This window comes from Rhinolophus sinicus, chromosome 13 (genome assembly GCF_057876585.1).
Source record: "Rhinolophus sinicus isolate RSI-liver-muscle chromosome 13, RSI-T2T, whole genome shotgun sequence".
Classification (NCBI taxonomy): Eukaryota; Metazoa; Chordata; class Mammalia; order Chiroptera; family Rhinolophidae; genus Rhinolophus; species Rhinolophus sinicus.
Window position 1 is genome coordinate 3,279,677 of NC_142513.1, and position 142,247 is coordinate 3,421,923.

General features: G+C 48.2%; 3 protein-coding genes and 1 long non-coding RNA gene across 20 annotated transcripts; 2 read left to right on the top strand and 2 right to left on the bottom strand.

The window, feature by feature from the left end:
• Positions 1-30,414: 30,414 nt before the first annotated feature.
• GNAS (GNAS complex locus) lies at positions 30,415-95,969 on the bottom strand. 14 transcript variants are annotated; one of them, XM_074317867.2, is made up of 13 exons: positions 95,838-95,969; positions 44,664-44,736; positions 41,579-41,623; positions 37,427-37,481; positions 37,221-37,340; positions 35,513-35,610; positions 32,410-32,464; positions 32,201-32,274; positions 32,026-32,084; positions 31,801-31,921; positions 31,517-31,647; positions 31,185-31,252; positions 30,415-30,905 (listed from the first exon to the last, which is right to left on the bottom strand). In XM_074317867.2, the coding sequence occupies exons 1-13, from the start codon at positions 95,878-95,880 to the stop codon at positions 30,759-30,761; spliced, it is 1,089 nt and encodes a 362-aa protein (XP_074173968.1). In that variant the 5' UTR covers positions 95,881-95,969; the 3' UTR covers positions 30,415-30,758. The 14 variants fall into 14 exon arrangements, with proteins under 14 accessions (XP_074173968.1, XP_088645180.1, XP_088645179.1 ...); XM_088789054.1 differs by lacking the exon at positions 95,838-95,969 and adding an exon at positions 81,797-83,654; XM_088789053.1 differs by lacking the exon at positions 95,838-95,969 and adding an exon at positions 81,797-83,654 and having other exon boundaries at positions 37,427-37,484.
• On the top strand, positions 51,606-52,932 carry LOC148756005 (uncharacterized). Its single transcript, XR_016018141.1, has 2 exons — positions 51,606-51,911; positions 52,393-52,932. It is a non-coding gene; the product is annotated as an uncharacterized LOC148756005 (long non-coding RNA).
• On the top strand, positions 83,795-116,674 carry LOC148756006 (uncharacterized). Of its 4 annotated transcripts, XR_016018140.1 has the most exons (7): positions 83,795-84,100; positions 85,610-86,353; positions 87,915-88,086; positions 94,494-94,585; positions 94,885-95,066; positions 114,659-114,841; positions 115,584-116,674. XR_016018140.1 is itself a non-coding variant. In XM_088789059.1 (6 exons), the coding sequence occupies exons 2-4, from the start codon at positions 88,016-88,018 to the stop codon at positions 95,058-95,060; spliced, it is 339 nt and encodes a 112-aa protein (XP_088645185.1). In that variant the 5' UTR covers positions 83,795-84,100; positions 87,915-88,015; the 3' UTR covers positions 95,061-95,066; positions 114,659-114,841; positions 115,584-116,674. The 4 variants fall into 4 exon arrangements, 3 of the variants coding, with proteins under 3 accessions (XP_088645185.1, XP_088645184.1, XP_088645186.1); XM_088789059.1 differs by lacking the exon at positions 85,610-86,353; XM_088789058.1 differs by lacking the exon at positions 83,795-84,100 and having other exon boundaries at positions 84,151-86,353.
• Positions 95,880-96,596, bottom strand: LOC109456316 (neuroendocrine secretory protein 55). Its single transcript, XM_019748557.2, has one exon. It carries the CDS (start codon positions 96,594-96,596, stop codon positions 95,880-95,882), a length of 717 nt encoding a protein of 238 aa, XP_019604116.1.
• Positions 116,675-142,247: the final 25,573 nt, after the last annotated feature.

The following is a 142,247-nucleotide window of genomic DNA, read 5'->3' on the forward strand; positions in this document are numbered from 1 at the left end:
GTTGTCAATTTTTATTGTCCTTGGTTGGGTAGAGAAGTTCCTTCTATTCCTAGTTTGTGGAAAGTTTCTATCATACATTAATGTTGAATTTTTGTCAAATGCTCTTTTAATTCTCCTTTTTTTTTTTTTTTTGCTGGTATTGAGCTGTTCATATGGGTTTTCTTCTTTGCTCAATTGAATCACGTTAATTGATTCTTGAATATTAACCAATTTTGCATTCCCAGGATAATCTACTTTGTCATGATGTATATTCTCTTTATGTATTGCTGGATTCAGTTTGCTAATATTTTATTTATAACTTTTGTATTTCTGTTCATGAGGGATAATGTTCTGAAGGTCATTTTTTCTTGAAACATTTATTTCAGGTTTTGACATCGGGTAGTGGCCTCAAAAATGAGTTACGAAGCAATGTCTTCTCTCATTTTCAGGAAGATTTGTGAGAATTTGTATTATTTCTCCCTTCAATGTTTGGTGGAATTCATCCCTGAAGCCATCCAGGCCTGGACTTTTGGGTTGTATTTTTTGTTTTTGTTTTTGTTTGTTTTCTTTTTAACTACAAACGCAATTTCTTTATTATATATGTACTAGGAATAGCTAGATCCCCTATTTCCTCTTTACAGAGCTTAGGAAGTTTATGTCTTTTGAAAAATTTGTTCATTTCATGTAATTTGTTGAATTTAAAGGTATAATGTTTAAAATATTTTTTCATCCTTTTAGTAGTGTCTAAGATCTATAATATAAGATCTCTCTTTTTTTTTTCTTGTATTGGTAATCTATGTCTTCTGGTGTGTGGGTTTTTTTATTACTCAGACTAGAGGTTTATAAATTCTATTGATCTTTCTGAGAAATCACGTTCTGATTTCATTGGTTTTCTTTATAATTTTTCTGTTTTCAATTTCATTGATTTCTGCTTTTTGTCTTTATTATTTGCTTCTTTCTGCTTACTTTGGGTTTAGGTTACTCTTCTCTTTCTCTGGTTTCTTAAGACGGTAGCTTAGATCACTGATTTGATACCTTTCGTCTTTCCTAAGTATTTAATATTTTTCTCTAAGACTGTTTTAGCTTTATCCTACAATTTTTGATTGGTTGTGTGTTAATTTTCATTTAATTTAAAATATCTTTAATTGCCCTTGTGACTTTCCTTGACCCATGGGTTAATTAGAAGTGTGTTGTTTAATTTCCAAATGTTTGAGTATATTCCAGATATCTTTTGTTCTTGGCTTCTAGTTTAATTCCTTTGTGGACATAAAATATACTTCATACTCTTCCAATTCTTTTAAATTTGTTGAGGTTTGCTTTATTTCCCAGAGTACGGTCACGCTTAGTGAATGTTCCATGTATACTGGGAAAACTGCATTCTGCTCTTGTTGTGTGGAGAGTTCTATCAATGTCACTCAGGTTTTCTTCATTCACAGTCCACTTCAGTTGGGTTTTCTGTATCTCGCCTCTTAAAATGTCCCTGCCAATAAGGAATTAAATGGGCCTGGATCATTTGCCCAATCCTGTGGCCACAGGAGCAAGGTCCTCTGATTGGTACCCCCTTCAGCATCACATGACTGGAGTTGAGGATAACTGTTCCCCTAAGGCATTGTGGGGGCTGGCTGGGCAAAACCAATAAATGCTCACTACTGTCCACGCCTTGGCTTCTGCGTGTGTACGCACACATATAAATGTGCATAGACACGTGTCCATAATCCCGATATGTCCAATGTTAAAAATTCCTCCATGTGCATCTCCTAAATAACTCCAAAATCTGACGTCTTTTCCAAGTGAAGATACTGCAGTCACATCTAATTAAAACACAGCTTCAAGCTCGGGTTCTCTGGGCGAGATACATGCTGCTTTTGATCATGTCTGAGTATTAATCCTCCTGCTTCGGTAGCCGATGTGCTAGATGATGAATGAACACACTCTACCCCTCCAAGGACACCTGCGTGCAGAAAAGCCATAAAAAAAAAAAAAAAATCCTCGGGGCAGCTCTTACTTCTTGTCTTCCTGGTCTCCATATGATGCTTTCACTGTAGTTGACCAATGAGATGGTGTGAGGTGTTAAGTAGGACCAATTTATGTCCCTGGGTGAGTGAGGACTTTGAAGAAGAACTGTAAAGAACTGCAAGAAAACACTAGTGCATTTGCCAAGTCAAAAGTGCACTCCCGTGTGCTGGCACTGTGCTGGTTTCCTCCAGGGAGGAGAAATGGGAGTTCCTCTGCAACTGGAGGACCAGCTGATTACGATGGCACTAATTCCCTGGCATCTGTGTAGTTAATGTGTGCCTGCACTGTGGTTTCGGTGATGTCATAGGAATCACCAAGCTGACCCCTTCCAATTATTTGATGGTGACTATAATCTACATTTTCCTTAGAGAGGTGATAGTGCTTTGGGTTATTTTGGAGGGAAGGAGAAGTTCTGGTGATTTCCTCTTGGCCCTGCCTAGCATGGTGGCACTTACTCCCTTTTGCTAGCCAGCCAGTTACAGGATTCTGCCTGCTGCTGAAGAGGTTCATCCCAACTGTTTACACCTGAACAGAAAATAGCCTTAGGATGGACTTGTCATACCTGTGATCATATTGACCATAACTCCATTTCTGTGTGGATCGTCGCAGCCCTTCCCCAGAATAGCAGGTGAAGGTAACAATGATTCGTAGGATCCCAACAATTAACATTACCTTGAAATAACTATCGAATAAACCACAGACTTGAGCATGACCAGTCTCCTGGGCCACAATTTCTTTGGGGGAATATGAGGAAGAAGACTTATAATTTGCCCTGCTGCTCATACGGTCTTATGTCTACCTGACATCTACTTTAGTCCAGACTAGCGACTCTGAGTCAATGAAGCGACTCAGCATTAAGAATTAGATAAAAGTCCTTGACTTTCTTGTGTCTTAACTTTGTTGATTTTCTTAAGTTGTGCCTATTGACCTGGACTTGTTTATGGAGAAAAAAAAAAAAGATCATCTGTCACTTTAATTCCAGAGAACCCTAAGCTTAATTAACCACAGATAAAGATCTCTGCACATCACACCGTTTTGTGAAATCAAATAAAAGTAGCTGCCCTGTTGCCTATTGCGATAATTAGGGCCACTTTGCTTCTGGCAGGTAACAGTGGCTACCTGGACCTAGCCACCGTTGGCTCCTCCCATCCCCACTGCAATTGATCAATGAGGCCCAGTGCAGCCCCTGCCAGCAGCATTCTAGGAGAACAGTCAATACGTAGGAGGCCATTTGAAAAGACTGATGTCTTCCTCACCAACCCACTTCCCTAAGGCAAACGTAAATGTTGTCTTTCCAGGCCTAATGGGAGACAGAGCAATGGGAGTGGGGAGGTGGGGGTCCTGGGTGAGTGACAAGCATAGGCTAGTTCCAATTTAGCATTCTTGTCTCCTGAAGTCTTTGAATGTTTTCCTCTGTCTTCTGCCAAAGTGTTTCTGGCTCTTCCATGTCATTTTGCACAGCAGTGTTCAACACATTAGCCAAGACAGCAAACTGCTAAAGCAGCTCTCCGTGCCTCCCAAAAGAATGCACTACAATCAATAACTTCATTGCAATGGAAAAGCGAACCCCACCTTCCATGCGCAAGTGCCCCTAAGTCCATGCTCACAAGTAGACCCAAGATGTAGCCGCTGCTTACCAGCAAATCCTTGCCCTTCTTTCACACCACGATTCCTTTTCCTGCCCTGGTTCTACGGGTCACTCCCACACCACATTGACTTGGGATTCTGGTTGCCATTTGAGCAAACATTTGAGGTCGGAGGGCCTGAGAGAAGCGGCTGTCTTTCCTAGAAGGGGAAGGATCTTTCCTGAGGGAGGAGAGGCACAGTGAGGAGTGTTTCAGAATGATGGGGCCTGGGGGAATCTCAGACGATTTCGGGATATTTTTATTCCATTGCCAACTTGTCAGACTTTCTTCTCAGCCACTGCTATAACTTTCAGTTAAAAGTACTTTACACAGTGAGTCGGTCTGTGTTAACTCAGCAAGCTGTGGGCTCGGTCTCTGGTGGGTTTGGTTTGCAATGGTCATAGGCTTCCTTATAACCAGTTACAGAGTCTTTGAACATAGCTATAGAAAGGCTCTGAGATTTTCTTCTTTCCTTGAGGCAAGCATTTTGATATTTGGACTACTGGTAATTTAGTTGTAAGTTAGCTGACGCTGCAGAAACAGCCTCTCTGCTGCATTGTTCTGCACTTTTCATTCCCTTCAAACTGGCCTCTGGATACTAAGGGGGAAAGGCAGGGTGCGTGCATTATATACTTACTACCTTTTTTATTGAGACATAATTACACCATATAATTCATCTTTATATAGTGTATAATTCAGTGGTTTTTAGTACATTCACAAGGTTGTTACAACCATCACCACTGTTTAGTTCCAGAACATTTCATCACCACAAAAAAGAAACCCCGTTTCTATTAGCAGTCACTTCCCATGTCTCCCTCCCCGTAGCCCCTGACAACTGCTAATTTACTTTCTGTCTCTATGCATTTGCCTGTTCTGGACATTTCCTATCAATGGAGTGAGACGATATGTGTCCTTTTGTGACTGGCTTCTTTCTCTGAGCACCATGGTTCAGCCGTGCTGTGGCATGGCATGGGGCAGTCATTTGTGCCTTCTTATGATTAAATAATCGTCCCTTATGTGGACAGACCCCGTTTTGTTTATCTGTTCACCAGCTGATGGACGTTTGTCGCTTCCACTTTTGGGCCTTGATGACTATGTTGATATGACCATCCGTGTGGATACTTTTGTGTGAACATGTTTTTATTTCTCTTGGGTGTATATCCAAGAGGAGAAGTGCTAGGTTGTACGGGAATTCTATGTTTAACTTTTTGAGGAATGCCCATCTGTTTTCCACAGCAGCTGCACCCTTTTCCATTCCAATGAGCAGTGCGTACGGGTTTCAGTTTCTCCCCGTCCTTTCGCCACTTGCTATTGTCCATCTGTGATTATAGCCATGTGAGTGGGTGAGAAGTGGAGAATATCACCTTTTGTGTAAAACGTAAGGAGGAGAGAAGAGTGTGTCCATATGTAATTGCTTATGATTTTACAGACTAGCTCGGGGACATTATATGAGGAGCCAGCAACGCTACTTGTCCCCCGTGATGGGGTTGGGAGCTGGTGGCTGACATGGGAGGGCCATTTGATACCACCTGAGCCTTCGCTACATTATTACGTTTTAGATCATGTGGAAGTATGACCTATACAAATAACTAAATTCGTTGGAACCTAAAAAAATAAAAATTACATTTATGGACTTGCAACCAGGGTTGGCAACTGTGGCCTGTGGCCCAAATCTGACCTGCCACCTATTTTGTGTGGCCCCTGAGCGGAGGAGCCTGACTTTCTAAATTGGTTGAGAGAAAACAGTGAAAAGACTCTTAGCACATGCAAATTATTTGAAAGTCAAATTTCCAGGCCCACAAATAAACTTTTGTGGGAACACAGCCATGCTCATTTGTTTCCACGTTTTCCATGGGTGTTTTCCTGCCACTGCGGCCAAGGTGAGTGACTGTGGCGGGGATTGTATGTGGCGCTCGTGTCACTATCCACTGCTGCTTGGAACAATGCAGATTGCGTTACACGGTTAGAACTCAGCGGCATTCTGAGTGTCACGCATGTTGCCATAACTGTGACTTTAAGAATACATCGCCAATGCATGTCCTTTATGTCAAACAGCAGAAGAGAGTGGATGCAAACGTGGGGCTTATAATGCACAATGCAGTGGATTCTGCTGTTATCAAATGACACAGCAAGACACGTGTTCATTATACGCCATCATGGCTGTGCTCAAAGGGTACTAGATACATCAACGTCACCAGACAAAGCATTCGTCAAAATAGCCCCAAGTCACAGGAAAGTAATGGTCAGAAAAATGAGAAAATTTCAAACAATGTCTTCTGACAATTTCTTCACACAAAAATGAGGAAGAATTGGCTACCAAAATAAGTTATAAAGAGGCTCATTTGTTAACTTACCATTTATAAATGGCTTTTTTTGTTGGTTAATTAAATGGTGTTTGATGGCAACCACTGAATAAATGTGTCCAGGGAAAAAACAAAACAAAACACCTTGCTTAAGAATATTAGCCTTGCATTGAGAATTGTTGTTTGAAGAATTTAGGACATTCACATTGGGTACAGCAACAATTTAAAACCAGGGCAGGTGTTACTTTTTGTTGTTTATTTCAGGAGTCAATGCTAAGTTAGCGGCAACAAAAGAATTCGCCTCTATGAACAGTCTGCACTGAAAAAGTACAAGTGAGAATATTTCCAAGGAAGTTGATGTCTTCTTCCAGAACAGTCCTTAATTCCTTTGAAAAAAATGTTAATATGATGCTAAATAGATTGGGATTGGTGATGATGACAATAATAGAAACCTAACTGGTCACAGCTGGAGGATGTTAGACGATGAGCATATTTTGAAAACTAGTAAATAACGATCAAGAAGCAAGCATTTAACTTGCCTGTCTGCTACACACTGTATACTTGGGTGAGCACGTGGTAGATGAGAGCAAGTTTCCTTCCATAAAGAAGCATCCCAGCCAATGCATGGATGAGGAATGCTATTATTAGTTTTTGACCGTATTTCTGCCCCTGATGAATGAATGAATGTAGACATTGAACATCAGTCAGGCTCTCAACGAAAAGAGAGAGAACACGACATCATGTCTTTTCTGATGAAAGTAAGACAGCACCACCTATGAAATCATCCTGCCATTAAAATCAAGCCTGAATTTGATGAAGCTTCTAGGACCAACTCCAAGTTCACAAGAAATACAGAGGAGCGAGGAACATGTTCAATTACACCTCAGGAATTCACTCAGCAGGCTCCAGACTGTGGGAAGTAAAGTGTTTCAAGGAAGAAAAAGGGAGTTGGATGGAGGACCTACAAACTCAAAGGAACTTGACGTTTATGTCCAGGAATCTTATTTTTGGATCCTTATTTGTTTTATTTATTGTGTTGTTTTTTTTTAGAGCAGTTTTAGGTTAAGAGCAAAAATGTGTAGAAGGTACAAAGATGTCCCCTTATACTGCCTGGCTCCACACATGCACACTGTCCCTAATTATCAACATCCCCACCCGAGTGGTCCATTTGTTACAATTGATGAGCCTACAAGGTCCCATCATTATCACCTACAGTCCGTGGTTTACATCACAGTTCACCCTTGGGGTTGAACTTTCTGTAGGTTTGGACAAATGTATGACATGTAGCCATCATCACACAGAGTACTGTCACTGCCCTGAAAAGCCTCTGCGCTCCATTATTGATTCCCCCACACCCAACTCCTGGCAGCCACTGATCTTTTCACTGTCTCCATAATTTTGCCTTTTCCAGAATGCCATATAGTTGGACTCATACAGTATGGAGCCTTTTCACTTGGAAATATTCATTTGCGGCCTCCATTTGCTGTCTTTTCAGGGGTTTCTTTTTAGCAGGAATAATATTCCACTGTCTGGATGGACCAGTGTATTTACACATTCATCATACTGAAGACCATCTTGGTTGCTTTCAACGTGTCCCAGTTACGTGTAAAGCTGCCATAAACATCTGCATGTAGGTTTTTGTGTGGGTATATGTTCTCAACTTCTTTGAGTAAATAGCATCGAGTAGTATTTATCAAGTAGTGATGGATTGTATAGTAAGAACATGTTTCATTTGGGAAGAAACTGATGAACTGTCTTCCAAAGTGGCTGCACCATTTGCATTCCCCCCATAGAGACTGCGAGTTCCTGTGGCCAGCATTTGTGGCGTCACTGCTCTGGATTTTGGCTGTCCTGACAGGTGTGTAGTGGTATCTCCTTGTTGTTTAGTTTGCATCTCCCTGATGACATAAGATGCGGAACGTCTTTTCATATGTTTATTTGCCATCTGTAAATCTTCGTTGCTGATTTTTCTGTTATGGTCTTCAGCTCATTTTTTAATTGGGTCGTTTTGTTTTCTTATTGTTAAGTATTAAGAGTTCTTTGTATATCTTGGATAATAGTCCATTATCAGATGTGTCTTTTGAAAATAGTTTCTCCCATCTCTGCCTTGTATTCTCATGTTACTGACACTATCTGTTGCAGCGCAGGAAAATGTAATTTTAATGAAATCCAGCCTATCAGTTATTTCTTTCATGGGTCATGTCTTTGGTGTTTTATCTAAAAAGATATCACCATATCCAAGGTCATCTTGGTTTTCTCCCATGTCATCTCGTAGGAGTTTCATAGTTTTGTGTTTTACACTGAAGGCTATGACCCATTTTGAATTAATTTTTGTGAAGGGTGTAAGATCTGGGTGTAGATTCATTTGTCTGCGTATGGATGTCCACTTGTTCTGGCACTATTTGTTGACTACGTGATATTTTCTCCGTTGTATTGGCTTTGCTCCTTTGTCAAAGATTAGTTGGTTATATTTATGTGAGTCTATTTCTGAGCTTTCTAGGTTGTCCCTTGGATCTATTAGTCTGTTTTTTGCCAATAACCACCCTACCTTGATTACTGTAGGTTTATAGTAAGTAGGGTTTCATTGGTCCTCCAATTTTGTTCTTCAATATTGTGTTGGCTATTCTGGGTCGTTTGCCTCTCCAAATAAATTTTAGAATTGGTTTGCTGATATCTACAAAACATTGCTGATGCTTTGATTAGGATTGCAGTCAATCTATGGATCAATTTGGGAGGAACTGACAACCTGAGAATATTGAGTCTTCCTATTCGTGAACACGAAATACCTCTCCACTTATTTAGTTCTTTTTTTATTTCAATCATCAGTTTTGTCGTTTCCTCAAATAGGTCTTCTATATATTTTGTCAGATTTATACCTAGGTATTTTGTTTTTGGGGTGCTAATGTAAATAGTATTGTGTGTTTTTAAATGAGATTCTACTTTTTCACTGCTGGTATACAGAAAAGTGATTTACTTTTATATTTTAAAATTGTATCCTGTAAGCTTGCTATCATCACTTATTAGCTCTAGACGTTTTTTGTCAATTCTTTGGATTTCCTACATAGATGATCCTGTCATCTGCAAACAGAGACAATTTTATGTCTTTTGTCCCAATCTGTATACCTTTTTATTTCCTTTTCTTGTCTTATTGCATTAACTAGAAATTCCAGTAAAATGTTGAAAAGCAGTGGTGAGAGGGGACAGCCTTCCTTGTACCTGATCTTACTGGGAAAGCTGTGAGTTTCTCATCGTTAAGTATGATATGAGCTATGGTTTTTTTCTAGATCGTCTTTATAAAGTTGAGGAAGTCCCTTTTACTCCTAATTTATTGAGTTTTTACCATGAACGGGTGTTAGATTTTTGACAAATGCTTTTTCTGCATCTATTGATATGAATGATCATCTGATTTCTTTCATTGTTCGCCTATTGATGTGATGGGTCACATTAATTCATTTTCAAATGATAAACCAGCCTTCCTTGCATACCTGGGATAAATCCCACTGAGACATGGTATATAATCTTTTTCACACATCATTGGGTTTGACATGCTAATATTTTGCTGAGGATTTTTGCCTCTATGTTCACAAGAGATATTAGAATGTAGTTTTCTCAGAATGTTTTTGTCTGATTGTATTATTACAGTAATATTGGCATCATAGAATGAATTTGGAAATATTTCCTCTGTTTCTACTCTCTGAAAGAGACTGTAGAGAATCAGTACAATGTCTTCCTTAAAGGTTTAGTAGAATTTACCAGTGAACCCATCTCAGGCTGTTGCTTTCTAATTTGGAAAGTTGTTAATTATGATTCAATTTCTTTAAAAGATATAGGCCCATTCAGATTGTCTATTTCTTTCTGTGTATGTGTTTGGTAGATTACATCTTTCAGGGAATTGATCCATTTCATGTAAGTTATCAAATTTGGGGGCATAGAGCTCATACTGTTCCTCTATTATCCTTTTAATGTCCATAAGATCTGTAGTGATAGCCCCTCTTTCATTTCTTGTATTAGTAATTTGTGTCCCCTCCCTTTTTTTCTTGGTTAGCCTAGCTAGAGGCTTATCACTTTTACTGATTTTTTTAAAATAAATTTTATTGGGGAATATTGGGGAACAGTGTGTTTCTTCAGGTCCCATCAGCTCCAAGTTGTTGTCCCTCAATCTAGCTGTGGAGGGCACAGTCCAGCTCCAAGTCCAGTGGCTGTTTTCAATCTTCAGTTGCAGGGTGCATAGCCCACCATCCCATCCGGGAATTGAATCAGCAACCTTTTTGTTGAGAGCTTGTGCTCTCACTAACTGAGCCATCCGGCTGCCCCTCCAGAAGCTCAGTGGCAGCTTGTTGTCTTCAATCTGGTTGTGGAGGGTGCAGCTCACTGGCCCACGTAGGAATCAAACCGGCAACCCTGTTGTTAAAAGCTCGCGCTCTAACCAACGGAGCCATCCAGCTGCCCCCAATTTTTCTGATTTTTTTCAAAGAACTAGCATTGGTTTCATGATTTTCTTTAATGGTTTCCTGTTTTCAATTTCATTGATTTCGGCTCAAATTTTTATTGTTTGTTTTCTTTTTTCACTTTAATTTCCTTTTCTTTTTCTATTTTTCTAATGTGGAAGCTAAGATAGATTTTAGATCTTTCCTCTTTTCTAATATATACATTCAATGCTGTAAATTTCCCACTGAGCTCTGCTTTTGCTGCACCCCACAAATTTTGATAAGTGCATTTTCATTTTCATGTATTTCAAAATATTTTTAAGTTTCTCTTGAGATTTCCTCTTAAATCCATGTATTACTTAGAAGTATGTTGTTTAATCTCTATGTATTTTTATGATTTTCCAATTATCTTTCTGTTCTTGATTTCTAGTTTAATTGGGTTCTGAGATAAGACATTGTGTGATATCTATTCTTTTAAATTTGTGAAGGTGTGTTTTATGGCCCAAGAGCAGTCTGTATTAGTAAATGTTCTATGCGAGATTGAGAAGAATGTGTATTCTTCTGTTCTTGGATGATGTTGTGTGTAGATGTCAATTATATCCAGATGATTGATGGTGTTGTTAAGTTCAGCTATGTCCTTACTGAGTTTCTGCTGGCTGAATTTATCCATTTCTGATAGAGGGGTGTCGAAGTCTCCAACTAGGATAGTAGATTCATCCATTTCTCTTTGCTTTTCTATTAGTTTTTGCTTCACATAGTTTGACACTCTGTTATTAGGCACATGTACCTTAAGATTGTTATGTTTTCTTGGAGAATTGACCCCTTTATCACTATGTAATGCCCTTTGTCCCTGGTAAGTTTCCTTACTTTGAAATCTGCTCTGTCTGAAATTAATACAGATACTCCTGCTCTTTTTTTTTTTTCCCGATTAGTGTTAGCATGGTATATTTTTCTCCATCCATTCACTTTTAATTATATTTAAAGTGCATTTGTTGTAGACAACATATATCTGGGTCTTTTTTTCTATCTACTCTGACAATATCTGTTTTTCAATTGGTACATTTTGACCATTGACCTTCAAAGTGATTATTGATATAGTTTGTTTAATATTTACTTCTTACTGTTTTCTACCTGTACCCCTTGTTCTTTGTTCCTATTTTTGTCTTTCACTCTTTCTGCCTTTTGTTGATTTAATTGAGTATTTTACATAATTCAGTTTTCTCTTCTTTCTTAACACATCAGTTGTAGTTTTTTTTTTTTACTGTTTTTAGTAGACATCCTAGAGTTTGCAATATACAGTTACAACTAATCCAAAGCCACTTTCAAATAACATATCACTTCACTTACAGTAAAATAAGAAACTATTCCTAATTTCTTCCTCCCATCCCTTGTAATACTGCTGTCATTCATTTAATTTATACATAATCATATATAAGCACATGTATATACATTAGCATACATAATTGAATAAATTGTTGCTGTGACTATTTTTTAAAAAACTAGTATCTCTTAGATCTATCAAGAATATGAAAAATAAAACTTTTTATCTTCACTATCCCACTTCAATGCTCTTCCTTATGTTATGTATATCTGAGTTTCTGACCGACATTATTTTCCTTCTCTCAAAAGAGCTTCTTTTAACATTTCTTGTAAGGCAGGTCTATGGGTAATAAATTCCCTCAGTTTGTGTTTGAGAAGATCTTTATTTCTCTTTCACTTTTGAAGAATAACTTCACAGGGTACAGAATTGTAGGTTGGTGGTGTTTTGCTCTCAACACTATTTCATTTCACTCTCTTGCTTGCATGGTTTCTGAGGAGAAGAAGTCAAATGTAATTCTTACTTTTCTTCCTCTATAGGTAACGTGTTTTCCCCTTTGGCTTTTTTTCAGGATTTTTTATTCATCTTTGGTTTTCTATAGTTTGAAAACTATATACCTAGGTGTAGTTTTGTTTGTTTGCTTTTGTTTTTGGCATTTATCCCGCTTGGCATACTCCGAGCTTCCTGGGTGTGTGATTTTGTGTCTGACATTATTTTGGGGAAATTCTCAGTTGTCATTGTTCCAAATATTTCTTCCTTTCTCCCTTCTTCTGGTATTCCCATTACACAAATGTTACACCTTGTGTAGTTGTCCCACAGTCCTTGGCCATTCTGGGTTTTTTGTTTTTTCAGTCTTTTCTTTCTTTCTTTCTTTCTTTCTTTCTTTCTTTCTTTCTTTCTTTCTTTCTTTCTTTCTTCTTTCTTTCTTTCTTTTTTCCTTCCTTCCTTCTTTCCTTCCTTCCTTCCTTCCTTCCTTCCTTCCTTCCTTCCTTCCTTCCTTCCTTTCTTTTTTAAAAAACTTTTAAAATTTATTTTAAGTGTGTTTTTCCAGGACCCATCAGCTCCAAGTCAAGTAGTTGTTTCAATCTAGTTATGGAGGGCGCAGCTCACAACGGCCCATGTGGGGATCAACCTGGCAACCTTGTTAAGAGCATCGCGCTCTAACCAAGGGAGCTAATTAGCCCTTCTTTTCATGTTTTGAGGATTCTATTGATTTATCCTCCAACTCAGAGAGTCTTTCCTTAGTCACATACAGTCTACTAATAAGTCCATTAAAGGCATTCTTTATTTGTGTTACAGTGGGTTTTTTTTATTTTTAATCTCTAGCATGTCTTTTTGGTTCTTCCTTAGAATTTCTATCTCTGCTCACATTGCTCATCTGTCCTTGCATGCTGTCTACTTTATCCATTAGAGCCCTTAGTACATTTTCATAGTTGTTTTAAATTCCCAGTCTGATAATTCCAACACCACTGCCATGTCTGGCTCTGATGCTTGCTCTGTCTCTTCCCATTGTTATTTTTCCCTTTTGGTATGCCTTGCAATTTCTTCTTGATAGCCGGACATGATGTCCTGGGTAAAAGGAACTGCTGTAAATAGGCCTTTAGTTACATGGTGGTGAGGAGTGGGAGGAGGGAAAGCCTTCTACAGTCCTGTGATTGGGTCTCAGTCTTTAGTGAACATGTGCCTCTAGGCTGTGAACATCACCAGTGCTTGTCAGTGTTTTTATCCCTCCTCAAGTAGAGCTGGATGGCTAGGTGGGGCTGGAGTTAGATAGTTCCCTTCCCCAGGTCAGTTAGGCTCTGATAGCCCAGCAGATTAGGCTCTGGTAACCAGTTTCCCCTGTGGACAGGTCTTGTTAAGGACAGAGTGCTCTGGGGTATTCACAGTGGTTCCTTTCCCCTCTTCTTTGCTGGATGCAGGAGGGGATTTCTCTCAGATGTTTACTCTGGGAACCTGGTTGAGCTCCTGCAGGTAAATCTCACAATATTGTGGAGGTCCTTTATGACTGGGTTTTTAACTCTCAGAGTTGTCCACACTGAGCCTCCAGCAATTTGGTAATTACAATTCAGGTTTTCCTGGCCTGGGGCTGGTTCCCTCAGTTGCCTTCCTGTGTGAGTCTCTGCTCTGGTAAGTAGGGTTTGGTCTATGCCTGGCATTCCTGGGTTCTGCCTGATCAGTATGTCTTCTCTTGTCTTCTGGTAAGAACCTTTTTCTCCTATGAGGAGAAAAGGGTTCTCCTTTTATTGTGGTCTGAGCCCATCCACCACCCATACTTGCCCCATGTCTGGCCAGTCACACTACACCATCCCTCTGGCCACAGTGATTGGTTCAGAAAGGGGCATGTGATCTAAGTTGGGCCAATCAGAATCCTTCCCAGGATTTTTTCCTACCATGTGATTAAGAAAGAACCACTATTATTAAGGTACTATGATATGTGTGTTTGGCTATTAGAGTACAGCAAACTCACATTGGAGAGAGCTTATTGGAGAGATGGGAGAGGAAGATAGAGATATAATGACGTTATTTGAGAACCTGGATTCACCCACTGGACTTTTGAGTTACTTTAACCAATGCATTTCCTTTAAAAAAAAAATTAGTCTCAATTGAGTTTCTGTCACTTGCAACCAAATAATCCTTATGGATACGTGACCATATTTTTTTGCATCAAATGCTAAGCCAGGGATCATCTATTGCTTTGTCTTCCCAGAAGAACAGCACCCTTCCCCTGCCATTCCCCACACCCCCAATTATTCTGGGAACGTTTTTTCTTCTGTTCCAGACTTGTGGTTTAAATAGAAGCTGTCATTTTATAGGCCCCACCTTCCCAATCACCTTTCATTGGCCCAGGAATGGCTTCTGATTCAAGCCTGGCCTATCTTCCTTTCATGAGACTTTTTTCCCCCCAAAGAGCTGGAAGATGAGATAAAATCCGTTAAAGTAATGTATTACTTTCTGGGATAACAGGAATATATTCCTATTGTTTAACATCTAAAAGATACTCAAGGGTATACAGTAAAAATCTCTACAAGGAACTCTTGAAAATCAACAAGAAAATTATAGGAATCCTAATAGAAAAAAAAATAAGAAAAAGATGTGAACAAGCACTTTATAGAAGAGGAAATCTAAAACGCCAATAAGCCTGTGAAGAGATACTTAAACTTATTAGAAATCAGAGAACTACAATTTAGAACAATAATAGGTATCATTTTACACCTACTTGACGGTCAAAATGTAAAAAGCTCGTTATTGCCAAGCGTTGGCAAGATGTGGAGATATATCCACCTTCCTGCCTGCTTGTGGCTATTCTGAAGCGTGATCTGGCACTCTTCAGTGACATTAAATCCACGCTCTGCTGCCCAGAGGTCCCACTCCTGGGTGTGTGTCCAAAACAGTGGCCACATGGGCCTGTAGGCGACACATAAAGGGATGTCCATCGCACCATGGTTTGGGGTAGGAAGGAGGTAAAGACAACCTAGGGGTCTGTGGCAGTCATTAGGACTTCCACAAATATTCCAGCTCTTTCTTTTTCCACAGTCACGTGGTAGGACTGGACTTCCCTCCTATTTCAAGTCAGGTGAGACCACGTGACTTCAAAATGTGAGCAGAAGAGAGATGCGTGTCATTTCCAGACAGAAATCAAGAGTCAGTTCGTGCTTTGCTACATTCTCTCTTCTACAGTGGATGTGTAGCGTGCATGAGAAATTAGCCTTAGCTTTTAAACTAGTATAATCTGGGGAGTATTTGTTACTGCAGTGTAATCCACTCTGTCTGACTGCTGTAGCAGCCACATATACCCGCTGGAAGCAATGAACAAGGCCTATACATAGCAAAGTGGATAGATATTAAAAACAGTGCTGGGCGGGGAAAAAAATGAATGAGATCTGTAGCATAATACCATTTCTGTCGATTAAAAATAATGTGCCCCATACAATTTACACATTTTCCAAGTACACGTGCACACAACAGGGTGCACATCAAGCATTTTGGAATTTCTGCCAATGGTGGAAATGGAAATGCAGCTAAAGGGGAATAAGCAAATCAATAAAACAAGAGGCACTTTGCACAGACCAGTGATGGTCTGGCTGGGAACTGGAGAATGTAATTAACTCAACTCTTTTCTCCTGAGATCCAAAAAGGGGAAAAAGATTGTCCCCTTGTATCTCTCCCTCGGAAGCATCCAATAATACCTGTTCGTTGTGTATCCTGCTGGGGGCTTTAAGCAACTCAAACAAATATATATCCTCTCGCCATCACCATGCACACACACACATCCCTCTTATACGAATGGAAGCCCAGCAAAGGCTCCGCTCTTTTGTTTGTTTCTTGTTTCCCAGTCCATTTTTGATGGTGAAGTTGAGAAGTCTGAGGCGTGGGACATCTTTCCATTATCTTCCCATTTTCCTAAGATATTTTATATTGCGTTTTGGTTACACATAACCAAATGAATCCCAAGCAATCCATTCAAATGCCACTTAGATCATATATTACATTTCCATATACTTGGACTTGTTTCTGTACTTCCTGTTTTGTTTCAATACTCTATTTAGAATATGTTCATAACGTTTAGAATATGTTACAAACATATGTTACATGTTTGTAACATGTTCTAAACATATTTCCTGTCAACAACCTTCATTTTCAGAATTTCATTTGCTACTCTTTTATATGGTGATCTATTCTTCTCAGCAACTATAACATAATTTTATCCCATTAAAAAAGATCAGAGTTCTCTGAGGTTGCATTACATTTAGAGGTTAGTTTAGAGAGAATTGACATCTTTAAATATAGAGTCCTCCTAGCCGAGAACAAGGAGTGAGTTTTCATTTATTCAAATTTTCCTTTGTCGATTTCAATACATTTATAGTTTTTATCTAACGGAATTCTGTGCTTTTGTTACATTTATGCTTAGGTATAATTTTTGTTGCTGTTGTGATGGTGTCTTTTTCCAGTTATATTTTATAAGTGGTTTTTATTAGTGTATGTACTATAGACTGTGTGTTTGTTCTGCCCTTAGTCACTGGGTGAGTTTTAGGCTGGGTCTATTGATCACAAGAGATAGAGACTCTCTCAAAGTACCCGGATCTAAGAGTGTGTGTATCAGGGGTACAGGAAAATGAGTGGTGGCCGGGGGTCCAGGTGTGGAGACATGGCAGCCCTCAAAAGGACTTAAGATGGGAAGCCAGTGGGAACCAAGAAAGCGGCTCACTCTCCCTTGTTCCTGGGGGTCCCCTGCTCTCTCCTCATGGCCCCTCTGCTTCCCTGTGGTTCTTTCCTCACATCCCTGAGGGAAATCTGATGGCATCACGGCCCCTTTTTGTGGCCAGCCAGTGGGTTCTCTGCATTTTGGCCACATGTACTTCCCTTCTCCAGTCAACTGTAGCTAGAATAGGGTCATTTGGAATTTAAAAAATCACACACACACACTCACTCACACTCACTCATATAACTCTTGGCCCTCAGCAGAGCCTTTTCTGTTTCCTTTCAAGGTGGAGGGGGTGCAGAGCAGACAGAGCTTCTCACAGCCAATGGAGATGTCAGACATTGCCAGGAAGAGTGGAGAGGGTGGTGTGAAGAGCAGGGATTCTAGAAACAAAGTGGGATTGGGGTTCCAGTTCTGCCAGTTAACTGCCCCCATGACCTCAAGCAAGTGATGGCTTCCTGGGCCTCAGTTTCAGCCTCTATAAATGGTGGGATACAAAATATAGCATAGTATGAAAGAAATTGTATATGATTTAGTGTGTAATATTATATCCCATTCTATACATGTAACTAAATGATATGAAATATGTAAATATGTAGTAATATAATAATATAACATTACCCTATCATAAACTATATAATGTAGTAGAGCATAAGTTATATATAATTTAATATGTAATATATCACCTTATATATGTATAATTATATGAAAGATGTTATCAATATATAGTAATATAAAATATAACACAATGATTATAAAAGTAAATTTATATATCATTTATATATTTGTATATATAAATTTTAGATGTTTATATTTATGTATATAAAATGCCCAACCTGACAACATTCTAAATGTTACCAAGTTGTTGAGCCAGCCTTGAAACCCCCAAACTGAAGTGAAATGCAAAAGAAAATTTGCCAGAATAGTTTGCTTTGAGGGCCTGAACAGAAACTGACTCTCAAAAACTCATTGGAATTTAAACTCTGACGATGAAGGTTTGGGTTTCAGAAGATGCTCTGAATTACACCTGGAAAGCCCTTGTGTAAATGAGCTAATTCTATGTCCATATTGAAAATGCCTCACTGAAAAAAAAAAAAAAAAGTAAGTGACCTATAAGTTAAATTTTTATTTGAGGTTTGAGGGTATAAAACAAATCCTTTCTTTTTTGTAGAGAAAGACACCCAAGACTGAGCTTTTACTTTCAACACACAAAAGGAGTTCACTAAGAGTCGAACCTTGATCGAGTGAACTCGTATTGTCACAGGGACACACTAGGGACTCTGCTGGTTCCTCCATTATTATTACCACTTAATAAAAGTAAAAGCCTTAATTGAGGCAAATAATAAGCTACTGTTACAACTTCTTTTTGTGTGTGTGCTAAAACTAGTATAAAAATATTCGCACCTCTGCATGAAGATAATGGAAATGTTTATAGTTGTGGATGGAAGTAATTATGGAATTCTATATGGGGTAATTTCTCAACTGGTTGCACAGTGAGCTATAATTTTAGGGTTAAAGGTGCAATGCTTTGTTACCGTATACTGTCGTTTTGGACTGAACCTGTGTTACCTGCTGATTTTTCGATTTCCAGTTACTAATTGAGGAAAGGCTTCTTCTCTTTTGTAAAATGTATCTATTCGCTGTTGGATTCTTGCTCATGGAGACAAATAAGAATTATTCTAGTTATTCTAGTAACAGTAATTCTCTTTTTCGGGAAGGCAAGAAAACTTGAGGTTTTCCTTAAAACTTTCTGTACCAACAGTCTGGTTTCTCCCTCACCTTTTACCATTTTTCTTTAGAAGCCTTTGTTTCTTTGATCTATAGTTTTTTATGGCCAATCTGTTCATGATCTAAAAAAGCTTTGGGTTTGAAGTTAAGGAAAAACAATTGTAACACCAAACTACCTGAATGAGGCTACATTGAAGGGTTCCTCAAACTTTAGGAGCCCAAGGCATTAATCTTGAGAACTATCAGAAGGATTTTGTCATTGTGGATACTGTCACCAAGGGCTACTTGATAATTGAGAAAGAAAAACAAAACAGAGGGAGAAATATTGAATAACCACAGAGTTACCAAATGCAATATGTTTTTTAATGGGTCTTCAGATGTTTGCCAAACACCATTAAATCATGAAACCCTAAAAACATAGTTTTGAATGCCCTGCCTGGCCACTTATTACAGTGTCCAAGGATACTCAGTTTGTAATGGTCTATAAAATTCTAAAGCATGTGCCAGACCACCAGGGAAGACATGACGAGAAGACACAAAGGCATTCTCAGCCTTTGTTCCAGGGGCATTTGGGGAACCCCAACCCTTTGGACAGCTTCCCATTTCTCAAAGTCCTTGTTCACCAAAACCCAACTTAATGGAGACTGTTTCCTTTGAGGTACCCGGACCTTGGGGAACAGGGTCACAGTATTTTTCTTCTTTAATTATTTCTCTCCTCTTGGAAAAAGAGAGGCACCAATTCTTGTCTCTGGTTCATGGATGCTTATTTCTAGTGGCTGATCTCAATTATTCCCAAATTTCAACTTCATCTTTGAAGCAGCAAAGTGTGTGTGTGTGTGTGTGTGTGTGTGTGTGTGTGTGTGTGAGAGAGAGAGAGAGAGAGAGAGAGAGAGAGAGAGAGAGAGAGAGAGAGAATGGTCTTGGGAGGTGGCAGTAGTCGGGGATGTTCTACACTCACCTACCCATTCTCAAAAGAACCACATTGACGAGCTCATTAATGTCAAGAGGAAGTTGGTTGAAACGCCCTCCTATTTCTCTAGTTGGTTCATTCCGCGTAGGACCTTGTGCCAGGCCCTTTCTGGGCGCCACGTTCAATGCCTTTGTTCCAGATGCTGACGCGTGAGTCTTTCATCATTTATTCTTTTCCTGACCCCACCCCCAAGTCCTACCTCCTCCCAGCCACAATCTCCACTCTTAGTTTGTATGTCTGTAGAGCCTCACTTTGGAAAGGGCAGAGTCCGAGACCTGAGGCCAGACAGCCGGACGCAGCAAGTCCTGAAAATCCTTCATTACAAAACCACGTTTGTGTCTGAAAGTGGGTGCTTGAGAGACGTGGAGCACAGCCAGGGCCTTCCTCGGGGTCGTGCCAGTGCCCCCAGCTCCTTCCTCCGACCCTTCCTCCCTTCTCACTCATTGAGTCCCTTTGTTTCAATGTCACCTCCTCACAGAGGCCTTCCCTGGTCACACCTTCTGCAGTGACACCGCCACCACGCCACGTTGCTTTAGCCACACTTGTGACCCTCAGAATCACCTCGATTATTTATTAGGTTACCATTTTGCTGTCTCAATTCTCCCTCTAATGTGAGAGAACGTTCCTACCCTGTTGGCTGCTGTCCTTCTAGTGTCTAGCACGGCTCTTGGGGACAGTAAGCGTCCATCAGTATTTGTGGAGGGGATAGAATAATCTGTGCTATGACAAAGAGTGAAAGTATTTGTTTTTAAAATATAGAAAAATCACTCTCAACAGATTTATGCAAAAGAAGTACCAGGACACGTCGCAATAAAAGGACTAACCCAGACACGTACTCCAATAATCCCCCCAACCCCTGCCCCACTGAGCTCCATGTAAGCAAAATCTCCTTTTAGAAATGTGCTTTGCCTCCCAGGGCAGGAGTTCTCCATGAACATAGGGGCCGAATTGTCCTGTCACCATAATCCGGTTTAGCATCAACAACTCTGCAATTGGGAAAGGGTCCCCTAAACAGCGTAGTATCTGTCACTGGGTAACATCACTGAGTTTATTTCCAATCTAACAAGTTTGGGCTTTTTTTTTTTGGGGGGGGGGGCATTTTTTTAATCAAGTGTCTTGGGTCAGAGATTAAAATCGCAGGCTCTGGAGCCTCACTGTCTGGGTTTGAATCCCGACTCTGCCACTTATTGGCTGTGTGATTGTAAACCAAGGAAGTTGTTTGGCTTTCTACTCTTCGGTTTGCTCATCTGTAAAACAAAAATTATAATAACCCCTTGAATTATTCCTTATGAAGCGCTTCAACCAGAGTCAAGCAGGTCATAGGCACTCAATAACATAGCTCTTACTGTCGTCATTATTATTTTAGTTTGGCAGGTCTGTCATGGGCCACTGACTGATGTGATTCCATGTAAGTCCACTTCATAATTATCTGCAATGGCCACCCATAACGTTGGAAGTTTTTTTAAAAAAAATTAATCTTGAAATTTGAAATTTCTTCTTTCTTTTTCCTTGTTTTTAAATTTTTGGTTAACATAGCAAGCATATACAAATTAGATGGAGCTGTAATGAATACCATGGTGACAGTAGTTAACAGTACTGTATTGTATATTTGAAAATTGTGTTGACCATCTGTCTGTCTTCTTTTGAGAAATATCTATTCAGGTCCTTTGCCCATTTTATAATCAGGTTTTCATTTTTATTTTTTTGCTATTTAGTTGTGGGTTCCTTCTACACGCATACCTCATTTTATCATGTTTTGCTTTCTTGTGCTTTGCAAATATGTTGTTTACAAATTAAAAGTTTGTAGCAACCCTGCATCATGCAAGTCTATTGGCACAATCTTTCTAATGGTATTCACTCACTTCATGACTTTCTGTCACATTTTGGATATTCTTGCAATATTTCAAACTTTTTATTATTATTATAGTTGTTATGTGATCTGTGATCAGTGACCTTTGAGAATCATTTGTGAAAGTTAGAGTCAATCGATGAGGCAAATTCCATTGTTGTCTTATTTTAAGTAAATACCACGGCCACCCCAACCTGCAGCAACCACCCCCACCAGTCAGCAGCCATCAACCTCGAGGCGAGACCTCCCAACTGCAAAAAGACTATGACTTGCTAAAGGCTCAGATGATGGTTAGCATTTTTTTTTAATTTTTATTGGGGAATATTGGGGAACAGTGTGTTTTTCCAAGACCCATCAACTCCAAGTCAAGTCATTGTTTTCAATCTAGTTGTGGAGGGCGCAGCTCACTGACCCATGAGGGAATCGAACCAGTGACGTTGGTGTTATGAGCACTGCACTCTAACCAACTGAGCCAACTGGCCGCCCCAATGGTTAGCATTTTTTAGCAATCAAGTATTTTTAAATTAAGGCATCTACATATTTTAGACAATGCTATTGCACACATAATAGACTATAGTATAGCTTAACACAACTTTTATACACACTGGGAAACCAGAAAGTCAGTGTGACTTGCTTTATTGCAAAATCACTTATTGCAATGGCCTGGACCCAAACCCTCAATATCTTCAAGGTATGACTGTCTATTTTGGATATTAATCTCTTATCAGATATATGGTTTGCACATATGCTCTCCCATTCCATAGTTAGCCTTTTCATTCTGTTGATGGTTTCTATTGTGCTTTTCGGTTTGATAAAATCCCACTTGTCTGTTTTTGTTTTTGTTGCCTGTGCTTTCAGTGGCATATTCAAACAATCATCACCCATACTAATGTCAAGAAGCTTTTTCCCTATGTTTTCTTCTATTACTTTTATGATTTCAGGTCTTACATTTAAGTCTTTAATCCATTTTCAGTTGATTTTTGTATGCGGTGTGAGATGAGTGCAATTTCATTTTTCTACATGTGGAGTTCCAGTTTTCCCAACGCCATTTAATGAAGAGACTGTCCTTTCCTCATTGATAGTCTTGTCAACAGTCAGTTGACTATAATGTGTGGATTTATTTCTGCGCTCTCTCTTTCATTGGTCTATATGTCCATTGTTATGCCAATAACATATTATTGATTACTATAACTTTGTAATGTATTTTGAAATCAGAAAGTGCAATGCCTCCAGCTTTGTTCTTGTTCAAGATTGCTTTGGCTATTTGGGGTCTTTTGTTGTTTCATATTAATTTTAGGTTTTTTTCTATTTCTGTAAAGAATGTGTTTGGGATTTTGATAGAGATTTCATTGAGTCTATAGATCATTTTTGGTAGTATTGACTCTTTAACAATATTAATTATTCCAGTTCATAAACATGGAACGTCTTTCCATTTACCTGTGTCATTTTTCATTTCCCTCATCAAAGTTTTACACTTTTCAGTGTACAAGTCTTTCACCTCTTTGGTTTAGTTTATTCCTAAGTATTTTATTCCTTTGTGAATAGGATTCTTTTCTTTTTCTTTTCTTTTCTTTCCTTTTCTTTGCTTGTCTTGTCTTTCCTCCCTTCCTTCCTTCCTTCCTTCCTTCCTTCCTTCCTTCCTTCCTTCCTTCCTTCCTTCCTCCTTCCTTTCTCTCTCTCTCTCTCTCTCTCTCTCTCTCTCTCTCTCTCTCTCTCTCTCTCTCTCTCTCTCTCTCTCTCTCCTTCTCTCCTTCTTCTTCTCCTTCTCCTCCTCGTCCTCCTTCTTCTTTGATCGTTTGTTGTTTGTGTATAGAAATATGACGGATTTTCGTACGTTGATTTTTATCCTGCAACCTTTCTGAATTCATTTATTCTAACAGCGTCTTGCTGTTTTTGAGTCTTCAGAGTTTTCTACATATATGATAATGTCATCTGCAAACAGAGATAATTTTACTTCTTCCTTTCCAATTCAGATGTCTTTTATTTCTTTTTCTTATCTAATTGCTCTGGCTAAACTTGCAGTACTTGTTAAACAGAAGTGGCAAGAGTGAGCACCCTTGCCTTGTATTGGATCTTACAGGAAAGCTTTCAGTTTTACCCCACTGACTATGGTGTTAACTGTGAGCTTTTCGTGCATGGCCTTTATTGTGTTGAGGAAAGTTCCTTTTATACCTACTTCATCGAGAGTTTTTTATCAAGGATGGATATTGAACTTTGTCAAATGTTTTTGTGCATCAATTACGATGATCATGTGATTTTTATACTTCATTCTGTTAATGGGATATACCACATTGATTGATTTGCACGTGTTGAACCATCCTTGTATCCCAGGGTCATGGTGCGTGATCCTTTTAATGTGCTATTAACTTTGGTTTGTTGGTATTTATTGAGGAGTTTTGCATCTATGTTCATCTGGAATATTGGCCTATGGTTTTCTTTTCTTCTGCTATCTTTATCTGGCTTTGGTATCAGGGTGATGCTGGCCTCATAAAGTGAGTTTGGAAGTGTTTCCTCTTCTTCCATTATTTTGGAAGAGTTTAACAAGGATTGCTGTTAATTTATCTTTGAATGTTTGGTAGAATTCACCCATGAAGCCATCTGGTCCTGGGCTTTCCTTTGTTGAGAGGGTTTTCATTACTAATTTAATCTCCTCATTTGTTGTTGGTCTGTTCAGGCTTTCTATTTCTTCTTGATTCAGTTTTGGTAGGTTGTATGTTTATAAGAATGTATTTGTTTGTTCTAGGTTATCCAATTTGTTTGTATATAACTGTTCATAATAATCCCTTATGATCTTTTTTCCCCCTGAGGCATCTGTTGTAAATGTTTCCTCTTTCATTTTTTATTTTTAAAATTCAAGTCTTCTCTCTTTTTTCTTAGTCTAGCTAAGAGTTTGTTGATATTATCTTTTCAAAAACCAACTCCTAGTTGTTATTGTTGTTGTTTTTCTCCCTATTTTTCTGTTCTCTATGTGATTTACTTGTACTTGAATCTTTAGTATTTTGTACATTTTGTTAACATTAGGCTTGGTTTGTTCTACTTTTTCTAGATCCTTGAGGTGTCAAGTTAGGTTGTTTATTTGAGATTTTTCCTGTTTTTTAATGTAGGTGTTTATCACTATAAGCTTCCCCGTTAGTACGGCCTTAGTTGCATCCTGTAAGTTTTGATATGCTGTATTTTTTTTTCATTTTTGTTTAAGATATTTTTAAAATTCCCTTTTAATTTCCTCTTTGATCAAATAGTTATTCAAGAATGTGTTATTTAGTTTCTACATATTTGTGAATTTTCTCCTTTTCTTACTGTTATTGATTGCTACTTTCTTTCCATTTAGGATGGGAAAGATACTTGGAATGATTTTGATCTTCTTAAATTTGTTAAGACTTGTTTTGTGACCTCACAGGTGATTCCTCTTGGAGACTGTTTCATGTGTGTTGAGAAGGATGTGTATTTTTTTGTTGAGTAGAAAGTTCTGTACATCTGTTAGGTCCACTTGGTCTGTAGTGTTGTTCAAGCCAGCTGTTTACTGATTTTCTTTCTGGATGTTCTATCCATTATTGAAAGGCTATGGATTTTTGCATGTTGATCTTATAAACCTGTTATGTACTAAATTCTGATTTTTTAGAAATTATTTTTCCATGAACATTTTGGGGGGAGTTGTGATATTTAATTACATAATTTGCAGTAAAGATAGTTCTACTTCTTCCTTTCCAGTTCTCAGGCCTCTAATTACTTTTTTTGTTCTAACTGAATTGATACAATATAATGATGAATAGTATGGTGATATGAAACATCTTTGTCTTTTTTGTTTCTTATTTCTTACATTAGTGGAAGTTTTTAGAGGTTCCTCATAAAATATCCCCATATTTTATGGAGAAAATATATTATATATACATATATTATATAGTATATGCACTGTATTATATAAATTATACATAGATGTATGTTATATATAATATACATATATGTTACATAGTCATTATATTAAAGCTCCATTAATTATTATTTTATTGGATTTCTAAAAATATCAGTGGGTGTTAATTTTTGGCAAATATTACTGTTTTGCAATGTTGAACCGACCTTGAATTCATAGAATAAATCCATCTAGGCATGATGTATTATTTTTTAAATCTAACATTGGATGCTGCTTACTTATATTTTAAGGTTTTTATATTGATATTCATAAGTGAGGTTGGTGGGTAATTTTATTTTTGGATGCAATCTTTGACACGTTTTAGAATCAATGTTATATTTGCTTCATAAAAATAATTTTGAAGTTTTCCTTTGGTTATACTCTGAAATAACTTAAGTAGTTATTGGAATTATTTGACCTTTAAAGATTAGTAGAATTCCCTGTAAAACTATCTGGATCTGGTGCCTTTTTCCTTTTCCTCATTAAAAAAAAAAAAAATTAAGTATAATGTACATATTGAAAATTGCACAAATCATAGGTATATATTTCAATGAGTTTTCTCAAATAGAATGTATTTGTTCAATCAGCATTTAGATTATGAAACAGACACTAGCACCCCAGAAACCTTCCTCTTGGTTTCTTCCCACTTCCCATCCAAAAAGAGCCTGGAGCCATTTTATCACAATGCTTTCCAACTAGGCTCTGTTTTTTTCTCAGTGGAAACTGGTCTGCTTAGATACTTTTTTTGTCTCCACTGGGGTCAATTTGATAAACAGTATTTTTCTGGATAATTATCTGTTTCATCTAGGCTTTCAAACTGATTTACATAGAACTATACAAACCAGTCTCTTGTGATTTGAAAGTTTGTTCTTTTTTTTTTTTTTTTTTTTAACCTGTTATCTTCCCTAATCCTTAGAAATTATAGGCACTGGGTAGATCTTTCTAGATGTTCCACCAAGATCCATCATGCTACCGGAAATTATAAATCTCCCTGTGTGTGTGTGTGTGTGTGTGTGTGTGTGTGTGTGCAATAGTGTTACTGAACACTTTTCTGTCTGTCTAGCCAGCTAGCTATGTACCTAGCCATCTAACTACTTATCTTGTTATCTAGGCATCTACATGTATTTGGAATGGTGGAGAGAAGAAAGAGCATCAACAAAGCATTTGCAATCCTGACAAAAGCCATGACCGGGCTGTCATTTTCCTGTCCCATGCCATCTTACAACCATGACAGAGAGGCCAAGAAAACTGTGGAGGTGTTGGTCCTGCCACTGAGGAGCTGCTGAAAGAACACCAGGAGCCACCTACCCCCAGAATTCCCGGTGAGATAGAAGCCTCTGTTTTTCTGTGTCACTCCAAGTCAAGATTCTGTTATTTGCCGCTGAACACATTCCTAACTGATACAGAGAATAAGAAAGGCAAAACCAGAAAACTTTACTTGTTAATAGTATATGACTGTTTAAACACAGGAAAATTATCAAAGAGACACCAACTGCCCACCTCCAGAACAGAAATCTGGATGGCAATTACTCAAATCAAGTGCTTACTGCAATGGCCTTTATTTATTTTATTTATTTATTCTTTTTATTTTTTTTTTATTGGTTTCAGGTGCACAAGACAAAGCAAAACTTAGATGTTTATCATTTATATCGCTCACACTGTGGCAATGGCCTTTAGAATAACCATTGTTAAAACAATAACCTGCATGGATGAGTCACAGCATTTTAGATATAATTTGCCTTTTTTCATTTTTGTACAGTGGGGTACAGATTGGTTACATCTTGTACAGATGATAATGGTACATCCTCATAGGGTTCAAAATGCTTAAATAAGATAATCTATATCACAGGGCCTAGGACAATGCTTGGCACATGGTAATATGCCCATAAGTGTTAATGATAATGCTTTAATCATTAACATGAATCAAAACCAGTGTGAGCTACTTGTACTTGAATGGCTAGCGTCTTCTCATCCTGCATTCCCATAAGTCACCTCCTCTGAGAGGCCCTCCTGGCTATTCTATCTAAAGTAGAATCTCTCCCCAGGTATCTCCTGTTTCCTATTGCCCCCATCTTGTTAATGAGCTCAGAGACCTTGTCACCATCTGTAAGTCTTTTGATTATTTATTTGATAAATGCATGTCTCCCCCAATAAAATATACCTCCCATGAAAGCAGAGCTCCCAATAACTGGCATAGATTCCATATTCTTTACATTTTTTGAATAAAAAGATGACCAAAAATGTCTAAGAATAGATTAAGATGACAATGCCATTTGGCATAGGAGGGTTGGGCAGAGGTGGCCATTTTTAAAAATATAATTTCACCCACATTTAAATAAAAGTGAAGGTGAGTAAAAATTCTGCCCAGTTCTACGTCTTCATATCAGGCCTCATGGGGGAGGGCTTAGTGGTTTATTATTATTATTTAATCTCTAAAAGTTCAATGAATAGTTATTTATACTAAATGGCCTATGTACCTTTATAAAGTATTGCACAAAGTGTTACCTTTAGGAAAATACTCGTTTTGCATTTGAATAGACATAAAATTTAGCTAAAAATTTTAAAACTAATGGCTTCTTGTAATCATAGATTTAGATGAAATTTTTCATAATTTTTTGACTTTCTGAAGATCCTAGAATTGAGATTTTAAAGTATCCCTATAAAAGTTAGGTTTGGTACCAGGTGAAAGGGAAAATGGAAGTGAAAAGGTTTGAGAGAAAAGGGATGCCTGCTAAGGAATGGAAGAAACCCTTGGACATGTCTGAATGACTGGAGGTGGCCCCATGGCAAAGCCCTGAACTGGTGGGCAGGCAGGAGTATGTCCAGCGCTGCTCTCTGAGGGAAGAGGACCCCCCACCCCACTCTGCCACCCACCTGCCCACCCCATCATCACCACTGAATATGGAATCCAGTGGAGCTCTGCAGGATTTCCCCTCGGGGCTCACAGGTCATGGACTCCAGACAAACAGCATCCTGGAAAGAACAGGAGACCATTTCCTCTTTTTTTCTGCACCTTCCAGAGTATAGTGTAGTAATCAGGCAGTGGACTTTAGCTACCTGAGTTTGAAGGGCATTTCCCCTGCTTACTAGTCATGTCTCTTGGGGCAGGTTACTTTGGCCTCTCTAGGCCCGTTTATTCATTGGTAAAATGGCAGAAACAGCTGAACATATCTCATTGGGCAGTGACTGCCACATAGTAGGTGCTGGATAATTATGAGTTTTATTACCCTCCTTGTAGAAGTTCTCACAAAGTCTCTGCCCGTTTTGACTAGCAAGGGTGGGGGGGTAGGTGCTGGGGTATCCTTTTCTTGGTGTAACTGCTCTGTGGCCTGGTAACTTGTTTTCTAGTTCTGATGGCTATGTGGCTACTGCTGTGGCAATCTTATGTGGATTCTTCAGAGAAGGTTCCAGAATTTCTACATAGTAGGGACATACAGATGGCCATCTTGAAAGAGGGGCTATGTGACTGTTGTTGAACCCGTTTTCTGTTAGCACACTTTCCTTGGATAGGTGTTTGTAGGGTGGGCTGATCTTGTGGTTACACTTGATAACTGGTCCCAGGTTTGTTATGTCTATTTGGAGTACTTGGGGTATTATGGGAACTTATGGGCTGGTCTTCTGGCTATATTTGCATAGCAAGCACTTATGTAGATTATGTTAATTTGTGAGAGTTTTTGAGGGTTGTTTTATAACAAAATCTACAGAGCAAGCACTGATTTTTTGTGTGCCTGAGTATTACATAGGAAGCTTTGCGGAGATGGTGAATTTGGTATTTTTCTGCCCTCATTGGGGTTCATTTTGTTCCTGATTAATTATGCGCGACGTTTAATTTGGCTGAGATTGATCTGGAAAATGGAAGTAGATTTTTGGCGTGAATTACAGAATCAACTTGGTTCATTGCTCCCATTAGGCCAGTTGCTGAGGGTGCAATGGTCGATGCTGGGGACAGGCTGCTCTCTTTCTCCCACCCATCGAAGAAGCCACACCATGGGTGGCCACAAGCTTAAGGTTTAACCCTGGGGATGAAGGACTAGGGAACTCAAGTGGACCTCAGGTCTGAGCAACAATCCATCATGGCTTCTGGAGTGCTCACGGCCACCTGCTCCCCCAGCAATGGTGTGTTGTTTGCATTTCACTCCATTGTGACCGAGTTCCCACATTTCCTCCAATATTATTTGTATCTTTTTAAAGGTAAGTTGCTTTGTTCTTGTGCTTTGTCCATGTTTGTGATGGGTTTGCTTATTCTTAAGAGTTCTTTGATTATGGAAATTAACCGTTACACATCTTTATCCAGTCCCCACGTCCATCTGTATTTTTATATGATTAAATCTTTGTCTAGTACTTCCGCTCCCCTTCCCTTGTGGCTTTTGGATCTTACATCATGCTTAAAGAGGCCTTCTATAAACCAAGGTTTTAACTGTAAAAACTCACTTTTAAAGGACCGTGTTGTAGTTAAACATGTGATTGATCCATACTTTCATTTGTGTATGGAATGAGGTAGGGATCCAGCTTCAATTGTCCCCCAAATGGCTACCCAGTTGTTTCAACATTTCCATTTCGTAGCTTTTGTTCCATCCCCTCCCCCAAGCTTTAATGAGGTGTAATTGACAAAACTAAGATAAAGTGTAGTGTGATTTGATACATGTATATTGTACCCTATTTCTCGAGTAACGTTACTGCGTTCTGATTTTAAACCCTACATTCTTAAATGTCCCCCACATAACTGAGTCCACACCTTACAGCTGGACACAGAACCACACACCTACCACCTATTTTGGGGAGTTGGGGTAAACAAACACCCCAGGGTGTCAGCTGGCAGTTTTGCAGAGCAGTGAAGGTCGAGTGTCCGAGTTGTTCGAAGGGCCCAGTGGTTGTCCATGGGGGAGAAAGAACGTGTGGCCTTTCTGTATTGTCTGCAAATGCTTTTCAGAAACCCAGAGATTAGGTCAAGAAAATGGTGCGAGTTTCACCCACTTCTAGCCTTGGGGCCTTGTCCCCTGGGGCCTCCCTCGATGGAGGCCGACACCACCAGGCCGCAAGTGGGTAGAGCAGGTGCTTGCCGGAACCGCAAGTAACACACAGGAGTCGCATCTTTTGCTCACATTTAATTTTTATTTTGATTTTTTTTAATGCTGCACAAGACAATATTTATTTCATTTATTTCTGTTTGCTGCTGTTATTTTACTGACTTAAAGAGAGAGGGAACTTTTGTGGCCTTTTTTTCTTTTTCTTTTCTGTAGGCCGCCTTAAGCTTTCTAAATTTGGAATACTTAAGCAAGCTGAAGGGAACGGGGGGTTTCGCAAAATCACTCAAGGGGGAAGGAAAGGTTGCTTTGTTAACCATGCCCTATGGTGGGTGATCAACGGCGTGCACAATTACGGCTCACTCTTAATGAATCGTGCTTAAGGCTTCAGTTAAATTTGGGCGTTCCCTTCTTACAGCAGCTCGTACTGGCGGAGATGCATGCGCTGGATGATGTCACGGCAGTCGTTGAACACACGGCGAATGTTCTCGGTGTCCACAGCGCAGGTGAAGTGGGGGTAGCAGTAGTGGCGCCCATCTCCACTGGCAGTGCTGATTCTCTGTGGTGCAGGCAGACAGAAACACGTCAGTGCCACCTTTCCAAGGATCCCTCCCCCACCTCCCCACGGTTGATGGGGACAGCTACCAAGGACCCTTGACCAGCTACTGGTGTTATGTTGAAACAAAACCAAGGGGCCCAAAAGCTAAAATTCGTACTGGCTACCAGTGAAACAAAACTGAAGAACTGGATCGTTTTATCCCCACGTGTAGAATTAAGAGTTACATCCCCAAGAGACAGAGAACAATCAAAGAGAGACCTAAAGACAGTCTATACTCACCAGAAACTCATCGCGGATGAAGTACTTGGCCCGGGTCACGCGTGGGTCCTCTCCGGGCTCAGGAGTAGCTAGGAAGAAGGTAAGTTTTTCGTTAGGCCAGGAAATTAAAAGGACAGGGCAGAGCTAGAGTGCTATGGCACTGGAGGCCCTGAACCTGGTGGGTTTCTCCATATGCAAAGGTGTTAATAAGATTTGCTTGCTTTCCCCACAGATCTTTCTACTTGGCGAGTTTTCCCTAAATGAACCTTCAAGAACGGGTATTTTCAACACAGACACCACTATAAAACGGATGAGCTGAATGTGCGCCCACCCATGGCAGAAGGTCCACATACCATCCTCGGGAGTAGTGTAGCGAGCAAATTCTGGAAAGTAGTCCTCAATTTTCGATTTCCCAGCAAGGACTTTCTCAGCGAGCAGGTCTTGCTTGTTGAGGAACAGAATCACAGAGATGGTGCGTAGCCATCTAACGACACAGAGGGACGCAGGGGTAAGGCTCAGGAGAAGAAAGCCTTTTTTCTGTAGGGGCCCATGCTGACCCGACTCCACTTCCTAATGGGGCAAACTTGGGGCGGGAGAGCTCATCAGGCTGGCGGGACCCCAGGGTCCCCACACCCACCTGTTGTTCCAGATGCTCTTGAAGAGGTTCAGAGCCTCCTGCAGGCGGTTGGTCTGGTTGTCCTCCCGGATGACCATGTTGTAGCTGCTGCTGGCCACCACGAAGATGATGGCAGTCACATCTTCAGCACAGAAAGCAAAGGCAATGCGGGTTAGGACAAAAGCAACCCTTCACAATTAAAAAGGCAAAACGACCTTAAAGGGGGAGAAGCTGTGGCTTCCGTACCATTGAAGCATTGGATCCATTTGCGGCGCTCATCACGCTGGCCACCCACGTCAAACATGCTGCGGGAGAAAGGACACATGGTCACTGCCCAGGGTGAACACTGGCCTACCCTCTACCTGCCAGCGGCAAGAAACCACGATCACCTCGGTGCATTCACAGAGGCCCCTTCACTTACTGGAAGTTGACTTTGTCCACCTGGAACTTGGTCTCAAAGATTCCAGAGGTCAGGACGCGGCAGCGAAGCAGGTCCTGTAACAAAATCTAAGTCAGCGGGTCTCAGCCAAACCAACTGAAATAGGAAAAGCCACCAATCTGCAGCACACAGCTTGACGAGGTGGGAGAGAGGGCTCGGAGGGCACCCCGACTGCGAGAACCTCCACGTACCTGGTCGCTGGGCACATAGTCAGCCTGCTTGATGACATCGATCTTGTCCAGGAAGCTGGGAGGGAAAGAAAGACACACGGGGGTGAGGAGAGCTTACGCCAACTTAGCCGCCATTCCCGCCTCTCTACCAAGTCAAGCAAAATGGAAATGACCGTCCCACGGTTCAGTCAATGCGAGTTTTGCTTGTGTCAGTTACATTTCGGACTCAAAGCTTATGCCTTAGAAAGGTTAGAGCAAACAGAATTTCAGAACCTGGGCCTGAGGCCTGCAGGTATATCACAGGGCATGGGAGGGGCTCTGGTCTTGCTTTAATTTGAAAAGGTTGGTTCTGGGCAAATCAGCCAGCAGAGGGTATGCAATCATGCCCATTCGGTTCTGTGCCACTTGGTAACGATTGACTACAGAAATTTTCAAGTGTTTGGTTATGACTAAAATGGAAGGCAGTTTGAAAAGTGTACACTTCATGTCAGTCAGTGTTGTTTTAAAGTAAAACGGCACGCTTCCAAGGAAGGATGTTTTCCCCCAAGGGACTAATGAAAATGGCATTGTTTGAGTTACTCAGAATGGGTATTCCTTCCTTCTACCTTTTAAGAATGTCACTCATTAAAGAGAACAAAAGAGGGTGACACAAAGGGGCCCTTTCTGCCCTAACCACACTGCACAGGAAACAAGCACAAAGTTCCCTTCCGTTCCATTTGGTCCATGAAGTGAAACACTCCAGATACGAACCCTGTAGTTTTGAAAGAAGCTCAGGGCCATCCAGGTTGTTGGTCCTTACGTGGCAGGGGGCACAAACGGGGGAGGCTGGGGTCTCAGACTCTCACTAGTAACAGAAACGCCTCTCAAGAAAGCACTGTTTTCCATCTCCCTCTCCACAGCCATGCCTTTTCCTGATGCAAAAAGTATTTTGCTTGTGTTGCTCGACTAGACACACCGTTAGGAAAATGACTTTTGAAAGATTGGATTAATTTAATTAATATGGAAAAGTAACGTTAAAGCCAGCTTTTTTTTTTTTTTGGGGGGGGGGGGGGTTGGAATTGTCTTAAAGTGGGCTAATCAGAAAATCCCAAAGGGAGAAAAGTCTATTTAAAGAAATTCTGTAAGTTTTTTCCCTCCTTCCTTTTTACCAGTTTAGAGTTAGTCTGGCTTAGAGGATATACTAACTTGCCCAATCAGTCTTACATTACAGCACCAGTCCAGAAATAGCTCCCCAGCCGCCCTGGCCTCCAGCATGTTGCCATGGTAACAGAACCACAGTTCTATAAATAGATCAGCACCAAATCTTGTGAGAGAGACATCTGGAAAAGGGCCAGCCAAACCCCAGCTCAACAAATAAAAATAGGCAGCTTGAGAAATGGGCAAGGTACCAGTATCTCAACTTTAACATAAAGGCACTCAGACCAGAAACACACTGGTGCGTGCCAATGCAGGGCGGTTGGAATGCTCGGGCCAGGGAAGGCGCTTTACAAGTTAAGTTCTAAGCTACACTGCTCGCTTTTTCTGAGTTTCCTTAAAACTTTGCATAAACTGTGCAAATGTTGCCATTTGCAGATAAAGTTGTAGGAGTGATTTAATGTTGCATTTAAGAAAAAAAAAGCTTTTATATACAGTGGCAGATTTAAAAAAACAAAAAAAAAACAAAACCAACAACCTGGCCTAACTACTCTTAATGAAACTTTCGCCCTCCCCCCTCGGGGAGCACTCAGAACCCTCCTGATCTTGTACCTCGACTTCTGACTTGGATCCAAAACACAAAACGCAAACAATTCCAGGATTTCCATTTGTTTTGCATTACTATAATTAGCACTTCCAGCTTTTAGTTTAAACTTTTGAGAAAATCAGGGACTTTGTTGAAGGGGTGGGGGTGGGGGTCGCAGGGACTGGGCAAGATGAGACTGTTTTTCTGTCCCTGCTGAAAAGACACAAGCTTGTCTACTAAACACTATGAAGTAGCCACATACATGACAATCAATAACAACCAAATGCACTTCCTATGGGAAGACAGGAAGGGCCAGGAAGAATAAACTGACTGCTGGGCTCCACAGACCCTAATGCCAGCCTGTGTGATTTGGGCGGGGGGGCGGGGTCCCTAGGATCCCAGGGAACTTGCTGTTAACCTCTTCCTCCTTCCGATTTTCTCCATTGCTTTTCACAATTTGTCCCTGAGGCTCGGGGCTCCTGAGTAAGGCAATTTTAACTTTTTGCGAGCCAGCCTGGTACCTTGGTCCCAGTTACCTAATATTTTCTAGAGCAAAATCATTTGCGTTTCGACTGCTTACATCACAAAGAACTGTTGCCCCCTCATCCCCAAGTCACAGAAGAGACTGACTTCGGAGCAGCCGAGATCACACAGTACATTTCTGTGACGTCAGCACCATCGCACTGTTCTGGCCCTTGCCATCGTACATGTATTTGCTGTCATGTACAGAGTGAGGGAGGTCGTGAACTACTGAAAAGGCAACTCCCCAGATGTTCTCACTTCCACTAGAAATGGGAGGACACCGTGGCGGGAAACACCCTTGAATTAAGGCCCAATGTAAATGAATAAATTAAGCTAAAAAAGAATTCAACCCAAAACCCAGCTCTAGATAAACAGAGTCTAGTAATGTAGGCCCCTGGTGGCTACTGCAGTCACTTACCTGACAGCAGAAATGGCAAAGCAATCATCAGCTACCAAGGAGGGAGGAGGCACATTTTTGTGATGTTTTAAATTACAGCAATAAAATAAAATATTTTTACATTATCCAAAGTATGAGAGCTGACCTATCTCCCTAAATGCTTAGGGGTCAATTCAATTAATTAATTCATGCTAATGCATGACGAACGTCACTCTACTGCAAGTAATCATCATTTTGCTCTAACAGGCATTAATTGTTTATATAAAATAACGTCACTGCACTAAAAAGTGCAATTAAGGGCTTTGAAAAACAAATGAATCGGATGAGAACTTTCTAACTGCAGGTGGGAATAAACTGGCTGGCTGCTATGAAAAGAACTCATTTGCAAGTGACTTTAAAAGCAGGGTTGGAAGTGGCGCCTACCCCCCTCCAGTCCTACCGCCCTCCAGTCTTGAGGGTCGTGTGCCTGTGGAAAGGTTACTTACTACTGGGCGCAGTCAATCAGCTGGTACTCGTTGGAGCGCTCATAGCAGGCGCGGACGCCTTCATCCTCCCACAGAGCCTTGGCGTGCTCGTAGAATTCCTGAAGATGGACACAGGGAAGACTGTTGAAAGATAGGAGCCTGCACCCCAGTCAGGGTCAGTCCTGAGGACTGTGAGACCACAGGTCTCCATGCGTGTGACCAACAGCTGCTTCCCAGGGGCGCGCCAAATTAGGGGATTAAAGCACAGGAAGAACCTTCGTAAGATGTGCTGGGGTTCAATTTTCCTTCAAGGAAAATGAATTTTACCAAACGAATAGTATGATTGGGAATTGCTGGCCTGGTCAGCACCTGTCCTTTCGGGAAGGGATGGAATAGGAAGAAAGGAAGGAGCCAATAAGCTCCGAGCTGTTGTAAATTACAGTCGGTTACAGTTCACATTTCACTGGGACATGAAAACATTTTAGTTAAGTGGGGGCAACCTGCCCTTACAAGGAAAGGTTTCCCCACAATGTGAATTCAGCAGGAAAAGGATTCAAATTAGGTAGAACATCAAGTTCAGATGTCAGTAGAAATAATAAAAGGTGTGGTCTTGATTCATTTTTAACAGGCTGCTATTTTTCTATCAGAAATATAGAATCCTAGTTCATGAAAAAGCCTGTGCATTGCATTACGTACATCATGTTTACTGCTTGAATTTTTTCCAAACAAAGGCTATTTTAAAAAATGTACCTAACCATACTTATTAATACTGCCTTTCCGCTAGTGTAAGCCGGCAGCCAAACCCATTTAAAATACACAAATTCCCATGGAAGCCTGAAAAAAGGCAACAATAACTCATTGTTTTAACTGTAGACAAGTCTTTTCCTTCTGGGCTGTATAAACTCGCACATCTTCCCAACCTGTTTCCCGTTCCTCTCATAAACTATTCTTTCCCCACAAAGGGGTCAAAACGTATATGCTTGATTACGAGCTTTTTTGCGTTCCCTAAAAACAGTTTTTATGGAGCGGACAAATCTTTGTAAACAGTGTCATGCACGCCAACCAGGACGCACAGAAGAAACTTCCTGAGTTATGATTTAGGTGAAAGTCTTTTCTTGTTTTAAATAATGAGAAAAGAATTCTTTTCACTTGCCCCCAGGCAAGGACTGATTCTAGAAAAACCTCAGTACAGGTTAAGTGGTAAAATGTTTAACATGAGAACGGCTTCCATTTAGAAAACCTGAGAGCTGGCCCTTCACTCCTGCATCCCTCGGGATCTTAGGGGACTTTCAGTCACCAATTAACACTTGCACCACACCGAACACACCGCTGTCATATGTGTATGAAGGAAAAACTATGGGTGCCACAACTCATGACCCTCATAAACACTGACAATCTAATCAAGTGAGATGTGTAGCATTAAAGTGTGACATTTACTTGTGGGGACGGGTCAGCCCAGATTTACGGGGGTGGGGTGGGGCATGGGGGAGAGAGAGACAGAATTGGGGCTCACCCGACTTGAGCCATGCCCTAATGAGCTGTAGTTGTTTTTCTAACATCAAGGATCCTTATGGAATTAGCTTTTTCCTCAGAATCACGATCACTGAAATGTGTTTTGCCGGAAGTGTGGCTTGGACACAGGTGTCCCTGGGGTTCCTGTGTGACAGACAGCTGTCTGTGGCACCGGGGAGGGGCTAGGGCGAGAACACAATGCCAGGGCGGGGCTTACGGGAGGGAAGTCAAAGTCGGGCACGTTCATCACGCTCAGGATGTAATCCACTCTGAACTGGTTCTCGGGGTTGGCCAGCTCCACCGGGGGCACCAGGTTACTCATGGCAGCCACGATTGTCTGCAAAGGAGCGAGCGAGCGGTCAGAGGGCAGCACGATTTGAAAGGGCAGCTACTAGGGGGTGAGAGAAAGAAGCAGGCACGTACTTCAATGGCCTCTTTCAGGTTGTTTTTGATGTCCTGCACTTTGGTGGCCTTCTCACTACAGTGGGATTAAAAAGAAAACATCATATTGCATCACGTTGGCCAACAGTGTCGCTTTAGTCAAGAGATCCCAACTAAAAGCATAGTATTCTGTTCTTGAAGTAGTGGGCTCAGATCGGTGCAGAGATTGGAGGTTCCCGAATAAAGGTGGTTTCAAATGACTACTCCCCAATTCTGCCCCCCGGGGCCACACCAGATTGGGGCCAATTGGCAAACCGGCATCCAATAGTGATCACGGTTACTGTACCAGAAGTTGGACCCTGTCACTATTTCAGATGGGGCCCCCTTGCTTGAAGCCCCCACCACACACCAAGGTTTCCTGAGTGTCAGCATCTGTTTGGTGTGATGTCGCTGTGGCTTGGCAGGAAGCCCCCTGGTTCCCCTAGGGGGTTCCTAGGTCACTGGATTAGTGGACTGAATGCAGGTGCTGGTGGCAATTAGATTCAGGGCTTTGTGGCCCTGAGTATTGACTTGTTTACCGAGTCAATGTGTCTCTCACTGCACCCAACAGCAGTGATGGAAGGTTCAAGTTAATGTCGTTAGTACACATTGATCCTTCCGCGTGAATAGGAATAAGATTCTGGCCGCGGAAGTTTTTATGGTCTGGGGCTTTTGTGTTGAGGGGTGAAAGGGGTGTCCCCACCTCTTTAACTAGAGGTTAGAGGTTGTGTCAACTTTAAAATTTTCCTTTTAACTTGCACACATTCCAGGATGGTCTCTGTGCAATGATCCACACTCAGCCACTGGTAAAGGCCACACCCTTTGGCTTCTAGGGTCCCCGATGGAATGTTTGTACCCCATTACATCACGTGACACGCTGTGTCTTTCACGAACTGTGTTCGTTAGAACTCAGCCACGGAGCATCCTTGAGCATATGTTCACAGGGGGTAAGAAAGGACCCCCTAGCTTGGGTATAAATCTTACCACGTCTATTGCCCCACCTTGCATCTTGGTGTTTGAGTGGGGGGTAAGATACCAACCCACACACACCTGTGTATTAGGCTCTGGGACATGGCTATCAACCTCAAGAGGAGGAAACTGAGGCTGAGAGAAGAAAGTCTGAATCACAGAGGCAGGAGAAGGGACAGTTTATCTTTCTCTTACTGTGTGTAATTTCTAAAAGAATCTCTTGAGATTCCCAGTTTTGGAAGCATTCACTTGGTTGATTTACCAAGAGTCATGGGATGGAGGCCATAATCCCCCAGGAGTAGAACGACAGAACATGAATGTAGCAGAAATGCGAAAGGGGTTAACAGCAGTTACAGCCTGCCAGAGTGGTTAGCAGGGATGGGGGGGCGGGGGGGGGGTGTGCTCCCTGCCAACAGGGCTCCTCCCCCCCCCCAAGAACCTGGCCTTTCCTGTTTCAAATTATAATAGCTAATATTCCCTGAGCATTTTCTTCTTTCAAGATATTTGCACATTTATTTGAGGGGTGGGCCCTCATTTGCTGAATGATCTCACTTCATCCTTTTTCCAGGATCAACCCTCTTCTGGTTAAATTGGCCCTGGAGACTATGCTATCAGAATAAGCAGCTAGTTTGGTGGTGCTGTTCTTTCTCATCAGCGTGGGGTGTGTAGGTTTCGGGGTGGGGGATGACAGATGATACCAGGAACCCCCCTCCTGGCTATTTAAATCCAAGTGCTGCCTGGGTGAGGGGAACTTGAGCAGACATGATTGGTCAGAGGCCTGGTGCAAACCAGGGGTGTGGAACCCATGCCCCGCTCCGCGGTCTGACTCTGGCCCCCGGACTCTCATGGCAACTCCCTGACCCCTTTGTGTGTACAAGGGGCCCTTTCTGAAATCAGGACCAGCCAGACTTGAAGCTATAGTCTCAGATTAATTATTCATATGTTAGGAGTTTAAAAGGACGGGTACGAGTGCCCCTAATATCACATAAGGATTCAAATTCACCTAAGACCCCATAGGACAAATCCATTCCTAGTCATTACAAACAGGCTCCATTTCCATGGTAAAGGGAGCCAGTAACCTCTGGTTTTAAGGTCCCACAATAGTTAAGATTAGCTATTTCTGGGTATCAAATACCTAAAAGTACGTACCGCCAGAGAAAACTATTTCCAGAAACGAGGTGGTTTTTTTCATTCAGCTTGATTTTTCGGTCTAAGTAGTAGTATGGTAATTGGAAAAGTTCCAGTCTTAAATACGGATATTCTGAGAATGTGTTCAGTGTTCATCTATGTTATGTGAATGGGTGTGGGAGTATATCAAGTATAAAACCAACTAAAAAAGAAATCTAAAATCTAATTCGGGTGTGTAATACTAAGACATAAAATTCTGCCATTGAAGCAATTACTATGTAGATGGAGATATTATACTGGGGACTGGCAGGTTTATCATCATTTTTACTATCGCTTAATGAATTGAACGTTGACTGTGAAATTCAGAGGCAGTTCCTCAGATATCTCTAAAGCCAAAATATGTATCAAATTCTAGAATCCTGATGGACTGTGAAGAACTGGGGCAGGGGCTGGAAGTACTTTCAGGGTATTGTAGCTCCCCTCCTCCCCCACCCCTCTATGTGTAAAGCGGAGGCGCTGGGTTCAAATCATAAGCCTCCCCCCCTTCAGCTAAGTGGAAGGGGAGGCTGTGTTGTACTAAGTTTCATCCAGTTCTGTACCTTATCTTTGCTTTTGTGGGGAAAGACAGACAAAAGAAGAAAGACAGAAGACAGACGCAAGATACAGGGACTGCTGGGGACATGCAGAGAAGTTTTATTTATCACGCATGTTAATACTTATATTTACTTGCAGACAGTCACAGATATAAGTGCAGGCAGGTGTTAGTAGGGTTCAAGGGTCTAGCACAGCATCTAGCACACAGTAGGTTGTTCAATAAGGACTTGTCATTACTTCTCAAATGCCAACTTTTGGTACAGTAAACTGACAATTAGTCACTTACTACATAGATGCCTATTTTTTATTGTTGTTACACTACATTTTTACCAGTTAAGGATTTCACTTTTTTTGGGGGGGTGTTATTTTTGGTGGTTTTCTGTTTTTTGGTTTTTTTAATTTTTTTTTTTTTTTTTTTTAATCTTTAGGTTTGGTGGTAGGGCCCCATTTCCCCTCCCCCACAACAGAATAGTATTCTTATTAGAAGTTCCTAAGATAGGGCAATTCCAGCATGCAAAGTATGATAGGACAGAGCCGGGAAGAGGAGAAACTGTAGCCATCATCTAGGGATAACATATTCTAAAAAAAACAGACGAACAAACATGTGTCAGTTACTTTGTCCCCGACCCCAAAATCCTTTGCCCCTCCCCTCCCCGGCCACAGAAGCCATTTCTTCGAGATGCCCTAGGCTAGATCGATGGCCCTGCATGGTCTCATGAGAAACAGCCGCCCAATGACTGCATGGATATGCAAGCAGCGCTGGAGTGGGTTACCTGGCATGCATGCGTGCGCGGTGGGGAGTGGGGATGCAGGAAGTGGAAAAAAAATTGGTAATGAATGGGAAAAAAAGATGGATGCCATCGTTAATTTCCTACCCACTAGCTAACACAAAGTGCCTTGGATTAAAATTAATTTGAGAACTTTTAAAAGACCAAGAGGCTTTTTGAGATCATTCTTAATGACTTCCGGCAGGGTGCCGAGCATGTTTTCTCCCCCAAATTAAGGAAGGTGTGCACCACATATTTTAAGAGAGGAATAGAAACTTTTTTCCCCAAGGAGGTCTGAAATTTAAAAATCAGACCAACCACTGGGTGGATGGAATTTAGTAATTTTAAAAACAAGTAGCAGATTCAAATGGGGGGGTGGGGGGTGGGAGCTGGGCTGGGGACTGGATGGGAGAGAAACCATATGGAAAAACATCAATTCTTAAAATCCTAAACTGACCATCTAACGCTGAAATCTGTAACTTTCCCCCAGCTGGATCTAATTAGACTTTAAGATGGCCCCCCAAAAATTGTTTTGCACTTTACTTGCTGTGAAATGTTATGAAATTGTTTATGTGTCACTTGCAAACGTATGCCAAGATGGATGATGGCCCTTAAATGACTCTTTTCTGCCCTCGGTTTCCCAATATGATCTTCATGTTTGTTTGTTAAGAAGTTTTTCTGGTTTGAATGTGCCTACCCATCGCTGTTGCTCCTGGCAGCTTGCGGGTCCTCTTCGCCGCCCCTTTTAAAGAGAGATTGACAGCTCACCTAATCTGCAAGGCACCGCGATTTCACCAAATCCCCACCCAGCCTTTCTCCATTCCTTAACAATCAGCCGCCATCCCTCAATTCTTAGGTCGCCTTTCTGGCTAACTTGGACTGTGTCTCCTGGGACTGCGGGCCTTGGAGGGAAGAATTCCACACCTTGGCTACAGCGTTAGCTGAGCCCTCAGGAGACTCTGGTCGGGGACAGGAGGGACTGATAATTATTTTCTTGTGCTTTCACTAAATGTACATGCATTAGGGGAGCTTAAGACCTGCTGTAGCTCACAGTTCTCCTGAGGATATCACCTGTCTCTTCTGAGGCACCACCTCAGGCTCCCCATGCTCCCAGGTCCCAGTCCTCAGTGTTTATCTGAACACATGGACACGGGCGGCTTTTGCCCATGTCTTTCCTGGTGTAATAATGACCTCCCTTCCTGCAGCTGGGAAACTGTAAAATGTTTGTATTTATAAATAACGATTCCCCATCAATTGTTATCAATTAAAACTGTGCTTGGATTGTGAAAAACAAACCAACAACCCCCCCACCCTGGCAAAAAAAAAAAAAAAAAAAAAACCCTCTCAAAACCCCATCTTCACAAATGGTAAGAATTCCTCCTTGGAGGTGGGAAGGGAGGGGGCAGCATGCCTAGGCTTTCTATGGTTTTGGAATTAATTAGCTTATTAGCTCAACCAGTGTTAATGGCACTTTTTTGGTTTTTTTCTGGCACTCAATGTAAGGAAGAGAGTTAGCTTTGCGTTAGGAAAACCCGAATTTGACCTCTATTTCTGAAAGTCAGATTAGAATTCCAAGTTTCTCTACAAACGTCATCGGCACGGCAGTCTGCGGATAGTGAAGGCAAGTTGAATAGCTCAGCCTGGCACTAAGGAAAGCACACATTTACGGGAGGAGGAAAAGACCCCACACCCATTTGTGGACAGATGTCACCATTTCACAGGGAATTCCTGGTGAAGGAAACCGCTTTTGTTGCAATACCGCAGTGAGGAAAAAGAAAGAGGGAGGCTCGTCGGACAAGACAAAAATAAGGTTTCTAGACTCACATGAAGAATTCCCGCCTGTTACTTTCACAGGCTAAATTTAACGTCCTTGGAGATTACCTGTGGCTTCCTCTACAAAGCAGGCAAACTGGGAATGTCCCTTCCTCTTTTTAAAAAGAAAACAGAAAAGAGAAGCTCTGGTTTAAATGCCTCGTCTGCATTAGACGGGCTCACTGAGGGTGGAGAATCCTCTCTCTAAAAATTAAAAAAACTTAGGGTGACCTGTAGAGCAATAAAACTTGAAGTGGATTATTTCAGGGATGTCTTATCTTCCATCAGACTCAAGCTAAGGTAAACAGTGGCTGCTGCATCCTTTTAAAAATGCTAGCCACGTCCAGTTTCAATCAAAATATTTATCTAGAGGGGACATGTTCAAATTAGTTTTGCTTAACTAGCCTCATGAAGAAGCACTCCCCAGCAAGTTGCAGGGGGAAAAATTATGCAAGATTTTTCTTTAAATGATAATTTCATATAGCTAAAAGTCTGTTTCAGACTTTTTGTTTATTGACCGATGGCCATCGCTGGTGGCGGAACTTTACTGAAAGGTCTGTAAGCAATTAAGAATTTCAGAATTGGTTTCTGAAAAATGAAGGTGACTTGTTTAATAGCACATATGTGCTTACTGATAACTCATCGAGTCAATCATAAAATTGGTATAACAGCCTATCCTTCTGAATTCATGGTTAAAGCAGTCGAAACTAAAACGTCCCTTTGTATGATGTCATTTTTCTCTTACCTTCCCCATTATTTGATCTAAAAGATTCTAGAATTTTCCATCAAGAGCTGCCTTCAGCGCAGTTCTTTTACCTTTGAAAGGTAGTAAAATTCATTGTTTTCCCAGTGCTCAGTGCATAGTAGGCGACAGGGGTTTTAAACTACTTTTTTTGGTGCATAACTGAATTAAACTATGCCACCTTGACTCAGTCTCCCCTTTTGAAACTACAGGGAATGCAACTAAGGAATACATTTTCAACTGAATCCAGGTTTAGGAAAAGGAATGCAATTCTAAGCAGCTAGTAGTAATTGCGAACTAGTGCCTTCAGCTGTCTGTAACCTGGCAAGGTTACCTGCTCTCACCCCAGTGAAAACAAAGGCTGGTAAACTTATAGCTAGGGTCTGGGGAGAAAAGTAAACTCCCGGGTTACACGAGCGCTCCCCTCCGTTTGGGTCCTGCATGGCAATCATGACCCATGTTTTTCTTTTAGATCCCTAACACATGCACGCTCTTTTTAAATCTTATTCTCACTGCGGTATCGTCACAATGTCCTATACCAAGATGCCTGGAAGGACGTTTCAAAGGCAAAAATGTCCCTTGATCCCGTCCGAAGTACCTAACTCCCAGCCTTTCCATCACTTAAATGTCTCCTTTTTGGTTTCTTTAGGCAAGACTATTGATTTTTAAAAAGGGAAACAATGATTTGCCCATAATATGAATTCCAAGGGGGGGGTGAGGAGTAATTATTAACAAGGGCTGTCTCTTCCAGCTTTATGTATGAGATTATTGAAACAATGTTTCCCTAATAATTTAAAACATCCTTCACTGGTTTATTGCATGGAAATCTGCTGGGGGGTTGGGGGGGGCGCCTCTCTACAGTGGTCAGTATCGCTTGACTAAGGGTTGGCCACCACTGGCGTCAGCCCTGTGGGAGACCCACTGCAGCAGACCTGTCACAGGGCCACCAGGCGCTATTTTCCCGGGGAAGGGAGTTTATTTATTTTTTTTTAACCAGACTGGTGCGCTTTACTATTATTACTATTATTATTTGTTCCTGCACCAAAGATTAAAGGGAGGGGTGTGGGGAGACAGTCCCTAAAGAGCTCTTCCCAGGATTTTCTAGTATGTAGGCTGAAAAAATTAAGTGAAAACTGGCTGCCCAGCCCCCCAAAGCGACCTGGACTTCCTAAAGGTTGGTATGAAAAGCGCTCCTGTCCCTGTGCCCTGGCCCAGCTTTGACACTTACTCTCCATTAAAACCATTTACATGCAGGATCCTCATCTGCTTCACAATGGTGCTTTTACCAGATTCTCCAGCACCTAGAAAATGAAAGTAAGTCTCAGGTTATGAAGGAGGCATCTCACACACTTGGGGCTGCGAGAGGGACTGCTGTGTTTGCCACAGAAGCAACACACACAAACAAACCAAATAACAGACTTGCAATTTTCTTTGACATTTCGACGCATAGAAAAGGAAATATCCAACTCTGTGTCTACCTGCAGTATTTCACCATCAGAATAACAAACAAGAATTAAAGCTTTTGCTGTTTTTCAGGTGTTTCCCCCCCTTTTGGTTGTTTTAAAATTCGGGGAGGGGGGAGAAGAGGCAAAGAGAAGGAATGACGCAATTTTGTCATGGGGGGAATTGAACTTCTTAAAACCTGAGAATTCACTGGTAAATTGTCCGCATAAATGTACAGAGACACGTAATTCATTGTTTGTCAGATTTTTCATGGTTAAAATACCCAGGATTCACAAACAATATACTGCAGTCCCCTCCTGGTCAGCACTGACGCAGCACCTCCCTCCTAAACATTGTCACAAGGCAGCCGCTTTCGGGGCAGGTCTCTTTCCCTTTGGGCTACTGGAAAATCAGCCCCTCCAACCGCAATATTACATGTTATCCAATTAGCCATCCTCCTTTCCCGCAAACCGTGTCTTTCCAAAGATAAATTCTCTCTGGATTCAACAACCATGTTATGCAGAGTGAGGGGACATGGCAGACCACCCATTATCTGTCACCTTCTCAAAAAACACATTTTAATATCAAATATAGTGTTTGAGAACAATCATATTAACATGCAGCAACAATTGAGGTGTTAAAAGGATAAGACTTTAATCATAAGGAAAAATATTCCTGGAAACCACTGTTTTCAAAGATTTCAAGCCCTTCCCAACTAAAAGAGTAAGAAGGCGCACATGCCTCCATTTTAAATCACCTTTCATTTGTAAAAATATAAACACACACATATTCCCACCAAGCTAGGAGGAGGATTGCTATTTATTTGCAAATGTACGTTCTCGCCAACAAATAATCCTTGTGTGAACCACTGTTTGCCCTCCTCCCACACAAACCTGTTTGGTTTTTTTACCCTTCTTTTTCACTTTTAATTTTATTGTTTTGTTTTACTGCCCAGAGAGCAAAGCATTCCTCCTCCTCTTGCTTTTTCACAAGGCTGTAATCAATACCTGTAAGTTAAAATTAGTTTCCACAGAAACACTGATTTCAAAGCAAACACTATCTTAATGAACCCAACTCTCAGAAATTAAAATATTAAAGGCACTATTAAGAGATTCCATGAAAACATAATATTAATCAGAATCTCCAACCTCCTTATTTCAGAAATGTTAGGATGTGTTATATCTTTCACAGGCACAAACAGATCTGTGCCTCAGTTTCCACATTTATGAAATTAGGGAATTAGGCTGAAAAATTACTGCAAGATCTTCTGTGGTACTGTAACTCAGTATTTGTCATTAAATTATGATGGATTAAGAAAGGATTTGGGGTACCATTACTTGGGGGGGGGCGCATTATTTGGTGAGATCATTTAAACATGTAAAATGTGTTGCAGTGGCTTGGGCTGCAGACACCTGTGCCAGAGGCTCTCAATGAATTGCAATAAAAAGTAGCCATATAGCCGAGGACACCTGGGGAAGACTAGCCTATAGTGATTGATGCAAGGTGTGTTCAGAGTAACAGTCTCAAATTAAGAGGAGACTGTGATCACCGCACAAAGGTGTTAGGTACCATTAGCATCACACTGGTTTTAAATTAGCATTCAGCAAGCAAGACAATATTCCTAGGAGATTCTAGACTTTTCCAGGCTTACACTTTGAAATCAAATTATATGCATATTATTCACATAGCATCATGTTACCTTTAGAAGTTTTACACAAGACTCCAACGTATGTATTATTTAATTACTGAAATTGCAAATGCATAAACACCAGCGACTTATTTTCACTTAATTTTCTGCTTTATATAAATCTGGACCCAAGAGAACAAAGACATGACCCCGTCCAAAAAAAGCAAACCAAACACCACCACAAAGAAAAGCCAGTCTTTTACATTTTATTCTTTATAATCAACCAGTTTGTTGAAACGTGACCATAAACTAGGTCTTAATTAGCCAATTCACAAATTAACTCACATAGCCAAATTACTAAGGAAGTGGAAAACTTCCATATTAACGTTTTTGTAATTCTTCTGGTCATTTCAACAATTTCTTTTATGCTTCTTTTGTTTTATTTTTATTTTTTTCCCAAAGCAGCACCTTTAAGAAAAAGGAGGAAAGGTCATCTCCTTATAGTTTACAATCGCCCCCCCTCCCCGTTTTGGCCAGAGGAAAAACCGCAATCAAAAGAGAAAACCCAGAACCAAACAACCAAATGTCACTTGACAAACAACTAATTAACGTCTTTTCATCTCCTTCCACCTGGAAAAAAAGTCTTCTCCTTAAATCGCTCTCAATCCCCCCTCCCGCTGAAAAGGACACACACACACACACACACACACACACACACACACACACACACACACACAAAAAAAAAAACCACGCCATTTCCAGACCAAGAAGCCATTTACAGACAAATGTCATTTTCCAGTTCTGATTTGTGAATGTCTTTTTTTTTTCTTTTTTCACAAAGCACTCTCAATGTGGCCGAGTAACAGGAAAATGTGTGTGTTAATGGTTTATTGGGGGGTGGGGGGTGAGAGCAGCTGCTACAATTAATTCTCTTCTTTGCTTTTCAAAAAGCCTGCATGTCTGGAAGGGGAAAAAAAGGTCATACTGTAAAAATGACGTGTCATTTGGCTTCACTGGGCACTTAGCGCACTAACTCCATTTTTTTTTTTTTTGGTCTTATTTTATTTGATTCTCCCCTTCCTTCCACCGCCCGGCCCGGCCGGGACACGTCTGCTTCGTGCACACACAGTATGTCCAGCCCGAAACGCACCAAGTCGCGCCCAGCGGCCGCCGCGCTCACTCCTCCCCCCACCCCCCACTCCGGCGCCACGACTCGCCCGCGCCCCCTCCCCCTCACTGCACCACCTTTACCACTCGGATCCCTTCCGAGGGGCTGATGTCACCCGCCCCCCCCCCTCGGCCACTTCCCCCGCCAAAGCCTCCCCTTGGCGAGGCCCCCTCCGCCACCGCGGCTCCCCCCGCGTCACCCCCTTCTCTTCTGGCTCCTTTCTTTCTCCCCTTCCCTCTCCCAACAAATCACACACCCCACGGAGGCGGGTTCCCCTCCCGCTGCCCGCCACCCCATTTCCTGTCCCCGAAACCCTCTTTTTGTCGCAGTCTCCGAGCCTTGTAGGGCTCCCCCTCCCCCTCCCCAACACGCACCCAAGCCCCTGGCGTCGTGTAGGCCTCGCGGAAAGAGAGAGAAAAAAGAGCGAGGGGGAAGACGAGAGAGCGAAAGAGAGAGAGGGAGGGAGAGCCGGCCAGGGAAGGGGACCCGTGCCCGCGTCGCCACAGCCCCCCGCCCCATTTGGAGCCCCTGCCCGGCCGAATCTGCGCCCTGGGGTCCCCCTTCCGGCCTCGCCCCCCAGAAAAAGAGCCCGCGAGCGGGCTGCGGGCTCGGGAGCGCGCGCCCGGGGCGGGGGGCGGGCTCGGCGCGCGCGGCCTGCGGGGCGCCCCGAAGGGCGGCCGGGCCGGGGCCGGCGCCCCCCGCCCCGCCCTTACCCAGCAGCAGCAGGCGGTGCGTGGCCCGGTAGACCTGCTTGTCCTTCTGCAGCTGCTTCTCGATCTTTTTGTTGGCCTCGCGTTGCGCCTTCTCCTCGTTTCGCTGGTCCTCGGTCTTACTGTTTCCGAGGCAGCCCATGGCGGCGGCGGCGGAGCGCGGGGCGCGGCCGGGCTGCGGCGGCGGCGGGCCGGACGCGGGCGGCCTCACGCGGGCCGGGAGGGCCGGGGCAGCGCCGGGCGGGCGGGCCGGGCGCGGACTCGGCTCCTCGGGGAGGAGCGCGCGGGGCGGACTGCGGGCCGCGGGCCGCGCGGGGAGGGTGGTGTCGGTCGGACCGAGGGGAGCGCGCAGCTCCCCGCCCCTCGAGCCGAAGCCGAGGGGGCTGATGGCCGCTCCGGGCCGAGGCGGACCAGAGCAGGAGCTGCGGGAGCTGCTGCCGCCGCTGCCGCCGCCGCCGCTCTTATTGCCTCGGCCCGGGCCCGCCGCCCCGACCCAAAAGCGCCGCGACGGGCGGGGGGAGGCGGGGGGAGGAGGCGGCGGCGGGGGGGGTGGAAGGAGGAGGAGGAGGCGGAGGGATGAGGAGCCGCGGCCGCCGCGGCGGCTAGGAGGGCGGGAGCGGGCGGAGGGAGGCACCCCCCCGGGTGCCCGGGAAGGGGGGGTCCCTGCGCCAGCACCCGGCCGGGGATGGGACGGGGACGGGCCGGGGAGCCGCCCCCTCTCCCCCCTGGCTCGGGCCCCAGCCGGCCAGCCGCGGGGGGAGAGGGGGCGGCCCCGAGCCGGTGACGACCCCTCGCACGACGCCAACGCTCCACCCCCCGCGGGCGCCGCCGAGGGGCCGGGGTGGGCGGAAGGGGAGGGAGCGCTCGCCCGAGCCCGGACTTCGGAAAATTTTCGAAGAGAGAGACATAGAGAGAGCCAGAGAACAGAGAGTGTGGAAAAAGCGAGGCGAGCACGAACCAAAGGACAGAGCAACCGAAAAGGAAAATGTGTCCACACACACACACAAAGACATAATAAAAGTCCACACTGCACAGCGATGGTGGCGTCCGGGGACGGGGGCGGGGACGGGGGGCCGACTAGATGAGCCTCTCGTCGCGCCCCCGGCGCCGGGCGCCGTGGCCCGAGCCGAAGGCCCCTGAGGCCCCAGAGCGCCCGCGGCTCCTGCGCTTGGCGCGGCCGCCCAAGTAGGAGAAAAAGGCGCAGCCCAGGAACACTCGGAAGCAGCAGGTCGCCCCGAATACGAAGCCGCAGCCGCGGCCGTGCTCCGTGCGCTTCTGCAGCAGGAAGTTGAGCACCCACGAGGGGCTGCGCACCGAGAACACCAGGAACACCACGAGGGGCAGGTGGGCGCTCAGCGCGCCAGCCTTCAGCGGCCCCGGCCGCCACACGACGCCCCCCACGCGGGGCGCCGTGTAGTAGGCGTCGTCCTCGTCGCCCGAGTCCGTGTCCCACTCAGCCCAGGCCCTATTCGCGCCCCCGACGCCGGCGCCCTCGCCGCCCCCGTCGGCGCCCCCCGCGGCGCCCTCGTCGTCGGCGGCGCCGGCGGCAGCGGCAGCGGCGGCGGCCTCGGGGCCGTGGGCCTCCTCCCCGGCACCCGACCGTTTCTTTTTCTTCTTCTTCTGCATCTTCTCCAACTTCTTCCTCTCCTTCTCCTTCTTCTTCTCCTCCTTTCTCTTCTGCTCCAGCAGCTTCTTCTCCATCTTTCTCTGCTCCTTTTCGGTGAGGAACTTCTCGGGGGGCGCTTCGCGCGCCGGATTCTTGGGGCTCTTGGGGGTGTCCCCGGAGCCCCCGTTCCTCCGTGGACCGGCCAGCGCTGCAGCTGCCGCGGCAGCTTCGGCAGCCACCTCGGCTGCAGCCGCCGCTGTCTTCTTCTCGCTCTCCACCGCACGCGCTTTGATCTTCATGGCCATCTTCAGCATAGTGGCTCGGCCACCTCGGGGCGCCCGGCTCCCGCCTCGCCCGGGCGCCCTGCTTGCCCCCGGCCTCGGCCTGACGGGCCCCCGTGCGCCCCGTGTCGGGGGACTCCGCTGCGGTGCGGTGCCGCCGCGCTGCCCTGGGGCCGCGAAGCGCGGCTGCCCGACTTCGGGCTGCTGGGCTGGCTGCCTAAGAGTTAGCGCCAAAAAGGATGAGCAAACGAAAAAGGGGCGAGAACAAACCAAAAAGCACCGAGAAATGTCAAACAACTCAAAAAAGAAAAGTGCAGAGGCGCGATGGCACGAGTTCGCCGTTACCCTCCGGCGCTCCTTGGCTTGGCTCTTGGGCACGCCAATGGAGAGGAGAAAAGAGAAAAGAGAGAATTTGGGGGTGCCCGGGAGGCGCAGGGCAGGGCGGCTGTGCCGGGGTGCCCCTGTCCCGTCCCAGTCCCGGTGGAGCTTGCCCGCACCGGGCGACTCGCACTTTGCGGGAAGCCACGGGGCACCCGGACTTACATGTGAGTGAGGCGCACTCACACGCAAGGTAGTGCCTGCCGGCCGCCCGCCGCCGCCCCGCGCCGGGACAGGGGTCCGCTCCAGCCGCGGCGCCGCAGCCCGGAGCCAGAGAGCCGGCGAGCCAGCGAGCGCCGCGCAGGGCCAGCCACCTGACGCAGCCCGCTCCGCGGTGCCGACGCGACTGAGTGTCCCCGCCGAAGACCAGCGCTCCTAACCAGCCCGATGACGCCCCAGCCTCTTCAGAGGACCGACCCACAGCGGCGGCCCCTATAAACCGAAGGGGAAGCCGAAAAATCAGCCCGCCGAGGACGCACCCAAATGGGCCGCCACGCACCCTGGGGGTGTGAGCCGGTGTGGGGACGACGCGGGAGTGGGTGAGGGACGCGGGGGGCGCAGTAGTGGGAGGCGCGGGGGCGCCCAAGGTGGTGGGCGCCGGACCCCGCCTCCCAGACCTGCCTCCCAATTTTCGGTGAGTGGTGTAGCCCTGGGCGGCGTGCAAAGTGTGCGACGGCGGCGCTTACCCCTGCTGTGCGCCTCCTTACCTCCAGCTTCCCGGTTAGCGCACGCGGGGACCGCCACCCACCCCTCCCTCCCGGCCGCGCACGCCCGTGGAGGTAGGTGTCGGCAAGCCCAACTAATGCGAAGCCTGGAAAGGGTTTCAAATCTGACGAGAGGTGCTATGTGAGCGCAAAACTATCACTGTTAGAAGAAACAAGCGGCAGACAGCGAGCGTGCTCGTGCTGGCGACACTAGAGCCAAGCAGTGGTGGCTGTGGCTGCAGAGTAGGTGCGCCTGGCGTCTTCCCAGGCGGGAGAAGTGGTAGACCCGGGTGTCCTGTTTCACCCGTGGCCCAGCCTGGGCGCCGTAGGGTGGGTGTGGGAGGGCCTGGAACAGAAGGAAAAGTAGTTTATTGCACAAGAATTTGCAATTGTTTAAAAACTCTCAAGTGTCCCCACCCCACTCTTGTCCCCACACTAGGACGTGGCAGAGAGCATTGGGTTAAGAGCAGTGACACCAAGAAGTTCTCGACCACTGGGCCTGTTCACTTTGCCTGGGACCTTGGTTGAGTCACTTGCTGCCACGCTGGTGTCTGCTTAGGTACAATTCATTCATTCATTCATTCAATAAATGTTTAGTCCAGAAGGCCTATCTTGTGCCCAGGTGAGCCAGAGTAGCCAGGTGATCAGGCTAAGACATGGCAACTGCCTTTGGTGTGTGGCAGGCCTACCTGCCAATAAACCCAGATGCACAGAGTAATCATGAACTCTCTCCCACCTTCAACCTTTGACGTTTAAACAGTCAGTGAAACTTGGGGTGTCTAGAGGAGAAACCAGAAAGTTCACCTGTAAATGGAAACACACCTCACACACCTGGGAGTCTGGGGTGATTGTTTGATACTTCCAGAGGCCTTGGAACAAATTGTCAAGAATAGTTTGAAGTTTTCTTTGAAAATAGAAAGACACTATTAACCATTCAACAGCACTACTGAAATTCCCTCTTTAGCCGGTTTGCTCAACTCAAAGTAAGAAAAGGTGTGACAGATGAATATGTCACATATTATTTTTTTTGGCTCCTCCAGGTACACTACCACCGCCATTCCACAAGGCCTCTTTTCTTCTGGATCTGAATGGACAACGAGAACAATTCAAAGTCACCACAGAACACTTGGAATTCAGAGCAGGAAACAAAAGCTGCAGGCCAGACCCCGTAACATGCAGCAGCGACTCTGCTTAACTTGGGCCTCTGACTTTTCTCTGCTTCAAAGTGACTGTGCCTGCTCTCCCCCCACATTCAAACCAAACTAAGCCGGGACTTTGTCACACTTTGGATTTTGGCCTCTCCCACACAAAAATACACTTTCTTTTGCAAAAAAACTCAAAGGCACAACTTTGTTAGGCTGATGCTTTTCACATAAACAAAAGCAGATAAAAATATTGAACCGATAGACCTGAATGGGCTGGTTAGCCATGCGGCAGTAGGGCTTTACAATCAACAATGACGTGGCTGTTTGAGGACATCATGATTCACAATCCTTCACCCACTTAGCTTAAAAACTACTTGAAGACAGGGCCCAAGTTTTATATCCTATATTAAATAAAAACTTCTTGGTTGAATTTCATTAATCAATTGTCTTTTTTAAAAAAAATGGTGAAGACTTATAAGAAGGAAGAACAGATCAGAAATTTTTGTTATGCTCCATTTGTTCAAAAAGCATCTTCCTTCCTGCTTCTAATGTGTCAAAAGCACAAATACATGGTATTTAAAAGGGACAAGGTAAATAGTAACCAATACAACCTTGATACTTATGCCAGTAGCTACACGTTGCTACAAGGAATGAAACTGAGAGTCCTTTGGAAATCCCTGAGTTGGGTTACCAGCTCTGCTTTTAGAGAAATATCATACCTAAACTTTGAAAGGAGGGAAACTGTCCCATGTCATATACTGACACATATTCCAGGCAAAGCACAATTGGGACTATTGTCCTAGAAATGTATAAAGCAAGGTCAGGTTTTAGTCATTTCAACTTCTAACCTAGCAAGCCATCTTTGAAAAAAAAATTTTTTTTTTAACTAGGTTTCACCTATATTTTATTATGACCAACTACTGATGGACAAATAAAGCACTTACTTTGTAAATAAATGACAGCAGGTGGACTCAAGGGTTTACAGGTAAGCAATGGCACTAAGAGCTGGGGAACACAAGCCCATCTGTGGTGTGTTCAGCTTTCTGTTTTCACCTGACACAAAAGGAAAGCTGAGATTTTACTTAATTGGCATGGTGAGCTCACACTGTCTATAGTTTATGATCGTGCATTTGACCAACCTGGGCCTTAAAAGTTTTAATTTACAAAAAAAAAAGTCTGATTTGGAGGCCACCATGTGTGACCTTTTCATATGAATTAGTAATTTATTTTATTATGTCATTACCATTTTAAGTACCTGGTTTATCCTTTAAGAGTAAAACAATGCATTAGCATAATTCTTAGAACAGTCCAGGCTTGAGACTTTTCCAATGAAAGGGGCCTCTCTTTTGGCTCAGGGAGAGATGGAAGTGGTAGAAACTTCAGGCTACAGAGAAGGGCAAAAGGCCAAAATATCCTAGGTTTGAAATGCCCAGGGAGGGCACAGGTTCCTGGTTCAGGTGACTTGCTTCATGCCAAAGCCAGCAAGTTGGGATAATAACACACCCCAACCTAAAACACTCGGTCACCAAATGATACAACCTGGTCAAACAGATGGTGTCACATGCTGCACAGAGGGACGGCCTAGCAACAGTCCTTTCCAATACTGCATGTTTTACAACAATGGATGAATTCACACGTCAGGGTTTGAATTTTGTGGTCTTGTAAGCCTCCTATTTATGGGTGGATGTGTTCCTATTCAAGTGAAAATGACTTGTCTGCTTTTAGAAGCAATAGGCTCGCTGCAGCTTGGAATCTTGAAAATATTGTTTCACTTAATGATGTAATTCAGTTTTTGGACAAGAGTGTTCTTCTCGGCTTTTCCTTAGTCTGGGTCATTGTAAGAGTCCAGAGGAAATAGACTTATAATATTATTTTAATAGCCTAGGAAACAATAAATAGGTTTCCACCGAAGCAGAAACCTTAGCTGTAACGTTTTAATAATAGTACTTAGCACTTTCACAGTGCTTTCTGTCTTTGAAGCACATTCTGCACTTTTATTTAATTAGAAAGTGTGGTTGCACGTGTGACTTGAAACGTGCGCTGTATAGATGACGAAAGCAGGCACTGTAAAAACCCTTTTCCTAGGCCGAGTTAATCCTTGGTAAGAAGGTTCTATTCCCATAAAGTTCTTAAAAACTTAACATATGATTGCCTAGGGCTTTTTCTCCCTTGTCATGGTTACTAGCTAGTCACTTCGACCACGAGTGCTCCTAAACTTGCATTCTACATGAAACACAATGCATAAGTTAGCAACCCTTCATTTCAGAGGACTTGAAATCAAGAAATTAACTACACGGCCATACAAAATCGCCCTATTTAATTTCTATCGACTAAAACAATTTTTTTTAAAAAAATTCAGAACATGCTCTAATCCAAACAGAATGTGGGGGCACATTGCCCAATGTGTTTGGACCTGATTTCTTGAGCCATTGGCTTTGAGACGCTGTTGAAGCATCTACTTACTTAAAGCCATGATTCGCCACATGAGAGCAACAGGATTTGGGCACCTTTGCTGACCTTTCTCGACCGTGGTAGGTAGGCCCCATCTATGAGAGAGGCTTCTCGGTCCCCAGGAATGCCCAGTTCCCAAGGCTATTCTTGCCTTTCTCACCAAGTCCCCAGGAGCCCAGTGTGGGAGTCAACTAACAAAGTCACCATCTACCTTAAAAGGGGGCCACAATAAAGAAGAAACTAAGCGCATGACTGTTCCTTTGAAAACGGAAACCTAAATAATAGGATCCTAATGTTAGCCTTGGTTGAAGACTCTAGACGGACAATTTGGATTAGGGGCATAATGACACCAACTGTGACCAATGGACCCATTTAATTGGATACAACAAACAAAAAGATGAAAAAGTGTCATGACTCTAGAGCAGGAAAGTTTTCCTAAACTAAAATATCTTTAAGTTCTCTTGGGGGGGAAATTTTTCATGAAGGTTACAGGGAACTTGTTTCTTAGAATGTTTGGCTTGGCCTTGAGAATGGGGGTGAGAACAGGCAGTGGGAACTAGTTAGAAATAGGTACGGACTGGCTAGCTTGATTTTATGTATTAGGTGCCTTATTTATATCACATTTTGACTCGACATCTTACTAAACAAGTAACAACAGGAAAAAAACAAAAAAAGCAAGTCGGCGCAATCCAGCGAGGGCTGAAGTCCTAACAAGATCGCCTTAGATAAATGAAACTTTTTAATTGCTCTCACTTTAAAGATTTTCATTGCATTCAATTCTTCAAATTTAGCCCCATATAATTAAGAGTTTAAAGAGTTAAACACTCTGGATTAATCAAGTAATAAGTTTCCTTAGTACTGCTTTGTGTGTACATATATACAAACGAAACAACGGCTAAATACGAATTTTATATCTTGGGTTTTTGCTTTATTTACCTACAAACCAATGCGAGCGCTCATTGTCAAACAGCCTTGCAGTTAGATACTAGCCTCAGTTTGGGACAACAGACATTGGCAGGGGGCTATGGGTGTCATTTGCCCTCATAACTGAAACCACCTGTCTAGTCCCTCCCCCATCTGTTGGTAAACCCTGAATCAAGCCATTAGTGTGACAATTAGTCACACGTTTGATACATCTAGAAACGTAGGTAACTTTTCATCTTTTTGTGTTTGCCCACACACGTTTAAATTGAAATAGAAAAATGTATAATTACAGTTTAGCTCCACCTATTTCCCTGGGTCTTACTTTGAGGGGGAAAGAACCAAGAGGGGACAGCAAGGCAGGGCTCCCAGATAAAGAAGGTGGCCTCCTCAGCGCATGGCTACACACAAGCCCCAAGTCTCCTCCCAGCTGGATTTCTATTTGGCCTCTGTCTGGTCAAAATGCAGTGTTTGCTGGGGAGCCAAGAAGCTGTGCCCCCCACTCCCTCACTCGGCTGTTTCTCAGCAGTGGGCCTGTTGGGAGCCCACTGGAGATTAGCAGAGCCCCAGTGGTACTGTGGCTTTCTGAGGTCTTTGCCCACCTCTGGAAGTGAGGTGGAGAAAATTATTCAGCCAAATCATCGAGCATTTGCAACCATTCTGGGGATCAGATGAAAAGGAGGAATTTCCAGGAGCTACAGATTTCAGCTTTACCCACAGCTGCGTCTGGGGGCTGCATGTGGGGCTGCTGCATACAGCCCCAGTTCCTCTGCCCCCTTTCTTGAACATTCCTGTCCCTGGGTCGCTTTAGTCTCTGCTACCTTCTCAGATTACGGCTTCTTTTGAGCTAATTACACTGAAAAAATTAAAAGAATGTCGCTGTCTTTACAAAGAACACAAAGCAGGCTTGCTTCAACAACTAAATAGAATCCACTTTTTTTCAGAAAGCAGAAAACAGCTTTCAAATGATTCCTACCAAGTGAATTAATGGTAGATGGCCCCTTCACTTAGTAAGACCCAGGGGACAGAAGGGCTCAGCTATTGGGAGGACAAATTGAAAATGTGTGTAGCTTTTTGGGGGGCCATTTACATAGAAAGAGAAGATATGATTAATGATCAACTTCTTTCCCCCAGCACTCAATTGTAAATTAAGACTTGCCAAAAAGGAAAATAAGAAAAAAAAACACAACAACTTGCCAATGATGGGTGATTTAAGCTGCATGGAAAGAGGAAAGAAATGGAAAGGGTTCACCACTAGAAAGCAGTACCTGTACCAAGCAGGTAAAAATATAAGTGGAAAGAAGTCTGACTTCTCTCCCTGGAAGGCTGTGGCTTGAGCAGATACTGTTCTGTAGCTCTGTCCTCCAGGTAAGAAAAGGTCTTTCAAAGGACAGAGCTGGGAAGAATGAGCCATTCCTGCTGGCCCAGCCAGTTAGGGATGACCCCCGCCCTCCCTCCTTCTATGACATCCTCTCAGGGTTAATAGGTGAAGGGCAGCAGCTTGGAATGCCTTCTTTTTCCTAAGGAACATTAAATTCTGAATTGCTCATGCTGAAATTATGCTACAGCTGTGACCCTCAGGGATGAATGTTGGACACCGGCTCAAGTGACAGGTGTTCGCCCAGTTTGGCTGAAATTGTGATGCCTCACTCAAGTTTTCCCACCCGATTAATTGGTGGGGCCTCTAGAGCCAGCCAGAAAAGGGCCTTTTGCCACAGACACAGAAGACCATGTGTTCAGCAGTCAACAAAAATGCCAGCCTCAGGGAGGATGGAGGCACTGCTCCCTGAACAGAAAACAAGAAAATCAAGACAGACTTTGGGAGGCAGGGAAAAGAGAAAGTGGGAGCTGAGATCTGATCAGGACCAAACCCTTCTTCTTCTAGGTTTTAAAGCAAACAGGTCTATCCTGTAATCGGCTTTGGGAGGATTTCAGCAAGTCCGGGATTCTAGGAAATGTGGCACTAAAATTGGTATTATTAGAGGAAGTGGCACAAAAATGCAAAGTCTAATCCGTAACATACTAATTATACCTATTTTTATCCCGGGGTTACAGTGACCTAACACCAAGAAATAGAAAACTAGCCCTTCACGAAAATAAGACGGGACACCTGGGGGATGGGGCCACAGGGCAAAGGTAGCACGGCGTCCCTTGGTCCGAATTGGGCTGAGAAATCAGCAGTCAGCCATGAAGGAGCTGATATCTAAGGGAACGTGGCAACAGTGGAGGAAGGCAAGTGGGGCTCTAGAAGAAGCCGTGGGGGTTCTGGTATGATGGCAGTATGCAGAATGGTCAAAGGCTGGGCTGAGCAAACCACACGATACCCGTAGGGTATCCTGGTCTGCAGAGGAAAGGATGGAGGCCGGGCTGTGTTTTGCCAAGATGGATTGTAGACGAAACCCTCCTTGGTCCATCCCACCGACCGCAAAGGCCCGGGGTGGGTCCCTGTCTTCTGGTAAGATGGTGACAAGTGGCTGGTAGAACACCAGTCCCAGATGCTGCCTACACTCCCACTTTGGAGACTGGTCTCACTAAGGATGCTTCTCAGTAAGATGATGGTTGAAGGTATCAACTAACTTAAAGCACTCTAAGGTTTTTTTCTTCCTTCTTCTGAAAAAATAATCTCTACTTTCTGAGTACCAGGATTTTCAAATAATTGGACACCCTGGGGCTGCTTCAAAAAGTCTAGCTGTGTCAAAACCTTTCAAAGGAAGTTGACGTAAAACTTAGTTGGGACAAAAAGACACACGTTAAATGAACACTCCATTTACTCCACAACTATTAAAAGCATCCCAAAGTCTAGAATAGGATAACCTAACTGACCCAACATTAATATGATGATATTATTAACCCATGCCTCTGGGGGGCACCCCAGAGCAGGGTAATTTAAAGTCATTCTCAGCCTTAAAAGTGAGTTTCTCAAATGGTTTTCTACTCATGAAATCAGTAATTATTCCAAATACATCATTTCAATGAACTGCCATGAGTTAGTTGAATGCAAAATGTGAAAAACAACAACAAATTGTTGACTAGTGTGATTGTGACGAGTAAGTACCCAAGGGTACTTAATGTTTTAATCTTACATAGAAAATACCTTTATATTTCATTTACCTTGAACATTTTAAAATGTGTTAAATAAATGTGTTTTCCTCAAGCTGGCATATAGCCACACATCCGTTAGATTTACTGAGGGTACAGAAGACAGAAGAGGGGAACTTTGTAAAAAAAAAAAAAAAGGGAGAAAGAGGTCTAAAGAATAAAACTCTGCAACAAATATTTAAAATGAATACTGAATGGTAGAATGAATTCTACCACTGAATTCTACCCAATGAATTCTAAAATGAATACTGAAGGTAGAAGGATTTTGAGAGGAAAATATGTGCATAATTTCTGAGAGATGTAAAGCAAAACAGCAAATCTACAAATGAAAAAAAATCCACAAAACGACTAGCAGCACGCAAAACCCAGGGAAACAAACAAAAAAATCACTCTAATTTATAGTAATGGAACCCTTGCTTAACCTTCCTTCCCAAACCTGATAATTCTGTGAAATCACCCAGCTGCCACTCTTTTCCTTTTAGAAAGGTGACATTGATTTGTCTAGCAAAGACCCATTATTAGAATTCTGAGGTCTGCTTAACGGGGCTACTAATAAATTTAAGTCATCAATAGTTGACACCCGCCCTGAAATTCTCAGTATGTGGTAAAGTGCTGAAAATATATTTTCAAGGTTCTGTGACTGTAACATAAAAATAAAGGATCAAGGCTGGGTGGCTTTGGACATCTGAGCACATCTGGGCTCTACTCTGCCTGCACCCCAAAGGGAAAACAAGTAGATGGAGTAGAAACAGCATCTGGGGGCAACATCAATGCTTTGAGCTGAGCTGTCGGCAAATAGAAATGGATGGCACAAGACTGAACTACGGAGGGAGGTATGCCACCAAGCCATCACCCCTTCTCCTGCCTCCCTCCCATTCACCTGCCTGGCTGTTTACTGCGTTGAAAAACCAGGAAACACTGTAGCCCAGAGTCTAAATTGGCCATCCACATGAGAAGAGAAAAGATCGATGGTCTATCCTAGTTTTGGTGACTTTGAGATAAAAGGATGGGAGTGGGGGGGTAGGGTGTCCGCCTTTTAGAGAAACTGAATTATGGACATTACTTTTCCTATCAAATGGCACTTCTCATCCTTATTTTGCACTGGCTGGATTGAGTTGGTTGTAATCTAAGACAAAAATGAGTGCAGATGGCTTCAGCTTCCTGTAAATTCTAAGATGGCTGCAGGCACTAGGCAAACTTGACCCTGACAACGCTGCTGCTGAGGAAGCCCAGTTACCGCTCTCCCTCGGCAAGGTCTCCTCCCTGTGCCTGCCTGTCAGGGCCGGCTTGCTACTTCATCCCACTCTCACTCTGCAGCAGACTTCCCATGGCCACTGCAGAAAAAGCCAGACCTAACATCTTCCTCATGCCTCAGAGCCCAGGCTGCTTTCTCCGTCTGTTCCCTCCGTCCCTGAAAATAAGCTTATCTGAGGCATCTGGGCTAGTGTTGGGGTGATGTTGGGGTAGCTGTTCGGGGAGCTGACCCTCTCAAATAGCCTGGCAAATCGTCCATCTGGAGACAAAACAACCAGATGCTTTTTCACGACTGAACTTTTGACCAAATCCATGAGATGCTTTGGTGTCAAGAAGACAAAAACTCAAGTCAGAAAGGTCACTGGAATAGGAAATGTTGGGGTGACAAAAAGCCACAGATAGAAGGAAGCATTACATCTTTCTAGCAATGAAAACCCCAGTTTTCAGGTTGTGCTACATGATACAAAATTTGCCATCGCGAAGCCAAAAGAGAAAGAATGGATTCTTTTTAAGGCTATATTGTTCCTACTCACTTGGCTTTGTTGCTGCCAGAAAGTGGCTTGCAGTCTGCCTTTCCAGCACTCTATAAAATGTAAATGGTCTAAATTAAGAAGCCGTGTAATCTCAACCAATATTAATTCTGACATGAAAAATGAGACCAATTCTTCAGGCAGGATTATGAGCCCCAATGCCTGACAATAACCGATCACCTCACTCTGTTTCTCAAAGGGTAGGATATTTCCCTTTTCCAAAGTGTCTATCTGTTTCTAAGAGGGGACAGAATCCTCACACACCTTATTCTGACATTGAAATGGCACTGTCTCCTAAAGTGGGCTGGCTTTGACGCTCCCCAGACTCTGCTGAGCTTCTGGATCCTATTTGTCTGTTTTTCCCCCCTTCCACACTAAAATCACTCTGGAAAAAAAAATATGTCAGCACCCCGAGGGCTGCCAGTGGGGACACTGCCTTCAAATCGTTTTCCTGCAGACCGAGCTGCATTTCCTAATACTGTTTTCCAAGTGGAAAAGGGAAAAGGGGTGTTTGAACACATTCTTTCTAGTGTTTCCCCCTCAACTGGTGCGTTGAAAGCAGCTCCATCACGGCTCCTCCATCTCTGTAGCAGGCATAATCGCCGTGCGTCTACATGGAGACAGAATTTGCATCTCGGCTCGGCTCTGATGGGGAGCCAGCAGCTGTTCCGGGGAGAGGAGGCATCTCGACCTCCCTGCAGTCCCCCCACCGCCCCCAGAAGGTTCTGCAGATGTGCTTGTTAACCTTCTTGTTAAGTGCAAGAAATAAAGTAGCTGTCCTGGTAAACCCCCCTAATTCACCTTCCCCCCAAGCCCCCGCTGGTTCACTATCTGTTGCCTGTTAATGACCATCAAAATGAGAAGTGCCTCTAGCAGTGCCAACGTGGAGGGAAATAAGGAACCCCAGAAAATCACCAACTCTTTGGGGAAAGTTGCTGACTAGGGGCCTCTTTGGGGGAGAGCACCCATCGGTGTGTGATTCCAGGCCTGGGGTGCTCCCGGCGACATCACTTTTAACAGACGTTGCGTAATTCAGTTACACACAAGCAGCTGAGGAGCAGGTCTGAATCCTGCCTCCTGCTGTGTCATTCTCTGCTTCACCCTGCTGGCCTCAGTGTCCTGATGTGGGAGGGAGGGCACAGGTAGCAGGAAACGATATCCCTGATGCCCCTTCAATGTCTGTTTCTTCCCTCTGCTCCCTTCGTCCCTGGGGACCCCACAGCTAACCTGGATACAGTTTGTTAGTCTCTCTTACGTTCTGGTTCCCAAGAGCTAAGATTCATTTCAGCTGAGACAGTCTGTGGATTCACTTTTTCTTCTCTCTAAACACTGCCAGCCGGAAACCCAGGGCCACCTTTGGGGGCTATAGCAACCCACTAGGGGCGGGCCGTTAAGGGATCAATGCCTAAGGTCAGGGCATAGGTTACAGATGAACGCAGGAGGGTAGAAAGGGGGAACGGGGCCCTTTCCCTGATTCCTGCCTGAGCTGCATGAAAACTATGGACATCCGGTTTTCCAACTCTCTTCCCACCTCTAAAACGTGGCCTCTGTTCATCAGTCTCTAGGCCTGCAGAGCTCTGTCTGCAGCCCCGGGCCCTTGAGTGTCCATTTGAACCACACACCTGACTTCAAAGAAAAACACCACTTTCAACAATGGGGTGTGTGACCACTTGAAACCCCTCCACTGCACTCAAAGCCGGTAGAGCAGAACACAAGCTGGACTCCCCCCTTGGGGTTCAAGACACAGCTCACCCCACAGAAGGGAAGGGACAGGCCAGCACCCAGCAGGCTGCTAAGTTCTGCCCTCCGGGTCCTTCCTATTCACAACTCACCCCTGGCGAAGAATAGCAAGGTGTGAGGGACGCAACTGGGCAGGGGCCCCAGGACTGTGTGAGGGGGCCTGGCGAGCCCTCTCCGAGTGTATCCATCACTGCACAGTGACAGCCCGCTTTGCACTCTGTAGCTCAGCAGCTAACATCTCTTTCAGAGGTCCCTCCCCTTCCCCCCACCACAAGCCTCCTCTGTAAAAAACCAAAAAAACATCTTGTTCTTTCATCCTAATTAACGTGCTGTCAGGGAAAATGGCACGGCTCATTTTTGCAGAGTTGAAATGACCCTCTCCATTCCTCTCCTCTCATTTGCTAAAGTGGTCCTTCCTCAGCCTGAAATCAGGCCCTTTGGTGATGGAAATTTTAGCTGGAAGCAGAGAGTTCTAAGCAGAAGCCTAACCTTGGAGGGTGGGAGGCAATCGATGCTCTGAGCAGGCCTGTCTCTGCGGTGAGGTCTGGCTGTGCCGCCACCTCTGCTTTGTGCGAAGGTTTCCTAATTAACAGTCATTGTCGGGGGGCACAGTTTAGCAGAATTCAGAAGCTGATTCTCCCCGCTGACTTATCTCAGGGGCAGGAGGAAGCTGTTTAGAAGGAAGTAAACAGGTTCTGGATCTGGGAAGATAAAAATCCGAGCGCCTTTCACGCTCAGAGGGAAAGCGTGACTGCGTATTTAATATCCTCGCTGGCCTGCGTGTTTGTGTGTTGGAAAGAAGGCTGTAACTTACAAGCATAATTAAGGGCCCCCTCCTCCCAGCCGAGGGTTTCCGCGCCTGTCACCGACGCTGCAGTGTTTCGAGGCCCTTTCTACGTAAAGGCCTGGCAATGGCATCTCAGCTCATTTTCTGAAAATGTCACCCTAAGCCTGTTGGCCATCACAGAACTTTCTGAAAAGAACATTTCAGGTAGGGAACATGTTCATGTTTAAGGGGGAAAAAAAGAATCTTACAAGAAAAAGGCAGCCATGGCCAAGTAGTTTGCAGCCCTGTCATTGGGATCCTGACATACATTCAAATCCATATTCTGTGAGAAATTCATAACCTTCCTCCCAGGCTTCAACTACTTAAAGGAAACTCACATGTCAGGAGCTTTCAAAATTAGCTTAATTTCCCTTTCCTAAAGATCATGCATCTTGGAAAGGCTCCCTTTGAGTTACACCAGGGAACTTAATTGGCAGGCTTCCGGATTTCTAGAAGGGTATGTTAATAACCGGCAAGTCAAAATGGCAACCGAGTCCTCCCTCCACTGAATCGTTCACTGCTAATGTCCCTCTGAGTAACTCGAAGCTAAGGTGTGAAATCAGCCAGAGTGTCACTAAGCTCCGTTTCTCCAAAGGCTGCAAGGCAGGACAGCTGGGGCACTGTTTATGTAACAAACCAGCAACCTGGTTGTTTCTGCTGCTTGATTATCTGCTGGCCTCACCTCCTGCCTCCTTGCTCCTTCTTCCGACCACCCCCAACATTTTTTTTTTCCTTTTGAAAGCAAGCAACGCAACGGTACAGTACTCAAACCTTTTATTTCCTGACTGTTCTGTGTGTCATAGCCGTGGACGCTGGAGAAAAACATGGGGCTTGTCCTTATCGACCTGAGCTGGGATGACTCAGGCGCCGGAAGGCCTCATCCATCTGGACCTGATCTGCCACTCACAGGCCCCACCCCCACCCCCAGAACTGCCAAGAGGACCCAAAAAGGCACCATGCTGGTACCTGGAGAGCTGGGGGGATGGGACCCTCACTAAGTCCTGGGGGCACCGGGGGAAGAAAGCCAATCTGCTCAATTCACTGCATTGAAGGTGCTAGGTCATCACAGAGGTGGACGAGGGAAAATGGGGGTGTGGGCTGGCACAAGGGGTGGGGAAGTCAACAGATCAAATGCCCCCTCCCCTGTCCTTTTCCAAGGCCTCCAGTTAGAATTCTATTTTTAAGGACTCCACTATTATAATAAAAATGTGACTCTCTCAGCCTTTGGGCCTTCTAGAGCTCTTTATTAAAATGCAAATGTCCCTAAAGGACAGCCCTTAAGCCTTTGCTAGCTAATGGGATTAACTGAACGGAACACAGCCACCTGCAGGGAGGTAAGGAGGCCTGGGGCCAAATCCCCACTTCTCAAATTTGCCACAGGCTCATTTGAATACCCTGAACACCCAGAAGGCGAAATTCAAGCATCCCTGTTTCAGATCTCTTTGAAAGGGGAATCTGAAGCCTGTGGGGGGATCATCTGCTTTCTGAAATTCTCTGAGCCGTGGTGTCTTCATCTCTTTTAAATCATTTCTCTTAGGATGGACAGCACTTTCAAGGTATCCTAATAGAATGGTCTGGATTCAAGACAGAAGCATCAGGCAGGTGGTGCGAAAGTAATTGCACATAAGTAATGCATTTACAGAGGCAGCGACTTGTAAGAAAGAACGTTTTCAAAGTAACTTGGGTAGCTGATTTTCTGAGCTGGCAAACAAGCTTTAGTTTATGTCCTGAAAATGGGTTTTCACTCACGTTGATTTCTCAGTGGGGAGGGTGTTAACATGTCACAAACAAGGAGAAGCCAAGACTTAATAATCCTGTAAATCTGAATTTTACTCATGGAACAAAATCATTCCCTGTCATCTGGGAGTTCCTTCAGTTCAGCACTTCCCTGTCTTACAGCTAAAACAAAAAAATCTCTACCTACCTAACTGTATACACACACATATTTTCAAAAAGTATATGAAGGTCACATATCACGTGCTGAGGATTACAGGAGGCCTATAGATAAGACAATGAATAGATAACAATGCATAGATAACTTACGAGTATTTGTGAAAGAAAAGTTGGAGATTCAATTCTGGAATTAAAAGTGTGGTCTTTTTTTTTTTCCCACAAGGACTGGGAATTAATTACATTACTTGAACATAGAACATCTCTATTTGCATTATGGATCAGGAAAAAGAGGTCCAAAGCTCAGGGTCTAAGATGGAGGGCAGGCCAGGATCTAAGATGGAGGACGGAAGCTAAGATGGAGGGCAGCTCAGAATCTAAGATGGAGGACAGTTCAGGTTCTAAAATGGAGTACGGAAGCTAAGATGAAAGCACTCCACAGTACACCACTACCTCTGGCTGCAAACTATAAACACTTTCTCGTTTCACCCTGAGAACACAAATCCTACACACAGCAGATTCTAAGGTTACATGGAAGAATTTGGGCCCACCCCCTAAGAGAATTTTCAGTCCTAGAAGCTCCTGGAAGGCATAGATTGGCTCCAGACAGAGCAGAAAAAAGAGAGGGAGCTGGCTGGAGGCAGTTCTCGGCACCACTCCTGAGCCAGGCCTCTGGAGTCCCTTCTGAAAACAAGCCTGCCCTTCAGCAAGTTCCGTAACCCCCAGACTCGATACTTTCTGGAGAAAGGCCTTGTTCAGTACTGACACGTTATCATCACCGTGGCCCACACTGTGTCTACAGAAGGCTCCATCACTGCTCTCCATGTATAAATTTTCAGCCTCAGACTGGCATGGCAACCTGAATGGTTGTGCCTGTCGAATATCTAGACACAGTTGTTTGTTTTCATCCAAGCAGATCTTTCTGGGTTTTTCATAGTTTAACTATCAGGTCTGACAATAATTTTATGTAAGCACTGATCTGCCTTGTTCAACCAGGTTGGAGAAGAGTTGGGAGGTTGCTGAAGTCCGTTTTTTGACAGGCTTTTCACCCACCTTCTCTTCGCTGTATATCTATGCCCTATCTAATCACTCAGCAGAGACTGCCCAGTGTTGTTAACTTCCTGGGTTTGTTTTGATTGTAAGACCATCAAAGGGAGCAGCTATGTCTTATACCTTTGCATTCCCCCTGGGGGAAGGGCACATATCAGGCACTCAATACACATATATTGAATGAATAAATGAATAAATGAAAATGCCCAAAAGAAGGCAGACTCACCGGCCCTGCAAGGATTTCATCCTTCTGAGAGGTTTGGCAGACACATGGGCGGCTACTGCAAGCTAAGAGATGCTACTAGAAAGGCAAAAAGGAAACAAGGCTATTTTGACGCCTAATTTAACCCCAAAATCAGGAACTAACTTATCAGTGAGAAAAAAATGGGTGCATATGCACCAAGAACCAGGCAGTATTCCATGCTTTCTGCCAAGTTGGACACAACTACATATGAGGTAAACCTCAGATCTGCCAATAGTAAAAAATTTGAAAAACTAATTCGTGACAACTGTTTTCGTTTGGAACCATGATTTTCCTCAATTAGGCGTATCATTTTTGCTAAATTCCCATTAAACACTTCCCAACAACTTTTCTTTTTTTCTGGTTAACCATGACCTCCCTCCCCCCAACAATTACTAAATGTCACAGAAGGCCCATTTTATGAACATATTTGTGGCAAGTCCCTTTTCTTGGCTGTTAGAACAATTGTCTCCCCCACACACACACACACACACACACTGGCCCCCTATCAGCCATTTTGCTAAATCTCAAAGCAATACAAATTTAGCTCAAATCAATTAGTAACACATATCTAACTCTGGGCGCTTGGGAAAGTGAACTTTTCCTGGAGAAGAGACGCTAAACCTTGAGAATGTGCGGAAGAATGGGCAACCTAGCCAATCGCTCCTGCCTTTGTGGGCCGTGTTTTGCTTGTTTTCAAGGAAAAAACTTTGGAGAAGGGGTTCCTACCACAACAAATTAGGGCAAGCTTTTGATTTTATTTTTTTTCACTGGAGCTAATGAATAAAGCACAGGACACAGAGGCAGCTGACGGCACATTTTCCCCATGAAGGCCAGGAAACTGAAGGTCGGCAGTGTGTTGTTCCCATTTCTCTAGCCTGAGAGATTTGCATCTGGGTGTGACAGCGCTCATTCTCGCCCCCCCCTGCCCCCCAGGAATCCAAGTTGTCCCAGTCTCCGCCTGCAAAATCTCTCCCCCCTTCCCCTGCCTTTATTACTAAATAGAATTGTCTCCCCTCTCTAATGAACATACCCAGGAGAATAAAACTTGTTTTTCAAAAGTGGGGGGAAGGAAGAAAGGAAGGAAGGGAGGAAGGAAGAAAAAAAAAGAAAACAATGCCTATACTGGGTCTGGCTGGGGCCGAGTTCCTGAGGCCATCAACCTGTAAACTTCTAAGGATTTCCTCAACATCTCAGATATATATGTAACACACAGGGTGTTTGCTTTTAACTTTAGGATTTGCTGGGTTTTGTTTTATTATTGAATTAAAGAATTCATGAAGATTTTTTCTTTCTTTTCTTTAAGGACAAAAAGGTCTACTGTGTGCCAAATTTCTTCAAACAAAACAAAACCACTGAGTGGGGTAAGGAATCTGAAAACACTTGGGAAATCAGGGGGTGCTAGAAGGGGACTTATTACTAATTAAAGAAAACAACCCCAAATTGAATAATCATTTTAGAATCAGGAGAGGACCGTGCTGGGAAGGGAAAAGGGCCCACAGTGAGACGGGATGGGTCAGAGCTCTGCAAATGAGAATGGAGGCGGGGGCCTTGGTTCCGGGCACAAAAGAGTGTCTCCCAGTCCTTGTTCTACTCACTGGGCTCCTGAAACAAACAAGGGACCCTGGGGGGTGGGCCTGGGGTGGGGGGTGGAGAGGGGATGACGACCCCTGGCCTGTGTTGCTGGGCCTGCCTCCCAACTCCTCCTCTGGGTCACGCCCAGCCTGGTCCCTCAGCTGTGCTGGCTGGTCCACCTACCACTGGCAGCCCTCCAGCCTCTGCCTGGTGCGACTTCCATGACTTGCAACCTGATCCTCGCTTGTCCTCCCTTCCAGACTGTAAGTTCCTAGAGGGCAGGAACCCCATCTGGTGCGTAGAGATAAATTTAGCGAAGACACTCTTCTTTCTTTCTTTCTCTCTCTCTCTCTTCCTTCCTCTCTCTCTCCTTTCTTTTTCTCTCTTTCTCTTTCTCTCTCTCTCCCCCCCTCCCTTCTTTCTTTCTCTTCCCTCCCTCCCTCCCATCTCCCCCTCTCTTGCTTTCTTTTGTTCATTCTTCCTTTTCCTTCCTTCCTTCCTTCCTTTCTCTCCCTTTCAAAAAATTCAATTTAATCTCTGTATTTATCTCTTAGGAGATAAGTGCATCTTCTTTGCACCGCCTTCTCTCTTCCAACAATGACAAACTGCTAAGGGGAGTTAGTTTTTAACTTCTGAGAAGTTCACAAGGATGCTGGGATTTCAACAGTTCAGAGAAAGAAAAACAAAATAAAGGAATTCAAATGCTTTACCCCTTTTCCCACCCCAGTGTAAGGACTAAGCAAGATAAAGAAAGAACTGTGAAAAGATACAACGGAGAACATGGGAAAACCACTGAGGGGTGTGTGTGTGTGTGTGTGTGTATGTGTGTGTGTGTGTGTGTACTAAATACAAAACTGTTTGCACACGGTGGTTAATACCCTCTTTAGAAATATCCCTACATCTCGGTAAAGGAGAGGAGGAGATAAAGAGAAATAAAATCATGGCAGGATAAGGGTGGCGTAGGGGGATTTCCTGTAATATTATAATATCATTTAGGCAATAAATACAACTTCTGGGAGAAAAAGGGGGCCAGGGAGAGAATGAGGCAGATACCCAGTGCTATGGGAAGCAAAAGTGGGCAGTTTGGCCCCATGTGGGAGACCCTAAGTCCTAAGGGGGCGTGGTCCCCTACAAAGAAAAGGTGCGTGTATTGGAGGAGTAGGGACTGGATTAGACACCCACCAAACGAAAAAATTAAAGCCAGTCAAAGCCCCGTGTCCCCCCAGTTGGTGTTAAAGCTAACCCCTCAAATGCTCAGGACAGTATGAAACCCCAACCTAAGATCAAAGATACGCTTCTCCCCACCAAACGTAGGGCTTTTTCCTTTTGAGTTTCCTGCATTTCGTCTAGAGAATTCTAATTGATCCCACTTCCTGTGACCACACTCAGCCATTCTGAGCTCTCTGCTGACCTCTGGTGGGGGAGGAGCTCTAGCGGCCCAGAAAAGGTGTTGGAAGCGGGTGGTCTACCTGCCCTGCTCCCCCAGCTACCCCCACATCCAGGGGGACAGCCACTGGGGCGTGCTGTGTTCACTGGTTCATGGTTATAAATTGGGAGGGGTGGGGAGGTAAAAGAGCTAGAAAGGCTTTAAAGGAGCCCCAGAAAATTATGGGCCTCAGAGAAGAATGTTGGAATAAAGGTTGTTAACTTAAAGAAAAGGGTTTTAGTAGCAGGGAAGGGGGAGCTTTTGCCTGAAGTTAATGGCTTATTCAGTTCCTTTGACTTTTCAACTATACAAGAAGGGAGAGAAAGTGTCTAAGCATGGTGTATGGAGGGTACGTTTTGTAGGAAAGGAATATATTCACAGTACAGGAATTTGTAGGCCCCTCTCAAATAGGGGAACTCAGGATTTCACACCTGCTCCAGGGAGGGGAGGAAGGGGGATGGCAAGGAATGGCGAGGGTACCTGTTCTTCCTGGAACCAACGAACTTGGCCTCAGCCATCAGATCCAACTTCCTCTCCACTGAAAACGTGGCCTTGAAAGGCAGAAGTGACCTGTCCCAAGTACACGCTGGGTCTGAGATGAAGGGCGTGTGTGGGGGTCCCATCCTTAGAACAGGGGTGACCCTTGATTAATAAGAATGTTCCTCGTGCAGTGTGGGTTTACAGCACCCAGGAGAGGTGTTGAGAAATGAACACTAGCCCTGAATCTCAGGCACCCTGAAAAAAAATCCATTGATGGTCTCGGGAATGAGAAAACACTAAGGATTCATTCTCAGCCAGTACCTTTTCTGTAAAAAAGCACGGATACTCCCTGTAGGAAGGCTCCCTGGGTTTCCCTGCCCATCTCTGACTCTCTTTTCTAGCTCTTGATCGGGATAGGAAAGAATGCACCATTCACCCCTGCTTCCTGCAAAGGCTCTCACAGTGACAGGTACTCCCAAATTATTATTTGCCAAAGGAGAGAAGAGCGACCTAAAATTTCCTGTACAATCTGTTGTTTTGGAAAGGATGCTTTAAACACAGTGTGTTGTGTGTGTGTCTGTGGCGGGGGTGGGGGGGTGGGGCGAGCATACCTGTTCCAGTGAAACTTTTTATAAGCAAATTAAAGAAGTTTTAAAGTGAGAAGGATGTCACTCTTATTTTTCAGACGAGGAAAGCTGGGACCCAGAAGATAAAGCCATTTCCCCAAGGTCTCTGAACTGGTTCCCGCAGAACCAGTGTGAAGGCTGGAATTTAGAGGTCACTAGTGCGTGCCGTCGTGCGCCTGCTGAGGTCTATGGAGCCACCGGTTAAAAGCGACAGGATTTGTCCTCAGAGATCAATTGGTCCACTGAAAAACCTTTAAAACTATCCCTGGGCCTTGGGGGTGGGGCTGTGACCCTGAGAATGAGGATTAGGGGAGGGGATGTGGGGTTGTTAGGAGCCACACACTGAAGTGAATTTGAACAGCCAGGCTCTCAACAGTAAAAGCCGAGCGCCATCTGCCAGCCAGCTCTGAGCAGCCTGGCTTTATTTTATTGTTTCTACTTCCCAGCCCTAAATAGTTCGTGTTCTCACTCTTTCCCCAAAAAAAGGTATTTCCTGCTTAGAAACTGGCTCCCCCAAGACTCTCATTATTATTATTATTTAAATCTCAAAAGAGAGAGAAAGAGGAATAGCGGGGAAGGGAAAAACAAATGAGGGAACTCCTTAGGGGGCTGACTTCTGCTCCCCCATTTCTCAGCTGTGCAGACCTCTGGGGAGGAGGGGGCCAGCCCCTTTTCTCCACGGAAGGCAGCCCTGAGGGTCTGCCTCCTGACTCCTTCTTCCTGGCAGAATGACAGATAGGTTTCCAATTTTGAGCCTGCTTAATACCTGAAGTCAGACCCTACCTCTGGGGAATCAAGGTTTTTTGGGGGGAGGGGGAGGAGGAGAAGGAGGAAAAGGGGGGAGAGAGAGAGAGAGAGAGAGAGAGAGAGAGAGAGAGAGAGAGAGAGAGAGAGAGAGGAGAGGCGTCTGCCACCTGCCAACTTAAATCTTAGGATGAGATGGGCTGCAAGGGTTTGGGATTTATGCCAGTTGAGTCCAAGTCTCTGTCTAGAACCCCTTATCTCAAGTCCCGCCTATCCTCTCACCTTGTTATGCATATAGCTGAACACAGAGATACCCCTGGCTTTCTCCTACAACCCAACAAATTTAAGTCCTTCGGCTGACCTTGGCAGAATCATCACAGAATGGGGCCTTGTCAACATGTTTAAGAATTTCTGATATCACTTGGCAAGTTCATGGAATCCTTGAATCGAGTGCTAGAATCAGCCATGGTCCCAGGAGTGACAACCGTCTAATGCATAAGCCAGTGCTCTCTTCCCACTATCCTAGAACCCTCCAGAAAAGCTGGGACTCCTCTGCCCACCCCATCAGGCCGCTTGGGCAAATAGCAACAAATCATCACTATAAGTGCAGCCCATGCCAAGCAACCTTGGGATAAATCATTTCCTAAGAGCACTCCAGAATGACTGGATCCTATCAGGAAAATTTCCAGACTCCTCAGAAAGGGGAACTCTTCTTTCAAGTGTCCATCTTAAAACCAACCCTGAATATTTGTGTGCAAAGCAAAAATTATCTAACGTGCTTCCCTTTTAGCAGCTAATCACAAATGTTTAATTATAAATAGCTCTTCGTCTTCTGACAATACAACTTTCAAAGAGTTTCCCCTAATGTCTGGCGTTTGTTTTGGGGTTCAGCCCGGAGCCTTCTAAGCATTTCCTTGGAAAGATGTTATACTTGGTCTCAGGCAAAATGTCAAAATCAACATTCAGAAAACATGCCTTGGGTAATTTGGAGGATTCTGAAACAAGGAGGTATAAGTTAGGGGGAACTTTGCTTAGCTGACTTGGAACTTACAAAGAATAGCATTTTCAATTTTACATATCCAATATATAATTTGTCAAACAACAGATCCGTTTCCACCTGTCACCTTAAAGTAATCCTAATAATAAAAGCGAAAGTGTTTAAATTCATATACATGTCTGGAGTTTAGTTCTTTTTTCCCCCCCTACACTTTGTAATTAACCAAAAGGCCACAAATTCTAAATTCTCCAAGAAAAAAAAATCTTTATTAAAAAAAAATAAAGCTGACGAATCTCTAACATCTGAAAGCTCTACTGAAAGACCAGATGGAGGCAACAATATAATGTTCTAGGCTCAAAATATAATAAAGAAGCAAAAAATCTTCTCCATAATAGTTACTTGGGACAGAGACTAGTTAGATGCAAGCTGGGGGGTTAGGACACTGTTTAAACATGAAATCCTGACTTAGTCTTATTAGGATTCCAAGGTATTGGTTATAGGGTCTGCCCTAGGATGGGGGCCGGGAATCAACCACCTTATGAAAGACCAAGTGAATGAATCTCCATCGGGAAATGTCCTTGGGTTATTCATTCTAGTGGCATGACTCTGTTTTATTTCTAAAACATCTTATTTTACCCTTGTCAATACAGTCCTTCACAGGCATTCCTGCCACTGCCCCTCCCCACCCCACCCCTGCAATGGAACTCCCTGCCTCACCATATCAGTGGCTAAAGGTTAAGGGTCACATGCATGCAGTGGGCTGGCTCCCGACGGGCCTGGGACTAAGGTGACCCAGCTAACAGGGCTCACACGCCCAGGTCCCTGGTGTGCACGCACTGCCAATTAAAGGCTCCACTAGTGTTCCGTGGGAGCCCAGACATCCCAGAACTGAGGGATTAGCAGCCATCTGAGTCCTAGTCCTGCTCTGGGCAGCCTTCTCTACAGCGCAGAGTGAATTAATGTCGTGCACACCAGCCTCGGTGAGGGTTTCCCGCCTGCTCCAGACAAAGGCCTCTAAAGAAGCCCTAAGTGGGAGATGTGATCATCTAAGGGTTAAAATCTATTTAAGCCCCGACTTATCCTGGCCCATTGATTGGCTACGGGCCGACTTGGTTGATCAGAGTCTTAGACCAATTCATTATTTGCTTCCCCAGAATAATTTCCTTTTCTATTCTACTTGGGGTCATCTGGGTCATCTTCTTTTCTGGGATTTCTGGAAATTACTTCTACCCAGGAAAGCAGGATCACCAACATTGGAATACAGATTTCTTACTGTTATTTTAACTGAAGTTAATCTGTTCTCTGAAGAGAGCTTTTCCTTTTAAGATGTTCATGGTATGCCATATATGATCTCTACCTTCCCCAGAATTTGGTGTTGATAAAGTTAGGGCAGTGGTTCTCAGCTGGAGAGGCTGTTGCTCCCTTGGAGACATTTGGCAATGACTAGGGACAGATTTGGTTGTCACACTGTGTTTGTATGTGGTGGTGGGGTGGGCTGTGTGTGTGTGTGTGTGTGTGTGTGTGCGTTACTGGCATCTAGTGGGTAGAGGTCAGGGATGCTGCTAAGTCTCCGACAGTGCCCCCATGACCAAATATCAATGGAGCCACTGTAGAGGAACAGAGCCCCCCAAAATGCTCCTAAAAATCCCAGCACAGAACCAGTAGGGACAAGTCACAGCTTCAAAATAAAAGGCTGGGTTTGACCAAAACTTTGTGGCCTATTCAATCCGGGTTTTGTCCTGGGGGTGGTGGGGGGTGAAAGTGAAGTGGGATCCTTCCCTACCTTTGCTGGCTCTTGCCTTCCCCTCTCATTGCTACCACTGATGTGACACCTTTTTTCTGCCTTACGTCGTCTCACCATCTAGTGGCCACCTGAATTACCAATTCACCTTCACCAAATTCACATTTGGAGGGGCAGTGGGCTGAAGGACCCCTGAATGACACGTACGCTTTATGACTATGTTAATTAAGCATCTTGCAGGCCTAGGCCCTGCAAGATGGAGAGTGGCTATAAGGAATTAAGATGGACACTTTTCTAAGATTTCAGAAGCCCAGGAAGACAGAAAAACTCAAGGTGCTGATGACAAATAAATTTGCGCTTTTATTCATGTGGACCCCACAGGGATTCTGCCGAAGTCCTTGGGAGTTGCTAGCTACAGCCACAAAGAAAATGGCACCTACTTAAAAAAGGGTGTTCAAGAGGTCCTGGCAATTTAAGCACCTCCATGCTTCCTAAGTAATTCTGTCTATTCCTGTCAGGTTGGATTTTTCCCCTTTCTTTTTCAATTGGACCAAATCAGCAGCTTTTACAGCGAAAGAAACTGAGGCCCGGGCACGTGGCCCCAGAGGTCGGGGGAGCTGGGATGCACATGAGCTAATATGCAGGACCCCTGTTTCAGTTTCCTTGGGCAGAGGCCTGGCAAGCAGACCTTCTTGATCCTGGGCTATGCCTCAATGCCTGACTTAGTTTTTGAACATCATTGCAAGCCTTATTCCTTCTTTTCAAAAATCCCACAGCTGCAAACTTACCTGAATGTAGGGTCCCTGTAAAAAAATATCTTCTCTGTCAATTGCACATTAGCAATCAACTTGATGAAAGACAAAATTGTCCAAAGAGGAAAGAGGAGAGAGGTACCATGGTCTTTGGACCGAGGGGGAGAACCAACAGAGACGCTCTTGTTGCCCAAGTTCATTATTCCCTTATAAGAACTGACACTCGGGTGACACTGAGCTTGTGAAAGCTTGACTGTGGCACTCCTTAGAAAGTGGGTACAAGAGATTTCCTTCCCATTATCAACTCATTAAAGGAAGTTTAAGGTACTGACTCTGTCCCACACACGAAATGTGTGTGACAACGTCGGAAACACTGACTCATCATAAATTCGGGATCAGATAACACTCGGTACCTTTTTACCTCTCTCCTCGCCTCAAATTGAATCATTAAGAAACATTTAATAAGATCTAATGTTCAAGCTGTGGGCAGAGCTCCGCGAGTCAAAATGCTCATGAATTCTCCTGAGGTTTCACAAATTACTCGGCAGTGCAATTTGGGATGTTCCCTCGAAGTGAGTACGACAGAGCCACACGCCCTTCATTTTCATTGCTCTGTCACCGATCAGTTACCTAACATTCCTCCCTTATTACAGCCCCCAGCAGCTAGTACAGCTGTGTCGATAACTGAAAGGCACGCACGTTGGGTGCTGTCTGTCTGTCTGTCTGTCAGACACCAGGGCACCCCCGTCTCAACTGAGCATGTGATGACCAACAATAATAACACTTCAAAGTCCCCCCTCGCTTTTTCGTGTTGTTCCCTACCTCTTTCTGGGAGGCTTCGTCTTCATTCCCGCGGGCTGGCCTGCTTCACCATCTGGCTGTTGGGAAGGAAACTAAAGACAATCTTTTTTTTTTTTTTTTTGCATGTGTAATAACCATAGAATAATCTGTGCCCAGGTCCCCCAGGCTCAACCACAGTATTGAGATGATTTATAGAGAGGGGCTAATAAAAGGGTGGGGGTGTGGGGGACAAGGGACAGGTGACACTTTTTCAGGGCAAGAACAAAAAGTTCTCTCTTCATCTTCTCTTGGCCACGTCACTCACCTGAGAGTGACTTCACGCAATCATCAATTTGCAAGGTGTCATTTGTCTACTGCTTCAGTTGACCTTTGTTTACAGAGTATGCAAAAGAGTGTATTCTGAAACGGAGACACAGAAATAGTGGGTGCCTAGTACTTTTAGAGTTAGCAAGTGAACAGCCTCTTGGGGGATACAGGAGACAGAAAACAGAAACAAAAACTTCATTTGGAGCAAGGACAGAAAAGTCAACTTCCAAAAAATCATGGTTACCGTTTACCAGGCACTTATATGTGCCAGGCACTGGGCTGACAACACCCTTCAGAGGTTCCTCTCAGTTTCCAGAGGGTGACTTTACTTTTAGTATCTGGCCTTCTTTTTAGAGGAATTAAGGAAAATGACATCTCTTCTGGATTCTTCTGGCAATGCCCCGCCCCTCCCTCGTGCAGAGGCTTGTTGGCCAGTTTGTAGCTAGAGCCTCTCACTTGCCTTCCTCACATTCATAAAGACCACTTAGGACTCGTTGCGGCTTCTGCAGGATTCCCCCAGATGGACAAACTCAGGCCCATTTCTCTCTCACTCCATGAAGAGATCAGTATCTTATGCCCAGGTGACCACAGGCCAGAACTGGACTTGAAGGGACAAAGAGCCTTTCAAGCCAATCCAACAAAATCTGTTAAGGTGGATGTTAGCAGGGCCAGAGTCTCAGATTGCCTGTTACTGGGGGGGGCCACCGGGGCTGGAGAGGGTTAATTAGACAGACCAATGCTTTCAGTTCCCTCCCCAGCTACCAATTTTCATTGGTGGTGGGGACCCTGTCATATCAATTGGCCCTGCCCTTTCTGTTTTGAAGATTGCTACTCTTCCTGAGAAATCTGATTTTAAAATGGACAACTGGCATGTTAATTTCACATTCCAGTAGGAACCCCCGGTGGGTTTAGGAAGAAACCCACCTTTGCCATAGGTGAAAGAAACCAAGAAGCCTAGAGACCAATTTTCATTCCCTGTTCACATGTCTCCTAAAAGTAACCTTATGTAGAGGCATTTGAAGAGCCACAAGTTTGCTGGGGGAGAAAAATATGCTTTATTTGGTGGGGAAATTGACTCTAAAAAGAAGAAGAGACGTGGCTGGTACGAGGAATGTCAAATCTAGTCACTTAGGCTATCATCTCTGAAAAAGAAATTTATTTTTGCTTTTGCTTAATTCCAACCCTCCCGCATATAAGTCAAAGGTGAGTTCTAAGATTATGCACTGACTCTCACTAAGTAGGAATTAGCCCTGAGTAAAAGTAAGAAATACTTTAAAAAAAGGTCACTATGAAGAATACTGAGCAAGTTATTTTAATACGGTCATTAGACCCAGGGGAGGCTGCTAAACAGTCGACTCCACGGAAACACTAAAAATGTAAGGAAGCTATGCATAAAAGCAACTGCATTGTTAAATGATTACTATTATTTTTAATGGAAACTCAAGTCAGGAGGAAAGCTTGAGACGTGCTGAAGAAAACCAAGGCAGGATTTAAAAAATACTTTAAAGGAAACCTGCATTTAAAAGAAAAAAGAAAAAACACCCAACAAACAAGCTAAGACTGCAGTGTTGGCAGATGAGCTAAGCAAATGGTGGAAACTAAATATCTGCACAGAATGGCAGGTATCTCAGAAATGAGGGGCTCACGTTTCACGTCCACTCAATGGACATTTATAACCAGGGAACTGTCAGGGTTGGGCTATAATTCAGAAAGCAGAAGCCTGCTTGGACACCTGTCATCTGACAAGGGATTTTAAGAGGACACAGGACACTTACAACAATCATGCTTTGCATTTAAACAATGTGTTATAGCTTACTGCCACATTTTGGGATAAGCATGGATTCCTTCACTTACCTTGCAGTCTTTGAGCAAAAGTCCCTGACATCTAATCTCTGAGCTTTTGGTTTATTTGCCTATGAAATAGGGTCCTATCACGTTTTTATTGCCCAAGGCTGCCGTTTCAAAGGACAAATGGGACTCCATGAAAGGCTTTTAAAAATACAATAAGAATGTGCCATCATTACAATCACTGGTCACTAATAACTCTGAGGGCAGTTTGCATACCCCCTTCTTCCAGGCCAGGAGGGGACACACACCATGGTGATGAACCCTTCTCTTTGCTTAACACCAGTATTTCATGGTATATGTGATTTGGGAAAATTATACAATTTAGCCTGCCTGGATAGAAAATAAGCGTGTTTTGTTTTGTAGTTTTTAAAAAAAATCGATGGGAAATTGGAGTTTAAAAAGAGCAGGGAAGAATTCTGGCCTTGGAGAAGCATGAAATACTACTGGGAGACAGAGAAGGGACAATAATAAAAGTCTCCCTTAGTTCTAAAAATTTTGTGGCCTGATAAGCCATACTCTTTCCACTGCACCAAGCTCAGTGGAGGCATTTTGAATCTGGAAAAAATGGCTGTATCGAGGGGGGGAAAAAAAAGGCGCTCTTGCAAGATAGGAGGCAATGTATCACTGTTACACCTGGTGGCATAAATAAATTATCATACAATTAATTGAGATTCACTGTATAAATAAAGTGTCATGGCAGAATGGCCATTATTATATATATGGCATTTGCCTGCACAACTTCAATAAATGCAACTGCTAAGGAATTCTAACCTAGAAGCCTCAATTCTTAAAAATGAGGGGATCACACCCAAATGAGGTTTCCAAAAGTAGGTTTAAGCCACCACAATTATTCCAAAGGGCAAGAAAAGCATGGAAATAGTCTATTATTGGATAGTGTTGAATAAGAAAAAGGCTTCCACTCTTTAGATATTCTAGAATTTTTGGTCACATTACTGATTATATCTTTTTCCCTTATAAGATTCTCTGCATACAGCATAGGAAATATAGTCCATAATACCGTAATTATGTACGGTGCCAGACGGGTCCTAGACTTATCAGGGGTATCACTTCATAAGTTATATAAATGTCTAACCACTCTGTTGTACACCTGAAATTAATATACTGTATGCCAACTAGAATTAAAAAAAAGAAAAAGAAAATCCCTGTAATGTAGTTAAGCTGTTTGGGCAATAAAAACAGAGAGGGCATGAGTACACACGTACACACACACACACACACATACACACACACACATTTTTAAAGCAACAGATGAATCTACATGTCACAAATTAGGAAGCGACATCACAGGATGGCCATTTGGTGGAGGTTGTTTTATATGTCAGGATTAGAACGGTAGTCAAGAGTTCTGTCCTAAATCTAAGTCTAAGCCCTTCCTCCTCTCCCCTTCCCCAATTAGGAACTCAGCCCCAGATGGGGCTCCTCTCTTGTCACTCTGGCAAAATGAAACCTGGTCAGTTGTAGCCTGGCTGTCCTCACTGCACTGCCACAGCAGGTGACACTGGCTATCTGCATTCAGGTCCACGCTAGACATGGCCGAGGTTTGGTCTGGACCATGCTTGACCCCCACCCTGCCACCCCAGGAGCGGAGCCAGGACAATGGCAGGGTGACCCCAGCAAGTTTCCTTTTATTAAGCTTAACTTCCCCCACCCCCCATACAAAACAAGGGAAATTTGTAATATTCTTAAGACTCGGCCTCAGACAGTTTGCTGCAGGGCTGACGTTTGCTTCATCTGTGGTATAAACCTCCAGTACTGATTTAAGTGGACCATGCTCTCCTCCGCACCCCGCTTGAAATCCCCAGAATAGGACTCAAGACACACAGCAAAGAGATCTGCTGGGAAAGCTTCATGTCACAGAAGAGGCAACTGAGGCCCCAGCATGCAAGGGACACTGCCAATTGGGGGCCAAGTGCACTGTTTCTGGGCTCTCCTGTCTTTACCCAGTTGTGTCACAGGCTTGCTTCCCAGAGCTATGCTTGGAATACTGCAATGGGACCATTACGGCAAAATCCGTTGTCTGCAGGGAAACAGCACATTGTCTTTTGAGGCTCTGTGGCTTTAGTGTACTTGAGACATCTGAAATTTAAAACTACCTTCCTCCTGTATGTTTTTGGGAAAATGATGATGTCATGCTCTCCCTGGGTGGGCATAAATGACCATCACATTTAAAACTGATTTGTGAGAGGAGCACATCACAACAGCGCACAGTGACGTCCACGATGCCATTAATTAAAGCCATCACACATGATAAAGTATTGAACAAACAAATGGAACAAAGCCTCAGAAATTGTGATCTTCAAATCCCTTGAAAGGTCTTAGAGAATAACAAAGAAATTAAGATTCTGGAGCTCCACTTTGGACATTTTCATTGAAGCCACACATGCAGACCACTGCTAGCTGCTGCTTCGATTAACTGTGGCACAGGAGTCAACACCCCAGACTTGAGCTAAGGAGTCTTGAGCAGGGGGAGGGGCTCTGGGAGGGGTGGGGGGGGGGAAAGGGGGTCCTGGAGAAGGGAGGGGCAGGCAGAGGGCCGCCAAATGTACCCTTCTAACATGATTATGAACACACCTTTACGTTTTTTCCCCCAAGCCCATTTGCAGAGGATCTTACCTTTGAGCCTCTGTTCCCCCAGCTCAAGCTGCTTGAAAAGATTCACATGCAAACATTTCCATATTTCACAACTCAGTCAACAGTTTTACCACATGTTGTCCACACACTTAAAATACACGCGAAGCATTTTTGAAAAAGTTTTATTTTAATTGCATTTCAAACAGAAGACGGCAATCCATCCACTCCCAAAGCACAACCCCTCTTTGTAAACCAAGCCCCTCCTACTGTACTAGGGTAAAAGTGTAAATGATTGGCTTACCTCGGGCTCTTCCCTAGGAAAAAAATTATTTCATGTTTTAAAAACATAGCCACGCCCACCCCCTCGGAACAAGCCTGGTGTGGTTTTTGGATCCAGGCTTGCCTTACTGCAGGTTATGCGTTTTTTTCCCCTCATCCCTCCATCCCCCTCACCAGGTGAGCCGAATGTGTGCAGAATACCGAACTCATGTGTGCAGCCCGGGACGCCCCAGATACCTGAGTGTCTGGTTTTTCAACCGTAAAGGCGGGAGAGTTTGGCGAACGAATGAGAAGTGAGGAAACGCTTAGCGCAAAGGGAAAAAAGAGAGAAAGACATACAGAAAAACAGGTTATGGAGGCCAGCGGGAGGCGGCCCCCTCTCTCCCCAGCCAGTCGCCCAACATATTACCCCGATGTCCCACCACCTTTTCTCCGCATTTTTCGCGCCGCCCGCTGCAGAGCGCCAGCTCACAGGAACCACCAGAGTATGCGAACACGGAAAGTTTTTGCCCGCGCCATGGCGCACAACACAAGCCAGCCCATTCCCCAGTACGAGTACACAGTCGGCGGGTAATTTGGGGGTGCCAGGGATGGGAACTGGGGGACACTTGAGCATATCATGCACAGGCGGACACAATATGGACACCAACACACACCAACAAGCTGTCTGAGTCCAAGCAGCCGTGCCAGGCGAGGCGGGGCGCACCTTCCCCACGACCCCAGCCCACCACGGCCCCAACAAGCCTAGCCTGGGGAGCCCCGAGGCCCCTCCCCGGTAGTTCCTGGCTCACCTGAAGCCCCCGCCTTCCTTGCCGGCCCCCACCCCAGGACTCGGGGTCGTCTTACGGTCGCTGGCGCTGGCTTGTCCAGCTGGAAACGACCCTCAGTGTTGTGCGGCACCACCTTTCTCCCTGGAGGGCACATACTTCGGCCACCCGAGCCCACCCGAGCCCACCCCCCTCCCGGGGCAGAGTTAGGGCCCCTCACTGGAACTTTCTAGCAGGCTACTCCCGCCTTTGCCCAGACCCCCTCCTCCCGCCGCCAGGCCCGAGCCCCACCGGGCAGCCCTGCCACCCCCTCCCGGGTTCCCGGGCGGCCCTGCTGCCCGCGGGCAGAGTCCGCCGCATTACCTAGAAGCAGCAGGCGGTGCGTACACATGTAACCCATCTTTTCGTCCTGTAGCTGCTTGTCGATGAGCTTGCTGCGTTTCTTCTCTGCGCGCTTCTGAGCGCGCTGCTCCAGGGCTTCCTTGCGCATCTGTCTGCGCTTCTCCGCCAGAGGAATCTTCTTGACCTTGGGGCTGCGTGGGGCTTTGGGCTCGGCGCTCTCAGATCGGCCGAAGCAGCCCCCGAAGGCTTGCATGAGGAAGTTGCGGAGCAAGTTGCGCCGGGGCTTTCGGCGGCGGCGATTTCTCCGGGGCTGCACGCAGCGATGGCATCCGAAGGTCCCATCGTCGGATTCATCGCTGCTGCGGTCGTCGCTGCTGACCGACCCCTCGTCGTCGTCGCGGCCGCGGCTGCGCTCAGACCTGCCCCGCCAGGCATACGCGCGAGTAGGCTGCGGAGTAGGCGGATCGGCAGCCTGGATCTCGGGGCTGGGGGGTCTGAGGAAACGGAGCTTGGGGCGGGCTCCGGAGGCTGGGGCGGCAGGGGCTGCCCCGGTGGCTGGAGCGTCAGAGGCGGCTGGAGCGGCTGGGGCAGTCCCGGCGGCTGGAGCGGCTGGGGCTGTCCCGGCGTCTGGCGCGTCAGGGGCGGCTGGAGCGGCCCCGGTGGCAGGAGAGGCAGGGGCGGCTGGAGCGGCCCCGGTGGCAGGAGCTCCGTCGCCCGGAGAGGGGACTTGGCCTCCGTCCGCAGCAGCAGCGGTTGAGCTTCCTTCCATCTCGGCTGCTTCTCCCTCAACTGGGGGTCTCTCTCCCTCTGCTCGCTCTCTCTTAACTGGGGCTCGGGAGACCTCGATGGGCGGGCCATCAAGCGCGATTGGGGGGCTGTCCATGTTGACGGGAGCGTCGTCGACCCCAACGGGGGCGCTACCAATCTCGAGCGGGGGTCCGGGGATCTCCATTGGGGGGCTGTCGCCGGCGAAGTGCGGAGGAGGTCTGACAGCTTCTCGGGATGGGCTGCCGATGGCGATGGCGCCTGGGACCCAGAGGGGGGGCTCGCTCGTGGCGGGAGCGAGGAGGACCGCACTCGGCACCGCAACTCCCGTGAACTGGCTGCTGCTACCGCCGTCGATTTGTAGGATAGCTCGGGGGAGCCCAGGGGGTGGGCTGTCGTCCCCAAAGGCTGCTCCATCAAACTCAAATGGCATAGCCTCCTCAGGGGGAGGGCTGCAGCCTCCTCTGAAGCCTGCATTCGCAGGCCTGAGGGCTTGGGGCTCCTCAGAAGGGGTGCTGTGGACCCCCACACCTGGGCCTCCTGGAGCGAGGTCTGAGACCTGCAGGAGAGGTTGGCAGCAATCTCCCTGGGCAGGTTGCTCAAACTCAAAGGGCATGGCTTCTTCAGGTGGAGGGCTGTAGCTTCCCAGGCCTGGCCTGGCCTCACAGAAGGCTCTGGGCTCCACCAGCTCTGAGCTGAAAGCCTCGAGGCTTGCATGGGCCCCACTGGTGTCTCCAGGCTGCTCCAGGGTAGGCCAGAAGCTTCCCAAGCTGGGCTGCTTGACCTCGAAGGGCATGGCTTCCTCAGGAGGTGGGCTGTAGCCTCCATGGGCTCCGGCTTCCTCGATGGCCTGGCCAAGGCCTTGGCCGTTGGGCCTGGAGACCTCTGGGGGTCCACATGCCTCGCCTTCAATCTCGATGGGGACGGGCTCGCTGTTAGGCGGTTGGGTCTCCATCTCTTCGGCTGCGCTAGGCCCAGCACTGGGGGCAGCTGCCCCTGGGGCCTCCAAAGATGGTTGCTCGGACTGTTCCCCGAGTTCAAGGGGGATATCGCGTTGTCCTGACATATTATTGCCGTCGAGGCAGTTGCACACGCCCATAACACGGTGGCGAACTCTTAAAATAAACTTGGGGCCCCGTAAGACGGAGCACCCAACCAAACTAGGGTGAAAAAAATATCTTTAAAAAAAATCAAAGTACTAGCTAGAAAGTTCTCCAACCTCACTTTCCAACCCTCCTGAGGTCTGGGGGTTCAGGGCCTCAAACCTTAGACTGTGGCAGAAGCAAATCTATTGTTGCTGGTGGAGTGTTGGCTTCTTCTTGGCCACTTTTTATCCCCTCAGGCAGCCCCTGGCCCCCCCCTTGGCCTGCCCTTGTCCCCTCCTCTCTCTCTTTTTCTCTCTCTGTGTTCCAGGCCAGCCCCGCCTGCTTGGATCTGAGGAGCGTGTCGATTCGGTCCGAAAATCGCTCGTAGTGCTCTCTCTCTGCCACCAGGGGACGCCGGCTGGTGGCCAGGCGGCTCTGGGAGCCTGTTCCCGGCGCCGGGAGCCCCGGACTTTGGGTAAGGGGGCTGATGAGCTCAGGCCTCGCTGGGACGTTTTGGCTCTTTCCACTGCTCTCCCTGACTGATTTGGAGTCTTTCTCCTCTCTTCTCCCCTGGCCAGAGAGAGCCCTCTCCTGCGTTGCGGGACACGTGACGCAAGACGTGGGCCCCGGGCTGCTTGAGCGCAGGAGCTGAAACCCTCCCTCCCAGACCCAACTGACTCTCCTTGGGGGAGGGGGAATTGCATGATGTTTTCCTCACCCCAAGTTACCTCTGAACACCTGAGCCGCAGCCCCCAGCCCTGGGCAGACTTCGATCCTGAGCTCCAAGTCCAGAGCGCAAAGCTTTGGGCGCATGGGAAAGGGGTGTCAGCACGCACGAGGATGCGACAGGTGGTCGTGAGCCCAATGGCAGAGAGGACAGGAGGCGAGGGGCGAGGTGATGCCGAGTGTGCGCACACAATTGGTGTTTTAAATGCCTTAGTGTACTTTCCACCGCTTCTGCAGCTTTTGTTTTCCGGCTTGCCGAGGTTGGCTCCTGTAAAGCACTTCAATGGCCCCCGTACCCACCACACTCTGGGGGGGTCTTCGCAGGAGCTTTGAGTGGCGCAGGCTGGATTCTCCCCATTTACGTGGACGATGATTCAGGGAAATAAAGGGTCTCGGGGGCATACCACGGAGACCCTCTAATTGGTAGCCAATTAACGCGGCACGTAACGGGGGGCGCGGGATGCGCATGGGGACCCCACAGAGTGCAGGCCTCAGAGTTCCGGGGCTCCTACTGCTCTGGGGCAGGGTTAAAGGAGATTTCAGTTGGGGTTAATGGCTGATTTAGAGTGGTCTCAGAGACTGGTCAACCATTTGCGCACTGAACCCAAAGACACATCGTGCCCTGCTGTGCCGTGCCGTGCCAGCAACCGCGGCCGCGGTGCGCTGTTTCCTGCCTCGGGCGCCCGCTGCAGGGTCGATCAGTTTGTTCCTTCCTTTAGCTCCTCTCTAGCCCCCTCCCAGCCCCTCTTCTCTCGCTATGAGTCTCCCGAGGCAGCCGCTTTACTTTCCAACTGCTGTAGCCCGCCGAGATGGCACTAAGCTCTGCTAAAAACCCAGCGGCCGCCCTGCTGCGCTCCCGTCTCCGTAGCGCGTGGTGGGCTCAGAACTAGTGGGGGTAAATACCCACACCACCTGGGTGGGCTTGACGCGGGTGCGCGCACTGCTCTGGCTCGGGGGTCTGCAGTAGGATTTGAGCCCAGGAAAATTTTGCTGCTTGCAGATCACGTAAAACCCGGGACATGGGTATCAGGTCTGTCTCGCCAGCAGGTGACACAGACCTGAGAGCCACCTTTAGGCGCAAGGCAACTGGGCAGGGGCATGGACACCTGGCTTACGGGCGGGGAGTTACGGCGGATGCGTGTACCAGTGGATGGGCTGCGGCAAGCGAGGCACACCGCCTGGATCGCTGTATCCACGAGCCGCAGGCGGGTGAACCACGCATGATCCAACCTCATTAAGTCTAACACGTCTCTTTTAGAACGAGACCACATCCACAGCGCAGCACTGCCCCCGCGTCTGCCAACCGTGTTGCCGCGCTGCACAGAGAAAATCTGACAAAGTTGGACCCTGGGTAACGTTTGAGGTCCCTCAAAGGTGTATCACCTCAGCTCTTTGGACCTACACACTTCCAAATGCCAACACTGAACTTTGGTTCAAACTTTGGCCAACCATACCCACGCGTAACGGCTCAACCATTTGGGCACCCAATGAATGGGCCAACTGGGTCTCCTCAGTCAATTCACTCCCCTCCGACCCCAGCACTGGGTCAGCCATTGGGCTGGGGTCACGCCAATCAAGGCTGCCTGGCGAATGAGCAGGGGGCGTCGGACCGGAAACCGGATATGAGTGGGAGGTCCAATAGGGGGCGCCGCGTTGGAACGCCCTAAGAGAGTGTGCTGCTGGGGTAGTTGGAAGCGGTTGGCGGGCCGGCGTATGGCGGCCAAGCCTGGGACGCCACGAGGCTGGCTGGCGCCATGCGGTCACTCTTCCTGACTCCAAAACTCACAAAGGCTGGAAAGATAATTGAGGGTTCTTAGGGGCCAACCCTGGGTCTCACTGATGGCGGTGGGCAAACACACCCAATACCCGGGACCGCCGCTGGGGCGAGGAGGATTTCCAGGGCCTGGAGATAGAGGGGGCCTACTGCTCCGAGGCAGACGAGCAGCCCCAGATGGATAAGGAGTTGAGGCCCCAGGGATGCTGAGCTCTGCCGAAGCGGAAGGTCAGTAGACGTTGGGGTTGGAGCCCCAGGGAGGCCGTGATGGGGGCCCCAAAGGGACGGCTTGCTCTCGCCAGGCCTCGCACTTGGCCCACTTCACTGGGGCTCTTTCCCAAAGCACTATTCATCAGTGAACGGGTGCCGGGTCTCTGACATCCTCGTGGGCCGGTGGGACCCCTTTGTCCAACACACACTCCTGGTATCTTGGTTCTTTGCCAGGAGAGCACATGCATTGAGGGGGGTTAAGACTGGGCAGCTAGATACCAACCCTCCATTCTAAAGGGTAAGCAACATAGAAATGAAAGCCCTCCAGTTGGGGGGATCTTGAAAGTCTTGATGGAGAAAGTGGCATTTCAAATGGGCCTCCATGGAGGGACAGAAGGTTTGGCTATGAATAGAACGTGGGGGGATAGGAGATGTTGGCTGACCATGAACAAAGATGCTAGGAGACAGGGCTGGGTAAAGAGAATAGGACACTGTGCCAGGTCTTGGAGGACCAGTGGGAGAGAAGTCATGAAAAATTGGATAGGATCTCTCCAAGGATACTATGACATATCAGGACAACAAGTTTTGAGGCTATTCAAGTTGCAAATGGAGGTGTTGATGGTTTTTCCTGCAAGTGAGGATTTGAGGCTAGTTTTAGGAGAGGTTAAGGCAGTATGGAGGATGGTCCTGATGAGAATAAAAGGGGCTGTGGCTGGTCATAACCTTTAAGGGAGGGAGAACCACACGTGGTAAAGGAAGCAGGAAGGCCGAAGAGAGGGACTCGAGGGATCCTAAAGGACCTTCTAGCAACTTCTGTGCTAAAATGGCACAAAAAGTGGAAGAGACAAAATTTGGCACCTGGATGATGGGACACGTGTGGGAGGATCTGGGGAGGCGTTGGCATGGTGGCGGAGCCAGTTGGTTTTAGACATGGCGGAGGTGAAGGAAGGATGGGCAGTCTGGAAGGAGAGCTTTACAGCCTATTACTTAGGATGGGTCTGAAGTTTAGAAGAAAGGTGACAACCCCAAGTTCAAAGTGATAGTCATCCTCATTAAGATGAAATCGTTGGATGAGAAACACCCTCAAGGGGAGAAACCGATTTGGTGACAGAATCTTGAACACTTGGGAGTACTAGAGAGGACATCACAGAAGAGAGCAGTGGGGCTAGGAAGAGACCCGTAGGCTCAGACCAGAGGGAAGAATTTAAGAATTGGTCAGCAGATGTAATCTTGATGGAGTTTCCTTAGCCTCTGCACTGCTGACCTTGGGGACAGGTAATGCTTTAGTGTGACTGCCCTGTGCATTGTAGGAGGCTTAGCAGCATCCCTAGCTTCTACCCACTAGATGCCAGTAGCATCCCCTTTGTTGTAGCAACCAAAAATGTCGCTAGACTTTGCCATATGTCCTCTGGGGGGCAAAATCGCCCCCCAGTTGAAACCACTGCTATAGACTGAGAAAGGACCCTGTAGACTTGAGTAGGAATCACCTTAATTTAAAGGTAGATTAGGACCAGGAAGAAAAAATTCCAGTACTTAACTCTGATGGTCCTTTTGTCCCTTCTGCTTATTTTTTCTGCAGTGACTGGCCCCCAGAATTTGAAAACCCCAAATCACTTGGGTGAGTGAAACTCCACCGCAGATCAGCAGTGAGACTTTAGAGACCCCCCCGAGCATGGCCAGATGTTTGAGGAGCTGATTAACCAGAAAGGCAGCTGGGTGGCCTGGCCACAGGACTCGAGGAATCTGGGATGGTAAGAGCTGGGGTTGATCAGCTGGTGGGCTGACGGGGCCACTCTGATTGGTGGGCCTATCTGGTGAGCCCGCTCAGGGCTGGTGATCTTGTTGGCCTAAGACAGAATGCAGCCTTGCCCTGGATGGAGATGGCTGGGGATGAGTGGCTGTGGGCAGCCTAGTCCGGGTCTAACCCTGCTAGGGACATAGTTTTTAGGATCTACCATTGTACCATTGTAATTTTATAGTAGCAAAGTATGTTAAGCACAGATTTCCAATTCTGGGTGGTTTTCTATCAGTAAAAGAGGTAAATATTTGATAGGAACGAGAAGGAACAAGGAAGGAAAGTCAGTTAACAGGTTCACGCAGTTCAGGAAGAGGATGGCAAGAGAGGCTAGTCAGGTGCCTGCAAGAAGGCTGAGCTAGGGTGAAGGTCAGAGGCTACGTGCCAGCATCTGGACCCTGTCCCTACAGGGAGTGTGAGAGTGAAGGGCTACCGTGAGATGCTGTGGGCATGAGAGGAGGAAAGGATTGGCTGTCAACATCCAGGTGAGGGTTTGCTCATTTCCAGCTACTGAAAAAGAAGCAGTTTGCTACACTTGATGAATTAAGAATGCAATGGGAAATGCTACCATGTTTCAGTTCAACTCTGCATGTCTGAAAGGCAGCCTGTTAGACCAAATGGCCCAGCTGCCACAGGCAGCAGATCAGCTGGCTTTCTGTAAATAGGGAACCCCAAATGGAAAGAAGGGATTCCTTCACTGCTGACTGAACAGCAGCACCACTGCCACCTGCAGAGATGTGGCCTCCTTCCTTGGTGGCCCCACGTGGCGCCCTGGGCTTCCCAGTAATGGACACCTCCACGCCAGCACACTAATCAGCAAACAATTATTAGGATACTTACATTTGGGAATTCTGACTGCCAGATGCACAAGGCACATCTAGATTTTAAGGAGCTGCCTGTCAAACTTCTTTCTTATTATAGTTCAGCCCTGTATCCAAGAAAGACAAAGTAGAGGGAGGGTCCTTTGAGAGGGAGAGGAGGCGGGTAAGAGGGGAAGGAGCAGAAACCAGGAAAAATGAGTTTTTTGGGGTGGTGGCATTACCTCCTAGCTGTGGCGTTGAGGGGGGTGGGGTTTGCAGAAAAGCCTTTTCTGCAGCCCACTCGTGCCATTAGTTATCAGTGAGTGAACTGAGGAAAAGGAGAATCTTTTCACCAGTTATGAGAAAAAGGCAAAAGGAGAGAACATAGGAGACTTCAGACAACTATTACGTTTCCCAGCCTCCCGGAGACAAATGTTTTCTGAGTGCTGACTGAGTAGCAATAAGACTTTGAAGCTGTGCAATTAATTACTGTTCAGCTCAGACTTGCTGCGCCCATCCGTTTGCCTTCCAGCATCTCCTCTGCCAGCCTCGGCCGGTGGAGGCAGCAGCAGCATACTGCTGCCTGCAGAAGGGTCTGCGTGACCAGGCTGTTTCAGACGAATGCCCCTGAAGGGAAAATGCCTCGAATGGATGAGCGTTAGGGGCAGATGCAGTGTGGCCATTCAAGCAGTGGAATCCAGTCTTAGGAAAATAGGTGTTCTGCGTAGATTAAAAAGCCCCATGTGGGAGCCCGGAGGCCAGGGCCCCCCCACCATGAACCAGACCCTTCACTGGGCTCACTAGCTGGACTCAGCCCTCATCCTGGAAGGGCTGCCCAGTTCTGCTGCAGCCAGGCAGGCAGGAGACTGTCCCCTGACCACCTGTGCTTGTATGGTGGGTCCAGACAGTCTCCACATTGCCAGAACTGGGCTGTGGAGTCTTGCTCCAGGCTCGCTGGTGATGCAGCAGAGAATTTCGAGGGGAGAAGGGGCCATTCCAGAAAAGATGAACAATGCCACAGGAAGGGGGAGGAAGGGATAAAAGTGGGGGCTGGGATGCAGGGGGAGGGAATCCGGGAAGATACATTTGGCTTTAGTGGAAGCTCTGTTTACAATTTTGGTAATTCACGTGGAAATGCAGGCACCCTGGGGGCTTCTGGGCAACGTAATTTGCATTTAAGGGGAATGGTATATTTCACCTTCTCGCACAACCTCAATTACCCAGGGCGAATTTTCCTAATGAAATCTAATTGAGACAGCTACATAAGCCAGGGCACTCAGAAACTAGCTCTTGCCTGAGGGTGGGGTGGGGGACCTGTTTTCTTCAGCTGGCTGGCAGCCTGTAGCCTCTCTGCCTCTCACCCTGAAGTTTGAGAGTCAGGGCTTCTGCCTGAACCCAAATCCAAGACTCAATATTTGAACTAGAAAACAAGATCTAGGTTTTAAATCTTTCTGTTTGGTTGAAGCAATTGAGGTACCTGTATGAAAACTCCACTGCACCTGTGAAACAAATTTCCGGGCCAGGCTGTAAGGGAGTCTCGGGGAAAACGGTCTCCCCATTAGTGGCCCTCCACTGCCGTCCTTGGCGGTTAAAAATGCTCTAATACTGAGCTGACGTCGCCCCTGCTGCCTCCAGATTATTTGAAGACTGCCACAGTCTCCCCTAAACCTTTCTCTCCCAGAGTCTGTATTTCTTCAAACTACTCTTTACAGCCCTAATGTTGAGGGGTTTTGTGACCCCCATCTCCAAATCCCTCCTTCTTTTCCTTCCTCGGTGTTCTCCCTGTATTCTCTAGTTTTCACCTGTGATTCCCCCAGAACCTTCTTTTCCTTTTATCATCCTCAAATCGTCCCCACGTTACAGCCGCCGCCAGCCCACTGTCCACGCGGTCGTCTTCTCTGGCCTCTCTGTAGCCATGCCCACCATTAATCTGTAAGTGTTCACCCTTAAATAAGCCCATAGAATAAAAACAGGCTGTGTCCACCGACACAACCAGGAAGGAGCCTCCGCAGTATACCCTGGAATAGGGAGCCGGGGGAGGGGTGCAGGGCGCCATGGCTCCTCGCCCGTGCCCTGCTTCTATTGGCTGAGTGCTGTCAACAGGTGACAGTGGCCCAGCATTGTGGACTGTTGGTCGTGGGGGAACTAAGTCACTGGGCTGTTTGCTCTGGCTTTTCTGCCTTGTGAATCAACTAGTCACCAGCCCCAGCATCCGTACTAGGGGCTGTGGGGAAAGCAAACAAACAACAACTGAGATTTGGAAAAGGGGAAACAAGCATCAGTACGATTCACCTTCTCCATAGCCTCGTAACACGTGGCCAAAAAAACAAGGTTAAGTATAACAAAAATGAGATGTTAAATCACTTAATTTGACATAAATCAGTTTTTTGTGTTTTTTTTTTAAACACTTGCTGTGCTCATCCATGCATTTACAACAGAGACACTACTGGTTTGGGGGAATGCAAGACAATCTTAGTTATTAGCAGGTCCTGCAGAACAGAAACGGATGATGCAGTGTAGGCATGTATCTGTGGTATTCACATTTCAGGGGAGAGGAGCAATTAAGAAAAAAAAAAAAGTCTGAAAAAGCTCCTGGGAGGGAATGATAATGAAAAAAAAAGGTGGAGGAAATTGGTTTATCCTAACTAGCTGCAGCTACGGAGCCAGTTTTCTCAGGCCTAGCCAAATCGGGACACTTAAAAGTATTACCCAATAACATATTCAACACTTGTGGGAGCTAACACTTGGCGGTCAGCGGGTGGTCAGTGGCTGTCCCTCAGCTGCCTCCCTCCCTCCCTCCCAGAGCCGCAGCCTCTGCAGGCTGCAGACTCAATGATTGCAATGCTGGCTGCATGCCACCTGCCCCCACTCTGAAAAGCTTGGTCCCAGACACTCAGCTCAGGGACAGCAGGTGGGGGAAGACAGCGCACGTAAGCCCAACAGCAAACATCTGCTCTTAGGGGCAGCCCTAGAGCAGACACTGTGGGCTATAACTGGACACTGTGGAATTGTGTATTTAACTTGCCTCTTTAAACCATTTGTTGCCACCAATTCAAAAACAGACTTGACACAATCAAATTAGATCCAACACAAAGTAAGATTTCCTCACAACTGGTGCTTTTGATTTGATCAACCTTTGGAAATTCTTTTGGTTCCATTAGCATTACAATTATTGATAGAGTCAAACTGGGTCACTTTGGGCTTCTTAAATGAATCAACCTGCTTGCATTTGGAGCTGAAAGGGATGCTGGGAACATCTCATTCAGCTACAGCTACTTCATTTTCCATGTAAAGAAACTGAGGCAGAGAGGTGCTGGGTCTGACCCAAGGCTGCCAGTGGCCCATCTCTGGGGCATGAAGATTTAGGAAACAGTCATTAATGCCCAAATCTTGCACAGTAGGACAAGGAATCTCATTCTGGAACATGGGATTAAGAATGTAATTGGAGAATCCCATCCCCTTTGCCTAAGAGAAGCACAGCACTTGCGCTGGCATGTGACGTCACGGGCCTCTGGAAGCTGCATTTGATATCAGTGATTTGTTTTGTTATAGATTACCTTTCTGTGGAGACATACTTGTCCCAACACCATGGTTTCTGCTCAGTTTCTTCTCAATAGTGTCCCTCTGCGTGGAGAACAGTCATAATACAGATAATTTAAGTAAAATCCATGCAGATTATTTTAAAAAGGCCTAATTCTTACCAACACTTAAATTTCAGCTTTCTTCCTCATTAAACCTCTATCACAACTGCTAAAATTGAGGGCTAAAGAGTAAAGGGCTGCAAGCAATTTGGGGGCGGGAAGTTTCTAGTGCATTAAAGAAGCATCTTAAAACAATTCCAAACTTTAAAATTCCCAATTCTTGAGTTGTGATAAACATAGATTAAAAGTGTGTTTGCTAACCTTTAGAACTAAACCTACGACAGACTGTTGGCAGCACACAATATCTGAACATTGCTACGTGATTTTCCAACTCAAAAAGTTCAGTAAGAGCACCTTTGTCCAAGAAAAAGCAATTTCCATTAAGCACGTGATTAATGTAGTAAAGGAAAAAATCCTAAATATTGGAGCATACCATCACATTCAACTAGCTTTCTCCTCTTCCTCTTCTCTCTCCATTTGAAATTTTATGACTGGCAGGTAATTCACCTCTGTGATCAACTCTAAAAGGTTTGCTTTTTTTGAGAATCCCCCCGCCCCCCCTCAGACAGACCCCACCTAAGTTGAAAGGGCTAGTGAGGGCTTTCAAATGCTAACTACAGTTTAGCAGGGGAGACAAAGGGCCGGCTGCTAGACTAGAGAGTTGGGAATGCCTGGAGAACTTGCCAGAACCGGCTCTGGGAAAGAAAGGCCACTGAACACCACCAGTGCCACAAGTAGAAAGAGGATTTGAAGCGTCTCTGTAGCAAAATCCCCACCCCCCTCAGGTGGGTTCTGGGCACTTTCCCAGGGGTTTGATGTATTCCTGTTGTTCTGTATGGTCTTAAAGGCTTTTCCACCTTATAGCCAGGATGGAAGGAGAGAAGTTGGGGGAGGGGAGCTGAGTGGGGGAGGGTGTGTGGGTGGGTAACAGGTTTTCACAATCAGTTTATGGAAGAGAGGGTCTGAAAGATGGCTATTTGTGTGCTCCTAGATGGCGACTGCCCCCCTCCCCCCATCATGAACCTGTATATTGCTTACAGTTAAGAAAGCCAGCCTCCCCATATGCAGCTTCTGTTTAAAAAGCAGGCCAAGACTGGAGTGAGAGGGGTGGGCCAGGCACCGAGGACTTTTATTAAACTTGGTTATTCATCCTGCAACAAGGCAACAAGCTAATTTCTCTAATGAAGACCCTAGCTCTGCAGGAAAACCGGAGGAAAGTAGCCCCCACACTGAAAAGCACACCCCCAAAAGCCCCGAACCCCATACTGAAAAGCACGCCCCCAAAAACCCCCAACCGTGGCTGCTTCACCGGTTCCCGGGAGACCTTTTACTTGGTGAACTCAGGCTGTTACAACGTTGCCAGAGGAAAAACAACACAGTGCCAAGCCCAGGGACACAACGTGGCTGTTTAAGTAGGAATTTCAGCTTGGGGGCTTCATTTCACAAAGACCATTTCACACTTGCAAGCCAACAGCAGGGCACCAGGGCACCTCTGACCCTCCTGCGAGTCCTCAGGCCTCCAGACTTCTGTCACTTCCACGCTGCCCGGGGCAGACCCTTGCTAACAACCTGCCCGCCGGGATTTCCTCGTGAAGACCACAACGGCAGGCAAGCAAGCATGCAGCAGTCCATAGCCAGCGGCGCATAACTAAGTTCCGCGGTGCTGTGACGCCTTCCCTAGTAGGGATGAGACCGGGAAGGAAGACCATTTAAAGTGTCTTCCTTCTGGCCGCGTTCTTTTCTTAGGAGTCTAAGAGCCCGACTGTCTTTTCAAGCCTCGAAACACTTGACATTTCCCCCCAAATCATTCTCATCAGAATAGTTCAAACTGGCGCAAAAACGAGACACGCGCGCACCAAGATCAATTTCCAAATCGGGAGAGGTTTTGTAAATACATTTCACTCATCAATCTTTTCCCCCAGGATTGGCGAGAACTGCACACTTTCCTCACCGAACATGCGCTACCGGACTGCGGCCGGTTTTGTGTCGGGACACCAGGCAGTTTCACCTCCAGGTTAGATTCCAAACTTAGCTCCATCCCAGCTGAAAATGGCCGGTGCGCGCCACCTCCCCTCCCATCCCCGAGGCTGCAGAAGCCGCGGGCCCCTGCCCCCTCTCGACCGACCGACAGCCCAACCACTTGCATCGGATCCAGACCCTTTCCCCAGTACCGAGGGTCCCGCGCTCTTTGGGGACGCACTGTAGGATGTCCTGATGCCCAGTGCGGCCCCAGCTCTAGCCCGTGCCTTGTTCCGCTTTACCTTTCCGCTCAGGCACCTCACCGGCCTCTCACCCTGTCTCTTGCACCCCCAGGGCCTTGCGCAAACAGCCGGGGCCTCTCCAGCCACGCTGCACCCAGCTCCGTCACCAGACCAGCTGCGCCAAGAGGTTGGCGATACCCCGACGTGACCAAGTCCGCGCCACCAACCGTGGTGGCCCGTAGAGGCGACCCTGAGAAGACTCCTTTATCTCCTCTGCCTGCCCTCTAAGTACAGGTACTCCTGGGGAACAGCCTGCCGCCACTCTGAGAGGTCGGCCCTAGGGCGCGCGAGCAGGTGCGCACACTTTGCAGCGGTCTCCGACCGGGCAATCGCCCGGAACGGGCCGTGGCGGCCAGGGCTGGCACACAATCGCGGGGGACACTGGCACCAAGGATCCCGAGGCTCCAAATTGGCAGCGCCGGGACTTGGGCTCCAGGCTCTGAGTGCCTTAAGCGCCGCGCGCGCCTTTCCCCGGAGCCAGCGGTCTCCGGAGTTCTAGCCCAATCCCAGCCGGATTACTTTCCGCACATTGCAACAGTGTCGCTGCGGCGCGGCGGCTCTCGCTTTGTGAAAGTTGGCGCGCGCACCTCGCAACCACGTTTCGGGCGCCCGCCAAAGCCCTCTGGTTTGAGACTAGCCCCTCTAAGAGGAAAAAAACGCAGAAAACGAGTGACTTACCCGTGCCTTTTGGGTGTGCAGCTCGAAGGCTGGGGCGCGCCCCGGATTCAGTCGTGCGTCCTGGACACCAGCTCGGAGACCTCAGGCTGTCTCCAGCGGGGCACGAGGAGCGCCCCGCCGTCCAACAAGCCTTTGGCCACCGGGGTGCCTCCGGCGCCCTGGGTAGGCTTGGGGAGCCCTTCCCAACTCGCCTTGGCCCCCCGTTTCTCGGTGGCTGAGCCTGCTCTCTTCCCGCCTTCTTCCTAACCTGCCTTTCCTTCTCCCTCCCTTCCTCCCACTGCTCCCAGAATGACCCCAGGCTCCCCAGTTTTGCGGTGGGCAACCAACCTGAATCAAAGAAAACAAGGAGAATCTGGACGGCGTCCTCCATTAGTGACGCCGGATGGGGATGGGGCCCCTTTTGGAAGGGGACTCCGGGGATGGGTCGCGGCGAGTGGGCTTCTTGGGCTTGCAGCGGCGCTTCTGCTTCTCTTTTGGCTTCTCGGACTCTTCGGGGTCCCTCGGATCCTTGTCCTCGGTCTGCTCCCCCTCTCTGGGGCTCTGGGGCTCCCGAGTGCTGGACTGCGCGCGACTAGGAGAGGCGTCGGGGCTCCGCAGCCTCAGGGCTTGGAGGCGGTCGGTGAGAGACTGGCCCACGGTGCTGTGCTTGGGCACCACGGGGCCGCGCTCGTCCTCGGGCTCGGTCTCGGGCTCAGTGGTGGGGGCGGTCTCAGGCTCGGTCTCGAAGTCGGTCTCGGACTCGATTTCAGACTCGGTCTCGGATTCGTAGTCGAACTCTTCCTCGTACTCGAGGCACTCGGGGAGGGCCAGGTCCAGGTCTGCTTCCTCCTGCTCCTGGTCAGACTCGGGGGGCTCGGGGAACACCTGGGCGGCGGAGCGGTGGTGGGCGTTAAGGAAGCTCCGGCGCTGCTGGGCAGCCGCGCGCTGCTGGGCGCGGGCGTTGGAGGTGGCAAGGGCGCGGAGGAGCGCGATGGAGCAGGAGAGCCAGAGGAGCGCGGTGGCTGCCCGGCGGCCAATGGGTGGGCACAGATCGTTGTAATTGTGGCGAGCTCGGCGCCACTGCTGAGCCCGGGACCTACGATCCATTCTCTTAGGCACACACCGAGAAGCTGACCCGCCCTCTGGCTCTGCAGAGAGCGGCTCCGATGCGCATTGGCTACTAGAGCCGAAAAAAGGTGCACCTTACGAGGTGAGAAGCTGGGTCCGGAGGTCCCAGTCCCACCTCGGCGTAAGGGCAAAAAAGGAAGAACCTACCTTCCTGACCACTCAACTTTCTAAAGCTCCGCGCTTCTGCTTGCCTCTCTGAGCAAAAAAGAAGGGATGGGGAAACGGGAGGAAAAGTATCTCCTCCCGGGCTCCTCTCTCCAAGTCTCAGACTCTGCAGTCTAAGACTCGGGAGAGGTGCCTCCGCTGGTCCTCTCGCCTGGGAGAGGAAAGAGGAGACTGAGGCGAGGAGAGACGGGGTGGAGAGGTTCTGCAAAGTTGCGCGCCCGGACTTCTGCCGGGCATGTGCAGTAAGGAGGCGGGGGCACCTCCCGGCGAGCTCCGCGGCGGCGCCGAGGCCGTGGCACAGACCGTAGTGGGCCGGCAGGTGGCAGGAGGGAACCTTGTTTGAAAGATTTTGAGCGAAGCGAGAGGCGGGGGGCCTGGCGGATGCCAACGAGCGAGCGAGCGAACGAACGAGCTACAGGTTAGAGGACTCGGGCAGCTGGGCATGGGTCCTCCACGGGTCCGTACCCCTCCCCAACTTCTACAGTGTTATCGATAAAATGAACAAAGTCGGAAGCAGCTCGAATCAGAACGAGGAATGTCCTGTGGACATTCGGGGTAATGGGGGTCTGTACACGTATTAATGGTCCAGCCCCGGGCATTTTCCAAAGGCTTAATAGTTTGAGGATGGTAAACTCAGGCAGTCGTTAATCAGGGAACCACCTTTGGCAGATCTGTTACAATGACTATAATTTGAGAAGTTTCAAGAAAAAAAACAAAACCCAGCCCCCAGTCTCAATCGGCTCATTACCTCACGGACAAATAAGCGGCTTCCTGCAGACTGTGTGTGGGGAGACTGGGTGATGGTTCACACGTCTGCAGGCCCCTGGGTGGACTGCCAGGGGCTCTCATTGAGAACACGTGCTGGATGACAGACTTTAATTAGCTGGAACCACCACCTAAGGGCAGCATTTCCCCGCGCTGATATGCAGTAAGGACAACCAGTTCTCTGCCCCTGTGGGGTGCTCAGGGAGGTCAGCTAGCAAGGGCACCTCATGGGTACCCCTTAAAGCTCCTTCATAGATAGGTTTTCAACGACATTCATTCATTCATTCAACAAATATTTATAGAGTGCGGAGCACATGCCAAGCTCTGTTCTAGGTGCTGAAGGTAGAGTGAAAAAAAGAAAAACAATCTTCCAGCGAGGGCAGGATGCTTAGGGTTCATCTGTAAATCAAAGCGTCAAACCACTCAGAATCCGTCTTTACCCACTGCCGTTGTTTATTCCAGCTTGAATTCTACATGAGAAAACTATTGACTCAACCAGAGCATTGGGGCCAGGGGACAGCTAGGCACCCCTAGATCATGTTGTTGAACCCCAGAGGCTAAAAGGTTGGAGGGAGTCAGTACAGTTCCTTTTCAGCCCTGGAAAATCATGAGGGCTCCATGTCTTCCTGGAGGTGACCCTTGCTCAGGGAAGCATGGGCCTTTGGGTGCTCTGGAGTTCTATCTGTACCCAGCCTGCTGCCTCTGGGCTGTACCTGCCCTCCCTGTTAAAAGCATGGAGTACCCTTTAGCCACAATGACAAGCCCAAAGGTGGTATAGCTCAAAGCAAAACCATCTTCCTAGAATCCATGCAAGTGTCAAGGAGGCCACTTCACTTGGGACCATGGTTTTTTTGTCTTTGAGTCAACATGGGGGAAACTTGGAGAGGCATACCCCCTATAATTCTGCTGGCCCTTTGACATGGCCACCTGGCCATCCCTCCCGGTACTCCTTCCTGGTGGCTGAAGAGTCACACCTGCACAGCTGTTACCCCGTGTGGTGGGACTCGTCCTCACACCTTCAACACCGTGCCCACATGGAGGCTGCCAAACTCAGAGTTAAGACCTCAGAAAGATTCTAGCAACTGCTTTGGAGGGGTAGAGGTTTTGTTTTTGCATCTTGGTTGTGTCTACCTTATATCTTGCATTCTTCTAGTTTGTGGCATTAAAATACTGATTGGTCTAATACTCAATGGGATTGATTTGGCAAACCCCTCAAAAGAACAGTGTCAGTATTGGGGTTGTGGCCCGCTCTGACACTCCCAGAGAAACTGAAAGGGTTTTATGTTCACAAGTGCCGGATGGCTCCAGTCATCGTGTGGAGATTATTATGGGACACTGGACAGGGGCGTTTGGAGCTGTGTATCTCAAATCCTGGTCACTCTGCCCGGAGGGGGAGGGGGCATCATTTCTAACGGTTCTGCTCACATTGACCTACCTGCTTCATTTCGTTCAATGAGCACAGCCCCATTGGCAGTGTATGGAGCATAAAGATATCATTCAGGTGGTTTTTGCAGGGCACACTGGGAAAACACCTGGAACCTGTGCGTGCTGGTGAGTGCCCTTTGAATGAGACAAGTGCCGGCTGTCAGCACTGAGGGGGGCTGTGATCATTCAGGGCACAGGAGGAAGCACTCTGTTTCCAGAAGGAGCCCAAAGCTGACCCACTAATACAGACACACTGAGACTGCCCGCATCGTTAAAAAATGTGCATGACACAATGCACACTTCTGGACTTGATTTTGCATTAGTAATGCACGTTCTTTGCAAGATGCATTCTAATCAGCAAACGGACAGTTAATAAGACAATGCATTTCAGCTCCCAGCCGTGCACACTTACATCCTGGTGTCCATGTGGCTCAGGCTCCAGGAGGAGCAGGGGGACAGCACTCACATACTGTTCCATCGCGCGCTCAGAGCCGAGGCCGGGCAATGGATCTGTGCAGAAATGCTCTTTAAAACGCATTACGTGCTCAAGTTTAAAAAGTGCTTGCTGCAGAGTGAATTTCAAAAAGGAGCAAGTGGGTGATGAACGACCCGGTTGTTACCAGGCTGAGAACAAGGGGCTGTGTGTGTCTGTCTGCTGGTAATTGTGTGGCCATGTGTCACCTGCAGGGCTCTGTGGGGCAGGGGGGCAACCTGTTGGTCAGGAAAGCGCAGATTCCAGTTCATTCCAGCGGCAGACAGTAAGGTTCTCGTTTGGATGAATCTGAAGGACACTGTGTGTCTTCATCCCCTCAAGGACTGTCCCATGGGAGACACACTGAGATGTACTTCGTGTGGGACCTGCGGTGGTAGGTACAACAGGCAGAATGCAGCTCAGCCCAAGCAAGACGATTGTAACAATCAGCTCGGAAGCGGACGGCTGTCAGGAGGTGGTTGGCTCCTCGTCAGAAGCGGCGTTAAATCAAAGGACAGATGACCGCATATTGGAGATGTTTTCCACGGGACTCATGAGCTGGGAGGGCGGGGGCTGGGAACCTGATGCCTGCCAGAGCTCATGGCAGCTCGGATTCCGAATCCAGGGCAGGCGTGCGGAGGCCCTGGGAGAGGGGCCGGGGGCGCCACTCGTGGACGTGTTCTTCTGCTTCTGCTTCTATTTTCGAAGCATTTGAAAGTGCAGGTGGCTCGGTGACAGGAAGGAATGTTTGGGTGGCAGTTTCAGGACATGGGCAAACAGGTGTATGCGGATGGAAGCAGCAGCCTGCTGTGGAACTTTCCTGACGGGGGCGAGCTCGGAGGCTCTTTGCACTACGACTCACTTGCTGCAGCAGAGGAATTACTTAAGTCCATGTGTTCGTCACAACGTTCCTCTGCCTCCCCGCCCGGAGCGCTCTCGGAAATTGAAAATGATGTTGGCCATTTAGCAATTGTGAGTTGAGTCACTTCTGTGCCCAAGACACTGTTCCGGGCATTGTGGGGAGGAGGAGATAATGGAGAGGGAACCACTCAAACCACCCAACACCGTAACGTTCATATCAGTGTGAAATGCCCCATATGTGGATTGTGACAGGTGTCAAGTAATAAATTGTGCACCGAGTATGTAAACCTGGGAGGGAAGTTGAGGGACGGTGGTTACAGTCAGGGAGAGTTCATCTGGTGGTTTTCCGAAAGAGGCGGGTTCCGATCTGGTCTGACTGAGATTTTCTTTCCTTTGAAAAGTCTGTGAGGGAATGCTTTCAGTCCACCTGCTCCTGTGCGCTTTTCAAACTTTCTGTTGGGTAGCAAGGCATTCTGGGAGTTTGTGAAGTGCTCCCCACTCCTGACTGTGGCTATTAGCCAGCAAGGCTCCACCCCACTGAGCATTTGGCACTGCCCCTCCTGCCGCCCCCCCCGCCCCCCAAGAGGTCTGGGTACAGTGCAGAAACATGCTGCTCATTTCTCTGGGGCGCTGCTTTGCCATATGATTCAGCCTGCGTTGACATCGACTGGCTCTCGCTGGTAGAAATGGTGACAACCCCGAGCTCCTTCTGGTTTTGTGATTTTTCGGGAATGCCATCTAGAGCTAAAAGCAAACAATAGGGGGAAATAATCATCTTTTTAACATGACTGGATTCTGGCTAGGCCATTGTTGGGATTACAATACTCCATCTGTGCCCTTCGTTTTGAAAGGGAGATAGGATCATAAATGCGGTGATTCCTGTGCACAGAGCTGTTCGCATGTGTCTTCCCGGGAGTGGCCTTCCCTTCCCTTTACTGCTCTATGGAGCCTCTCCCATCGATCCCACACCTCCCTCACTGAGGCAGAGCGGAAGCTTGGGCATACAAGTCCTCCTTGGGCATGGTGCCTCCTGTTTTCTGCTTTGGCCACAGCACTCAGCTTTCGTGTGACCCCTGCCTGGTTCACCCTCTGGGCTCTGGCTATTTGCTTGGCGTTGTCCTGTCCGGAAGTCGGGACTGGGTTCTTTCTGTCCATCTGCCTAGCCCCAACTTACACTTCAGCTTGTCTGGTTCATGCCCGTGGCCAGCTGAGACATCAGTGTCCAAAGATGCCCACAGGCCAGGTGACTCTAGTCCCAGATGTCCCCCTCTGCCCTGTGCACCAGCTTCCTCCTGTCACTGGTGGGCGGTGGGTGAAAACACTGCCGATTGCAGAGGATGACTCAACTTTCTCAGGAGCGTCCTCCGGCTCCTGGCTGAGCTTTGGCCTACTCTCCTGGTCACCCCACTTTTTCCTCCCGCTACCAGCACTGACAGCCTCAAAGTTGTTTTTCTCTCATCTGCAGAGGCTCTGACTCACCCTCCCCTTCAGACTTAGGGGGGAGTGAGCAGCGAGCCAGGCGAGAGAGAATCCTTCGGGTGTCATGGTTCAGGCACACGCTCATAGAAATCCTTTCAGCTCAAGCTCTTCAGGATATGATTAGACCAATTTTACATGTCTAGTCACTGAGGCTCCGGTAGATTGGGACTATTTCTATATGTGCAAAGTGAAGTGGAGAATTGAGGCAATTATCTTCAGGCAAATGACTCTGGGCTCTGTAATCAGTCCATCCTGATAATGGGGGAGAAATCAGCTTCATTTACCATAGCGTTGCTTTCAGTTAAAGAGGATTCGAAGGTATTTGTTTGTTTTTTGTGGTTGGCTTTGTTTTTCCAAAAGGCAGTAGGGTGAAGATCTGTTCTGCGTGCGCAGGTGTTAGGATGTGTGGCTCCGCCAGGTTGCAGGACACTGTCAGCCAGTCAGGTGTGTGGGAATTGAACTGGACTGGTTTAGAATCGGCAGTTCCATAGCAGAGTGCGTGCCAACTGACAGACCTGTGCTTCCGGTGGGGGCCTTCACTTGGTTTCACCAAGGTCTTTTCTTCCCACTCCTTCCCTCACCAATGAGGATCCTGAGATGTCGGACAGATGACTGACAAGGTCACCTTCAGTGCCAAAATAATACAGATCCCAATAGGTCCCACGGCTAGACACATACCGCACGTGTTAGGGAAAAACGTCATGGGACTAAAAGAATAAAGAATAGGTCTTCTCAAAATCAGAAATGAAAACCCATTATAGGCCGGTGATGACTTCTGGACCCTCCCTCCTCCATCCGTTGTTTGGGCTAAAAATCATTGTAAATTGGGAGTTTTCCGTATGCTGGTCTATAAATTCCCTCGTAAAACAGCCATTCCCGCTCAGATCTTCATTTATGAGGGAAGAAGGAAGAGAACCTTTTTGTTTTCCAAATCCTAATTGCCCTTGAGGACAATCGGGTCGTTAGGGAGCCAAGGACTGGCCAGAGGTCTGCGTGGGGCCATCCAGGTGCCAGGCAGGCTGATGATGAAGGAGCCCAGGCGGGAGATTTCCGCCCGCCCTCCTCACCCCACACACACTCACAACGAGAGACGAAGAAGAACCGAATTAATTCTAAATTGTGCTTTTGACTACGTGCATCCTAAGAATGAATGATAAGGGTGGGCCTTGCGATTACCATAGAAAAATATACAGGAATTAGATTTTTTTTTTTTTTTAAAGACTGTCAGGAAACTTACCTCTGTCATTTTGAAATTTTCTGATGTTGCTTGATTCATTTTTATAAGAAGAAACAAAAAACTTCCTGTCCACAATTGAGATAATAGGGTTTTGAAAAACATTTGTCCTCAGAATATCGTGGCATAATGTGGGTTGAGTATGTTTTTACTGATAGCTCGTTTATTCTGCTCTTTGTTACACGATGACATCTACCCAGCGTTACTGGGGGGATTGACAGCCTTGATGAGCATTGTTTTATACTATATTTTAAGATCTGCTAGGGCAAGTACCTTCTACTGCATATTATCTCCAAATCCTGATAGTTTTGCCCATTTATTTTTCTATAGGATTAAAGAACCATTTTTATCAAGTTCCGTAATGACCTTGGTGATTTTGACTGGAACTGCATTCAGTCTATATAAATTAAGTAGGGAAATATTGTCGTCTTTTCTGTGTTTAGCCTTAAGCCAGCAGTGTGATCTCTCTCTTCATTTACTTGGGGTTCTGTTTCTCCCATAAGGACTTGTGCTTTCGTCATATAATTCTAATATAGCACGTGGAGTTCGACGTGTGACTATGTGTCATATTTCCCAAATATTTGGTACTTCTGTTGGTATTGTGAATGGGCTCTCTGTTTGCATATTTTCAGACTATTTATTGTGTGTTTATAGGGATTGTATTGATTTTTGTGCATTTTTCTCATATTCTGCTACCTTTAGAATTGGTTGGTTTATGAGGCAACCAGAGGCCTTCTCAGGCAGACACTTGCCAGAGGATTTTGTAGAAGATTCCTGCACGAGGGAGAGAGTTGGGCTAAGTCATTGGTTGCCAAAGGCCAATCCACAGTGAAATGAGAAAGATAAAGGTGATGTCGTGGGTTGTTCCTTGGGTTGTTCCATCAGGCGACATCTGTTCAGGGAAGGGACTGTCCTGGATACGCAGGCTACATAAGCTTCCTCCTACCTTGTCATATTTCAGTGTCATCTATTTTTGAATGACAATAGGTAGTAATTTGGATTTTTTGTTTTGTTTTAGAGGGTTTTTAAAAGAGTCTTTAAAATTTTTGTTTCTATTTAGTTTTGTAAATGATTTACCCCCCCCCCCCCTTTTTCAGCGCCCCGCCCCCATTCAAGCCGTTGTTTCTCAGTCTAGTTGTGTAGGACACAGCTTCCTGGCCCATGCTGGTATTATGAGCCTTGCGCTCCCCCCAGCTGAGGCAGCCGGTCGCCAGTCGTCGGTCAGCCGCTCAGGGCAGCTATCACTGGCTGCCAGCCGCTCACAATGGCTGCCAGCCACTCACGCTGGTCACCGGCCGCTCCTGGCAGCCCGTGGCAGCCCACGGCAGCTCATGGCAGCTCACGCCGACCTCCGGCTACTCACAGTAGGCTACTCCCAGCTACTCACCAACTCCAGGAAGAGCCATTGTTCACAATCTTAGCTGTAAAGGGTGCAGCCCACTGGCCCATGTGGGAATTGAACCAGCGACCTCAGCATTAGGAGCCCAGCACTCCAACCACCTGAGCCACTGGGCTGGCCCATAAATGACTTTGCTTAGCATGAAAAAACAAAAAACAACAGTTGGCAAACCCAGGTCAGCATCCCACATTTCTCTTGAAATTTTAGCCCTGTGTTGAAATCTCAAAATCAGGAACTTTCAATTCATTTCCTCTTGGACTTCAGTTTTGTAATATTTGGTAATTCTGGACTTTTTCGTTTTAAAATAATTTTTGGTTTATTCTTTTGTATTCTAGTTAGTCACATCACTTAGGTTGATGTTTTTGTTTCTTGTCTCATCTTTGTCTAGTTTCTGCACCTTTCCTTCGTGCCTCAGCATGTTCTCTGTACGTACGTAAGAGAGAAGACTTTATTCCTTTACTAAATGCAGGGAACGGAATGGGCGCACCCTCATTGTGTTTCTTTTTTTGAAGGGGTTTCTTTAAATATCTTCTCTCTGACAATATTTAGGTGGGTTAAAAAAGAAAAAACAAGACGGTATCCTGTGAGAGGGACTCAACAGAAAGACTTGGGGGTAAGAGGTGAAAAGCCAGACTTGGGACCAGATGGGCCTGGATATACATCTTGCCTCCCTCTGCTTCACAGCTGACTCCCTGGCGTTACCTGTCTGGCCTTCAGTCTCCTCAGTTGCAAAATAAGGTCCTTCTAGGATACAGAAAAACCCTGCCTCTGGGAGTGTGGAGATGATCAAAGACACAAAGAAATAGAAAGTGCCTAGCAATGGTCAACCACAAGCACACACTCAAGGTCAAGGTCAGGAGGCAGGAGAATGCCGGTGAGGACTGGGAGGAGACCGGCTAGGCAAAAAGAGTCTACTGGAAAGTTGGGGAGGCCACAGGTTGGGTTTTGTCCATGTGAATTTCCAGTTCTAATTGGAAGGTCTTAGAAGCCACAGTTTGATGTACAAAAATTCACTGAGTACCCACTATGGGCCCTGCACTGCTAGGCCCTAGGAGTGTGCTTGGTGAGCTAAATCAGACTCGTCTTTCCATCGCGTGCATTTAGAGGGGTGTCTGAAATCATGAATCATCACAGCAAGTGGGGTCTCGTTACAACCCAACCTCCGGGCACTGGAAAAGAAACATGTTTTTTCAGAGTGTACAGCAGAGGAAGCTGCCCCAGACTTGGGCATGTCGGGGAATACTTTCCTGAGAAAATGACGTGTGCACACTGTCGCTGTGAGCTGAAGGCTGAGCATGTGGTGGCGCTGTTCCAAGGTCGGCGCGAACAGTGTGTCCGCAGGCCCTCTGGTGGAAAGGAGCGGACGTAGTAGGGGGCCCGGCAGAAGTTCAGCAGCACTGGCCTGGTGTCAGACGAGTCTGCGGGGCTGGTGGGGGGCTGCCCTGTGGGGACAAACGGCAGTCTGGAGTCCCGGACTTCCTCGGAACAATGGGAAGCCCTGTCCTGGGGGCCAGAGGTGCCATCATCAAGTTGTGTGCTTCACAAATCTCTGGCCTCAGAATAGGGGAGAGAATTTGAGAGGAAGCTAGAGATGGTGATAGCTGGGTCTAGGGAGGTGGTTGGTTCTAGAAACATAAAAGTGGTGGTGGGGAGAGTGGCTCTGAGAGTTGTTTGGGAGGTCGACTCACAAGGCTTGGTGACAACATGGAGATGGGGAAGAGTCTGTGTGAAGGATGACACCCGGCTGGAACTAGATGGAAGTCAGTACCTTTCACTGAGCTGCAGAAGGGTGGAAAGAGGCCCAGGTCTGGGGTGACCTTGAGTTTGACCTTGAACGGGGTGAGAGGCCACCATGAAGTTTGTCTTTGCCTCGAGTTAGGAGTGCCTTTGGACCTCATGTGAGGAAGAATGTGGATCTAGAGCTGAATGGACGGGCTGCAGTGGAAGCAGAAGAAAATCTAGTGGTAAGGGGGCTACAAGAGATGGACACCCCAAACTGAGTTTCCAACCAGAATTGTCCCAGAGCTGGAAGGGTCTTGGGAGATCAAGTCTTAGCCCCTTTATTGTACAAGTGAGGAAACTGAGGCTCAGAGACGGGCATTAGGACCTGCTTATTAGTGGCGAAACCGTCTCGTGTGGAATTTTTCGTTGTCCTAGCTCAGTCCCTTGTCACGACACCAAGTAGAGACTGCTCGTGTAGAGGGAACATGAGCCAAGGGCTCAGATGCCAACCCCTTGATATCAGAGCTGTTTGTTGTCAGCATGCAAACGGACAGTTCACAGCTTCACATTCTCCTCTTGATTCTTTTGGAACTGACATTCTGCCGCCTCCTTATTAGAGAGCGAGAGCTAGAAGTGGCTTGGGAGCTAGAAATAGAACTAACTATACCATGCCCTTAATAGTCAAGCCTGGCAGGGTCCGCATGGCAGCTGGCAAGGACTGGGGCAAGGTTAACGCTCAGATAATTTGGTGACACTCTCTTTTTCTGCTAGTTATTCAAGAATCCAGTCAACTTCAGAAGCACGTCATCACTTAACGCTGGCCCCCCAAGTATGAGGGTTAGGTATAAGAAAGGGAAGAACGTATTTCTCAAGATCCTTTTTCAAGTTGTCTCCTCTGAAACATACGACACCACAGCAGCTTCTCCCAGCCACTACCACTAAAGATGTAACGTTGAATTATGTGTGGGATATATGAATTAGTTACAGAAGAAGTTAAAAATGCTAACCAGAGCTAAGACGAACGTCTATTGGAATGACCCTCCAGCAGCCACGGTCTCCAGACTCAACCTCTGAAATGCTCGCGAGGTTGCCACCTTCACACAGAGCCACCTGTTTCCATAGGAAATGTCTTTTTACAAAAACACAGGTAATGGCTATGTCACTTTGAGGCCTTTGCACTCAGCAGGCATGTCTGGGAGTCCCTTCTGCACTGGTTCACATGAGATGTCCCTTGTTCTTTTGAGCTGTCACCCCATCACCCATCGTCCGAATAGAAGACTGACGATAGTCCCTTCCCTATCTGCGCTTGGTGTGTGCTGGAAACGGCCCGTGGGCTGTGTCCTGGCGCACACTTCTGTGTACAGGGGTTTCTCTAGGGCTGATTTCAGGCAGTGGGACTGCTAGGTCACACGTAGACATGGAGCTTCCGCTCCGCTGCCCTTCAACAGAAGGCCATCAGTCTGTGCCCCCCTGCAGCACCACGCGTCCTCAGGCAAGCCAGCAGTAGCACTGCGAGCATGCCCAGCCCCCCGTCAGGGGAGAGCGCGGGCTCAGAGCTGTTTTCCTGTGTGGCTGGGTCTGTGGGCCGTGACCTTGGCCTCCTCATGCTCGTCTCTAACCAAAAAAGTGCAGCTTCCCTCAGATGCGGTTCAGAGATTTGCCAGAGAGGTGGAGGGTAAAGCCCGCTGAAAGGTGTTAGAGAAGCCGAGTGTACTGAGGTCTGGGGGTCCAGCGTCTTGAATCCTTCACGAGGGTGGCTGAGCCTTAGAACCGGCGTCACTCACACGTCACTCCCTGGTGCCCATGTGAGGGCTCTTGGCAGCACTCCGGGGCAGCGTCCTCCTCATGTGGTCATTTTGAACCTGAATGGGGACGTTTTCTGGTCCCAGATCTACATAGTTTAAATTGGGAATGGCCACAATTTAAAGAGTGCTCCCAGCCTTTGCAATCGAGGTTCCCGTCCTCCCAGCCTGCTCCCTGCTTTCTCATTGCAGGCACAGACGGGTCACCTAGTTCATGGTGCAGAACTAGGGTTACAGCAGGACTTGTCATCTTACCGGGACACTTTTGAGCATGAAAGGCAGTGCTAATAATGGGAGGGGATGCTGGGACGACCGGGATAGACCAGGACCTTCCTGGCAAGCTGGGATGTATGGGCTCGCCAACTTTTCTTTCCTTAATCATGATACTGATATTTGTAATAATGTAGTTGTGACACTATAATGAAATATGTAAATGAAGTAAATGAAATCATGTAATTAACTATTGTCATCAGCACATTTAGGAGGGAGTGCTTCCCATCTCCAACTAGCATTAAAACAGACTTGCGTGAGAGGAGACGCTCCCATGGCGAGCCCTTGTCAGCCTGGCTGCACGTCTGCACGGAAAGTGACATGGGCTCATTTGTGCTGCTTTGGAAGTCCTTGTGGAAACTTAAGGACAGGAGCAAACTCAGGAGAAGTGGACGGGAACTTTCTCAGAGATCTTTCTTGGGGGTTCCTGACCAGAGCTCGAGGTCAGTGACCACGGTTGGTTGTTGGGGGTCTCTGGGCTCCCCCTCCCTCTGTTGCCCATGCCCAGTGCAGCCCCTTCTGGCACAGCCATCAAAATGCCCCACAGCACGGCCTTGAACAGAGAGGGCTCAGTCCAGTTTGGGTGTGGAATGGCCATCGTTAGGCAGCGAACGTACATAGAACGTTAGAAATTAGAAAAAACATTTACAGTCCCTTAGAAATATCGAGATCAATTTTGCTCCAACTTCAATGACCCCATCCTACCATCAGAAAGTTTTGCCATATTCTCATACTATAACTACACCTAACAGTTCCTTTTAGATCAGTATGCTTTCTCTATGTAAATGAATTTAGTGTTCAAGAAAAATCATACCAATATCACTTAGCTTCTAGCTAAGTCTTTTTAAATACACATGAAGGTCAGTCGTAGCTCTTCAAATGGACAGGTTGGCCTGTGTCCCCCCAGATTTGCCTTGGGCAGCGTTGATCTAGCCCAGCACTCTCCTCCCCGGCTTACGGTGAGGGGCCTGGTCTGTGCCCACACCTAGGACACACTTGTCTGGACCCCAGGAGGGACGCTGACGGGCTCTCCCTGTGCCGTGCAGCAGGTGCCAACAGTTACCTACCATCAAAGGGGACAGATTCGATTTTGACCCCAGTATCCAGCACGGCAGCGCTTAGCTGAGGACTCTGGTCCCACCCAGCTGGAGCCTGTGGAGTCTCAACAGGACGAAATTACTCGGGGCATATTTTCTTTCCATGACATTTGCCTTCTAATAATAAATCGACAGATGTAGTCATCTCGATCTGCCTTTACCATGACATTTGCTGTCACTTCACATGTTTTTGTTTGTAGGCACAGCCAAGAAACGGGCTCATCCGTGGGACTTTAACCCGCGCACGCCCCTGGCCTCGGTAGAGCTGTGTCCCCAACCAGAGGGCTAGGGCTCAGGCACCTTTACTTCCTGTTGCCACCCCCAGCCCAGGCCGACACCTTCCCTCCTACTTGGGGATTTGGGGGTGTCAGTCTTTTCCTCCATCGTGCTCTCTCTTGCTTGGAAGCTAGAAAAGAGCCTGTTTCTAAAAATACATATTTAGATGTGTGGTAGGATGCACTTTCCATAAAGTTCCAAAGCAAGTAAAATGAAGCCCAGGTACACGTGACGATGCTAAAGCGTTCACAGCTGCACGTGATAAACCCGAGATTCTGTGTTAGCTCTGGCAGAAAAGGTGAACGAGGGGGGGAGGGGAGAAAGGCGTTCTAGAGATGAAGGTAAGCGGCTGTGCTCTTTCTTGGGTTGGCGGGAGGGTTATGGGGCTTGTAGTATTTTTAAATACTACATTTAAAAAGTAAGTGTTGAGACTGTCTCCATGGGTCAGTGGAATGGGCATTTGAAGGAAACCCAGCATTTGGGGAGTGGACCTGTTGCACGCGGTCAAAGGAGACTGTTTGAGGCCCTTCCTTTCGTGCAAATTGAGTGGTGCACAGACGGTTCCCAGCACATTCTAGGCCCTCGTCAAACATTTGTTGAGGATTTTTTTCACATGTGTATTTTTAAACTTGTTGTGGATGTTCCCAAGCTCACTGACGCGGACGTGAGGCCCCGGGGCCCCCGGCACAGCTGCGGAGCCAGCAGCCCTGCCACTCCTGTTCCCACCTTTTCTTTGTGTGTCTTTCAAGACAAGTGCCAGAAATCATAGTTTCACCCCCACTCTGAGTTCCCGTGGAGTCTGCTGAAGTTGCCTGCTTTCCCCTTGTCTTCCCGCGCGGCCTGAGTCACGGCACAGGTCCCGGGGGCCTTGGGCCGGGAGTAGACCCTCGCTCCTGGGAACCCAGGAGTGTCCTAAGGCCACCACCCATCTTTTGGGCCCCCTTTTAAAGGCCCCCAAATTGCGCAGTGCAGATTTCCCCAGTTCCCAAAGCAAAACAGACACATTCTCAGCGACCAGCAAATGTCAGCTGTGCACTCTCTAAAGAACGCACTTTGGGAACAGACAGAGCCCAAGTGAGAGTGATGTCAGTTGTCACCATCCGTGTGGAAAGACCCTGTCGTGGCCAGCTGCTGGCCCCTTTGCGCTGTATTAATAGCAGGGCCATGGGGCCCAACGGGCTTGGAAGCCAGGGAGCGGGAGGGACAGCTGTGGTGGACACCACACCATGCTCCCGGCATGTGCTCTGTGGCACGGCCACACAGATGGCCCACATCTTGCCCTGCTGCTCAAAGCCCCGCAGGCCCGCGCCTGCCTTCTCCTTGTAGGGTCAGGAATGGGCTTGAGCTGACACACACTTGGTGAAGGAGCCAAATTAAGGTTGGCGTGATTGGAATAGAGGGTCGGATGGCTCCGCGTCCTGGGTCAGCTTACATTTTTACTGGAAACCAAGCATGTGCGGGCCGGATGAGGCAGTGGTATGTCAACAGCTGGGGGTATTGGGTTCTATATACCAAGTCTGGACAGATAATTTTAAATGTCACGGGCCAAATGGAAGCGCAGGTGGCAGCAGGATAGAGGGGCACAGGCGTTGGAGCACACGGCCTTGCTGTGGCTAGGTCTGTCCGGGGCTTGGGCAGGATTAGTGCCCGGGAGAAGCCCAGCACGTGGAGTCCCGGGAAGAGGGAGAGAGGGTCATCTGAGTAAGCGGGAGGCGCCGGCAACGAGCAGCAGGGCGGGGAGGATCTGAGCACGTGCTGGGGCAGGCGCTAATGAACCTGTGTGGGCACGCCAAGGACAGGCCTAGAGTTGAGAGGTCAGCGGGGCCCAGCCCCAGGCTCAGAGGAACAGGCCAGGGTCTAAAGTCTGTGGTTAAGGCCCCTGGTTTTGGTGTCAGACAGAAGTGATGACCGACCTCAGCTCCCCACTGTTCACCCCATGCCCTCGGGGCAGCTCACTGGTTTGCCCAGTTACAAGGAGGGGCCCAAGGCAGGCACGCGGAGGGCTCAGACAGACAAGCAGCCTGGCGCTCAGAAAGGAGTCCCGAGATGATGGCTGCTCTTAATAGCAAACATTAACTTGTGGACAAGCCGCCCTCATGGTATGGAGTTGGAAACTGCCCTCCAAGCCTGATCCAACCCAGAGACATGGAGTGTTTCAACGGCATAGGAGTTTTTTAAAAGTCTGAGTTGTGCCGCTGACGTTTCAATATTAGAAGATTTTACCAAAAGCTTTGGGCATTTGACGTCTCTGGCCCTTGGGAGCCTGCAGCTGTCTGGGGCCTGCTGTCAGCCTGTCCACAGGCAGCCGTAGCCGAGGGGCGGCCGCCCCCTGTCGGAGAGCTACAACCCTGCCACCGCGCCGGTGGCCACCTGGCCTCGTCACTCCTCTCTGAGCTGGCCTGCCTCTTGAGGCGTTTGCACTTGCCCTCCCTGCAGTCAGGTGGAGCTATTATTATCTCAGCAGGAACGGGCCGTCACGGGCAGCCACGGAGTTCTGGCGGGGCCTCCTTGACTTTGCTGGGACTTGGGTCTAGGAGACTTGGGCTCACGGACGGACGAGCACTGGGTGTCCTGGCCTGGGGAGGAGGTGGCGAAGGATGGGGGGCAACGCGCCCTCCTGAGGGCCTTGGCCAGGCCCATGTTGCTAGTGCAGTTGCCCTTTTTCCTTCCTGTGGCCCCTCAGTAACCGGAACAGAAACACAACAGGGGTCTAGCAGTTACCGTGGCAACGCCAATGTCTCTGTATCTCTGGGCCTCTCAGCCATTGCTGGAGGGGGGCTTAGGAAGGCTGCGAGCAGGCCAGGGTGGTCTGAAACCTGGGCATGGCTTCTCAGCACGCGAAGGAATGGAGGACACGGCTGGGGTGCGGGGGGAGGTTCTCTTGGGGCCCTTGGGGCCCTTGGCTGGCGGCAGGCAGCCCTTGACCCCCTTCCTGTTCCTATGCAGTGTTCTTGTCCTCTGCGGTCCACATTGCGGTCTTGCTTGTCCAGGCCCCTGGGAAGAAACCATGGCAGCAGTGACTATGGCTGGGCCTCAGGGCCGTCTGCACGAAGGCTGAGGAGAGCCCTCCTCTTTTAAAGAGCCTGTGGAGCAGCACTAGGGTTGGCCGTTCCCACGCAGCCGGACTCCAGCGTTCTTTGTTCTGACTTGTTTGTTTGACGTGTCTTGTGGTACCTGCCACATCCTCAGCATCATGGGGTACGTCGATTCATTTAAGCTTCACAGCAACCTTGCCCAGAAACTGAGGCACAGAGAGCTCAAGTAACTGGCCCAAGGCCACAGAGGTGGAGAGTGGTAGAGTCTGATTGGGAACGCAGGTGGTCAGTCAGGCTGCAGAACCACCCTCCAAACCCCTGCCCTCGGATGCTGCTTGTGAGACGAGGAGCTGCAGGGGGCTCCAAGGTGGGCATGGCCTGAATAGGAACCCGCCAGGTAGCCAGCTGTGGGAAGGCTTGGGCGGGAAGCGCCGGCCTGGGCTCTAGGGACGGCTGGAGGTCAGCCTGGCTGCAGGAAGTGACGGGGGGGAGCGGGGCTGGGCAAGGGGGGCAGTGGAAGCCCAGAGCTGCCCCGAATCACGTTCTCCCAAGTTCTTTCTGCTCCCCTGTGGAGGAGCGACTCCAGGCCAGAGGAGCAGCAGGACAGCAGCGGGTCCAGGCGAGGCCTGGTGACGAGGAGCATGTCTGAGATGCATTCAGGAGGCCCCCAGCCCCTGCCAGGGCCGTGTTAGAAGGGCCGACGGTGCCGGCCTTGACTGGGGTCTGTTTCCTGAGGCAGCCCCGTTGGGGGGGCTTTCCTCTGAGGCTCTTTCTTGCCAGTGTACAAGAGGGTCCCTGGCACTTCTGGACTCGACCTCAGCGCTTTGGGTCTCAGCCTGTCATCAGAGCTGGTTCCTTTCAGCCTGGAGCACTCACGGCCTTGGGACGAGGCCGCCTTGGAGAGCTGACAGGTGGTGGGTGGGGGTCACAGTTGGGAAGACAGAGGAGCTTTGGGCAGGGTGGGGGCGACACCAGTGCGTATGCAGTGACCCAACCTCCAGCCCATCCGGCACTTCTGAGAAGAGGCTCAGCTTTATCCTCTAAACAGGTGTTATGGGTTTTTTGGTTTTTATTTCCTGACGGGTTAGGAAAGTGAACCTTGAGAAAAGTCAATGTCTGAAGCCACTTCTCCAGTGCCCTGATGAAAATGGCAGGTCAGGGGGGTCAGCCAGCTAGTTGAGTGGGTGACCGGTGCTCGCTGTGGGTACACCATGAAGGGGTCTCCTGGAGCACCCCAGGCCCTCACTGGAGCCAGCCCCATGGTGACTGGTATTCCTGGGGGCTCGAGCGGTGGCACTAAGTACCCCAGCCCCTGACCACTAGATGGCGCAGCGGCAGGAACGACACTGACGGTGCCTCCAAGGGCCCCTTTCTCAGGAGAATCCTGGGGTGGGGGTTCCGAGGCCTCCTGGGCCCCAAATACCTGCTCTTGGATCTGGCCTTGTGGTCACAGGTAAATGATGTCGCCTGTCTGTTGTGCCAGTGGGTATGGACCTGGCCTTGTGGTCGCAGGTAAGTGGTGTCGCCTGTCTGTTGTGCCAGTGGGTATGGAGCTCTATCGTTTCACCGTGAACAGGGCCACAGACTCAACTGGCTCGTTTCTTCTTTTGTTCCCCACTTCCTGTCTGCTCTGCTGGAGCGCCACAGCCCCGTCTGGCCAACTGGAGGGTTTCAGGAGAGGCTTCTGTAAGCCTGACTTCTTGCACTCTGCCCTTGACCAGCGAGGGCCCTGAAGAAGTGGACTTGGGCAGGTGATCTGTCTAAGATCATGGAGGGAGGCCTGGAGGTCGCGACTCAACCCATCTCATGAACAGCCGGCTCCCCTTCCTCAGAAAAGGGGCCACATTTTCAAACCATGACTGCTCCTCCCTTAAATCAGCAATAGACAACAGCCGAAAGACGGCCTGTAAATAGAAGTTGTGCTGATGGCTGTTTGGGCCATTGGAAGAAGCCCCTGAGTATGACCTTGGGGTGTGAGTGTGAGTGAGTGTGTGGTTATCCTGTGAACTCTTTTCTCCCCCTTTCTCGTTTGACCCCAGGCCTTTCTGCTTTCAAGTGTCCTCGGCGCTGCTGCAGCTGTGTCCCCTTTGAGGCTCTGGTGCGACTCTGAGGCCCATGAACGCAGCCTCTTCGATTGGAAATCTTCATGTTTCAGCCTCTTGTCGTTGGGAGCTTAACGTTTGCTCTCTGAAGGAAAGGTCTGCCAAGAAAGGTCTTGGGAGGTAAGGACTGATTTTCACCCTCCACCAGAACCCCCTGTTCTTAAGGGTTTCCCCAGCGCCTTGTCTGTAAATGCCAGTTAGAGTTGAATTAGGTCTGGCTTTGAGTAAGGCCCAGCGAGGTGGCCTCTTAGAAACACCTTGGCTGAGCTTCACCACGGGGCTTCTTGAAGATGGTGTGATTACTTCGTGGTGGCCAGCGCACCCCCGAAGCCACCGGAAAGGCGGGTTTACTGTACCCCGGTACCGCCAGGCCGTATCAGGTGACGTGCAGGAAACTCCAGGCCATCCCAGAGCACACACTTTGTGCTTCTGCCTAGTAAACGAGCCCACTGACGGCAGTGACCTGGGCTCATCCGCCCCTGGCTGCTTGTCCGGGGCCTTAGCTGATCACATGTGTGGCCTTCTGCCCCCGACGAGAGCACTGGAGGCTCCACCATGCGAGCCCTGCACACGTCCTGTCCTGGCCACACGCAGACTTCCTCTCCCAGCTCTGGCCGCATTCACACTTTTCTGTCTTCTGTCTGCCACCATACACGCTCCTTGGCAGAATGTCGGGCTCGTGCTGGGACTTCCATCAGCTTGGCATCTCCCAAAGCAGGGCGAAGCCTGTCAGGGTTGGAGGGCGTGGGGGGCACAGGCCTGTGACAGTGAGGTGGCTCTCCCAGGGCTTTCCCGTGACCAGGAGGGACTAGCCTTCTGCTTTGCTTAGGAGCGAGCTGAACGGCCCCTTTTTGATTTGCAGCTTTTGTTCTGAATCGGGTGGGAGTTTCCCATGGTTGCAACACTCGTGTCTTCCAGCCTCACACATCATTAGCACACACCCGCCACTCAGGCCAAGGAAGTGAAGCCTTTGGAAGGTGGCACGTTGAGACTGGCCACCAGTGCTGCGGCTGCAACAGAGCTGGGACGAAGTTGTTTCCCATGGTGCCCTGAGCCTGCTACCCAGGCCCTGACAGACCCGCGTGCAAAGGCCATTTCTTCAGAGTAAACAGTGCTGCCTTTGAACTGGGATGAGAGGCGGGCAGTTGGGAGGCAGGTTTCAACGTGATGTTTGAATGGCGTCCTCGAGGAAGGTGCCATATGGGTCTCAGGTTTATGATCATGTAAGACCTTGGGGCACGAGGGGGACTGTCAGTGTCCTGTGACACGTGTCCATCTGGGACCACCATTGGGCCCCCATGTGGGGCAGGGCTGGGAGGGGTAACGTGGGGACCCTGAGCCACAGCATGAAATTGGGGAGGAGTGCGTGAGCACAGCCTGTGTGGGACGTGACGGGGAAGGACACTTGCGGAGGGTCCCCTCCAGTCCTTGTGCTCGATTCAGGGTGGGTTGGAGGCTTTCCTGAAGGCTCTGAGGGCTGTGGAGCCAGGCAGGACGTGGGACGTTGGACCAGAGCACAGCCGGCCCCAGCCATGCCGCCGTCGTCTGTCTCCGCCCTGGCCGTGCCCCGGCGCGGCCAGGAGGTCCTCTGCACCAAGCCTGCAGTGGGTCCTGTGCCCTGCAATACAACCCGCCTGCACCTTGGCCTTGAGCACCGTCTTCTCCACGAAGTCTCTGACACTGCAGCCTACAGCGGCCTGCGCCCTGGACCTGCACTTGCTCTCCCATCCCGGGGCTTTCTCACTCCTGGCCTGGTCGGACCCCCCCATGGTCCAGCCCTCCCTGGGCGTCACAGCCCCGTCCTCTCTGTCCCTGTGTGGATGACTTGTTTGCCGCCCTCCTCTACACTGAGCTCCAAGACCACAGGCAGGAGCTGCCTTGCCGACTGGCTTCTAAAGCTTCTGTCTCCCTGCGTGGCACACAGCAGGTGCCTAATAAATTCGTGTAGAAATGGTAGTGGTGTCTGTCCATTCTGAACAGAGCCCAGCTCCGCGCATGCTCAAGTCCCAGGAGCGAGTCTGTGCATTGTCGCTTCCTCGCCCTTCCATGGCTCTAACGCACGGTTGCTCTGGGGTCCTGTGCAAAGCCTGACACTCCCACCTTCACTCCGGATCGAGTCAGGTTCTCACTGTCACTTCTCTCAGCACAGTCTGCTCTTTTCCTTCACGGCACTTAGCACAGAATTATATGCTTATTTTCTTAATGCCTGTCTTCCCCACCAGACTAAACCCCAAAGGGCAAGGCCTGTCTTTCTCACACACTTAGTATAGAATAGGCATTTAGGTAATTGCTGGGTAGATGGACAGAGCAAAAGGATTTAGACACTTGAGGACATGAAAAAGGCAAATGCAGGGGACGTGTCCCAAGTGCAGAGTGGCTTCCTGACATTCGTGGGATGCTTGGGCATGAGCAGGAGAAGCAAAGGGACTTCTCTGAGGAGCTGACAAACCTGTCCCATCACTAAAGTCCATCTCCATCATAACAGCAACAGAATCAAAGGAGAATTGGGCTGGAGGACTCCGGAGCCATTCACACCCTCCCAGGGACTGGCCTGGCTCTGCAGGAAGGGGAGCCGAGGGGGAGCCTCTGGTGCCCAGTGCTGTAGGAAAGGTGTCTGGTCCACAGTGGCTTGTGCGGGGGGTTTGTCATTGGGACTTACTTGGGAACTGGGCTCAGACATGTGGGTAGGAAGCCACTGGCTGCTCTGCCACACTACTTATACCAGCCAGGCTTGGGTAGCGCCCCCAACGAGGTACTGGGCAGAAAAGGCCTTGGGTGAATGTGACAAGGAGGCAAAGGGCACTGAAAAGCCAGACATCAGAACAAAGGAGGAGGCCCTCACTACCAGGTGACACTCGGAGCAGGAAGGGCTCAGTAATTGGGAGCTGGCTGTGGAAGCTATAGGAGTGGTAATGAGCCTCCTGCTCAGGTCTGCAGCCAAGTACCTGGCCTGGCACCCCCAGCCCTTTCCCCTCTGAGTGCTCCCCAAAGTCCAGGACACGGCACAGACGGGGAAGGGGAGACAGCCTCTGTAACACTGACTGCCACTCATTGCTCTTGCCCATCACTATTGCTTCTGTCTTGGAAAAACAATGCGACCACCCTTGCCAAGTCAACCTTCTGGTGGCTTCAGCCCCACTCACGCCTCCCCCTTCTGGCCACCTGTTTAGCCACCCGGCACACGGGCCCCCCCGCGAGAGGCAGGGTTCCCTTCTGTGTGGCATGTTGTTTGGTGATGCTGGTAGGGGAGGCCGTGAGTAAGAAACAGGAATTCTGGGGCATATTATTATAGAAAGTGGTCAATTCTGTGGGAAGGTAAAGTGGGGCAGGAGAAACAGGAAAAGGGGGTTATTTTAAATAGGGCCCCTTCCTCCCAAGTGTTCCCTGCCAATTACGTCTGTGTGTCCGGCTTCTCCACTTTTAGCGGTAGTGACATTTGGGACTGGATCACTCTGTGGGGGGCCACCCCATGCAGTGTGCAATGTTTAGCCTCATCCCTGGCCCACACCCACAAGACGCCGCCCCGCAGGTTTCAACCATGAAAAATGGCTCCAGACATTGCCTGACGGATGTCCTCTGGGGGCAAATTCACCCCCAGTTGAGAACTACTGGTTCACCATTAGCTTCCGCCAATTTTACCTTGACCTGCTCAGCAGGGAAAAGATTTAGCACATCACCTGTTGCCCTCTTTAAACCTAACCTAGCCTCCACTGGCCCAGGGAAGCTGAGATGTAGAGAGTCTGCCCTCCCCAGCGTTCTGGTGATTGTCGGACAGAGGCTGACGGATAGATGGAGAAGTCACGCTAGGTCAGTGCGCACACAAGCTGGGGTTCATACGTGTACTTCCAAGCTCTAGCCGAGGCTCAGAGACGGCCTGGAGCCACAACATCCCTCGCTCGCACTGCTGTCTCACACCCGTCTCCAGTCAAAGGGACCAGGCTTACTTCAGAGTAAGGCAGACAGAGAGGCAGTGCTCAGGAAAACCAAATGGGCATGGCAAAGGTCACGGGCCCAGATAGAAACTGTGACACAGCAGTGCAGGGTTATAACCCAACGTATCCAAGAAAGATCCACGAGACCATATTGCTGTAAGTCATTGTGTAAGTAGATAAATGGGGACAAAAGACAAGTCTCATACAGGGAATGCCAAAGAACTCCGGTAGATGTCCCCTCAAGGAGGGGACACAACTCCTACCCCTTCAGCCTGGACAGCTCTTCCAGGGGGCCGAGTAGGGAGGAGGGAAAGCAAACATCTCCGTCAGGAACCCGGAGCCACAGCCCAGCCAGGGTCAAGGTTCAGGCTGCTGGTGAGGACTCGGGCTGAGCCCATGACCCTGACGGGACGTGATGAATAAGCAGGACATTCCTCAAAATGTCTACAAAACCAAGGAGAATCTGAGACGTCTCGCTCTCGGCCAAGAGGAGACGAAGGAGACGGAACAACTAAAGGTCACATAGTGTCCTGGTTGGGACAGAAAAAGGGCATTAGGGACACACTAGGGAAATCCGGACAACACGTGGTTAGTTAAGAAGAACGTATCGATATTGGTGCCTTTGTGCCTAATCACCATCGCAGCGCGATGGGACAAACAGGGCTGGGCACACAGAAGCTGCCACCTGGCAATTTTGCTGTAAATCTAGAACGAGTGTAAAATAAAGTTTATTTAACATGTCAGTATAGGTGTGTAACCGTTGGTGGCCCAGCCTTGCGAGAAACAAAGGCCCAGGCCCTGCTGCGGAGATCAGTGCTGCCAGATCCTAAAGGCACCGTAATCCGCGCTCTGCTCCCTCCCACGTGGGTGCCCCATCCCACGGGTCCATAACATCCGAACGTCAGCATGTTTTCAGTGTTTGGGGTTCCTCCTCTGCGGGGATGCAGGCTGCATAGCCAAGCTCTGCTCCGCTCTGCCCGGCAGGGTCTCCCGAGTTCCAGGAGTGCTGCCACCCAGCAGATGCCCAGCCAACATCCAGGTAGAAGAGGTGAGAAAGGACTGTCCCTTACCAGGGGGTGACCATGGGCAGGTGCCCATGAGGTGCCTGGGACTTTGGCTGGGATCACAGGTGGGCAGAGGAGTGGGCGGTGGGTGTGAGGTGGGTACGGGAAATGGCAGTGGGTTTGCTTCATCCTGGAAGCTGCCATGCGCACCAGGACATCTTAAGGGAAAGACCCAGTCCTCCTCAGGCCAGAACCGCCGGTTCCAGAGCCTCCCAGGCCAGCCTGCACCTGGCAGAACCTGTTCCTGTGCCTTGAGGCTCCTGGGAACCCAGCTTTCCTGCCTGCTGGTGGTGGTTTCCACAAGGTGGAGAAAACACAGAGCACACTCCTGGGTCTTGGCAGAAGGAGATCCAGCGGAAGCCCTGTCTGCCCTAAAATCACTCCCCCACACTTCCTGGACGTTCTCCACTTTCTCACAAGGCAGGAGGATGTTCTCGTAATCCGAGGTGAGCTGGGACTGATGCCATCCTCTCCAAGAGAGTGGACCCATGTACGACGCAAGCGGAAACCATCTGTGGCCTATTCCTTCACATGTAGCTGTGATGTCTGGGCCTGAAGGACACGGCCCACTGCCAGGGGCTGGAGGGGCCGTCAGGGGTTGGCGGAGGGCAGGTGGACAGATTTCCTGAGGACCAGCTCCCTTCTGGGAAGAGTCCTGGAAAGGCCAGGGAAGAGGATGAATAGCAGGGTTGCCCCAGCGCCATTACCGGCTCTCGGGGGCCAGTCACCACTCATCACTCCTTGTGGACAGTCTGAAAAGACACATGTGCACGTACCATGAGCTGGGCTCTGTGTGGGCCCCAGGGAGTCGGGAGGACAAGATGGACATGGACCTGTCCTCTGGAGCTTACAGCTCATGCCTGAGAGAGACCCCAGCCATATGACTAGCAAGGGCTTGGCCGGGAGAAGCGGGGAGGCCTTCCTGGAGGAGGTGGCATGTACGTGGCATGAGTAGGAGGTAGCCAGGTGACTAAACAGAAGGGAATTGTGCCCATGGGGGAGAGGCAGTGCCTGGAAAGGCCTTGACTCTGCGGAACACCCCACACCCCTACCCCAGCTTAGATTTTTACCAACGGGGCAGGGACGAGACATTGAAGCATTTCGTGGACAAGTGACAATCCAGTTTGCATTTTGGAAAGTCCCTTCTAGAATGCCCTTTGAGGCCAGAGTGGAAGTGAGGAGACAGAGGGTGAGGAGGCTGTGGAGTCATCCCTGGAGAGGTGACAGCACTGGGCCAGGGAGCAGGTGGCAGAGAGAGGAGAGAAGAGTGCCAGGGCAGGCAGCCTGGGGAGCTGGGCACCCCGGGGCCGAGGCCTGTGCAAGGGGGGGGGGCGGGGGGGGAGGGACGAGGCGTGGGCGGCGGGGCTGTCGGGGTGAGACGTGCAAGGAGAGTAGTGTCTCCCCTGGTGTTCGAGGTCCCATTTGTAAAAGGAGGAAGGTTGACGGTCCACTGGCCAAGTCCCCTCCGAGCTTGGAAGCCCCCAGATGGCGTGGATGTGTGACTGCAGCCGCAGAGAACGGCTTGCACCCCAACATCCACCCCAGCACCCCACACTTCAGGAGCCACAGCACTCAGTGCAGTCTTCTCCCCTTTCGATAAACATTTAGCTGTTCTCAACCGCAGCCCACGTCCACAGCCGCCGGTGCCGTTCCTGCACGGGCGACTCACTAGAATTAATGTTCACTTGATTTTTACTATAAGTTACGCCTCCCATAATTTCTTCCTTAGGGGCAGAGGACGACTCCTTAGGAAGGCTGGAGTGGGCCACATGGTCACTCATGCCACAGAAGCTCCAGGTCACTACTTCTACCTGTGCTGGCTGGCAGCAAACGGGCCACCGCAGCTGGCTTAATGGATGCGTCTCCCAGTCCACTAATGGGAGATGCTCACCTCAGCCCAGGAGAGGAAAATGGGAGTGGGGAGCGGGCAGCGAGAGCTTATATTCGTGTACCACTTGAATATGGAAGGTTGGGATGTTGAAGGTAGAAAGAACTCACACTTTTAAAGATGGAAAGCCCTCCCTCCCTCCCACCTCCCTTCAGACATTGGCTGACCATGCCTGGCATTGTGGGAAACACTGGTGACACAAAAGGGAACAAAAGTAGACACAGCCTCGGCCTTCAGGCTGCTTGTGGCCAAATGAGAGACAGACGTCAACTGGATAAGCACAGAAACACATGTCCAATGGCTGCCAATGGCCAAGTGCCGGGGCCCTCCCCGGGAAGGTGACGGGGTGGAGATCTGAAGGAGGCATGACCCGGCGAAGGGGCAGACGGCCTGGCAAAGGCCTATGGGAGACAGCCCAAGGAGCATGGACCCAAGGCAGGCCAGGCCCCCCAGGAGACAGGACAGAGGAGCTGGGCTTGTCATCCTGAGAGCTGGGCGAGCTGACTTCTTAAGGAGCAGACGGGAAATAATCAGATCTGTGTGTCGGGAGAGGCTCAGCCGAGACCACTGGGGACCCGTGACGGGAGGGTCCCTTCCACATGCAGACCTGGCCCTGCATGGCTCAGGAGGCCCAGGGGACAGCGAGGGAGTCAATGCAGAAATGGAGGCAGGGCTTGAGTCAGGATGGGGACAGCAGAGAACAGGCGTCAGCTGGCCCTCTCCTTCATCACCAGCACTGAAACCTCACGCTACTTGGTAGAAATCTGACAAAGCCGGGATTGACTCATCCACCCCAATTCGCCCAGCAATGGAATAAACCAATTTGCTTAAACCTTCAGCAGATCTCATACATTTGCCTTAAAAAAACATCAAACAAACAAACAAAAAACACACAAAAAACATATATATATGAAGCTCAAAAGAAACCAAAATTTACACTAAAAGAAAAAACCTAGCACACTAGATTGAAGCAGACATTTGCTTATCTGTTTGCCAACAGAACTGAATAAAAAAACAAAGCCCTCAAACAGAGCCCCCCCATGCTGTCTGCGCCAGCCCCCTTTTCTGCTCCTCTGGCCTCAGTACCAGGAGTAAGTCACCCTGCAGCCCGCCTCCCCTCCGTGGGCAGGGGCCAGCCTTCTTCCCGTCCCAGGTCCCCATGGCAGGAAGCATGGGGCTAGGCGCACAGCAAGACCAACCAGGCACAGCCTTTGCATGGGCCCCGTGGGGTCATTTCTGATACACACGTTTCATCACTGTTTCAGTCGGCAGACAGGGAAACTCAGGCTCAGAGATGTCAAGTAATTTTCCTAAAGCTCTTATCTTGTAAATATCAGAGCTGGGCCTTGACTCCCAACTCTGACACTAAAAACCAAAGGACATACAAGTCACTCTTTTGTCTGTCTCTGCAAACATTGGGAATACATAGGACAGCAGGTACACGATTCCATTTATCTCAGTGGTTCCCAATAGGGGCAGTTCTGCACCTCTGGGGACATTCGGCAATATCTGGGGACATCTTTGGTTGTCACAGCTTAGGGGTAGGGAGATGCTACTGGCATCTAGTGGGTAGAGGCCACGGATGCCGCTAAACATCCTGCAATGCCCAGGACACCCCACAGCAGATAAGGGTCTGGACCACAGAGGCAACAGTGCGGGGCTGAGAAACGCCAACCTCGGAAGGGGCGGGAGAAAACTGCGCGTGCCCGTGGGCGCGGCACCGGGAAAAGAAGCGCCAGAATGTCTACGTGTGTTTATCTCTTGATGAAAGGATTTGGGGAATTTAAAATTTTTTCTTCCTTATGTTTTTTTGTACTGTTTGAATTTTTTAAGGAACAATGTGCATGTATCGTTTTTATAATCGAAAAAAAGCCATTTTCATTTTGTAAAAATAAAAAAGGGATTCAGGATTTAACGATTCTGATCCAATTCCCTCTAACTAGCTGTCAGGATCAGCTCTCTGGAAAATGTGTCTGTCTGTAAAGTGAGAAGAGCAATCCTTCTTGCATTATATTATAGGAATATAAAGTCACATTGTCCTGGAAAAGCTCAGAGCTCAGAGGAGAAAAATGGTTGAGAATGGTGAGATATTGCTTCTGTCATATATTTTCCCTCTGAAGTAATGCATACATTTTTGCAGCATAGAAATTTAGGAGATGGCACTCAGTGAGGTTCTTCTACGTGCCAGGTAGGTCTGGCATGCCCTCTGACCTTAGGGTGGGTGGACTGGGTGCTCCCACCTTTCAAAGGTGGCATTTAGTCCCTAGGCCATTTTTATTTTATCTCAAGGCCAGGCTAGGGCTGGTTTTCTCAACCAGGGCACTACTGACATTTTGGGTGGGATAGTTCTCTGTGGGGGAGGGCGTCCCGAGCACTGCAGTATGTGTAGCAGCATCTCTGGGCTCTACCCACAAGATGCTAATAACACCCTCTTCCCCCAAGTTGTGACAACCCAAAATGTCTCTAGTTAAGGCCTAATGCACCAGTGGGGGAGTGCCAAGGTCACGGCCGGTGCAGAACCACTGGACAGGCAAGCTCGGTGTTTCAACAAGAGGGCCTCAGAGATCAGCACGCTACATTTCTGAGCCACTGCCCATGTTTTCCATCTTCAAAAGTCTTCCCTTTGTGGCCACCCCACTCGAGACAGCCCCTCGACGGGTCCTTTCACCCTGTGTCCTTTAGACACATCCCACTAGCTTTTCCCACAAATGACGATGTGAGGGCAGGCTGTGTGGCCCAGCAGCCCAGCCAGCAGGAACCACAGCAGTGGGAGTCCCTGGGAGTACGTGAACCCTCTGATTCGGGATGACCCGGAGAGGGGCTCCTGCAGCCACTGCACCCCAGCCCTAAATCACCAGCAGAAGATGCACTTTACACTGAGAAATGTAAAACCAGTTTGGAAATTCAGTATCTCCCGTGGTTTCCCGTCTTGATAAAACAATCCATAATTCATGGATAACCCAGTCAGGGGGTGTGCAGCTCAAACTGGATTATCCTGTTTTCTAAAGACGGAGGCTGGGAGACGCATGTTCTTGAAATGCAGAAAATAAAACAGCAACTCTCTGGAGCTCACGTCCCCTGAAACTGACCTCCTTGGCCCAGACCTCCATCCCACAGGGATGGGAACAGCACAAACATGTCTGAGACGTCCCCACACACAGGGTGAGTGCACTGCTAGGAGTTCACCCATTTGCTGTCTGCCCGCCACGATGGGCACACAGGGTATTCACTGCGCAGAGGGTGGCAGGGGCAGCAGACTGGTGACCACGTACGTACACACCCGTCATGGAGAAGTGGCTCAATAAACCCCATTCCTCCCCTGCAACGGAATTACCATGCGGCGCTAAAAACAGAACCAGGAGGCTCATTGTGACAGGAGACGCGTCATCACATTGTTGGAACACGGTGGGGGACAATGTTTATAGTATGCTGCCATCTGTGTTTATCAGAAAAGGAAAAAATATACACGTCTGCACTGGTTTGTATATACCTACTGTATCCCCAGGCTGGCTGCCTCCCAGGAGGGGCAGGGGGGCCAGAGAGAGGGAGGGGGGCCACAGCACACCTCCCTGCATCTCCTTTCATATGTTTTGATTTTTGAACCAGAAATAAGTGCTCAGAAATAAACATATAAAATTAAATTTCCTTACAAAAAACCCAAAACAAAGCACGACACAGTGCTGATTTGTTACAAAGAACACTCCATGGGGAAGGGATGTCCTATGAATTCCTGAGACACAAACCCAAGCGTGTCGCCTTGGGTCCGGAGACCCAGGCCCCTCTCTGGATCCAGAAATTTTCGGTTTTGCGCTTGCTTTCCAAGGCACCTTTGCTGATATTCTGTGATAATTCGGTGTCTGCCAAATTATGGCGTGGCCCCAACACCCGCTAGTTGTGGGGCGCAACTTACTCCACAGTGTGTGTCCCCCCACGCCCACGGCCCTAAATGAGGGGGTGAAGGTTTGGGTCGGCACGCAGGTGGTTATTATGCTGATAAGCATGGACTTGTTTTCCGGGATATTTCCTATTTGTGGCAAGTGATACAGATTTTCCCACTTGCTATGGTAGTGCACAAGTTCCTTTTCAAGTCATTTATGTAAGTAATGCAAAAGCAAAACAATGTTAAGTAAATAACAGCTCAGCTAAGCCTGCAGACATGGCAGAAGCAGAGCTGGGACCTGGTGGCTGAAATCTGGGGCACATAGCTCTGCACAACGTCACCCCCTCACACTAGCAAATCTACTTTACTCTCAGTCACCTAGCCTCTTGGGCTCCCTGACTCGACACAACCAAGGAAAGAGAAACAAATAGGCATCTGTGCTGAGCAGCAGACCAGGGATCCTGTAATTCAGTGGGTGGGGGGGGCGCCCCAAAGCACTGTGCAGCTTTGCTGGGTCTGCCCACCTCTGTGCGGAGATGACGACCTTCACTTTCCATTCTATTTTAGAATGTATTTTCCGTGCTGTTTTACAAGGTATTGTCCATTCTCTGATGTCAGTCATGCCCTAAGTGCCACAGATCCTACGCTGATAAGGGAGGCCTCCTGAGCTTCAGGATTTGGCTGGATCAACGCTCGCCTGCGGCCCATTCTCAGAGACACTGCAGACAGCCCCAGAGACACGTCCTGGGGTAACGCACCCCACAGAAGATCTACGGTCTAAAAAGTGGGTAACAACAAGGTTGCCGGTTCGACTCCCACAAGGGATGGTGGGCTGTGCCCCCTGCAACTAGAAAATGGCAACTGGACCTGGAGCTGAGCTGCGCCCTCCACAACTAAGGCTGAAAGGACAACAACTTGAAGCTGAACTGCACCCTGCAGTACACACTGTTCCCCAATAAAATCCTGTTAAAAAATAATAAAATAAAATAAAATAAATAAAAACTGGGTAACAGATGAGATGGCAGTATTGCTTTATGGGTCACTTAAATGCAAATTATGCTGTGGAAACACATGGGAGCGGTTCCAGCGGACAAGGGGCAAAGAGAATTCCGGCCAAGCAGGCTATGCGGTCACAGCCACGCACACGCAGCGCCTCCCAGGCCCAGCTCTCCCGTTTGCCTTCCAAGCACCCAAATGCTGGAGCTGGTTACATGCATGAGCTCGTGCACCCCTCCCATTTCTCAGTTATTTCCTTCTAGAAAGCCTAGTTAATCCTTCCGTCCAACTTTGACTTAGCCTAGGGCGTGGGAAAGACAAGTTCCTGGGGAACCACAGTTTCTGGCTGGGCTGCAGAGATGTTTCTGGAAGGCCTCTTTGAGGTTTTAAGACAATCCTGAAAATGGCACTGGATGCTACTAGCCACGAAACAGACATAAGCGGACCCTGTCAAGGAACTGCCCGCAGCTGTACCAGGGAGAGCAAACAACGCAAACTCATCTGCATGGGCGGGTGCTGACTGTATAAACACCACCCCACTTGATCTCATCGGGAGAGTGCTAGGGCCATCCCCATTCACAGATGGGCAAACAGGGGCTTGGAGAAGCTGGGCCACTTGCCCACGGTGACACAGATGGAGAAAGTTGGAGACGGACTCAAATCCAGGTCTGACTTTGAGGCATGCTGAGGGAGAGGGGCCAGACTGTAGTGGGTTCTTCCTGAACGGGCACCCACGATGGGCCTGGCCAGGCAGCCATGGGGCTCGGTGCTGGTCCTGTAGGTCAGACAGCCAAATGTTGTTGGCCAGTTCACACTGTCATCTAATAAGTCCTGTGGGGATGGGGTTTTCCTTGGCTCCCTGTTGAGCGAAGTCCAGTAAGGAGACCAAGCCTGGCACAAAACAGGCATCAGGAATGAGTGAACACAAGGGGCCATCTTGGGGCTTGGAATGCTGACCCCCTGGCCGGGGGACAGGCATATTCTGGGCAGAACCGTGCAAACTCAACAGGCACTCTGCACCTCCCCCCGCTCCCCCCAGTTCCTGCGTGGTCCCTCCCACGCATGTCCCCAGGCATAGGAAGAGGCAATTCCTAACCCAGATCCATGCCCGCTAATGGGAGCTTTTCAGGCAGCTGAGGAGTTCAAGGACGGTGTAAGGCCACCCTCCCCAGGGCCCACGGGGACAGCTTTACCCTGATAGCACACACGAGAGACCGGAGCCGGCTGCTCACCCTCCACGTTGGAGGGAGTAGACGTGGGTGGAGGGCTGGGAGGCTGGCTCTGGCAGGGCTGTGGACCCAGTTGGCTGTGGGTACCGACAGATGACCATTTTATACACCAGTGTCTAATGAAGGTTGCAGGTAAATGTGAAAGGAACTAATGAGAAAATAATTATCTTAGCCGGGAAGTGCCAAGGCTCTGGAGGCAGTGATTTTGGTGCTGATGGAAATGTGGCCAAGGGGAGGGTTGGCTGGAAGACGCGGCCACTCTTACACTTTCCTGAACTTGAAGTTTCGGGTTCCCGAAAGTTCTCAGGTGGGGGAGTTGAGGGGCCAAACAGGAAAGTCCATCATAGCCTGTCTCAGAGCCAGGCCCCCGTCCTCTACTCCTAAGTGGGGGCAGAGTGGAAAGAAGTGAACGTGGGGATCGATGCTGGAGCCTCCTGACTCTGCAGATCAGGAGGGGCTGGATTTGAGGGGCCTGGAAGGGATTGATTTTTCCCATTGATCAAGTACTTTCGGATCAGGTTGAAGAGCACCCCCCAGCTGCTCCCCTCTGGCTTTTCAAAAGACTTGGTCAGCGGTGGGGGCAGCATGTGCCCAGGAGAAGACAGGCAGGAGAAGGTTGCAAAGGCTCCAGAGCCATCCCTGAACCAGCCCGATGTCCTGGTTGGGTGGCCTGGTGGCCATGGCCACAGAGGTGATGTCCAGGCTCCTCTTCCGATTCCTGCTGAGTGCTCCCTGATGTCAGGTAAGATGGCCTGCTTGTTTTTGAGAGAGGAAGGGACATTCCACCACCGACACCTGCTGCCCAGAGCTTTCAATAGCTCTGGCCTTCTTGGCGGTCTCCACTTATTGTTTCTTGCAACCTGGCTGTCTATTCTGATAAAGCTGCAGGGGGAGATAAGACTGACCTTGACATACTCTAGCCCTAGCCTGGGAATTCCACCATGAGTGCCCCAGCCCCTCCCCATTTCCTGGAGGCCAGGACAATTACCGAGCCTGAGCACTAGGCCCAGTGTGGTTAGGGACCCACAGAGCCACACAGACTGCAAACTCAGGCTGTTTACAACCTCTGCACATTCTTGGGGATCTAAGTTGCAATGAATTTGTGCTGTGAGAGGAAAGTCCACCTTCTCACTCACTGCTTGCACCAGCCACCTGGCAGGCTCACCTCTGGGCCACACACTGCCCATGTCAAGCAGCACATAAGCCACACTGCTTAATGGAGCATTTTCTTCTCACTGTGTGTGAGTGGGGGGTGGGGAGGGCCTGGCCACTCTGCTACATGGACCTTAACAAATACCGGCTCCCAGGTTCTGCCCAGACCTACGGATTCTGAGTCTCCAGGAGTGGGCTCCAGGGTCTGGGTTTCCCTCCCTGAAACCAGTCTTGGAGATGCTGGCCTAAGGATAATGCCAAAATGGATTCTCCATTCAAAAGGATTCAGGCGGGACCTGAGGTTGCGTGGAGAGCCACGACCTGATTGGCATGAGGGTGGGAGGGCGAGAGAAGTTTTCCTCCACCTTGAGACTTGCTCTCCAAACAACTTGAGGCTGTAATTATACATGCAAAGTGAAGCTAAAATTTCAGAGAACTATCTGGAGAATTCAAGTCAGAAGAAGCACGTTCGTCTGAAATACCTAGATAATTAAAGAAAAAAATATATTCATTGCATAAATTGCTCATTAATTCACTCCTCTGTGGGGGCACATGGCTTAAAAGCAGGCGCTTTGATTAATCCAAGCTCTAGGAAATCCTCAAGAGGCTTTTTCTTTCCCTGTGCCTGGATCTTCATATTTCCTTCTCCTAAAAAAATCGTAAAGTTGTCCCTTTGCAAAAAATGCGTTTCAGATTTGGCTTGGTAGAATCAATTTGGGCGTGCGTTTTCTTTTTTAAGTACACATTTTGAAATCAGATGCATTCTTTCCAGTTCACTGGAAATGCTAATTTTTTTCCATCACATTTCAGAGTTACATTGTGTGTGGCTAAGTGAGTAACAACCGGCACAAATTGGGACATGATCCCAATCAGAGGGAAAGCCAGAGAAATGGTTAATTCCAAAGGCAGGCCACTGACTGGGGAGAAGAATCTATAGAATTATTTATTTCCTTGGGGGAAAAAAAAAAACCCTGAAAATTCAAAAACCACTTGGAAACAACAACCATCTAATTCTGACGAGTTGATTTTCCCAGACCCTTTGTAATGAAATTTCGGCACGTCTGTTCCCTCATTCTCCTGTCTTCCATTCGATCTCGGGGTGACCTACGGTACTTTGGATCCAGCTCGCTTTTTTTTCTCCTTCAGCTGTTTTATTCAGGTACAATGGATTCTCCCTGGACTATGTGGGCGTCTGCTCCGGGTTCCACTCTGCCCCACACCTTCCTCCAGGCTCCACGAGAGGTAGGCGGCCCCAAACCGAAAGCCTCTGACAGGTGGAGTGGGAAGTGGACAACATCACATGCGGAACCTGTGGACTCCACTGTCCAGCCTTTTGAAAAACAGCCTTTTTATGTCCGTTGGCGTCCTCAGTATCTTGCTAGGGATCGATAGGAAATACTTCGTACCACCTTGTTTGGCAAAGCTATGGGGGACCACAAACATCCTGTGTGTGAGCAGGGGAGGTGGCTCATAGGCACTATTTTCAGATGCAGAGGGGCACTTCTCTCCAGTCGGTTAATACACCGGAAGGTTGTTCTTACTACTCATTCAAGGACCCGACCCCAGACTGGGGATTTTACAGACCATTAAAAAAAGTAAATAAATGATTAGAGGGAAGATTGGCATTTTTCATTTAATTAAGAAAGGGCATTAAAAAGCAACCACCTTCTAAGGCCACTTTTCATAAAAGGCGTCCGAAGGGCATTAAGAGCCAGACGGAGCGAGTCTCAGGCGTGACTAATAATGGGTCGGTCCACCACCCTTGGCCGCTGCCGCTGCGGGGCGGGTGGCGTTCTAGGCGCGGGGGCCACAGGGCAAAGGCCGTGCGGCTCGGCTGCCTGCAAGGAGGCCCTCTGAACTGACCCCCTCCCTCCAGCCTGTGCAAAGCTCGCTCCCCGCCGCCGGCCCACTTCCCTGTTTCCGCGTGGAGCGGGACCAGCCTCCAGAGAGGCCGTGCTGGGCCTGCTGGCACTCTGCCAGCCACGCGTGGCTCCCTCTCCTGGGAAGTCACATGTGTCCTCCAGATTGTGAGGCCCGCGTGCCACAGGCCCAGCGTGGCCCCGCCTGGGCCTGACATGGCCAGGCTCCACAGAGAATGGCTGGTGAGTTCCACCAGAAAGCAGGCGGCAGCAAATGGCGGCCGGTTCAAGGAGAGGCGAGTGACAGGAAACAGGCAAAAGACCGCACAGACGTCGTTTCTCCTCCAAAACAAGCTCACGAAAGCCAGCCCCCACTTGGGGATGCACCCCTAGTCACCCACTAGTGCCGAGGGCAGGGCCTAGCATCAGAAAAAGAGTTGCCTGTGCCCTCCCACGCTTCATGGGCCCCTGACGGTCCATGTCCCCTGCCCCTCTTCCAGGAAGCACCAAGTACTTCCTGCGAGCTGTGCGGGCACCAGTGTCTTCTTCCTGCTGCAAGGGGCCCTGCAGATGTGTTTCTCTCCAGGCCACCCAACGGTTAATCACCACTTTAACATCATCTGCCAGCTATCTCTGGCAGCTTTGATGCAGGGAGCCCCGAAAGTGAGGGCCCACTGTGGTTTAATCATTAGAGAAGCACCAGGCTGGTACTGGTTTATTCCTTCCATGACAACCGTCTTCTCAAAAACACCCACCAGCACCTTCTGAAGAGTTCACACTTCATTTGGACAGCACACCTTGGCCTCCCCATTCTAAAGGAGGCACCTGGGCTGTGGCCACAGCAGGAGGGGCAGTGCCTGCAGCTTAGAAGGGGAACCAGCAGGGGTCCTGCTGGCGGCAGCTCTAGACCAGGGTTGGCAAAGTACGACCAGGTCCAGCCTCCCAGCTAAGAACAGTTTGCACATGTTGAAATGGTTGGATAAAAACATCAAAAGAAGAAGATTCTTCTTGACACACGGAAGTTATTCATGGGAACTGAATTTGAATTTCCCGTAATATTTTATTGGCACACAGCCACGCCCATTTGTGTATGTCATCGTCTATGGCTGTTTTTGCTGAAGATATTTGCTATCTGGCACTTTGCAGCAGGAGTTTGGTGCGCCCTGGTCTAAACCCAGGGATGGACTTTGGCTTGTAGATAATGTGCATGCATTACTTCTTTAAAAAGAAAAAGTTAGAGCAATACCAGATTCCTTAATTCATATAATCAGAGTAAAAGGTTCCGAGATGCAGTAATGTGGGAGTGGATGACGTCAGGTTCATCTGTAGGTCATGACTTCAGTGACGATGCAGCCATCAGTTGAGTAGTATGCAGCATCTAAGGAGAATGAGGCCAGTCTAATGTGCTGACATGGAAAGATGTCCACCATATGTCACTGCACAGACGAGGTAACTGCAGATGTACTTACACAATCTCATGAGTTGGTACAGGCATGGAGGGAACACAGGCGACCCCGCCCCAAACGGCTTATGGGAGGCAGGTGGGAGGTATCCGGCAGCCAGATCATGGATACTTCCCTTCATTTAGTATGCATTTCATCCAGAATTTAATTTTTTATAATAAGCATGGATTTCTATTGTGACCAGAAAAAAGGCTTATGCCATAAAAATACATAAAAATCAATTTGGAGGAGCTAAATGTAACTACGTGTTTACTAGACCACCTCGCTCAGGAATCGTTGGAGAGAGGGCCTGAGTGGGGTCTGGGGCAGGGGAGTGCCCATCAGCACCCCAGGGGGTCAGCTCAGGAGTGAGGGTGGGGCCATGAGAGGGGCTACTTAGGAGCTGGTCCGTCTTACCCTCCTGGTCGGGTCACAGATAAAATATTATACAGCACCCCCAATGGAACTGGGGTTTCAGATAAACAATGCAGGATTTTTTAGTACAAGTCTGTCCCGTGAAATATTTGAGACAGACTTATACTAAAAAAGTACTTTTCGTTTATCTGAAGTTTAACATAACTGGGAGTCCTATGTTTGCATTCTCTAACTCTGGCAGCCCTGTGTTTTGGGGACCTGGGGCCTTTGTGAGTTTGATGAAAACTGGGCCGTCTTCTGATAAAGTACCCAGGCTACTTTGCAAACAATTGCAGGGAATTCACGGAACTCTGCCCCGCAGAGCCCTGCAGGTGACACATGGCCACACAGTTACCGGCAGACAGACACACACAGCCCCTTGTTCTCAGCCTGGTAACAACCGGGTCGTTCATCACCCGCTTGCTCCTTTTTGAAATTCACCAAGCAGCGGGCGTGTCTAAACTCATGCACATAATGCGTTTTAAAGAGCATTTCTGCACAGATCCATTGCCCGGCCTCGGCTCTTGAGCATGAGGTGGAATGGTGTTTTAGAGAGCACCTCCCATGGCCTACTTAGATGCATATACTGAGATGCATCTGTGGCTCTTTGCCGCCAGGGTTGCGAAGGGACACTGTCCTTAACACTTGGGCTGAGTGACAGGGGGTTGTGGAGGCAACCAAGCTTCCAGCCTGGGTTTCTGTCCTCTCTAAGGCGTGTGTGTGAATGTAGGGTGAGGAGAAGCAGAGCTGGACCCCTTCTGGTGAGGGGAGGTGCTTCGTGCCGGCTTTGGTCTTGGAAGATGGTAGCTGGGTGCCTGTGGGTCCCATGTCACCGCTTCAAGGAGGGGTGCTGGGTGAAAGCTGGTTCATCTGGCAAGACCTCTTGCAGGATGCTTGGCTTGAAGGATGGGTTGGGGTCTCTACAGAGTGGAGCTGGTGCGGAAATCTCACAGGCGAAGTATGCATGTTTTGGTGTGAGATCAGTAGCTCTCAGCTTAGAAGGAGCCCTGTTTAAAGTGGGGAAGGAAGCTGGATGTCCTTAAGGCGCTCCGACCTCATGGGCTCCACACCGGACTCAGAATGTCCCCTCCCATCAGGTCTCCTTCCTGAATGTCTTGCTTCAGTGGACGGCATCTCTATCCAGCTAAATTTTGCACGCAAGCTCTGTCCCTCACCCATTAGATGTGGGCATATAATGCACCATGACACTGCTTTTCATTGTCCTAAATTTCTTTGCAATCATCTCAGCTGCTCACTCCAGGGCACACTTTCCCCAGCTCTCCCTGCACCTCTGTGCCGCCCCACTGGTCTGCCGGTCTTGTCCCGTCTAGGCTATTCTCTGCCCAGCAGCTACAGGCCTTCTTCTCAATGACCCTAACCTGGCCCCCTCCCCCTCGCGCAAAGCCTTCAGTGGCTCTTAGTATAAAGACCAATAAGCTGCACTTGGCCTCCAGGACCCCACAGACCTGTCACAGCACACCACGCCTCTCCTGGCGTTCTGGGCTCCAGCCCCCCGGCTTCCTTCCTCAAACGTCCCTCACAGAGGGCTCCTCCCTGACTCAGTTAGCCCTCACTATTCTTCCTTCCTTCAGCTTAGTCCTCACCTTCTCCCGGAAGCCGCTCCTGCCTCTCTGACCGCTGTGCACCTCTTGTCAAACTTCTGATCACAGCTGTAAGTTTTACATTTGTGTGTAGGGGGTTCTCCAAGGTCTCTGCTACCAAACCGGATGCAGTGTGGCTGCAAGAACAGGGGCTGTTTTTGTTCATCACTGTCTGCGCGGCACGTGACAGGCTCTTGTATGGATGGACGCATGAGACCTTGAAGTGGCTGGGGAATCTAAACACCTGTGTGCAGACCACGGAGGACCCCTGTGCTGCAGTGGTGATGTGGGGGCTGTTGGTGGTGGGGACCGGTAATAGGATGCAGACACCCTAGGGTGATTCTTCAGAAGCACAGAGGAAAACAGGTTAGACAGGAGACCAGGCTGGAGCCAGTAAGCGCAGCAAAGAGGCCAAACTTCTGGAAAGATCAAGTCCAGGGGGCTGGGAGGAAGGAAAGGAAAAGACACGTAGAAAACATTCAGGATCTGAAACAGTCTTTCTAGAAACCACAGCTTTGACCGGAGAAAGACACTCATGTCCCTTGGAGTTTCACATGGCTTTTGTACAAGTTGTCACCAGAAAGTTAGCTCCAAACAGCAACTCCCCCGCCGCCCCCGCCCCCGGCCGCCTTCCTCAGACATCCCGGGAATACCATGAGGGCCCAGACGTAAGACTCCCATCCAGGTAGCCCTCCCTCCTTTGCCAGGTGATGCCCCTCCCGGGGGGGGGGGGTGCTGGCAGAACCCCCCTTCCCCTTGGCAAGGAACACCTGGGACAACACTCAGGCCTGAGACTGCCAGCTTGCTTTCTTCTGGAAAAGAGTAAGACGGTCTCAGGCACGAGATCCACACACCGCAGTGAGGGCCTCTAAACCCCAAACTGTCTGAACCCCTAGACTCAAAGCACGAAAACTGTTAAGCTCAGGGAGCCCTTAGTGAGGCCCAGGGGCAGGAGGGGTTGGGCTGGAGGCCCACGTGCCATCTTCACAGAGGCCTTTTGGGGTAAAATGCGTCTTACTGCCTGTGCCCTTAGCGGGGAAGGCCAAGTGTCCATCTCAAGCAGGAGGAAAGCCCTCCTGCGGGGAAACATCTTGCTGGCTGTGAGGGTCTCAGAGGAGGGGTTGCTCATCATCTTGTGCTGGGATGTGACTCCCAATGGCAGCTTTGGGATTGGGGGAGGGGCCGAACCTCAAGTCCCCAGCTGCCCTGCTCAAATGGAGCTTTGGCTGGTGACAAAATGCAGTTTATCCAGCCTTTAATTCCAAAGTGGATTAGAGAGAGAATCAAGTGAGTGTGTGTCGCGTGCGGGAAAGCCAGCTTGGCTGCCCTGATTACAGGGGATGGATCCTGGCGGGGAAGGCTGGTTTGGAAATGGAGTCCCTGGAAGGTTCTGGAAGCCCTGGTCCCTGAGACACACCTGTGAGAGGAACATGGGCCTCCGGCTGCCTTGGACCCAGGGTGGAGCATCCCCCATGCAGCTGGTGGGGCTTCGTCCTGTTGCTCTGGGCCTGTGTCACCTGGCTGCCTGGGGACCGCCACTGCCTGCCCCGTCACCCTGCCCTGCTGGGTGAGCTTTGCTCACCTCCTGGTCCCCATCGACTTCCCTGTGGGGCTCTGCATGTCCCAGGTGTCCCCGACTGGCTCCTCACCAACCTGGACCTTGGGCCTGACACAGCCATGTCTCCACCTGGGTGCCAAGGTGGGGCTGTGTCTCTTCCTGTGTCGGGGGTGAGGCCTGGGGATTTCCCACTTCAGAAAAGGCCACGGCTGCAGCCAGGTACGGCAGGGTGTGGGCGGTGGGGGAGGCCTGGTGGCTGGGGAGCGTGGCCAGGAACTCAGCCTCAGTGGAGCTCAGGCTCTGGGGGGACCGTGTGTGCTTTCATCTTTCCTTTGGGCTTCAAATCCTCTGCAAGATGGGGTGGGTGGTCAGACCGCTCCATTCTGACACGCGTGCGCTCCAAGGGGCATGGCACAGGGCATGAGAACCCGAGGACACTGATGGACACGTCTGGCTGTGCACTGCGGCTCACGCACCTGAGACGACAGGGCCTCGGAAAGAAACAGAAGCTGTTTCTGCCGCTGGCCCCAGTGCCAGGATGGAAACTCATGATTCACGTCCTGGGGAGGCTGCGGGTAAGCAATCAAGTTACCATTTGTTTCCCACTGCAGAGACTCTATGCATTTTTATCTTGGCTGCTGCAGCAGGCCCTGGAGAGGCCAATGCTGGCAGAGGCGAAGGAAGAGCCTCGGAGGGAGGAACGTGGGGACACACGTGGTGAGGACGCTGGACAGCCTGCATCCTGCCCCAGGAGTTTCCAAGGACATTTCTGTGCACGTTCTGGTTACCCGTTCCTCCCGGGCAGAGCAGCCCAGGGTCTGCGGGGGAAGGGAACCCCTGGAGCCACGCTGCTGGCCTCCCTCCAGCTGGCCGATAGCTCTCGGTGGACACACAGGTAGTGGTCCCAGGTGGCCTAGGTCCCTCCCAGAAGTGCAGGGCCCATCATCTGGGAGGTGTCTGGGTCGGGAAAGGCCTCTCCTGGACTAGGCTTTGGATGTAGAACTTTCTGGGCATGGGTGGGACCCGAGCCACAGCCCGCCTCCTGGAAAGTGCCATTCCCTGGGGATGGGGATGAGCAGGCGTCTTTGGAGGAGGCCCTCTGACCCCCTCGTGGTTCTAAGAGTCCAGTGTCCCACCCCTGGGAGCATTACTTCCCCCGCTGTTGGGCAGGGCCGGAAGGCGGCATGGAGGTGCCCAGCTGGCCTCAGGTGCGGGGGCCCCATTCTCTCAGTGTCTGAACCCCCTCCCCCCGTAGCCCTCTTGTTCCTGCCTGCAAGAGAAGTTTGACCTGTAGGCCGGGCCAGCTCCATCGGAAGGGAACATGGTAGAAACCCCAAAGAAGCATACACTATGGCTGGTCAGCACCGTCTGTAGGTGCTGGGGAGGAGTTAGGGAGAGGGCCAGACGGCCGGAACTGGGGGCCCTGCCCTGACTGCGCGTCCCTCCCTCTGGCACAGGGGCATGTGTGCCGTTGTCAGCTCTGAAGGCAAGGTGGCGGAGTACCAGATCACCTCACCTCTCTCTTCCTGTCCCATGTGGCCCTGGACCAGGTCCAAGCCCTGCTTTCGAGGCCCTGGGCCCCGCCACCCGCATTCTGACTTCTGCCCCCCGCAGCGGCTATGCGATGTGGGGTTGCTGGTGCTTTGCCCATGGAGGGGGAGGTCATGCTGCCCACACACTTCACACCCAAAGTCACCCAGCTATGTGTCTGACCCCAAATCAAGCGAGTCACAGCACACGTCAGGCAGGCGTGGCTGATGTTTCCTGACAGCAGCTTCGCAGAGGCCGGGACGGGGAGAGAATGAAGTCTGCAGAGGGTGGGGCCAAGCCCCGCGGTGGGAGCGTTAGGTAATACGGAGCCGAGCCCAGGGTCTTGGTTCAGTTTCACACAGCAGCCCTGGGGACCAGACAGAGGCAAGGCCCAGTGACTTCAAGTCCTCCCCACCCTGACATTCTGGCTGCCCGAGCACTCTCTCTGCATCTGCATCTGCATTCCAGGGTTCCCAGTGGGCAGGGCCTGGAAAAACACGGGACTCAGCAGGCCCAGGGGACCCAACTTGCGGAGCTGACCCCACGCCTCCTCCACCCTGTCTGTGCCGTTCAGTGGCAAGCCCAGGGGCTCTCACAGCGAGACAGGATGGTGGAGGCTTGGACAGCCACCGCCAGGGCCCACTGGCACTTAGCGAGAAGGTCACACAGCCGGATCCACGCGAGACACATCAACGCATTGCTCCTGATCAGCCAGCAGTTCTGACACACAGGTGGGGAGAGATGGAGCGTGTACAAGACACAGAGAGAGGGAGAGCTGGATTTCCAACACCACCAGACAGAAAGGACCCCCAATCCAACGGCTTCTAGTCCCTCTGGGTGCACGTCCCAAGCTCTGAGCTTTGCTTCTCTGCAGGCAACTTAGCTAATGGTACATATCCAACTTCACTTTAGTGTCTCATAAAAACTTGTTTAGACTCTCATATAAGATTGGCTTGGGCTCCAGCCACCAAATATTTCTGTTGGAAAAAATGATTCTGCACGAGGAGCTCTTACTTCCAAGCTCCCCCTTGGCCCTTCTGGTTGCAGCCGGTCCCGCCCTGGCTGGCTCTAATGCCTGTCCCATTTCTCTAATCACCCACAGTGCAATTCATCAGGGAATGTGTCTGAATTGCAGATACACTATCATTCACAGAGAAGGACCATGAAGTGATTTTGGACAGCCATAGTCTCTTATTCAATGGTGGTCCTTATCGCTATCTACACTTAGCAGTTTCAAATCATTGCTGGATTTTTCAACCAAAGTCTGGGGCTGTTGTCAAGAGGGGTAAGAATTTAGTTTCTGAAGCTGGTGGGTAATAGCTCCTGCAGTCGACTTGCTAAAAGGCCCCAGCTCTGCCAGAAGTCATGCTTCCGGTACCAGGAGCACGTGCGCTATTAGAAGGGAGCAGACCCAAAGCTGCCTTCGTGGAAACCTGCAGATGAGATAGAGCAGTGACTCATGAGGACCCTTCGGGCGCCTGAGAAGAGTGATGTCCTGGGCCTCGGTGAATGGGGTGGGTGGGGGGCTCTTCTAGTTGGTTCTGTGCTATGTGGGCACCTCTGCAAAGCTCCCAGCTCCTCCAGGTCTGCAGAGATGCCTCTGGCAGCTCCAAGTCGTCAAGCTCAGAGCCCCGAGTCCAGGGAGGGGGAACCCATCAAGATGTTGTGCCAGACACTCCTGCTCTGCTGGGACTCCAAGTCCATGGATGTGAAACCCCAGGGCGTTCGCACCCACCCCTCGGGATTTCACCAGACTCTCACGAACCCTGTCCACAGCTCGAACCCTCGATTTCAGCTGTGAGCCTGAGTTTATACCAAGAGCACACGTGTCCCAGAGGGTTCCCTGAAAATGCTGGGCTCCCTCAGGTCACAGGAGCCCACCTGCCAAAGAACCTGTGTGGGCGCAAAGCCACCCCACCTGAGGCCTAAGCCTGGGTCCCTCACACTCAAACACCACTTGTCCTCCATGCGGGACTGCACGGCCTCTCGAGGCCGGGACCTTTGTCACATGGGACCCAGGTTGGAGCCTGCAGTGTGACCTTCACGGCTCTCTGCCCTGATCCAGGTGACACGTGGCAGCTGTTCGCTAAGATCCTGCTGCATGGATCCTTGAACTTCATTACACTAATGAAGACTTTCTGAAGACCACCAGCCTGCACAATATTCGCCTTCAGGGGAAGGGCACGTCTGACAGGTATTGTTGTCCCCAGGGGGAGCACGCGGCGGTCCTGCTAACAGACTCCGACACAGCCCAGTTCAGGGGATGGGAATTACATTTCCTTTCCATTTGCTGAGTCATCCATCGTAGGTGTTCTTTTGAAGCTGGTGGAGAGAGTTAGACCCCGTGTCTTGGCAGGGTCAGCGGGCAGAACAGGCGCCTCCGGCTGCAGAAACATGCCATCTCTCGGTCGAGCTGGCACTCTGTGGCTGTTGGGACTCTCCTTTAACGAGAGTCAAGAGCTGTCCACGTGCAGAGCTGATTATTCGATGTTCCATGTGCCTTAGGGTTTGCTTGGTTTTAGTTTTTACCATTCTGTACTCTCACTACATTAAGACGCTGGCTGTGAAACTTGGCTTTTAAAAGTTTCCTAATTTTCAGACTGAGTCACTAATATGTTAGACTATTTCGCAGAATTCTTATTTTAAGAGGTGGTATGCGGCCAAAGCAATTCATTTTTCTTACTAAGAAAAATGAAGCAGGAGGCTGCCATCTTCTGAAGGCCCGAATCTGTTTTCCAGATCACACTCTGCAACACTCCGAACACGTTTCAGGAAAAATTACACAAAATACCACAGCTTGATTCTTTTTTTCCCAAGGGGTTGCAAAATACTCTTTTTTGTCAACACCATACGTTTTGACTTTGGTTTCTACTCAGCTTTGTTCCTCTCCCTGCTGGGATTTGGAAGCTCTGAAGGCAGGGGGAAGGGTGCTGGTGAGCTCACCCGGGTCCCAGGGGTGTTGGGAAGCCACACCCGTGAGCAGGGCGTGCTTCTCCCCAAAATTATGTCCTCAGAGATGCACAGAAATTTTGTCTGATACCGAATGGATGCCCGCTGTAGAGTGAGGACAAAACTAGGGAGAAATGTTCTCTTTCGAGGCCTCCTGGGCCCCACAGAGTCAACTCATGGAATTGTGTGAAGGGTGAAGGTTTGCAGAGGCGCTGACCAGGTTTGGGGACTGGGTTGCCATGGCAACAGCAGGAGCACCAGCCCCCACTGTATTTCCCACGTAAGCACCCTGTGATCTGTACCCCCAGCAACACGAAGGAAGCCAACGCACATCTTCTGTCAGACCTGTCTCTTCTCTTTGAAATTCCGCCTGCCGGGGGGGTGGGGAGTGTCCCCCGAGGGCCTTAGCCCTGCATTTGGAACACCAGGGCCGTCACACCTTGCTCAATCACCCCATTCCTGTGTGTTCACCGCATTCTTTAAAACATTCCAGCAGAGAATGAATGCCCATCACTAGGGGACTGGCTAAACAAATGACGCTGGATGACGAAGGTTCTCAGAGGCTTAATGCCCTACGGCCCTTACAGACACTGAGGCAGCTCTGGGTAGGGTCTGATACGCAATAAGCTGCACGACTGACTGCCAAGTGGAGACAGCAGGGTACAAGGCCCTGAGTGTGGAACGTGCTACCACCATCTGTTAAGGAGAAGATATACACACACGCTTAGACACACAAAGCGTAGCTTTGGAATGCTACGGAGCAGCCCTGTAACGCTGCTTGCCTTGCGGGTGGGGGCACAGAGTGGGGAAGGAGAGTCACTTTTCAGTGCATATCTTCTGAATAATTTTTTTAATTCTGCTCATGGACTGTCCAGTCAATACAATAAATGAATACACTATTAAAAGTCTATCAGAGAGCTTGCTGTTTAAGTAAATCCAATGGAAAGGAGTATTTTTATAGACAAAGGAGGCTGGTTGTCGCTCGCATGCTCCCCCAACCCCGCGGCGTGAAGTTACAGTTCGGAAACTTCAGAAGAGCTAAGAACGAAATAGTGAAGGAAAACGCATTCTTCCAGCTTGATTTCTGGGGTCAATTGGGCCCTGAGAATGTGTGAAAAGCATAAAGGTGATTCCCAAAGGTGTAAAACAAAGCAGGTCAGACAGATGTTTTCCTAATGACCACGTCCTTGGCCGTCCCTTACGCATACTTCCCTATGGCTTGGGCCCATTTTTTACGGGCTGTGATAAAACAGGCTAGGAAGCTGGTACTCAGTTCCTATGTTTAAATGCCTAAGCATATTTTACCTTTGGTTTTTAGCCTAGGACCCAGCGTGGGAAAGGGGGCAACTCAGAACGTGGTGGACAAAGCTAGTGAGCGGTGTTGTGCAGGATGAATGGAGATCGGAGGGGGATGCAAAGCCGGGGTGGGAAGCAGCAGCAGGTTAGAGACGCCATGTGTCCCCAAGGCCTGTGTGATGCTGTGCAGTTTTGCTCTCTGCTGTTGCCAAGAATCCAGGACATCCATTGAAAAAAAAAAATCCACCAAGGTTGTTGACTTGATTTCCTGATTCAACACAACTCAGAATGCTCTCCTCACATTGTGTTTGGGGGGACACGCAGATTGCCCCAGGAGTAGTGTGGCCAGGATGTCATTCCCTGGCCACCTGCCTGCTTGCTGTGGCCTTCACAGCCATGTCTTCGTCCCCTCACCAGATGGGGAGCCAGTCTGCATTAGCTGGACCCTCACATTCAGAATTCCACAATTCTGGTAATGGCTGGGCTGACGGTTGTCATCGCACTTGCAATTAAAGCATAGCTTGCAAATTAAAGTACCAGAGTTTCCTGGGGTCTGTTTTGCTTACTTGTGGGGTAGGGGGCAGCTGCTTACAGGTGACTCGATTCAGGTTGTTGGGATGGAAATAAGAAATGCCGGGCACTTGGTACAGTGCCTCACATTCTGAGGGCTCAGTACATGCTAGTTTCTTTCATTTTTTATTTTACCAAATTAGAGTCTTTCTCAAATAGTCAGACC

Bases quoted from the DNA above. Each gene is read 5' to 3' on its own strand.
- GNAS (XM_088789053.1), bottom strand. From the start codon at position 83,639: ATGGGCGTGTGCAACTGCCTCGACGGCAATAATATGTCAGGACAACGC. The intron at 35,611-37,220 runs GTAAGCCCCGCC...GTCCATCTTCAG, and splicing joins CCGACTTTGACTTCCCTCCC to GAATTCTACGAGCACGCCAA. The intron at 31,648-31,800 runs GTGGGTGTGGGG...CTGTGTCGTTAG, and splicing joins AAGAGCATCTGGAACAACAG to ATGGCTACGCACCATCTCTG.
- LOC148756006 (XM_088789059.1), top strand. From the start codon at position 88,016: ATGTTTGAGGAGCTGATTAACCAGAAAGGCAGCTGGGTGGCCTGGCCA. The intron at 88,087-94,493 runs GTAAGAGCTGGG...CTTTTCCCCCAG, and splicing joins GACTCGAGGAATCTGGGATG to GATTGGCGAGAACTGCACAC. The intron at 94,586-94,884 runs GTTAGATTCCAA...TTGCACCCCCAG, and splicing joins CCAGGCAGTTTCACCTCCAG to GGCCTTGCGCAAACAGCCGG.
- LOC109456316 (XM_019748557.2), bottom strand. From the start codon at position 96,596: ATGGATCGTAGGTCCCGGGCTCAGCAGTGGCGCCGAGCTCGCCACAAT.